Genomic DNA, 116,195 nt, shown 5'->3' with positions numbered 1-116,195 from the left:
GCAACAAAGGCAAGATGTGGCAAACACAGAGAGAGAGAGAGAATATGAGGAAGAGGTGATAGAGAGATTTATATAGAAAGCAGAGGGGGAGAGGGGGTAGAAAGCGAACAGAGAGAGGAAGAAAGAGAGAGAGAGGGGGAGATGGAAAGGGGGTGGGTTTGGTAAAAGAATTTTCGAATGGTGCTTACGGAAATGGTAAAATAAAAGTTTAGTCTGTATTTCCTATCTCCCCATTTTTCATCCATTTGATATCGGGTGTTTAGTATGAAATTTCTATTTCCCTAAAATGTTGTATCGTATATTTACCACAATGCTCCATGTCTGTTCGTAATGTCCATAGTGCAGCTGTGGAGACGTACAAAATACTGTTCAAGGTCCAGTAACACAACAGTTAGTGATTAATTGTACGCTTGATTTTCATGATTGATTGCACATTGAAGTCAATGCAATCAATCGTAAAGATATGTTATACGATGATTGCTAGGCTTTGAGTGAAGGGCCCAAGATCTGACGTGAAAGGCCCATAGAGGTGGATCCACCGTCCTCTACTCTATTGAAAGGCCATACCAGTTCCAAGGCCCTATATATAGGGCCTTGACCAGTTCTGTATAGCGCCCTCTCTAATATACTCCGTCACAATGTCTCGCCTTCATCACTGTACGATGGTGATAAAGTACACTGATCTGTTTCGCGTTTTAATGAGAGTAAAACAATGGCCACGCGGAACCAGTTAATAGTTGCGTTGTCCTTCAACGCGACAGACAGGAAAACGGGAAATCAATAAAAGAGAGCAAATTGCCATCAAATTCACACCTTCAGTGATAATATTATTGCTCTATATTATGAAAAGGGTTCACTGATCTAGAGTTCCACTCAAAAGTACTTCAGGTACGGGAATTTTTTTTTTACCAGAGCGCCTGAGCCGGGGGCGCGACGCCAATTTAAAGGGGCGACCTAAAGGAGAAATAATTTCTTTCCTAATTCAAATTACAGGGGTAAGTGACCCCCTGCAGCGCTTCCCCTGGGGGTAAACTGTGGTTTAAACATTTGCCTCCCCAGGCTCTGCCAGTTACATGATAAAATGTAAGGACAAGTCTACCCCAACAAAAAAGTGTTTTGAATAAAAAGAGAAAAATTCTACAAGTATAACGATAAAAATTGAATAAAAATTAAAGTAAATATTAAAGAAAGTTATAACAGTCTAAAGTTTCGATTACTTTAGAAAATGATTATTACGTACAACCTGGTCGGTATGATGACATCACCCATTATTTTATTTTGTATTTCATTATAATGAAATATGAAATATTTTAATTTTCTCATCGTCATATGAAAAAGTTTTATTCCTCGCTGAACATGTAGAATTACCATTGTTTTAACATTTCGTGGTTCAGTCAAGTTGGTAATTATTGTCAAATTATCGAAATGTTGTATAATTTAAAAAAATAACAAACAAGAAATAGTGAGTGGGGACATCATCGAATCTCTCATTTGCATTAATCACTGAGTTGTGAGTCTAACTGTTTTGTGAAAAATAAGCGAAACTTTCAAATGTCATAACTTTCTTATTTTATATCGGATTTTGATGAAATTATTAGCGTTATACTTGTTTGATTTTTTCTCTATTGATTCAAACGAACATTTTTCTGGGGTGAACTTAACCTTTGATTTGTAAACTAAGGAATGGAAAGTCAGAAATGTTTAATGGGAAGGCGTTTGGTACCCCAAATTTCAAAATTAAAGTAGCTCCAAGTGGATTGTGCCTTTTTTTCTTTCTTACTTATAGGTATGTGTTTTTTTATAATCATTTTTTTAGGTTCAAGTTAAAATGCGACAGCTTATTTATAAAGAGTAATCTTGAATTAAACATTAGAATTCTTCTTCCTTTTCTTCTTCTCTTCTTCTTTTTCTTCTTCTTCTACTTCTTCTTCTTCTTCTCTCCCCCTTTTCCCCCTCCTCTTTCTCCTCCCTTTCCTTCTCCTTCACCCCGCTCCGCCCATTCTCTTCTCATTTATCCATCCTATTCTTCTTCTCCTCTACTTTATTCCATTGTCAGACTACTGAACATTTAAGAAAGACACCTTATTTCCCATTTAACTTCACCAACCTTCGAAGGCATGAATCTTATTTTGTTTTCGGTTTAAAGAAATTTCGAAATGACGACCTTTTTTCTTTTTCAAATTTAAAGACATTCGGATAAACAAATCCTCTGAATAGAAATTATAACAAGGGTTGATCTTTATTACCTAAAAAATAAAAATATTATATAAAGAATTAATAAATATTTAGATCGGTTCATGATCGGACCAACTTTAAAAAAAAGTTAACTGCTTAAACAGACGCACAATTGGGGGAAGAAAAACATTCGCCAATATTTTGCCTGTCCTTGTTTAACACCACTTAATAACAAGGAAAGATCACAAACATTTTTAGAAGAAGTGTCCTAATCATAACATTTTATTACACTTACCTCTTCAAGTCTGAAGGAATTTGACCTTCAAGATAGATAACTGCTATTTGAATCAATGATTTCTTTTGTCTGTTATCCTTATCTGAATTTTTGGAAGAAAATTGACACAATTAACTATATATCCATATGTTGCATACGAGTCCATATATACTGCCGTTTATTTTATCTTACAAATAAGAGAGAAAATGATTTAGCAGTGGCGTAATGACCCATCCCCAAAGAAAAAGAAAAAAAAAAAATAAATAGATAAATAAATAAATAAGTAAATAAATAAATAAATGAATGAATGAATGAATGAATGAATGAATGAATGAATGAATGAATGAATGAATGAATGAATGAATGGATGAAGGAAGGAAGGAAGGAAGGAATGAATGAATGAAGGAAAGAATGAAGGAATGAAGGAATGAAGGAATTAATGAATAAATAAATAATAAGTAGATAGATAAAAAAATAAAATGAATCAATAAATAAATGCATAAATAATAATGAAGGGCCAGCCATGGCGTATGGGCAAACAAAATGAGAATGAGCTAAAATTCTAACACTTTCAATACAGAAAATAAAAATTTAACATAATATTCAGAAAATAAATCAAATTTCGGCACTTTTCCTGCCTCGGTTTTCCCTATTTTCCCTTTTCTCTCGGCCGTGATATATATATATTTATATTTTTTGGGGAGGGGCATGACCCCATCTGTACGCCAGAGGTGTGAAGAGGGTATATCCAACTTTAAAAATGAAAATAAATGGGATTTTTAGATATTGTTAAATCTAATGAGCGATAAAAAAATGTTTTATCCTACCACAGACCAGGGAAGTGGGAGCCTGCATAGACCCTACTAAGAACGAATTACAATCAGGGGCCCGTAACACAAAACTTAGCAATGATCGTAGAACATTTTTCTACGATTGATTCCATTGACTACAATGTACAATCAGTCGTAGAAATCAAGCGTACGATCAATCGCTAACCTTTGTGTTACGGGACCCAGTAGTGGCATGGCTGGCGAATGCGCAAGTGCCCTTCTGCGAGGCTTTGTCCTCATTCCATGTCCCACGGATAGTACCTTACGCTGTCAGTCACTCTGGTTGATTACTCACAAGCATTTATACTTTTCAAGCAGTCAGGTAAATAATAAATAGGCATACTCATTTGACTGTAAAGTCAAAGAGGCCAAATTGTAACTTAAAATTTGTGAATCGATAGGCCTATGCGACTTTTTATGAGTAAATTCGGGTCCATTAATGTTGATAAAAGTGTTTTACATCAGTTTTAAATAACCTGATATTCCCTTAAAGTCAGGGGCAGATCCAGGATATTCCAAAGAGGGGGGGGGCAAAATTTGACAAGCAAAGGAAAAAAAACGGTCCTCACCTTCAAGGGGGGGGGGCAAACTGGTGTTTTAACGGCATTTTTAAATCACAAATTTTAATTGTGCCTCTCAAAAGGGGGCACGAGCCGGCTGTGCCCCCACCCCTCTCAGTGGATCCGCCAGTACTTTAAGTAATGCTAAATATGAAGAAGTCAGTCCCTCACGTGTTACAGAGCCTTCATAATCTAGGATTAATCAAAACCTCTACATATTTAATGAATTCTCTCTCGAGTTCACGAGAGTATAAGGGCTCCGTTAAATCATTTAATCGCTCCACATGCAAAATCCATTACTGCATTTCAATATTGTTCAGTGGAGGGGCATACATACGGACAGCAGGGAAAGGTGAGGAAGGGGAATGAAGCCCCCTGAATGGAACATTTTTAATTATGCTTTATTTATTTTTCCTCCAGCTTAAAAGGGAAGTTCACCCTGACGAAACGGTTTACTTCCAATTCGTCTAATGCCAATTCGTCCAATAACCAACTCGTACACTATCATTTGGTCTACCATCAGTTCGTCCACTCGCCACTTGGTCTACTTTCATTTTAGTCTAATGCCAGTCCGTCTAATAACCAGTTGGTCCAATCATTTAGTCCATATACCATTTGGTCTAATTAAACTAAAGTGTTAATTGTGCAAAATGAATGAAAAGAAAATGGGTATTAGACCAACTGGTTATTAGACGAATCGGTAATAGACGAACTGATGATCAGGCAAAGTGATTATTGGACCAAATAGTTGTTAGACTAAATGAAGGTAGACCATGTGGTGAGTGGACGAGTTGGCAATTTACCGATGAAACATTTATTGCAATAATAGCAAAAAAGGATAATACTTAATATTGGTGAAGGTTTGAGGCACTGGTGTAAATCAATCTGGTCTGAGCAGTGGGGGGGGGGGGGTGATAGCAATATATTGACCTGAAAATTCAAAATTTAAGGGACACCCCACCCACACCAAGGCCTATGTATACGGGGTAATATGACAGTCTACATAATACTACCATCTTTTAGTAATAGGCCTAGAACTATTTTTTCTATGGCTTCATGATCTTGCAATGGATTTGTTGTGATATACAATAATGAATTGCAGTTAATATCAATATGTGAGCGAGCGAGGCGAGCGAGCAAATTTTCAGTAGTTGAAAGACGTGGGGTGGTGTCCAAAAACCTCTTTCTAGTGGTGTGTATTATCACATTATGGGCAATGTATACGTACTATATAGGTATATACTAAAAATGTGTACATAGTAGTAATACTGCCATCTTTCATGTCTTTCAGTTAAAGGTATTGTTTAACTTTTGTGAGCAGCCGATTTAAAAAAATCTCAAACCAAGATGAAACATGTGTACAAGTGCATGTATTAGAACTAATAAACCATGAAAACAACCATTATTGAGAATGAAAAGCTAAAATTACAAGGCAAACCCCGATTTTGTAAATAGGCGTCTTATAGACGCCTAAATAGTACACATAAGTGTATGGGATGAAATTAAGATGGTGTTTCCGGTCACTTTATATTTCATTTTTTGAAGCACTAAATAATTATTTTCGAACGCAATTTTTTCTGGGCTTCATTTTTGTAACTTTTCACAGACACAGGTGACAAGTGTGACCTTCTAGCTCAGATTTTTTTAAATTCAAACCAATGTTAACCAATCATTTTAAAGGCCTATCACGATTTTTTTCGTTGGCAATATTGTAATGGATTTGTTGTGATATAAAGTAATGGATTGCAGCAACGAGCGAAGTGAGCGAGCATATTTTCAATAGTTGGAAGACTGAATGATGATCATGACCAAAATCGTCTTTCAAGGGGTGTTAATATAGGAGATAAACATCCGACCCATGCAAAGAACGATCTAAATAAACTCAAAATTCATGAACTCGAACCAAGAAGCATCAAACAATTATTAACCATGCACATACAAACATAATCACGACCAATAGCTGCCATAGTGAATGGGCTTTAATCCTGGGCCCCGTCTTATACAAAGAGTTACGATCGATCCAATCAATCGTAACTCTATGGAAATCCATCAGTGTCATAATTTTTTTTTCAGGAAATTTGCAAACTGTCCTTTGTAAACAAAGGAGAACACACCAAATTGACAAGAAATCGATGTATGATATCTAGATTTTTTTGGATTAAACATGCATTTTATATGCTCACTTTGCTGGCTTTCCATATTTGCGATTGATCGGATCAATCGCAACTCTTTGTAAGACGGGCCCCTGATACAAGCATGATCCCTGTATTAGTTATCATATTGTAACTATAACCAAAAATATGATTTTTGAAATACTAAACAGAAATCCAGTTGCTATTTACATGTATTTTAAAATTAAAATCAACAAAGTGAGTGAAAGCATTTGCAAAGAATAAAAAATGCTACGTTCTGGCTATGTCAGCATTTATGATTACATATTGCAATTTAAGAAATAAATGTCTTGAAGCATGAAGGAATGCGATTGAATCCCAGACGAAACCGAAGACGAAACATTCCTAAAAGGATAAACTAAATATCTAGAGGCTTTTATTCTGCTCCTAGATTACTTGTCTTCAGAAAGAATGAATGCTCCAAACATTCAATTATTTACTCGTATGAGTGACAGTCCCACCGGCGAATCTTGCCCCAGATCGATCACATTATTACCAACGACAAACCATCGATCGGTTTGGCGTCTCTTTCACTGGTATGGTTGAGCGTTACATTACAATGACGCCCTTGTATTTACCTGGGCCGAAAATATGTCTTCTATGTCTGTATGTGTTGGCTCGTATATATAGAGCCGAATAACGAAGAGATGACTTCGGAGGTTTAGCCGATGACATCCGATTCAAGCCGGGTCAAGCCGGGCACCTCCGAAAGGCATCGAGCTAAATATTTTGTTCATGACCACACTCCCTTCCCCTGTGGGTGTACCTGTCGTATACAATGCTGATCGAAAGTGTATACAGTTTACAAGAATACTCCACTTTTTGCAGCCACGGCGTGTTTTCCTTTTTTAGCAAGAATTTATCTATGCTGCACTCAACCCAGGTGAGGTGAGTGGGCACACGGCATGCAGGATTGATTCCTTGAATGCACTAAACGTTGAATTGCAGCTCGAGCTAAAGCTTTGGGTAATAATGGGGCGCCCCGAATGCATCTATAGATAAATTACTGGACAAATCAACCATTATAGATATTGGATATTCAACAAAATCAGGCCCATTTATTTTTTCTTAGAATTTCATTTTTATCATCAGTGACACGACATTTGCTCCCGCGACAATTGCTCCGGGCTGAATATCATCTAAGATATAGGGTTAGGGTTGCAATAGGGTTTTATGTTAGGTTTAGGATAGGGTGTATTGTTAAGTCCAGGGTTGAAGTTGGCCATTCCATTAACATGTGGAGTTTGCAGCGGAGCCATTGTCACCGGAGCAAATCTCATGGAACCTTTTTTTTATCACGGGCGGGGCATATTCCCACGCGCCTCCTTGCTATAAAGACCTTCTCCTCATTTTCAATTAATGTCCTAAGAGTGCATTATCACTTCTTGTATGTAGATACCCTCAAATAGAAATGAGAATAAAATGTGTTTTCTTCAAGTGTTGAGGCGATGGCAGAGTTGGTATTGATTGGTATCCTACGGTATACCTGCAAGAGAAGAAAATGGTTTAACCATCCAGCCCAGCCGCAGACAGGCGCCCCGAACTTCCTGCGTCAAAATTGACCGGCGCCTGCTTGCACTTCCCCAAAAAATGAAATGATGGTGTTTCATTAAAAAATCCACGTAGAAAGGTAATATCTGATATTGTAATCAAATTCTATTTTTCATATTGACGGAAGTTGTTTGGGTTCTGCGCAAGATAATGGAGTTACAGTGATGCCTTTTTTTTCTCTCGATGGTTTTAACATTTTCAAATTACCACATGTTTTACAGAGTTCCTAATATATGAAGCAACTCTGTTCAAACTTGAGAGCTCAATGCTCTTATCATTGATATGAAGTATACACGCCAAGAACAACAACAACATTAACAAAAAGTTAAATTTGGCACACTTCAAAAATTAATGTCACTCTGTATTGAAGATCATTGATGGTGTAACTGGTCACCGCAGAAACTTTTTGCACGTTTTCGGGTGCCGTAAGTTACATTTTGCACATTATTACCATCACCCGGTGTAGAGTTGTAACCCTTAGGTAGTAGGTACTTGCACCCTTTTGAATACAAAATCTTATGCACTCTTTAACTATTCAAAGTTTCATCATTCAGCCTGAATGGTGCAACTTTGTTAAAGAGTCAGCCAGGGTGTATATATATATATTGGAAGGCAAGAGAAGTGTTGAAACAGCACCACTTAACATGCTTAAAGGTCAGGTCCACCCCAGGAAATGCTGACTTGAATAAATAGACAAAAATCACACTAGCATTACACTGAAAACTTCATCAAAATCGGATGTAAAATAAAGAAAGTTTCACAAAACAGTGATATGCACAACTAGGTGAGTCAGTCGATGATGTCCATCACTCACTATTTATTTTGTTTTTTATTGTTTGAATTATACGATATTTCATTATTTATAATGACAATAAGGACCAACTTGACTGAACCATATATAATTAAACAATGCTAATTCCACATGTTCAGGGAGGAATTAATCATTGTATCACTTGCCAATGAGGAGAAAATTAGAATATTTCATATAATAAAATACAAAAGAAATAGTGAGTGGATGACGTCATATTCTCCTCATTTGCATATCAGCCAGGATGTTCATATAACTGTTTTTTTTTTAATTAAGCGAGACTTTAAAATGTCATAACTTTCTTATTTTACATCCGATTTTGATGAAATTTTCAGTGTTATGCTATAGTGTGATTTTTCTCTTTTTATTTAAATCAACTTTTTGTTGGGGTGGACTTGTCCTTTAAGAATCAAAGCTCAAATGCCAAAGTGGTGTTAGCCTAACGCCAAACCGGTGTTGTTTTAACACCTCTCTGATATTTTCCGATAGATAAACGAGGCTGGTGTTAAATTAACACCGGCGTTGCTTCCATACCATTATATGTTTTTGTGACATTTAGGGCGTATATTTCCTTGCGTGTATAGTGGGGTTGGTATCATATTTTTTTTCCATCGGAGGCAGAACGAGGCACTACCCATACCACACAAACTTTCTCAACCTTGAAAACATTCATGACTTGAACGCAAGTCCTTCACCCCTCCACTAAACCTATAAAGTGAAAAAGCATGGACGTCCATGGTCAAAGTAACCAGTCTGTTGGTGAATTCGCGTCCTACCGAGTTAATGGTCAACCTGGTAAATTCTAACCAACAAATTGATTGATATTGACCAATTTTTCAATAATACATTGCTTATTTTGAAAAAAAAAATGCATTGTTAGTGTTCATGACTGCGCTTAACAGCTCTCCATCTTTGATAGAAATATTTCGATCGCCATCATATTTGGATCCAGAGGAAATCAGAATAATGTCAAACATGAAATTTTTTTTTTTTTGTCGCAACAAGGTACCGGACTTAATGTGAACGCAGTGAAACCGCCCATATCATGTACACCGATTGCAAATTAGAACTGGCAGATATAAAAAAAAAACACGCAATGAAAAATTATTTCCGCTGGGTGGAAAACTGTATTTGGACTATCCTCATCTTTCCTTTCCCTCTTTCCTGTTCCTCTTTCACTTTATCTATTTATTTTTTAAATTTCCCTAATTGACGGATTGTTTGTTTATTCATTAAGATTTTTGTGAATACCTGGAATGCATGACTCATCCACTCAATCATTAAAAAAAAAATATGCGCTGATCATTTTGTGCTTGTTTATTTATTTCATTGAATAATCAAGACGAATGCCAAGTTCTTTCCAAACAGAAAAGTCAGGCATAAGCGTTTTGTTTATCACAGGTAAAACTTTTCTACGGAGATATCAATTTCAGACTCACATCTACCCCCCCCCCCCCTCCCCCCCGATTGAACGCGGGCATGAACAAAAACGATTAAAAATACTATTACCGTTTTAGGGCCAGCGGAACGGGGGGGGGGGGCTGAGTACCAGCAACTTCATTTTTAATAAACGTGTATAAAAAAGGTAAAACTTACGACCTGTTTGTGTTTTCAGTCTTTTGCATGGCCAGCCCCCTATCCATTTTCAACACCTGTGTTTAAAGGATGGTCCACTATTAGATGATTCAGCTTGAATGAATTCAACTTCACGTGCAATATATTTTTACATATTTCAAAAAGGTACGAAAGATAAATTATTTCATTTGGTTTTATAGAAATATAATTATGAGTCGTCGTCAGGCTTCATATTGTACGTGCCTTAAAACTGAACTCATCGCCATCAACAACAACAACAACAGCAACAGCAACAACAATAACAATTTGTTTTGAACCGAATAATTGATCTCGACACCCTTTGCCAATTTATACTTCCATGGACCAATGACCAAGGACCATGATATTTTGAAGAACGATATTCATATACAGTGTATTTTTTGTACATGACCAGTAATTGAACATTCGTCCGACCGAATATGATATGAGGGAGGCAGGTGTGTATTCCCAATTGGAGTCGAAATGAATGCTCTGTTTGTTGCGACTAATTAACGCACTTTTTTTTACAATAAAACTCGAAAATGAAAACCCTTTTAAAGAAGAATTCCTATTGATTTACGACCGTTCTAGAAATTGACCCTAAAATGGTAAAATAGAAGACGATTGTATCGTGGCGGAGGGCGGTTCTTTTGACTCCATGCAGCATGTCGAGATTTTAAGCCCCCAATAATCCCTGGCTTTGCTCTCAGAATATACCCCTAACAGCAATAGCAGCAGCAGGGAGCAATTGGCTGACTTTAATCACAGACAGATTATTTGAAGTACTATACACAACTGATGAATTATTTAGCGTAACAAAATAGCTTTTGTTTTCTTTCAATCGCATAAAAGGGGATATAAACAATGACCACTTGTTCCTTTTTTAGTGATAAGTTTTGAGGAAAAAAAAATCACTTGAAATATCGAGAAAATTTGCATTTTCGCTAAGGACCAAAGCATTTATTGATAACTCGAAGACTCTGATATTAAAATTCAATGGGGAAAAAGACATCGGATAGGTCTATATAAAAAAGATAGTTATGATTAAATCTTCCCTTAATTGAAGCACAATGTCATAATCAGGGGCGGCTCCAGGGTATTTTGATATGGGACGGGGGGCATGACTATCAATTTTTTCACCTTCTGCTTTTTTTTTCAATAATAAAAAAAATAGGGGCAGTCCCCTATGCCCCCTCCCAACCAATTAGCGCCGCGCCCTGCGGATAAAAGATGAATAGTGGATCTATCTGCGAAAGAAAAATCAGGCTAAATGATTGGCTTTCATTGGCCGATGCTCCTTGATTGGTCGAAGTCCGACTACAAACTCAGCAAAGTGCAAAGACACGTGGTTTCGAGTTGCAAGTGAATCGTTTCAAACAATTCCCTCGTAAATCTGAACTCCCAGGCGCTTATATAAAATGTGATCGAATGAAATAACATTTCCGGAAGTAATGCATTTATGTTAAAGAAGAATGAAACATTTGGAACAAGATAGCTTGTGTGAAAACAGAAAAATCAAAGAAACAGATCAACGAAAGTTTGAGAAAAATCGGACAAATAATGAGAAAGTTATGAGCATTTGAATATTGCGATCACTAATGCTATGGAGATCCTCACATTGGCAATGCGACAAAGATGTGTGATGTCACTTGCGAACAACTCTCCCTATTACTTTCGTATACATATATATTTCACTTAAACTGCCTCTTTTATCACATCTATCAGTAGATCATGTGTTCTTTCTGTAGGAGGGCATGTAATACAGATTTTGAAAAATACATCATGGATAAAGAGTTTGTAACACCTAAAGACAAAGCAAAAAAAAATACATTTTGGGGGTAATTTAGAGTCCATCAAAGGGAAAGTTGTTTACATGTGACATCACACATCCTTGTCGCCTTGCCAATGGGAGGATCTCCGTAGCATTAGTGATTGCAATATTCAAATGTTCATAACTTTCTCACTATTTGTCCGATTATTCTCAAACTTTCTTTGTTCTTATTCTTTGATTTTTCTGTTTCGACACAAGCCTATATTTGTTCCAACGGTTTCATTCCCCTTTAAGGAATATCACCAATGATCAATACAGAGTGTGTTTCATTTCGTAACTTACGCACTACTCATGCTAACATGTGATCAATTTTATTCTTGGACATATTGGATAAAAAATGAGATCGAGGTAATATTGAAATCAAATCCATGTAGATTGAAATCATTGGTGTTAAAGGACAAGCCCATCCCCAACAAAAAGCTGATTTGAATAGAAAGAGAAAAATCAAGCAAGCATAACACTGAAAATTTCATCAAAATCGGATGTAAAATAAGAAAGTTTTACAATTTTAAAATTTCGCTTAATTTCTCAAAACAGTTATATGCACATCCTGTTCGGTATGCAAATGAGGGGACCGATGACATCACCCACTCACTATTTCTTTTGTATTTTATTACATGAAATATATTTTGATCTTCTCGTCGTTGTCATGTGAAACAAAGTTTCATTCCTCCCTGAACACGTGGAATTCCATTATTTTAACATTTTGTGGTTCAACATGTTCAAGCAAGGGGGTCCTAATTGTCAAATTCGTAAAAATTCAAATATTGTTTAATTCAAACAATAAAAAACCAACGAAATAGTGAGTGTGTGACATCTTCAACTATCTCATTTGCATGTCACTGAATTGAGCATGGAACTGTTTTGTGAAAAATAGGCGAAACTTTAAAATGTCATAACTTTCTTATGTTACATCCAATTTTGATGAAGTTTTCAGCGTTATTCACACTCTAAAAACACTGAGTAAAATTTTTATACAATATTTGGTACAAAGAGAACATGCATGTTTGCTGGGTATTTTTAACCCCATATTGTGCTATTTCAACGCAACATTGCGTAAAATTACAAAATATTTGATATCTTTTTACCCAACCCATTTTATCCAATACTGGCTAATCCTTATTTAGAGTGCATGTTTGATTTTTCTATATTTATTTAAATCAACTTTTTTTCTGGGGTGGACTTGACCTTTAAAAAGCATTTTATTAGGCTTAAGTGAAATGCTGCCTTTGTTGTCGCACCAGTAAATTCGGGGGATATACGAGTCTGACCCTGCCAAAAGTTAAAAAAATAAAGACTTTACGCCACCGCAGAAGGATGCCGTTCCAGCATTTTCATGTCATCTAACATTAAATTCAAATTAAAAATGAACATCCGTAATAAGATTAGCTAAAGATTAACACCGTCGTGACCGTGCAAAGTAATGGAAGCGGGAGAAGATGAAATATTAATGAGGGGTCTATATATCACCCATTACATTGGCGCCTCGATCGATGACGAGGGAGATGATGAGCTCTCATTTCTTGGGTCAAATGTGACGTAACAAAATAAATATGGATAAGACTGGTGCTCCGTTTCTCCTGCAGATTTGATGCTTCGTGTAGGAAAGCAGACCTGATCGTCGAGTGGGGAGTCGTGAAAGAAACGGTTCCAGTCTCCCAATTTCTTGATAGTGTTTCAATACATGCCGAGCTGATGCAGACGTTCTCTCTGATGGGGCAGACATTGCATGAAGACATGCATTATGATTCTGGGTTGCATTCTGGCCACCTTTCAATAAACATGTACAAAAAACGTAATGTTACCATCAGTTTATGTTTTTCTTTTGTCTTGGTCACCCCCTCCACATTCAAACCTTTCCGCAGCCCCTAATAACGACAATTGTGACCGGGAATTGTGATTTCTTCTTAGCATCATAGCATCCGTAGTATAGCTCCATGATCGTAGTGTGCAATTGATAACATTAGTAATGGAGCTATACTAACACATGTAGTAGCTCCATGCTTTAACCGTGTAGTTGTTATTATTCATAACAAACATTAACTCCCTGCTATACATCAACTCTTTGGTTCTATCTTGGCTGGAGGGAGGGTCCTGAAATGAGCAAACCTGCTGTTTAAAAAAAATCACAGTTCATTGGGCATGTAATTTTGTTTTAACCAAGTTCATTTTAACTAGCTGATAGGTTTGTCAACATTTCCTTAGATTGTAGACACTAACAAATTCCCTTCACTCTTATAATGTTGGGCAACATTGTGTGGACAGTATGTTGCCCAACATTTTTAAGAATGTTGTAGGCATATACCGTTTCTGGATTCTATAACGCCCTGCATGAAATTATGTGAATTCACCATCTCCACTCCCTAGGAAATATTCCTGTGCCATAGTTTATTATTCATATTAAATCACAATGGGTATATGGTACAGAGAAAGTGCATTTAGATCCGTATGAGGATTCGACATCCCCACTCCATAGGTGAAAAGGTGACGTCACTAGTTTGTTCTCAGCTGAATAGTCGGGATAATAAATAGAGGAGTGGTCGCGCCCCCCCCCTTAGTTCAACAACTGCATCCCACATAGGCGTACAACAGGCGGCGCCATATCATTTTAAAGGGGGGGGGGCAAGGCAATGTGAAGGTGACGCCATTTTGCTTTTTTAGGTGAGGGGTAGGCCTAATTATAGAGCTACACGATCAGTATCTCTCCTTTTTCCTTTTCTAACCTGTCTTCTAGCTCTGCCCTTCATTTTACTTCCCTTCTCCCATATTTCTATTCTTCGAGACTACTACCCAAAGGAATATAACGTCATTTTATCTTCTCAGATGAGGAATAATAGGCCTAGAGGTATACGACCCAGATCACTTTTTTGATACTCTTCTTTTTCTTTCTCCCCTTTTTATCTTCCTTTCTTCCCTATTTTTCTCTGTTGCTCCTCTTTGTTGCACTATATATTTGAAGAAATAAAAACATAAGAGGCGGTCGCCCCCTCCCCCTCCGTAGCGCCACCATTGGATCCCAAATAGGAATATACAGCACCCCCCCCCCCCCACCACCACCATTTTCTCTTTACGAAGTGCCCGCATTCTCGCAAGTTCGTCTGTTCTCGAATGTCTGCTGCGTGCCGAACTTTCCTCGCGCTCTCGAGCCAACCGAGTCCGACTGATTTATGACAACAACACTTGGTCCCATTTGCGGCTCCGGATCACAGGGAAGAGGGATGCACTTTTTACCCCTCCAGCGAGTCCATTAACATTTCTGCACCCACTGGGTATCGGTCAGGATTCTTTCCATAAAAAAATAACTGGATTAAAAAAGCTTCATGTTCGAATTTGATCGTGTAAATGAGTCTGAAACATTTTATATTTTCTTTATACCGCAAACGTTGAAGAAAATGTAGATATGGAATGTGGACGTTTATAAGGGTCTGATACTGATAAATCAAAGTTGGACTTGGAGCGAGGACTGTTCTTTTTTTGACCGGGCCATTGGCGGATATTTATTTTTATAATTATTCTAATGCTGTGTCGTCCACTGTGGAACATTCTACTTGTATGACTCGTTAGCCGAAGCAGTTCTGGAAATTTAGATGAAACCCACGACCTCACTCCGGACCTCACTCTTGTTTTCTAGAAGTAGAAGAACTGCATATCATCAAGGATATTGTTTAATAACCGAATTTGACAACCTATGATTTTTGTGCATCTACCAACTGATATATCTCGTTTATAATTTCAACCATTAGTAGTTAGAAAGAAATGCCGAAGCGGAAAGTTCACGACGCCTTCTCGAAGAGCGAAGGCGGCCGAGTCGATTCCGATAGCGAGAGCTCCTCCTCGACAGACCGGTCCGACCCCGACGGCTACCGCCGAGACTCTGGCGACCGAACCTTCCGACCAGCCATGAACACGTACAACATGAACTCGGGCTCCAATATGAACTACGAACTGGATGCTTCTGGGATGCCTCGTCAACGCAACGCTGCCAACGCCCGGGAGCGCGACCGGACGCACAGCGTCAACAGCGCTTTCGTGCAGCTCCGGGACCTAATCCCCACCGAACCCCGGGATCGAAAACTATCGAAAATTGAAACCCTTAGATTGGCGACAAGTTATATCAATCATTTAGGAACTCTTCTACTTGTCGGGGACGAGGAGATCGAGCAACCCTGCATGCATCGGGCCATGCTCCGACCTGGGAGCGAGGGCGGACCGAGGATTATCTGCACATTCTGCTTGCAAAATCACATGAGCAATATGAGAAACAGAGCTGTCATGAATGTTCATCACCAGGTAATTTATTAAAATCATTTGTAAATAGAAATAGTTATGTATTATTATTTATTCAAAAGTACTCAAATAATCACATATCTTCTTTTCAGGTTTCATGATTTGTTTGGTATATTTCATTTCAACTCCACCACTCAATTTAACAATCTGACAATCTGAACATCATGGGACATCATCACTCATGAATAAGATAACCGTATAACAAATGAACATACAATTTATACAATGTGTTTAGAAACAACTTATCAAAAGGGAAAATGTCTTAATACTTTGTTTACAGTTTTATCATGCTTACGCATTTTTATGTTTAAGAAATAAACCAAGAGGTTATCGACATGGGCCTATTAATAATATTTATTAATATTTATGTTTATATATGGTATACAATTATAATATTAATATTTATGTTTATATATGGTATACAATTCATGTATGTACAATTGATGGAAGTGAAATAAATAAATTTGAATTTGAATTTGAATAATGTTGAATATGTCTGTAAAACCAGTGCCGTGGATTTAGTAAAACTTCACAAAAGTCTCGAATAGTTTAACACCTAAAATAGAACAAGACGATGAAAAGTTGAGTTACTGACCAGTGCAGTGGAGGCTCTTTTTTTTTTCTGTAATACATGATTCATTGTAACTTGTAAAGATTGTTATCAAACTAAGGTAACTATAATAATATAATCATAATAAATCAGTTGGGAAAATTACTTTTGACAACATTTCTCAGTTCCAGGTGGCATTATGCTGTAGAAAATAAAAAATTGATCATCAATGAAAAAAAATAAAAAAAGACGGCCTTCATAATTTTATTCTGGCATTATCCATCACAATTCTTTCAACACAATCTTTATGAATGCCCACATTTTGATATGGGCAGATTTTTTTTCATTGATAAATTGGTCATTTTATTATTTTATACAGCATAAATGACAACTGAAACTTAGAAACGTTGCCAAAAGTAATTATACTTAAAAAAAAAATTTAGATTATGGGCCTGGGTCTACATAAGTTTGTTAAAAATCGAAATTCAAAACAAAAATAAAAGTGATAATGAAATCTTTAAAAAAAATGTGATTTTTAGCTATATGATGTCATGTATTAAATATTCAGATAAATAGATCCTAGAGTAATATTTTGGGACATTCTGTCAATACTGGTGTTTGTGTTTATACTTATAGGCTTTTGCTTCGTCTTCCCTAACTCATTGGTCTTACGAACCGTTTTGAATATAGCGTTATCAAATTCATAAATAATATTTTAAGGGATTATGACATGATCCAAAGGAATGCGATTAGTCAGATCAAGAATATGTGATTGGTTAAACCATAGAAACTACTACTAGCCGGGTGCAATTGCCAATTTCCGCTGCCATGTCCTTGCCCGCACGCATGGCGTCAAGTTTTGGGTGAGAACAGATTTAAAAAAACCGAGAATGACCTGAAATGTTGGTCCATGTTTTGGTACTTTTAGGACAAATCGCCTTTTGTGGCACTGATTAGCATACCTTGTTATTGTCTATAAAACAATACCAGTAACAATATCAAAACGAAGTAACACCCCGGCCGGTCGGCCGTCTTGGCCCCTCCCCTTTTTTAAAACCCCAAAAGAGAAAATGTGCAGTCCGATATCCCCTAAAAATAAAAATGTAGAATCACAAAATGTTCACGAAGACACATTTTTATTCCATATCATACACATCACACTCGTTTTAGGACTTATATATTCATATAATATGTATATTATATTATTTACCGGAATAGTGAAAAAAAAAATTTTTGTCGATTTAACAACACTTGGAAAATTTACCTCAGGACTCTATGATAATTTACCTCAGGACTCTATGATTCCAAAATTCATTTTGGAATTAAAGTCGTCTTTATTTTTTATTTTTCCAATAATATTGGCCTACGTTATTCGTTCAGTGGGTTGGTAGGTCAATGGTTTCAGTGAATAGGAGAAATAAGTGACACGCTTTTCCAAAAAAAGATCATTTGTCAATAAGATCCTAGATCCTAAACTAAAATATTGCACAGAAGCTATAACCCATTTTCGCTTGTAAGAAGTTGAAGTCTCGAAACCCGCTGAAAGGACAAATTATCTACGGAAAATGAGCACAAATTCAGATAAAAAAGAATCGAGTGAAATATTTACTTGTGGGAGGGCGTGAATAAAATTCACTAGAATAAAGGTCAAGTCCATCCCAGAAAAAAAGAGTTGATTTGAATAAATAGAGAAAATTAAACTAGCATAACGCTGAAAGTTTCATAAAAATCGGATGTAAAATCAGAAAGTTATGATATTTTAAATTTTCGCTTATTTTCACAAAACAGTGATATGCACAACTCAGTGACATGCAAATGAGCCAGTCGAAGATGTCCTTCACTCACTATTTATTTTGTTTTTTTGTTTGAATTATACCATATTTCATTTTTTTACAGATTTGACAACAGGACCAACTTGACTAAACCATTACACATGTTCAGGGAGGAATTGATAGTTGTTTCACTTGACAGTGAGGAGAAATTAGAATGTTTTGATATTTCATATAATAAAATACAAGAGAAATAGTGAGTGGATGACGTCATCAGTCTCCTCATTTGCATACCGACCTAGATATATTACTGTATTTTATAATATGCGATTTAAAATGTCATAACTTTCTTTTTTAAATCCGATTGATGAAATTTTCAGTGTTACGCTTATTGGATTTTTCAAGTACAATCAACTTTTAAGGGGTTGGACTTATCTTTTAAGAGTGACTTTCACCTGTTTTGAGTGAATTTCACCCCTTAACCAGGAAATTTTCTCGAAAAGTTCATTCCTGTGAATAATTTATGTTCACTCTAAATTCACTACAAATTGAGTGATCCTTGAGGTCACTACCAAGAGGAGTGAAAATTCGCTCTTTATTTAGTATACCTGCCATCAGAACGCATGATGCTCTTTTCTAAGCAACAATGTGACGGACGGCGTGAGGTCCTCTCCGAGGGGCGGGTTCTGAAAGTAGTGAAAGACTTCTGTTCAGATCTTGAAGCTGTCGCGACACTCCAGACACACGTTGTCCTGGGGATTATGTAACGCTTCAAATCGGTTACTATTTCCGCCTCCTAACCGCAAACACATTCAATATCTCCTTTGTGGGCGGCGTATTAAGATAATCCTGTTTTGTCGGCGGCTCTTTGTAGTTATGTGGGGGGGGGGGGGGGGGTGGTGATATTTTTATAGGAAAGGAAACGGATGTGTTTTTTCTGTAGTTGGGTGCCAGAATGATAATTGATCCCCTTTATAGGTCCATGCCTTTACCACAGCTCCATGCCTTTACTGCTCACAGAAGCACTACCCTATCTGATGACAGGTATATTTACTGTAATTCCAAAGGTCCGTGTATATAGCCACGATGCTTCTGGTATTTTCAGGCATAATCACAATGGGTAATTATGAATTAAATCAGAATTGGAAAAATGGAAGTTAAGCTTGTGAAATTTCCTGTTAAGACGTACAGTTTTTCATAAAAAGCTCGTTGTTCTAATGAGTAGTCAGTGATAACCATAGAGATTATTAGCATATATCTCTATAGAGTCTATACACAGTTACTAAACCACAGGCCTAAACATCTATTGTAAATCACCATAGATTGAATATTATAATTTTGATTATTTGATTTGTGTCGTCATATGCGAGCAGCATTTCTACATAGCGAATGGTAAAAAAATCAATGAAATGTCCTTTTCTCAGAAAATTGGAAAATGTTTTTTACTGTACCTGTTGTATATCAATAGACGAATCATTTAATACCCGGTCATGAATAGAAAACAAAAAATAAGTCATCAGGAACCATTAAAAAAAAGAAATTCATGCATTTTATATTACATAACATATGGGGCTGCTGTTCATTCATGACGTCACGAATCCAACATTTAACAATTCTAATAGCTTTCTTAATCTTTAACTGATTTTCCTCAAAACCTTCACAATATATATTATTATTTTTTTCTGCTATTTTTACAACAAACTTTTTTTTCAGGGTGAACTTTCCCTGTAATTGATTTTTTCCCGGTTTCTTTTGCCACGAACCCATTGGGGGAAAACACGGGGAAGAGGTGCTCAGCAAACACTCTGTCTCTTGTGTTGATCTGTGTACATAGAGGACAACACCCCCTGACAATACCTTTTATTTTACTGCGGTCTTTAATTTCTGGTGTTTAAATATTTCAACACCTATGGGTGCTATTGCAACACCTTTTGTTGGTACTTTTTAAACCCTGCTTTGGTGTCATGATTAATCTCTAGGTAGAATGCTTACACTTCACGGTGTGGTCCTTTAGGGACACCAACTCGTGTCAGTTCAACACCCAAATTTTTACAGAGTAGAAACAAGATCGTGCTTAGACACCTATTTTCATAATAACATTTTATAAAGGTTATAGCTACATTCATGTTAAATCATTTTCATAGTTTTGTAGGACTTTGAAAAGGGGAGTTTCTTTTTTTATTATTATTATTAATAGTTCTGCATAATGATCCAGTGTGATCGTTATTCAGACTTCTGTTACCATGGTTACATAATGGGCACTGACGGTGACTGACCCCCTCCCGACCTGGGCGCTACGCCTCCAACACTACACCCTTGTCCACAACGCCATTTATGGCCGATGGATTGGACATTCAAGTGATAATAAAAATGACTTTGTCATCAAGGACACATATTTGAGCTTCTTTCAGGCCTCAGATCACATTCAGCATGTCCCATCTTTTGCCGCGGAAAGTATCTGATCCGACCCAATTAACCAATTAAAGATCCTTCATTGGAACATGTCAACGGGTCCTCATTTATCATAAAGTGTTCACAGAGGATTGGCAGAAGGCTCCTATTCAAATTTATAACTCCGGGACATATCGTTTTTTATGAATGGAAGAAAGGGGTAGCTTCTGGTGAGTCTTTGATTTTTATGGAGTCTAGAAGTTTGTGCGCCACGAGCAATAGAAGAAATGTCAAAATTGGAGTGTGTTATTTTGGTGGTGGTGGTGGAGAGGGGGGGGGGGCTATCTTTAGGCCCCTACTTCAATAGATGAACGATACTTGTTCCAATTCCATTGTCCCATGCTTTCTCAAAACAATATCATTTTTTTTAATTCTGAAAATGATTTTCTGAAAATAATTCATGACCTATTTTAAAGCCCTCGCCACGAACCCGAATACGCCTTTATCAGTATATCTTTGAATATATTTTTTATTAGGGAATTAGGGCGTGAATCGGAAAGTTGGTACGAATGGTACCTGATTTTATGGGATCGCCCATATTTTTATCTCCAGGGGCCCTATTGGGATTTTGCCAGAATGTTTACTGCTTAGGTAACTATGCACAACAACCAACCATGGTAACTGCAAGTCCTTAAATTATGAAATATTAGAATAAGATGATGGTATGGTCCATGGTTACAATTTAAGTATCGCAACGATTGCAACGAGAAGATATTATCAGAATCATCATATGATTTCAAACCGGAGTAATGGCCTTTTGGTATACACTCTAAAGGGGGAGATGTCAAAGATGGGCAGCTGCCTTTCCTCGCTAAGTCGGACACCAATTGTGATTGTTTGCATGACTTTGAAGAAATGACAGACATTGTCTCCTGACCCCTTCTTAAACGACAAGTCCACCCCAACAAAAAGTTGACTTGAATAAAAAGAGAAAAATCCAACAACTGGCATAACGCTGAAAATGTTATCAAAATTGGTTGTAGAATTAAAAAAATACGACACTGTATCTTAAAGTTTCTTTTTATTTCACAAAACAGTTATATGCACATCTCGGTCGGTATGCAAATGAGGGAACTGATGACATCACTCACTCACTATTTATTTTGTATTTTATTATATGAAATATTCGAATTTTCTCCCCATTGTCCCGTGAAAAAAAGTTTTATTTCTCCCTGAACATGTGGAATTACCACTGTTTTACGGTTCAGTCAAGTTAGCCCTTATTGTCAAATCTGTAAAAATTGAAATATTGTATTATTCAAACAATAAAAAACAAAAGAAACTGTGAGTGAAGGACATCATCGATTCTCTCATTTGCATGTGGCTAAATTGTGCGCATAACTATTTTGTGAAAAACAAGCGAACTTTTAAAATGTCATAACTTTCTTATTTTACATCCGATTTTGATGAAAGTTTCAGCATTATGTTTGTTTGATATTTCTCTATTGATTCAAATCAACAATTTTCTGAAGTGAACTTGACCTTTGAATATTGTATAGGCCTAACCTACATCAGTTTATCAGGCCTTTATGATCATACCGATATTTGAAAAAAATGAATAAATAAAAGAGCTATTTTGAAAGAGTCACAACCAAATAACTGCGGAAAAAGTGTAATGCACAGTCTGTGCAGTGTATGCTACGTTATAGTAAAAGTGCGTTGCACTTTGTATTATCAAGGATACGTGGCACTGTGCAATATTTCCACAAGCGCGCTTAGAATGATCTTAAACTACGCGCATTACCGACTTACATTAATATTGTTTAAAGCAAAATATCATGTGCGAAGTGAGAGGAAACAGGGACGAGTATGAAAGAGAACCTCTTGGGAATTCAGGGTACCCTTTTCCCGAATGGTCGGGAAAATTGGACCTGACGTTTCAAAAATTGAGGGGCTCTTTTCGCGAATGGTCGGGAAAATTGGACCCGACGTTGGGGAATTGAGGGGGCCCTTTTCTCGAATGGTCGGGTGTAGGCCTACGCGATTGCCCTTCGCGACACGACAACCCGATATGATGACACAATCCCTATTAAATTCCTCTGCGATATCAATGTACACACTATCTTTCCTCATCTTCGCTTTGGACAGATAGCTCCATTCAAGTCCCCTCGGAAATTATATTTTTCAACGGACTTTACTCGTGGGCCTCAGAGCTTGTGGTGCATATTGCCTAGATATCGTATGTGTATCATAACACAACGACCATTACCAGGGTTATCGTGACATTTTATATTTTCAACTTCAAATATAGATCAAAGCTCCCTTTTTTTATCCCCTTGCTTGTGAACGTTCTTTAGGTGATTGTGGGAACGACGCGTTTTTTTTAATATAAGTATAATTACTCATTAAGTTTGAGAAAATAAATAGAGTGTTTCGTGGCCTACTTGACTGACGTGCTATACAAGAAGGATTAGGCCATGCATGCGATGGATGGCAAAATGCTCTAATTATTGTTCGATTGTGGAGCTTAACCGTGTCAAAAAAAAATCGTAAAATTGTCCAGTATCCGGCCGGAATATGATATTGAATTGATTAAAGTGTCCGCTATACCCCCCCCCCCCCCCGATGAACACATGCCTGTCTAAAAGCGCCTTCCACATTTCGATGCTATATGCTATAGGAGCCCACCCCTTGCCCTTTTTAAATCATGCACTCTGAATTTCAAGGATTTTAAGTATTTTAAGATTTCCAGATAGGTTGTGAATAAGACCAGTCGAATATTAGATTTAAATTTAAACCTTCCTGGATTCAAATATAGAGCTAAAAGATTTGAAATTAAATCTTTTGAGATTTACCAATTAATCCTTAACGTTAAAAATAGATTCAATATATTCTGCTGGTCCCCATTCAAAGCCGATTCGGTCTTATTTTAAATCATTGAAATTTAGAGTGTAACCTTGTATTTGCGGGGCCCTTTATACTATAGGATGATAGGAGAGGTCACATAAATTATATTATAATATGACTTCGATGTTCATGGTGCAAGTTACAGTCAAGTGTATGGAGGCACAGATTTGTGATGATGGCCCGATTGATATTTGTACCAGCATTTCTTCAAACTCCCAACGCCTTCGGCAGTTCATCGTGTTCATATTGGGTCAACAAGATATCAAGAGGCATACTTAATAAAAAAAACGAGAGATTATGAAAAGGCTGCTTTTTGGAAACACTTGATATTCAAGGATAACATGATTCAGAGGCATAATTTATTAAAAATAATTGTGCATGTTAAAGGGGGAGTTCACCCTAAAGAAAAGTTTGTTGCAAAAATAACAGGAAAAAATCATAAGAAATATTGACGAAGGTTTGAGGAAAATCCGTTAAAGATTAAGAAGGTTATTAAAATTTTAAGTTTTGGATTTTTGATGTCATAAACGAGCAGCTGCCTCATATGTTATGTAATATCAAATGCATGAATTTCACTTTTTTTTAATGGTTCCTCATGACTTATTTTTGTGTTATTTTATGATCGGGTATGAAATGATTTGTCTACTGATATGCAAAAGGTACAGTAGATTTTTTTCAATTTTTCTAAGAAAATAAGTAAAAACATTTCAATGATTTTTTTACCATTTCCTTTGTAGGAATGCTGCTCGCATATGACGTCAAAATCAAATAATTGAAATTCTGATAACTTTTTAATTTTTTGTTGGATTTTTCTCAAATCTTTGGCAATACTTTGAATATTCTTTCTGCTATCAAATTTTTTTTTTGGTCAGGGTGAACTTCCTCTTTAATTGTTAGATTGCTGATCCAGTAATGGTTCACAGTGCATTTACACAATACACACACAACAAGAATTTTCCTTTTTTAAATTAGATGTGAGACAGAGTAATGCACAAAATGTAGGATTATATCGACATGATCGAAATAATGAATGATAAGTTCGAGTAAATCGCATTTATACTCGAAATATTCTGTTTTGATTCAAAACATTGGAAGGACGCAAAGATATTACAAAAAAACTGAAAAGGCGCAGTTTAGATAAGATGCTTTATTGTTATGTGTTGGAAAATGAAGCAATGGGAATCGTTCTCATGGAATTGCGAGTGACCTAAGCGAGGGAGCAGCACCGTTAGTCTTTTTCAGTAGTCTTTCATAAGTTTTCTGTGTGAGTTTGTTGAATTGTGATATTGAGGGGTTTTTTATTGCAATTTCACTAACTTATTTTGACTCGTTAAAATAGGCTACAGTAAACATGGTAAAGGCGAATGGGGGGGGGGGATTCAGTGACCGCCCCTTTATCCGACCATTTCGGGGCGGTCAAATGTCCACCCGAGGAAATACAATGCTATATAATATAGCTCAAGCTTCATATTGTAGTCCATTTCTGGACTATAATTCCTGTAAATGATCCTTCTGTGGTGATCATAGGATCCCACGTAAATCCCCAGCGAGCGGCCATCACTCGACTACCCGGAGACATGCCCGCGTAATCACCGACTCGTCCCGCAAGCGTGAAACTCGTGTTCCCAAAACAGAGTCGCGTTAAATCTTTCCTCGCGTGCCGTGATGGCAACCGTCTGCTCTCGTATTTGATATTTTTGGGGGTCTTTAGGCGCGGAAATTGACTCCATATGGCGTTTTTTTCTCGTGTTTTCTCACTCCAATCGGTTGTTTTCATTTATGACTGAATGGGTCACTGTCCTAGTTCAGTTTTTTTGTGATATTGGTAATGATTGCGTTTTAATTTCAGCAATTTGATATAAATTAAGAGGGACCCTTACAGTACTTCTTGCTGTAAAATTAATGACTAAATTATTTTCGTTTTTACATTATTCTATTCATTTTATTTGGAATTCCTCCTTTGATTATCTGTTAGTTATCTCTATTAAAATGTTAGTAGATTGATTGATTGCTTATTATATTGCATTTAGGCCTATATGGACAGTTTTATTAGGCCTATATGCCTAATAACCCATTATGTTATTATAATAACGTTCATCATTCTGTTAATTTGTATCAGATTACGGCCTATATTACTTTGTAATATCTTTAAACGGAAATTAAACAAAATATTTGACTTGAATTACGCCTATCCACTGGCGGTGCATATAGACGAAGGGGGGGGGGGGGGGTAGAATAATGATTTGTTTTTCCACAGGGATGAACACAGGCCATGCTTACCTGCAGTTTTCACTTACCATGCTTACGCCTACCATACTCTTAAACATAAATTCAGCTTGTTTTTTTTTTCCAACTTCGACTGTAAGTAAGAGATGAAGGAGCTACGCAATGCTGACACACAACGGTTTATTCTCAATTCGTCTAATGCCGATTCGCCCAATTCCCAACTCGTCTATACTATCATTTGGTCTATCATCAATTCGTCCATTATCCACATGGTCTAATTGCCACTTCGTCCACTCTCCATTTCGTCTGATAAACAGTTGGTCCAATAGCCATTTAGTCCATTAACCATTTGGTCTGATTGGATAAGTGTTAATTGTGCAAAATGAATGAAAATAAATAGGATATTAGACCAACTGGTGATTAGACGAAGTGATGATTGGACCGAATGATTATTGGACCAAATGGTTGTTAGACGAAATGTTGATGGACGGAATGGCATCAGACTAAATGAAGAGAGACCATGTGGTGAGTGGACGAGTTGGCAGTAGACGAATTGGCAATTTTCCTACACGACTAATAGCTAGTTGTCAGCTATAGAAAAAAAAACCACCGCAACCCCATGAAAGAAAAATTACTAGCCAGGGTAGGGTCCATGCTCTAACCATGGAGCTAATAGCTCCATGCTCTAACCATCCTTTGTTTTGTTTTTTGTATGTTAGTTTTACATCCATGCTCTGAACATGGAGCTAGCTCCATGCTCTACCCGTATCTAACCAGAGATAACATATTCTAGTCATGGAGCTTTATGATTCCTATGAATCAATGAATGAATTGTCATAATCATAATTTATAAACATAACAAAATAATTTAACAACGAAGTCAGATTCCACTCTCTCATTTAGACCCTCCCACACCCACACCCTCACCCACATGATCGGTATTTATAATTTATCAAACCGAAGAACCCCCTTTCTCTTTTTTTCCAGAGATTTTTGCCCCCCATCCACCCCCTGAATCTGTTTCCGCGGTATTGCTATAGGGACGGTATTTGAGGTTAAAATATTCAGGAAAAATTAATTGATTTCATCGGAGCCAGGGGGAAAAACAATAAAACTTAACTCTTGTGAATGACAGTTTTCCCTTGAGCTTCATTTGAAGAAAAAAAGTAGGCATATTTTTTAGGGGGATGGGGGTGTCCTCTTGCTTGCGCCCCCACTCTGCCAGTCCTGCACGAAGAAGGCCATGATCACCATTCCGATTCCAATAATTATTTCAGCATGGGAAATTGCCAAACTTTCTCCATATTTTCATGCTTATCATTTTGTGTTACACACAATCATATGCACGGAAACAAAGAACTGAACATGAAGGCTTGACATAATCTCAGATAGCTTACTTACATCTCTTTGGTAGCACATGATCCCATAAGGCTCGATGTCATGGTGCGATAAGCGTTGTTGATGCCAGGCCTTGGCCGGTGATGACCGCTAGCAGGTGGGGCACCCTCACCCACTGATCTAGAGGTACTCAGCTGCTAAGAATAGAATATGTAATATTCAATCGCGGTGGATTCCATTATTTAATTGTGCTTGATTCATGTTAAATATATTGTTCGAATCCATATATCCATATGGAACTATTGACTTCATTTTTGGAAAAAAATATTCTCCTAAAGAAAAACCAAGACGGTTCTAGGACAACTACCCCCTGGACAATCACCCCCCGGACAACTACCCCCCGGACAATTACCCCCCGAGGACAATTACCCCCCGGACAATTACCCCCCGGACAATTACCCCCCGAGGACAACTACCCCCCGAGGACAATTACCCCCCGGACAATTACCCCCCGGACAACTACCCCCCGGACAACTACCCCCCGGACAATTACCCCCCGGACAACTACCCCCCGGACAATTACCCCCGGACAACTACCCCCCGGACAATTACCCCCCGGAAAATTACCCCCGGACATTTACCCCCCGGAAAATTACCCCTCTGGACAACTACCCCCCCGGACAATTACCCCCCAGACAATTACCTTCAGAAAATCCCCCCTTCTCTCCAGCATCAATGTTAGAATAAGGCGGGACCCATTGTAAGTTTTGGTTGGTGGCACAGGTTTCCGAAATATTTTCTACTTTATCTTACTTTAATAACTTTTTCTTTCTCTTTTATATTGCTCTTTCTCCTGTTTTCTCACTTTCTTCTTTTTTCCTTTTTTGTTTTTGTTTAGCGGCGCCTTCTGCATCATGAAAAATGGGGGGGGGGGGCTTGCACCCGAAACCTCCCGTTTGGCTATGCATATATACATCAGAAAATTTGTAAACTGGCCCTCATTCTAAGTTTTCATAGAACAATTGAACACGATTAGTCATAATAATCACATATGCTGAATATCCCTGATTCCAACTGATCTGATTTTTTTAAATATTTATTTTGGGTTTAATTTCAGGTAAGAAATCAGGCAAATAGATAAAACGTAAAAAAAACACCTTAATACGTAGAAAAATTGAAAGTCGATAACGCAACTATGAACACTAACACTGTCAAGTAGACCTATAAATCTGTTTTTTTAACAGTTCAACTAACAAGAAGCTAAGAATTATGAAACAATTGGTGCACATTCCAGATTAAGATGTGGCTTTATAACTTAATACAGTTAGCTAAAAAACTTTATGCAAAGATAATACACACAAGAACACCTTGTAAATTACAAGGTGTGTTTGTGTGTATTATTCTTGGGTGAAAGCAATTAAACATTAAAGAAGGAAATTAAGTACCAAATTTACTAAATTGTAAACAATATGACATAATCAAATACAGTGTTTTTTCTATACAAATTGGCAATCATGATAGTATACAATTCGTTTGAGGTGCATTTTAAGGACGGTTTGTAAGAATTTATAAAGAAGTAGGCCTATGCAAATCAAATAATGCGACCGAGCACCGTGAGCTGAAAATATTAATATTTAGACCATAAAACGGACATTTTACAGAGCACTTGAAAAATCAATTTGTAAATTAAAAAATAATGAAAGCTCGATATCCGAGATGAAATATGTTTTGTATATTGACTTCGAAACTTGATATTTTAAGCTCCATATCAGCCTATATTGAGCATGATATTAATCTCATCGAAAAAGCAATGCGAGCGCGAAGCGCGAGCGGAAAATACTTGATATTCCGGTATGAAAATGGTGAATTTGAGCACTATCTAAAGCATTGTGTATGGAAATTGTGAAGTGGATGTGGAAAGCACTTAATAAATGATGCGAGTGTGAAGCGCGAGCTGATATCTTCATTATTATTTTGACCTAGGACCTGGACATTCTAGGTCTAAGGACATTTTGTCATCATATGAAAATGATGACAACTTTCTTATTCCTCTTCCTGAGCGCGATATGAAACTGTGATATTGTCGATATTCTTTTCTGAAAAGGGACAATTTAGTCATTAAAAATTCATGAAAATTTTATTATCATATTTATTAATGTAATAAGCCTAAATGAGTGAGTAAAATGTGTTGACACTGAGGCCTGAAAACTGGATATTTTAAGCACTTTTGTAATCATGAATAGGATATGTGAGTTGATATATTTTTAACAAAAATGCGAGCGCAAATCGTAAGACGAAATTTTTGGTAAACTGTCATAAAAGGGGGGTTTTAAGTAGTTTGTTATATAATTTGGCAAATCAAATAATGCGAGCGCATAGCGCAAGCTGCAAGTTATATTCACACCATAAAACGGACATTTAACAGAGCACTTAAAAATCAGTTTGTAAATCAAACAAAATTATGAATAATGTCCGAGCTGAAATATGCTTTGTAAAATCGACTTCAAAACTTGACATTTTAAGCTACATATCAGCCTATTTAGCAAGATGTGTATCTCATCGAACAGGCTATGCGAGCCCGAAGCGCGAGCGAAAAAATTAATATAGTGACATGAAATATATTTTTTTATCATTTTCCAAGTCATCCCCTGACCTTTTTTTTTTTCACTCGTCTCCCTCTTATTTTAACTCTTATTTTTCCTCCTTTCTTTTCCCTTCTTTTTCTTTTTTCTTTCTTTCCCCCTTTTTTCTTCATTTGTTTTGCTCTGCCGATAGGGGGGGGGGGGCCCTCGCCCCCCCTGGATCCGCCTATGGATGGAGCTCAATTTTACAGCTTTCCTACGGCGTACGTTTGATTCCAAGATACTCAAGAATGCCTTGAGTACTTCTTACGTCAAACGTACGGCCGACGTATGACTCTGTGCACTCCCTTTGTCTATATAGGGGGTAATTGTCCGGGGGGTAGTTGTACGGGGGGTAGTTGTCCGGGGGGTAATTGTCCGGGGGGTAGTTGTCCGGGGGGTAGTTGTCCGGGGGTAATTGTCCGGGGGGTAGTTGTCCGGGGGGTAGTTGTCCGGGGGGTAATTGTCCTCGGGGGGTAGTTGTCCTCAGGGGGTAATTGTCCGGGGGGTAATTGTCCGGGGGGTAGTTGTCCGGGGGGTAATTGTCCGGGGGGTAGTTGTCCGGGGGGTAGTTGTCCGGGGGTAATTGTCCGGGGGGTAGTTGTCCGGGGGGTAGTTGTCCGGGGGGTAATTGTCCGGGGGGTAATTGTCCTCGGGGGGTAGTTGTCCTCAGGGGGTAATTGTCCGGGGGGTAATTGTCCGGGGGGTAATTGTCCTAGGGGGGTAATTGTCCGGGGGGTAGTTGTCCGGGGGGTGATTGTCCAGGGGGTAGTTGTCCTGATACCAACCAAGACAATTGTGATTTGTTTTTAAAATGGTTTAAAGGATTATTATTATTTCATATAAATTATCATGTTCATAGTCCTATTTTAGTAAAGGTGTAGGTAATGTGTGTGCCTGTTGTGTTTGGAAAATAAAACAAATCTTGTCTTAATTTGTAAGTAACTGTTTTGTGTTTAACATGGTTTAAGTGCACACCTATTGAACACATCTGTGTTAATAGCTCCATGGTATGAATAATATAAATGTGCTTGATATATAGTGCCTGTTTATAATTGATTATATTTTTGCCATAGACTTGATTAATTATATGTTTTATGTTACAGGGTTCAACTACATGTACATACAAATTATTCCATGTCAGTTTGTTCAGTAACAGAAATAAAAAAAACATGAAAAACTGTATTTTTATTATTTACTGCGCTTAATTTCGTCAAATTATTGGAATTGTACGAAAGTAGGTCCGAACTTATGTAGTTTCATCTGACCCCATTTAAAATGCATGTCGCAATCTGGTGAGATTTGGAAAAGAAGCCTTTTGATGCCACCAAGGATTTCCTTTCTTATTGGAAGAGCGTAAAAATGTAGGTCACCATAATCTTCCCGTCTGATATACTGCCAACGTTGAGAAATGAGACATATTTTGTTTCCGACTGATGTAAATGGTTGTGATTTCTTGTACTTTCTGATTTCGCTCTTTCTTGTTTTTGGTTATTGTTTGACGCATTTTTTGCCATATTGTTCACGAAAGCGGTTTTAGATGGTCCATCGCTGTCTAAAGAGTCGATATTGTTTACTAATTATAAGTATTATTATTATTAGTATTATTATTATTATTATTATTATTGGTATCATTGTTCTAATCATAAGTGTCATTATTATTATCCTTGTGGAAGGAAGAAATGTTGAAAAGGGGGTCACTTAAACCTTTTGAGAATCAAATTGATCCCCATGTTATTTGCACCTATAGGCCTAATGATAAACGTTATCAAAAGCGTGAATTGTCTTTGTTTTCCTGCTTCAATCTTGAAAATTTTATTTAAAAATCATATTTGGAAAGTGTATGAACTTCCAAGGACTATACTAACTACACTAATAGGCCTTCATTGTTGTACGAATACACGATGCTGTTTTAAAGAAATTTGTTCATAACAAATTCCACCATTTATGAAAGAAGACTCTACTTAAAGGCCTACCTCTTTAAAATTAAATTAGCTTTCATTACTAATGTTTCTGTGTTTATTTTGCCTGAACGAAGCAGGTAACTGCACATGCTGTTAGCTTCGAGGTGAACTTCGAGAGATTTTTCCTCACACCATAGTTCATGTTTCTGAAGCATACTTTGTGGGCACAAAGCTCATATTATGGTAATATAACTAAATCATGAATCCCTAAACTCGCCACATATAGCTGTATAGTACACATTTATAACACAAGCAGGTCATTTATCGTCCAAACATACTGTATTTTCTGTTTCTCAGTGCAATATTTACGACAAGCTAGGGAATATCTGAATTTCAGGGAGTTCGCCTATTAGCTCTTTAGGATTCATGATTCTACCATGTATCTACTACACAGATTCTACCATGGACCTAAACCACGACGCTACATATTTAATTGCTGAAAGGTCTTAGAAACTAATCACATTCGAGGGTGGGGGGGGGGGGTCATAACGAGATTTTCTATGTTTTTTCTCTTTAATTTCTGACTTTTCATACATTCATTCATACATTCATTCATTCATTCATTCATTCTTATTAACTTATATATTTTCTTCCACTTTCATAAAAACAAACAAGAAAAAAACATTTTTCAATATAGGCCTACAGAGTAAAACAATAGACCTATAAAACGGCCTTTCATTCTATCCTCTCTGTCCATTACTTTGTTTTAAGTATATTCATGGACTTCATAGACTCTATGGTATATTTGACTCCTTTTCTCTTTACCCAAAATGTTTCTCCCAAACTGCTTATTTCATCCTTTTGCCGACATACCTAACATAGCGCCATGGATAGGCTTTCCTATTCAAACACAGCCAGGCCCCTGGTGCGATGATAGCTTCCCGGCAATCTGATAACGTAAGAATATATTCGTAATATTAGGTTTTATTTGATTTGGGTGTTGGATCTGTCAGGAGAGGGGAGAGTCTCCCAACACTTGTATCAACTTTTATTAAACTTGATCAACATTGTTTGGATTGGAATGGGCAGAATTCCCCAGCCGTGGGATTGAGAGGGTCTTCGAATGATGGGGGTGAAATATTAGTCTGCTGTGCAAACCCTTCACTCGAGTTAGGGTCTGAATGTGCACTCTAACTCATGCCTTGTGTACTGAAGGCCCTCTCTTGAAACAGCAAGTTTTGTATGTGCTTGTCTTTGCGTGGAGACTCACTTGCTGATCAAAGTTTCAATCAGGGCCTGTGCCCGCAGACTAGTGAAATATCGAGGAACAAAAATTGGAATTGTCTAGGCCCGGAGATAGTTTGAGTTCACTCCATTGCTTGGATGAAAAATGGAAAGGAAGAAAAGAAAGATACAAATATCGAAATCAACCTTACAATGAGATTTCCTTTGAGGCCACAAAAGTGAACACTCCCCAGATGCATATTCTAGGCCATAGACCCTAATTATAGATAACAATAACACTTGAGAAAATACAGTATAAAACAATCAACTCATGATTTGGGATTAGGGAATGGGGGGTACTGTGGGAACAGTTCTTTTTAATTATTCTTCTGATGCATTTTATTGATCAATATTCCGTTATATTCAATTCAATTCTAGGGCAGTTATAGGGCAGTGGTATGAAGCCGTGCAGTCAAGGGATGTAGATGATATTTCATTTTTGTTGCCATGATTATATAGCTTTGATGTCATCTTTTCTGTATCATAATTTGCTTATATTTTTGCAACTGGTCAGCTAATGAATAGGCTGCTCATTATACATTGATTTGTTCTTTTGCGATTTGGTGTGTGGGTTCCAGTTTAAGCCCGATCGGATTAGCTCATTTATGGATCCTACTAGTTCTTGTAGGTTAATGGCTCATCTTAACCATTTTAGCATGAGCATGATGAGTTCTTCTCAGGTATCTGCAATGTTTTGTGAAGGGGGAAGAATTTTGAATATTTCCACCAGCATGTCTCGTGTTCCCATCGTGATCGCATCCCGTCCCTCCGGTGGAAGACTCTTTCCCCCGGTCTTGTTACCCCCATCCCAACATCTCTATCCGGCTCTTCTTTCCTCACCAATGTAGGTGTGTAACACTTTGACTTGGCCCTAAGTGGGTCGGAGAATTGGAAGTGAATGAAAGCAAAATACAACATGACCCGTAAGGTCAGGTAAATGCAAACAACACTTGACTGGTGATGAACTTGCACACCTTATATCTCTTTCTTCTATCCTCTTCTTCGTTTTTACTTAAAAATGTTTACCCTTTCTTCCCCCTCTTCCTTAGTTCTTACATAGCATACTTACTTACATACTTTCTTACCTGTTCTTCGCCTGTTTCTACCTTTTTATTTATTTTTTTATTTTCTTATCTTCTTCTCTTTTCTTTTTCTCATTTTATTGTTATGGTTGTCCTCTTCATACGATTTTTTTTATATCGCCTCATTCTTTTTATTGTTCAGTGGTGCTGTCCATCTTCTTCTTTATTTCCCTTTTTGCCTTCGCCGTCGTCTTCATCATCCCATCACTTCTGCGAAATGGACGTTGGATATCAGCATTCTTTTTATGAATTATTTTAGAAAGTATTAGGTCGGAAGATGAATTTCTCTAAACGGATCCCACTGTTCCAAAACGAATAGAAGACGTATTTGTAAGCTTCACTCAATAGTTTCATCCTGTGTAGGTATCTTCAGTATTATGTTGTGAAAACGTAGAGTGCAAACCACAATCGAGACCTTTGTTCTATTTATTTACATGGTTAGGCCTAGAAGATTAGTGTATTTAGCAAATTTTGCAAAATAAAGAGAATTAATATAATATTTAGGTTTATTCTAGCTGGTATCTCTCTGTGTTACCATTTCCTTTCCTTTAATTTCAGAATCTGGTATTCATAACGTTGTTCCCACGGTAGATCACTATCCTTAATCATCCCCATAATATCAGAAATCCCTTCTAAATTGACAACAGAAGTTGAACAAAGATATAGCCATGGATTTCGCCTTCCAAATCATCGCCATGATCATCTACCTCACAGCCCTGTTACACAATTTCTTTTTACAATCAATTGCAAATTTGAAACAAAAAATCTGATTGGTCACCTGGCAGTCTGTTGGACAAAATGCGCTTGAATCAGGAATTCTGGTTGGTCATTGCAAGTTTTTGTGATGGATTGCTGTATCCGTTCTCTTGTAAAGCAGTGACGAGGTTTGACTCATCATTCTAAAATCATCTTTCATCATTTCGTTCTCAAGGGAAATGTAATTCAATTTTCATAATGGAGCTTTAATAAGGATTTATAAGAAAAAAAAGACTTGATACACAACAACACCAAAACCGTAAACGGTACTGTCGTCAGGATAATATTTTATGCTATTTTGCATGCTTTTGTCTCAAAATATTAGAGCGACAACACGTCGGTCCTATACACTGAATAATTCATTAGATTTGGATGATCCAAACAGATTGCATAATTATGACCATGGTGATCTCATAGGTTATTTCTGTCACTTGATCTATAAACCATGTAGCTATTAAAACAGACAACGGTTGCTCAATTTATGTTTAACATTCGTGATAAAATTCGTGATAGAAAAAAAAAACTGAGGTTGGCGTGAAATGGTAAAGAGTGTTCTTTCTTCATTCAAAATAGAATACTTTTTAATTGCCATGTATATTAATTAAGCCTATTTAATTGACAATTTAGGCCTCTTCGAAAACCATGTAGGCATAAATAGTTGATGTTACGCAATTAATTAACAAGCATTTTAGGCTAGCTCGCTATGCAAACTCGTAAACTTCCAGAACTCGTCCTCCGGGTAATTAAACTCCAGCCCCCTCAAGCCACGGAGGTAGAATTGTATGGCTTATTTCGCCAGTGATTAAGGAGAAAACCCAATTTTCAATGACAGTTATCATTGATTCTTAAGCAATATTTTGAAGGGCACATGTGAACATTTGAATGTACGTATAGTCTTGATAGTTTTATCATCATCATCCAAATTTCGCCCAATATTTGAACTAGAACTCGTGAGTATAGGTTGGCCTGTATACCCGTCTGCCCTGAGCTAATACTCCTAATCCCATCGCTACCCACTTGGTTACATCTGTAAACTATTACTTCCGAAGTGATGAAACACGCAGTAAGCCGTGTTTCCTCAATTGCCCTCCGTATTGTATCCATTGTACTCCTCATGTTGTAAAAGTAACTCCATTTGGCCAGGGTGAATAGCGTCATTACTTTTTTTTTTTATGTCAAGAAGAATGGGTTGTTGTGAACCTTACACGTGTTTATTTCTTTAATAATTAACTACTTTTAGCTCCCGAGATTTATTAGGTTTCAGGTTGAATACTTCGCACAAAGAGAATGGTATTTATGAATCATATGAGGTGCTACACTGTTAGAAAATTTATCCTTAAAATAAAAGAAGTCCTGCAGCAGAGTCTCGAGAACACCTGTAATCTTACCAGATTGCGTAATCTTACAGGAAATTGGTATTTGGTGTATGGAATCTTACAAATTTCCTTCAATAACTCACCCTTTTCCCCTTTTTTAAACAGACCTGTTCTGTTAAATTGCAGAAAAAATCCCTGTTTTATGAATTTACATAATGATTCTGTTATTGCTTTCTGCAAAATCTTCTCTCTTTTTTTTCTGTAAAATCACGGTTTTTTTTTCCGGTGTATGTGAATATGAAAACCTGCGGCCAACTCCCTGGTATTACTGTGTAGACGTATCTAGCAAGGCCCCTAGGCCCACATTAATGTGCATGTTCATGGAGATGACTTTGGATTTATGTTGTAATTTGATCAATGCAACTGACACTGTCATGACTGTTGCTGTTGAGATGTACAGTGTATATAACATACACTGTCCTACATGTCCCAAGTCTTACCTACTCTGAGGGTGTTTTTTTCTTCTTTGTAACCAAAACTCCATAACAATAAACAAGGGCGGTAATGACAGAAAACAAATTACCCCACGCCCCCCTTTTTTTTAGAGGAGCTGCCATATGCATAATCGTAGGGCTATTGCTTTATGGCCTTATGGCTATGTGGCAGGTAATTGAATGTGAGAAAAACAAATATTCTTTAGAAAGAGACTACGAGTACGATGAAGGCCTATATGATATCAGATAATTATGTCAGCGTATACCTAATGACTTGACCTATGTGATAGACATATACATTTTGACAATTTTAAATGCAATGGAAAATAAAGAGAATAACACGATCGAAATAGATATTGGAAGCTTTGAAAGGGTTCGGTAATGGCTGGTTATTTCACCCACGACTTCCCCGGTACTAATATACCGGCAGACCGAATGAGGAAACTCGAATTTCAAGATTCACATTTCCCAAATATAGTCGTATCCTTTATGCAAAGGTTGAACTTGATTTCCTATTGTTAACCGCTTTCCTACCAAGAAATATTCATCGTGACATCATTTCCAAGTTCCAAGATTCGGGATATCATGGATATATTTGCCATGGTTTCCTTGAATTGTAGGCCTATATACTTTCGTTTTACTGGTCGTAGTGGTTGGTAATGTGAACGGATATTGGATAGTGCACGTGTAGGCCTTTATATTTTCTATACCAAATGGATGTTTGAAACTGCATGAAATATTCCAAATCATTTTCATTTATCAGAATCAATAGCTTACCCAACATCAGAGCCCTATGAACGATTTTTTAAACCGAGGATGCTGGTGTTGGACAAGCAAAAAAGGGTTTTCACTATAAAAAAAAATGAAGGTTATTTTATGTACACGAGAAATTTGACAAGCAAAACAAATAGAAGAAAGGTTTCCACTACAATATATAGGTAATTTTAGTTACATTTCTGCCATTATCATACCAGATACCAGATTTCCAGGGGTGTTTTAAAACACAAGAAGTATCCCAAGGAGGGTGGTTCAGCATCCCCGCTTCCTATGGCCATGCCAAACCTCTAATTGCTTTGAAAAAAATGCAAAGAGAAATTTCGACATGCAACACTCTGGGAAATGACATCAAATTCGGAAGTGAAATATAAAAAAGTTATGACATTTTTAAGTTTCGCTTATAGTTCACTGTGCATTTGTAAAATACAATGCTTTCACAAATTGGGTATGTAGGCCTACAATATACAGAATGAAAGACATAAGGTAGTCGAATGTATCATCCACTCACTATTTAATTTATTAGTAAAAAAATATTTATAATAGTAATGATCTTATTCTTATGCCTTCATTTACCATTATTAATAATTTTAAATGTGTTTGATATTATTCAACAAATGTTAAAAAATTGAATTTCACAAATGTGTCTTTAAATACAAAGAAATAATGAGGGTGCGATATCACAGGCACCACATATGCATATCACATGTCTTTGTGCATACTGCCGATTCCTGAAACTAGGAGAAAATGAATTTGCAGGCTTATATATAAGCTTAAAATATATAAGGCCTACATTTAGGCCTACGCATATTAACTCATTTATGAGCATCATTTTTTGCGAAATTATACTTAGGCACAATGATTTGTTTTCTCTTTTTTTAAAGTAAGGAAAAAACCCAACTTTTTGTTTGGGTTGGTTTTCACATTTGGCTTTACCTTTAATCAGTTTTATAAATTGATATGCAACCTATTGGCTACTCGACTGAGGCTTAGGCCTATTTAAATAGTGCCTTATTCATTTCACAATATTGAAGATGTGAAAATAATTATGTACCTCATGATTTTGCTTGGAGCAATCCTTTTGTAAGAGGAATATTATGTTGGCTTGTCTCAATCAGGAAAAAAAAAATCTAGATCCCAATTTTCGGTTTATGCTTTGGTCATTTCCTTCTCATATTCATTAGTTGCAAAAGTTAGACCTTTTTTGTCAACGTGAATTATTTTACATGGTGAAAATAAACAAACAGACACACAAAGTTGTCTAACGCTGAACATGAGGATTGTAGGGAAGTACTAAATATTATTTCATTCAACCATCCAGATAAAGAAAAAATGTGTTTTTCCCCTTCTGTTATAAAAACGCTCTGTAGCGATCCTACTCATAACCACGTGATCGGAAATATAGACCTTGGATCAATCCGATGACCTCAGCTGACCCCGGGTCAGTACCACGTGACACCGCGGACACAGGACCGTGAAAAGTGCACACAGAAAGGTCACGACAGGAAAGGCCAGGCGACGGAGATTTGTTGATCATGTTGATGTTTGGGCATGGTATGGGAGATATATTTTTACTAATGTCTGCTTCATCGAGATAAACAGGTCCGGGTTTAGGGGGATGGAAGAACGAAACATGTCACATTTGGTGCGTCTAAACATGGACCTAATTGGACTTATAAACAAGGAGTGATGATATACCTCCTTGTTCCGAAGCTATAGTTTAAAGGTCAAGACTCTAGTCCACCCCAGAAATTGTTGATTTGAATTAATAAAGAAATATAAAACAAGCTTAATGTTGTGACATTTTTAATTTTCGCTAATTTAAAAAAAAAAAGTTATATCTGTGATATGCAAATGGGAGAATCGATTATGTCCCTCACTATTTATTTTGTTTTATACTGTTTGAATATTAAAATATCTTATTTTTTACGTATGTGACAATAAGGACAATCCAGTTCGAGCCACAACATTTAAAACAACGGTAGTTACACATGTGATGTCCTGGGAGAAATAAACTGATTTGTCTCACATGACAGTGAGGAGAAAATCAATTTAATATTCCATGTTATGAAATACAAAATAAATAATGAGTTGGTGATGTCATCAATCCCCTCATTTGCATACCGACCAGGATGTGCATTTTATCTGCTTTGTGAAATTAAAAAGCGAAACTTTAAAATGCCACAAATTTCATATTTTACATCTGGTTTTGATGAACAGATTTAGACCGTGGTCTCAGTTTAACTGGACTTTACAATACCGACTCCAGAACAATCGAATATACTAAAATATTACAAATGACATTCAACCGGTCGGTTTGGAGTCTAATCATTGATGTAACTGGGCAAATGATTATCTAGCGCACATCGAATTTGTGCTACCAATATTTTGATTTCCCGATATTTATTGTTTCTCATTAGTTTTTTGTATCAATAATAAATCATCTGATTAATTTGTGTGCTCGGTATACCATTACAAACAAATTTTAGCCAAAGTGTTTTTCCTTAATTACATTATCCAGCTTAAATTGTGTGAAGCTTAGTAATATTGTATTTTGTTTGGAATAGAGAGGGTAGCAACATTAATCTGGATATACATAAGAAATGCAATTTTTCCCCTTTGGACCGGTATTTCTTATACAAATTGCGATAAATTTCCAGGCTTGTTTTGTATATACGTTTATGGTAATGTTTCTTTTAGGAAACATCTATGACGAATACAATATCCCTAAAGAAAGAAAACACGGACCTTGTTCTCACTTTACTTTCGGTATGTCAAGGAGGTTAGGTACATGCCATTAACCCACATTCTTTGACTTCCTAGGAGAAAAATAAAATTGGGAAGAAAAAAAAACCTCTGAATGAACTATGCTGAACGTTGTCTTTGAATAATTCCCGTTTTCCGATGTAGCACTTTTTTTCAACTTAAGAAGGATTGAGTTGAGATTGATTTTATTTACCAACTTCAGAACTCTTTAGCGCCATGCTTGCATAAACTTTCCCTTTATGATCAAATAAAACATCTATTATCATAATATGCATTCAAAAATAAAACACTGCAATTCCCTTAAAAACACACATGCACAGTCAATTTTAAAACTACAATCTTACACATTTCTCATCGATTATAATCACAATATACTTTGTTAAATATTAATGTGGTTTAATCAGGGATTTTTAGCGTTTAGAGTTTCAAATTTATTTCTTTCCAACTCAACGATCTTACACATTTCGTTCATCTTTCTCATCGATTATGATCACAATATACTTTGTTGAATATTAATACAGTTTAATCAGGGATTCTTAGCGCTAAGAGTTTCAAATTCATTTCATTCCAACTCAACAATGATATCAAAGTAAATTATTACACACTGAACAAAATACACCGTACAAATTAATATCCAATTCATAAGATATTCTACAACAACACATAAATCATTTATCATAATTATGTACGGTGAGTGCGAAGAAGCATACGAAAATAGCAAATTTTTTGGCTGAAACATTATCTATGACAATTAAAGAATGGAACGTATTACATTGTCAAACATGCAGTATTTTAATGTCTTTTTTGTCTCTCTCTCTTTCTGTGTCTTCCCTTCTTGCAGCACATGCGACCGTTGGACATGGAGGCCATGATGGCTCACCGGCATCCTACGCACATGATGAGATAAGGTGGATGCCTCTCATATCACGGGCACTTCGTGAATCCAACCGTGGACCCTACTCCAACCCATGCTATATGGGAGTTGGATGCACGCCAGACAGTATGGATGCCACCCACATCACAGGCTTGACTTGTGAATCTACCTTGCTCTCTGGGACTGCTGCTTTATATGATGGATGCCTCTTATATCATAGAAACCTCATGAATCCCAAAGATGCCATGGGGACGGTTGCAGGCCTCTGGAGGATTAATGCATCCAATATCATACGCTTGGCTTGTGGAACTGCATCATACTCCTGGGGAGCGTTTCATCAATATTTTCATCCGACAAGTTGTCAGATCTGACATCTTTCCATGATTTTGATTGGCAGAGAGGCACTGTTCCTATGGTAACTGTCGGATAAAATGGGACTTGTCGGATAAAACGTCTGACAAGTCCTTTCATGAAACGCCCCCCCTGATGACTCAAACCAGTGCTTTGGGGTAGATGGATGCACACATATGGAGGGTGAATGCCTTCCATATCATAGGCTGGACTTGTGAATCTAGCTTTTCCTGTGAGACTGCAGCTTATATAGAATGACCCTCACGTCAATGGCTGAAACAATCTGCTGCATACCTACCAAACGTTCTATTGGAAGACCAATGAAGGTTTGTACAGTAGAGCACCAATAACACGGATTTGGATGCCTCACATATCATGGGCTCACATCATGACCCCGACGAGTGCACAATAACTACTGAACATTTGCCAAATGTTTTAACACACAAAAAATGAAATTATACATACGAACTGGGGACCTATCTGTACACAGATCCGTTTTTAACACACAGTCACATCGGCGAAACAGGCTCCAGATCGACCAAATATATTACGTTATTACACAGCAAAAACTGTGGTGTTAACATGGTTAACCGGTGTACATATAGGACCACACCAGTTATTTTACACCGGTGTTAAATTGACAGTGTTAGGTTAACACATATAGGTGTTATTACAACACCTTTGGTTGTTACCTTAACACTCTTTGGTGTTATGTTCAATCTCTAGTGTGTAATTTTAACACCTCAGGGTGTGATCCTCTATTAACACCAACTGGTGTCAGTTTTAACACCACAGTTACAGTGTATCTTATCGACCGGTTTGGAATTGATTACATTGGTGTGACTGTAGCATCAAACAAGACTGAATAACATATATATGATACACTGAATAACATATATATGATACACTGAATAACATATATACATTATATATGTTACAATGGATTGACATAAGAGTCTACCATGTCTACGGAGAAGCAGGGACATAAGGATGCATAGGGGTTATCTCACCCCCATCGTAAGCTCTCTCAACTCGTGTGTTGTGTCAATTGCAAAGTAGAACTTGATCAGTAACATGGGAACATGTTCTGCTTTCATCACAATTATTTATCGGTGGCAGGAACTATGAAAAGCTAATGTTCTCAAGAATTGAATTCAGAGAATATCCCGAATTTTATCATGGTGTCTGATGAGATGATGGGTTCACTTCCAACCGAAGTTCTCTCCTGACCTGGTCACTGTTTGTCGATAATTCCGAGAAAAAAAAATGACATCTCAAACGAGCGATGCTTAATTTTTATGGAAAAAAAACCCTGTATACATGCAATCGGCAAAGGGCAGTTACTTCAAAATAATACATGAACCGACAGCATGACCATTCACGATTGATATGACCCTGCTTGCTTTTGGAAGTGATAATTATAAACGGTTTGAACTTTGGAAAGTGCGAAATCGTCATCTTTATTAGATGTTTAAAAGCAATTGTGTAGAACTGTAGAAATAATTTATCCATATTGTCATAGCCATATGTCTGTTTACCGTCAATATGGTCAGTCAGATAAAATGAAATTGCTGCCATTTAAAATAATCGTTAGAATCTAATGTTTGCAGTATACAATAAAAAGATTGTGTAGAATGTTACGTTTATTGTTGTAATATATTGTTTTGTGAATATTTTGTGAAAACGAGATACTTGAAAAGCATTGAATATTGCAGAAATGGTTTATATTTGCATTATTGTCATGATTGTAGAATTGGTAATGATCTACCCTCTTTCTTTTCCTTGTTTTTATATTGCAAAGGGTGACGAAAATGTATAATGATGTCGTGTTTCTTTTAGGAGAAATTTTTAATTTTATGGGTTTTTTTTCTTCAAACCAGTAGAATTATGATTAAGTGTTTATTGATATTTTCGAATGATTTTAAAGGATTTGTTGGGCTTGGTCATTGAAACTGCTATTGTCCATTATAAAGGTAAATGATTTCATGCGATTTGTTTGTCACCGTCTTTTTTGTATTCAAGAACCACAACCTTCTGAAGAAAAGACAATTTTGTAATAATTATCTTGATTTCCGAATTTGGATCTTGATTAACCTACTTTCTACTGCAATCAGTTAGCAACCCCTGATCATAAGCCTTGGATTTACGAGTTTAGTTGTCAACTGACAAAATGAATTGAGTCCAAGTTTTGGAGAGTTCTTTCTTCCCTTTAGCTCAAGATTTTGCTTCCTAAAATTGGTCTATTAAAACGCTGGTAGAATGAAACTTTTAATGAAATTACTCCTACATGTAGAATGAATATGATCATGATGATCATTGTCTGTTTGTAGTTAATGTAAGATGAATGTAGACAACATAGGCCTACTTGAATGTATCCAACTTGAAATGATTACTATATGACTCAGTACTACAGATTCAAGCAAGGTTCAGTCTAATTAAATGTATAGGCCAACATCGTTACTAATGTAATAGCGATAGCAAATTTTCATATCTTCATGTTTTAATTTACCTTTTATCTTTTCCAATTCCATTTTTCAGTCATGTTGTTTGTCTATAAATAAGTATTATAATAATTTTTAAAGAGATCTTGAAGTTGTAAAAGAAATATTTGTTCGGACTGAGTCTGTTCAATTATGTTAAAATGCTGATACAGAACCCATATTATATATATCAGATACCTATATAATTAATTCTATCTCTTTAAAAATATGGTTATTATAATTATTTAGCTTTTAAAGCCTTTCAAAATGTATACTCAGTCATCCCATGACATATTATATATTCAAATTCTGGACAACTCTTCATGGTTTATTGATTTTTATCATAAACCATATTTTTGTGGCAGAAAATTAACAAATTCGGACCAAGGCAGGGTAGATTAGTATATCAATCGGAGAATATTTGATCTCATTTCAATAACCTCCGTGTTCTATTCGTTTTCAAAGATACCTCCAGCCATCATTTAATGTATTCATGCATCACTCTTCTACCTACAGAGTCAAATTAACTCGATAAACGAGTCGCTTTGACTCGGACGAGATTGGACTCCCATTTTGCGCTATTCCGAGTCAAAATTGACAATGCAGATGCAAGAGTGACCGTTTTCACAATCGGCTAGGTTATTGGTAATCTCATCACAGCTCCCATGGTTGCTGACACCGAATCAGTTTGTCATATCTTGTGACAATAATCGTAATATAACAGTTCAGCATATTGAGAGTGTGATCAAAATCACTGATGGTTCTTATGAAATATTTGAATGAAATACGCAGTTTTCTTGTGAATGCTTTGGGGTTGATAATATATTGTTTTGGCGATGGAATTGCTTACATTTATTTATTTGTAGCAGCAGAAGTTATTTTAGGGGACTGTATGAAAACTATTTGTTATGACATGATCTTTATCTTGTCATTATTTGCAGTAGTAGTAGAAGTATCGTTATTATACTCTTTATTTTATTATTATTATTGTTATTAGTTTTTTATTTATCATCATTATTATTGTTATTGTTATTATTAAAGACGTATGAAACATATTTGATATGTACTAGATTGTACTCAATGAATAAGTATCTATGCTGTCAAGTACTTTATTTGTAAAAGTTTTGTAAATATTTCGCAGATGAAAGTACAGTATGAATAGATGGAAATAAATGCAGTGTTTTATGAATTAAAATTGAAGTAAAAAAAAATTGTGTCGTGTTTATTTCTTGTGTAGACCTTCACAAGATACCTGACAGTAAGATATCATTGAATGCGTATGATAAACATAAAACGATGGACCTACAGCAAACTGACAATTCCATACTAAGCAATAAAATTAGGTTTTTCAAAGGCCTATAACCGTCTGGAAAGTAGACATATTTTAGTTAGGCAAACAATAAAAAATTCATTCCAAGAAACGTGACAAAGTAGGTCCCATTTTGTCATGCGATTATATGGTTTTCAAAAACATTTTATGCATAAGAAAAAAGTTAATTCTTTGGTTTGCATTCGCCCAACCTGGTTCATTTTTTCCTTGAAATATTTTACAGACCCAAACTGTCTAACCGGGTGTAATTCGGTGATAACGTGCATTCGATAAGTGCCCTTGAATACGATTAGCTAAAACATCTTTTTAAACCGATCTCGTAAAGTCACATTTGCATCTTTCGTGAGCTCGCATCTGTCCGACCAGGATCAGTTCCCTAGTTCGACCTTCCAGTTACACGTTTCTTTCCTTCAGCAAATTTGAAAAACTGGACACGTGAAATAATCGACACAAATTAAGGCCCCCATTTTGCTTTTTATTTCCCTAACCTCCAACCTTCGTCACTTAACGATGCACCTGGTCTTCGTGTCACCGCCGATCTCGGCGCAAGATATTTCAGCGACCCGATGGCGGCCCGAGCGGTACAAGGCACGTGCAAGAAGTACAAGAGCGAGAGTGAGCTCATAAAATATTACCGATATGCGAGTACGCACCTTTGCCATGATATGGTACGAGTATCCTTCCCCGAATGGAGAGAAGCATCTTATGTTGATGTTACAATTGCTTGCCTTGGAGTGGATTTGACATCACATTTAAAGCAATTACATAGATATATGTTAAAATATAAATAATGACTAAAGAACAATACTACTAAAAAAAGGAATATTTTCTTTTAAGGCCTACTATCGATCTGGATTAAGTCGGTTTTAGAGTCATAAAGTTTATCCCCCCTCCAATAGAAATTCTGTCACATTTTTGTCACAATGTGATATACAATGGGAGTAAAAAAAACTTGACACCTGTGTCATGAATGCATAATTATTGTATATGGCTTGAAAGAGTTTTTTCTCCCAATTAATTTGATACCATATTTATGTTTAACACTAAGATAATCCATGGATAATCAGTAGGTATTATGTAGTGATATAAATTTTGACATGCGCCAAAGTAAGACATGACTGCAATTAATGAATCCAAATGCCAATGATTTCATAGTCCTACATGAGTTAGCAAACATATTTTCAAATCCCTTTCCAATGAGAAAAACTTGACAATTGATACTAAAATGTGTTTGTTAAACAATCATTATTGAAAAAGGTGTTTTAAATGGATGTTAATGCAACCATTGTAGAAATATGACATCATTGACATCTAGGTTCATTCATTGCAGTCAAGCCTTACTTGAAAGGATACCTCCTGATCATTTAAGCGTTAACACCTACCACATAAATATGGTATCAAATTATTTGGGAGAACATACTCGTTCAGGCTATATATAATAATAATTGTGGTCATAACATAATTTTTCCTTAAATTGGGGATTTGTGAGATGTCAAGTTTCTGTTTACTCACCCGGTAGTATGGACTGTCTATTTCGTACTAAAATTAAAATTCATGTTCTTATTTTTCCTTCTGAAAAAAATGAGAAGGCATTAACATGGTATAAATTCACAACACATTAGATAAACCTTCCTACATATAAGGACAATTATCATTTATAAAATATAAATATGATTTATAATATATGAACTATAATACAATGAATACATTAAAAGGTATGTATAAATATCTGTAGAAATGGGGATCAACATAAACATTTCAATACGATTAGAAATTCCAATGATCACACTTCCAATAATCACGATTTAATATAAATCTATATTGTATTTGTGTTCGAATGATTAACAGTACGTAACAGAAATAAGAAATTGTGTATAATAAAAAAATATATAATACGTACGTACATGCATTGAAAAACAATGAATCGGGTAGGATTACTGGTGTAAAATGTAATAAATATTATATTACTTTATTCAACAGAATGCTCCTTGCTTTATTCGAAGCATTCAGTAGGCCTATATCCTCTTATTCATGCAAGATGACTAAACAAAGCTTTAGCCTTACTCATCATGTATTACTCATACCATGGAGCTCTGATATGCTCATATTCTTCTTCTGTGATGTCTATGGCACGCCCATAGGGAATCAATTAAATATATATTTCACTTATAAAATATACGTTTCTCTTCCACTAAACCATTTCACTCAAAGAAATTTATATTTCACTTTTAAAAATATATTCCACTTTATCAAAAAAATATATTTCACTTAAAAAAAATATGTTTCACTTTTCAAAAAATATATGTTTCACTTTTCCCAAAAAATATATATATTTCCCTTTTCCCCAAAAAAAATATATGTCACTTTTCAAGAAAATATATTTCACTTTTCAAAAAAAATATATTTCACTTTTCAAACAAATATATTTCACTTTTCCAAAAATATGTTTCGCTTTTTAAAAAATATATATTTCACTTTTCAAAAAAAATATATTTCACTTTAAAAAAAATATATATTTCACTTTTCCCAAAAAAAATATGTCACTTTTCAAGAAAATATATTTCACTTTTCAAACAAATATATTTCACTTTTCCAAAAATATGTTTCGCTTTTAAAAAAATATATATTTCACTTTTCAAAAAAAATATATATTTCACTTTTGAAAAAAAAAAAATTTCGACGAAGATTCATTTCACTTGTTACATTTTAATTTTGAGAGAAAACAAATCCTTTCACTTTTGTTGTATAACACATGCGGCTGCTGCCGTATTATCTCCGTATACGTAAAATCCATCTATCTTTCTACCTACATGATATATCTATCTATCTATCTGCCTAATTAGTATCTATTTGTTCAAATATGTCTATCCTTCTATCTATCTATCCATCTATCTGTCTTTTATCTATCTCTGGATCTGTCTATTTATTTTTCTATATATCTGTCTAATAATTATCTGTTTAAATATGTCTATCTATCTATCTACAAATCTGTCTGTCTATCTATCTATCTATCTATCTATCTATCTATCTAATATCTATTTATTTCGTTTAATATGTCTGTATATCTGTTTATTTATCATTTAATTTATATATATATATCTATCTACCTACATGATATATCTTTCTATCTCTCTGCCTAGTATATGTCTATCTGTATAAATATGTTTATCTTTCTTTGTATCTATCTATCTATGTATTTAATATCTATTTATTTCGTTTAATATGTCTGTATATCTATTTATTTATCATTCAATTTATATATATATCTATCTACCTACATGATATATCTATCTATCTCTCTGCCTAGTATATTTCTATCTGTTTAAATATTTATCTTTATCTTTCTATCTATCTGTCTCTTTATCTATATCTATCTATCTCTATCTATCTATCTATTAATCAGGGGCCGCGGAATGGTTTTCAAAGTGGGGGGGGACCATGCAAAAAATCACAATCATATGGTCACTTTTACGTTTTTGTACACGGTTTTGGAAAAAAGTGTGGGGGGCTGAAGCCCCCCTCCAGCTTCCGCGCCCCCTGTTAATATATATCTATCTTCTATTAATCTATCCACTTATCATTTATCTATCCATCCATCTATCTATTTATCTATCTTTCTTATATGTATCTGTTTGAATATGTATGTCTGTCTGTCTATTTATCTTTCATACTTATATCCACTCATTTGTTTAAATAATTATGTGTGTTTGTCTCTGCATCTACGACAGACCACCTAATTCGTCCGCCACGACGAATTGAAATCTAGTTTCACTTGTTTCATTTTAAATCCGAGAGAAAACAAATCCTTTCACTTTTGTTGGATAACACATACGGCTGCCGTATTAGACCGTAAGTAAATTTCGTTCCTCGCGTAAATATCCATTCTTCTCGCTACGAAAAACATTTCACTCATGTTGCAAATTCATTTCACTCAATTGCAAAAAATACGTTCCTCTTTTTTCTCGGCCTGTAGGCGGCGCACACATTGTTGGTGGGACGAGGACACAGCACCACGAGGTGGGCCCATAAACACAAATCGTAAAGTTTGAATTTATCGCTGATTATCCACAATAGCCAGTGCAATCAGCTGTTGCATTCGGCCCTATACGATCAATCACTAACCTTAGCACGGTCTGGCTATACGTTATGTAGGCATGAATACTTCATACATACACTATCTACGGAGCTGAATGGTCAAGGTTGAAATTTCCCTTTTCTCCCTTCCGTCTGTTTTTTTTACTTCATTGACATACGATGATCGTAATGATTGATGAAATGAAGCTTACAAAAAGCTACATTTCACTGGTCAACTCGCTTGTACCTGCACTGCAAAACCAAATTCTCTCCATTTTGTATGAGACATGAATGGGGGGTCACCATCCTTAGAACAGACACAGTTGGGTGATGACATCATTGCTTTCGGTGGACATTCTCGGCTAACACTGAGATGTATACTAATTACGCGTTATTAGTATATATCTCTATGGCTAACACCAACCTTTTCGGGTTGAGCGATGACGTCATCACCCAACTTCAGTCCCGTATACTCACTTTTTATGTCTGTTCTAAAGATGGTGAACACCCCCCCCCCCTTCATGTCTCAGACAAAATGGAGAGAATTTGGTTTTGCGGTGCAGGTACAAGTGAGTTGACCAGTGAAATGTAGCTTTTTGTAAGCTTCATTTCATCAATCATTACGACTATCGTATGTCAATGAAGTAAAAGACAGACAGAATGGAGAAAAGGGAAATTTCAACACTTATACCTTGATCATTCAGCTCCGTAGATAGTGTATGTATAAAGTATTCATGCCTAATGCCTACAAAGGTTAGCGATTGATCATAGGGCCGAATGCAACAGCTGATTGCACTGGCTCATAGAGATGTATACTAATTACACTGGCTATTGTGTTTGTATTTGTGTTTATGGGTCCACCTCGTGGTGCATTCTCGTGCACGTGGGAAAGTGATGCAATTGGGTTCGCTGGTATTCCCATATCCTAGTTATTTTGTGTATTGCAACCGCATTCATGATTTCTCCCCTCAGTACAGCGAAAATTTTGCAACCATCTCTGTGCGCGCCCCTACAGGCCGAGAAAAAAGAGGAACGTATTTTTCTGCAATTGAGTGAAATGAATTTTGCAACAACAAGAAATGTTTTTCGTCAGTAGCGAGAGGAATGGATTTTTACGTGAGGAATGAAATTTACGTACGGTCTAATCATAGAGCAGCCGTATGTGTTATCCACCAAAAGTGAAATGATTTGTTTTCTCTCAGATTTAAAATGTAACAAGTAAAACTAGATTAATTAATTCGTCGTGCGGACGAATTAGGTGGTCTCTCGTAGATAAATAAACAGACATAACTATTTAAACAAATGAGTGGATATAAATATGAAAGATAAATAGACAGACATACATATTTAAACAGATACATATAAGAAAGATAGATAAATAGATAGATAAATGGATGGAGAGATAAATGATAGATATATATTAATATATAGATAGATATAAACAGATAAATAGGTATTAGATAGATAGACAGATAGACATTAGATAGATATTGATTGACGATAAAAAATACGATGATGAGGAGGTTGATGCTGATAATGATTGATGGCAAATATGATGATGATGATAACGGTGATTATGATATTATATTTGATATACACATAGATTCAGAGACAGATAGATACATGGGTACATACAAAGATAGACAGATAGATAGATAGATGGATAGATATATAGATAGAGAGAAAATAGATCGATATATTTATTCACAGATAGACATATTGATTAACATATTAAACAGATTTAATAGATAAATATTAAGTAGATAAACAGACAAATAAACAGACATAATTATTTAAACAGATCAATAGATATTATATTAAAAACAGATAGACATACATATTTTGAACAGATAGACATAAGATAGATAGATAGATAGATAACGATAAATAGGCAGATAGATAGAAAGACAGATATACAGACATTTAAACAGCCGGATAAATCATTAGATAGATAGATAGATAAAGAGACAGACAGGTAGATAGATTTGTAGATAGATAGATAGACAGACATATTTAAACAGATAATTGTTAGGCAGATAGATAGAAAAATAAGTAGTTCGAGAGATAGATAAATAAATAGACAGATAGATGGATAGATAGAAAGATAGACATATTTAAACAGATAGATATATATTAGGCAGAGAGATAGATAAATAGACAGATAGATGGATAGATAGATAGAAAGATAGACATATTTAAACAGATAGATATAATATATCTATCTCTCTGCCTAATATATTATATTAGGCAGAGAGATAGATAGATAGATATATCATGTAGGTAGATATATAGATAGATGAATTTTACGTTTTTATTTTTTTTTTAAGTGAAATATATTTTTTTGAAAAGTGAAATATATTTTTTTGAAAAGTGAAATATATTTTTTTGGAAAAATGAAAAACATTTTTTTTTAAAGTGAAATATATATTTTGTTTGAAAAGTGAAATATATTTTTTTGAAAAGTGAAATATATTTTTCTGAAAAGTGAAATATATTTTTTTGAAAAGTGAAATATATTTTTTTGAAAAGTGAAATATATTATTTTGAAAAGTGAAATATATTTTTTTGAAAAGTGAAATATATTTTTTTGAAAAGTGAAATATATTTTTTTGAAAAAGTGAAATATATTTTTTTTCAAAAGTGAAATATATTTTTTTTGAAAAGTGAAATATATTTTTTTTGGAAAAGTGAAATATATTTTTTTGAAAAGTGAAATATATTTTTTTGAAAAAGTGAAATATATTTTTTTGAAAAAGTGAAATATATTTTTTTTGAAAAGTGAAATATATTTTTTTGAAAAGTGAAATATATTTTTTTGATAAAGTGGAATACATTTTTAAAAGTGAAATATAAATTTCTTTGAGTGAAATGGTTTAGTGGAAGAGAAACATATTTTTTTCAAGTGAAATATATATTTAATTGATTCCCTATAAGCGTGCCATAGATGTCAATGCGTTTCATGTAGTACTAGTCTGGTGACTTGGCCCGTGCATGGATGTCTTTCACAGAACCAATTTCGCATCTCTTGACACGCCAAATGAGCCATCGACAAAACCAGATGGAAAACCCATACAGTTGTATCAATTTCAAGCCCCCCCCCCCCCTCTCACTCTCTCTCTCACTCGCTTTCCCCTCTCCCTCGCTATCTCCCCTCTCTTTCTCCCCCTTCTCTCACCTATTTCTCTTTATATAAATGTATCGGCTAGGCCACTCTCACCCTCTCTCTTTCCTTCTCTCTTTTATTTTCTCTTTCATTTTTCTTTCAACAAACATGACAAAGGTGGACGTACAGGAGAAGCCGCCCCTCTGAATATCCAAGTGATACAGAGAAAAGAAAGAGGTGAGGTGGGGGGGGGGGGTGAGGTGGGGGGGGGTGAGGTGGGACACCATGGGAGTCATATGGTTCAAAATTATTTTATTCTAATAATATTACACTATTTTTTTATTCGAGTTTGGTTTTAACTTTGTTGTCACGTTGTTGATTTGATCATATCAGTTTGGGATCTTCCCGAAAGTTTTTTTTTCTCTCCTTTTCAATGCTTTTACATCAATTTCGGTTTAGAATTACTGCAGTAGAAATCGAAATAAAAAATGCAACACCTTTGAACACATCCATTGTAGTTGTTCTAAGAAGTGCTAATAAAAAGATTGCATGAAAAGTTTACAAGTAATTCCTTACAATAACTAAATTATCTTTCCGTTTTCTTTCTTTGTGTATGGCGCTCGTTTACCGTAACGCTTCGTAAAACATTTTATAATAGCAACATTAATTTGCGATAATATTTTTATGCTACTGAAATCATTCAATTTGATATGCTGATAGTAAACTTGCTATAGATATTGTGCATTTGTTATTAGAACATGTCTTTATGAAACGGGGCCCAAGTTTCTCTCTTCCGTAGTCATGGTAGTTGGATATGCCACATGACTTGGGAGCTGATGCACTTTTGTCCCCATTAGACTGAGGCTGAGCTCCAATCCAAGGGCGGCGGAATGGGATGAGGTGGTGACACCCTTTTGAGAAGTTACAATAATCTGGAAATTGAAAATGATTTTATTGTTGGTAAACAACGTCACAAAAATAAGTGTACATTATAGGCCTAGTTCATTTGTGATATCGAATGAGAACCAAACATTCTCAATCCACAGTGTTGCAAAGTTGTTATAGATACAAATAAAAACGAAGCAATTGTATCTGGTCGGGATCCCAACCAAACTAGATAGTAATGAAAAAACAAATCGCAAAATCAAAATATGACATATTAAAATCAAATGAGACATTAAAAAAGATAAAAACTTACAGCACATACATCAGACGTTTTGATAGGTTGGGATAATGCTGCTGCTTCTCACTATTCATATCTTCTTTGATTCTTTTACCTATTTCTTTTTCAAATAATTATTTCAAGTTAAACTCACGACAATCTTTTCCTGATTGATTTCTTATAAGTATACATGTATATCTATAAATACACTAAAGGCAATTGCAAGGAATAAATCTAGTTCAGCGTCTTTGTGAGCTTCAAGTAAATGTCAACATTGTATATACTATAACATACTGGTATACATGTACATACTGTAGCATGGACGTGTTTTTTTAATATAAAAAAATACTTCCGTGATACCAATATACACAATTATCCTCCAAAAATACGCGAAACCTATTTTTTTTTCTTTCTTTTTGGGGGGATATTTAAGTTTTGGGGTTATTTTTAGTTGGAATTACAGAAAGAATAAAGGCCTAATTCCGCTTTCAAGAAATTCAATGATGCTTTAAAAAACCCACCATATTTCGCATTGGCCCTACATTCCGTCCTTACGCCCCGCCCCACCAACCCCGGGACAACCATGATATAAAAAAATATTAATCTGTGCAATTTCCCCTTTCCCCCCAATATTCCTTTATTTAATAATGAGGGTTATGGTTGTTTATAATGTATTGTTGGAAACAAAACCAACGACACATTAAAAACCGCAGTGTTAAAACTGACACCAATTGGTGTTCCGAGAAGATCACGCCTTCAGGTGTTAAAGTACACCCTACAGTATTGAACATATTAATTGTCACCAACGAGTGTAAAAGAAAAGCAACCACATTGGTTCTAGGCCTAACACTGTAAATTTAAAGGGATGCTCCGGGCTGAAAGATGTATATATTTCAACAAATAGAGTAAAGTTCACAAAGAAAATGCTGAAAATTTGATCAAATTCCGATAACAAATAACGAAGTTATTGAATTTTAAAGACTATTCTGGTGAAACTGTTCTAGGCATGTCTTCATGAATATTCATTAGGTGGGCTGATGATGTCGTATCCCCAATTGTTCTTTTATATTTTATTATATGAAATTAGGTTTATTCAAAATCTTTCTACCAAGAACTAAAACAATTGGATTGACAACTGATTAAAGTGCATTAGTTATGTATTGCTGCAACTTATTTCGCCATAACGGAGACGCATCTTTACACATATATGAAAAAATAAACAATTGTGATTTCAGTATGATAACATAAGAAAAAGGAACGTGGGGATGTGACATTATCATCAACCCAGGTAATGAATATTCATGAAAACATGTCTATAGAATTGTTTCACCGGAATAATGTGAATATTTAAAATTCAATAACTTCGTTATTTGTTATCTGATTTTGATGAAATTTTCAGCATTTTGCTTTGTTTACTAAAATATAAATATCTTCATCCTGGAGCATCCCTTTAACACCGGAGTAAAATTTCTGGCGTGGTCTCCAATGTACCCCAGTCACATTTTCTGCTTTGTGACTCCCACTCCCTCTGTGAAATTCACCAGGCGACGCCCCTTTGTAATTTCGACGAGGATTCGCTACTCCGAGATCTCGGTGCAAAAACTGTCACTACCAGTTTACGCCACGGTCCCGCCTGATGCGTTTTCCTGTTCCGTTCTTGACACGGTGGCTCACCAAACGATTCTCCAGAAATTCAACCAGACAAGACCCGCCTTTGAAGCCGGGTCACGTGATAGAGGCTGGTTTGCCGCTGGCAGGGCCCTTTTCTCACGATAATTTCGAACTTGAAGCCCCCGCCCTTGAAAGACACAGGCACTTTTTTTATATTAAAAGCAAACATTGTTGAACTTTATTTGTAATTTATCCATTTTTTATTCAGTTGATGTTGTTTGTTTAACCAACCGGAAGCCTTTTTTTAGGTACAGTTTGATTTCTGGAATAGACGCCCCTGCTGAAAAAAAGAAGTAAACGCCCCCTTTCCAATGAGTATCAATCAAATCACTGGTGTTTCTCTTCGTTTTTTTTTCTTTAGGGGGAGTGGTTTTTAAAAGATTACAGCTTCTGCAGTTTGAGGTGTAAAAATACATTTTTTTTGATCGGATGTACCATGTGTACCTGTAGCCTGGTAAACAATGAATACCAATTGATTCCATTTCAACAAATTTTAGGGAAAGGGCGCCCCTTGATCCTGCCAAGATAATCACGTCATAATCATTTCATCGTCATTTCCTATCTTTGCGCAAAGTTCCACTGAATGTTTTATTCGAAAGCTCGAGGTTTCGAAACCCTTACTCTTTCAGGGGCCGCGGAACGGTTTGGAAAGTGTGGGGGGGGGGCTGACCTAACAAAAAAATCACGATCAGATGGTCATTTTTACTTTTTTGTACACGGTTTTGGAAAAAAAAGGGGGGGGGGGAAGGCAGGTTCCGCGGCCCCTGTCTTTAACTGTACTTTATATCTTATTTCTTACTTTTCCTTCGTTGTTTAGGCCTACATTCGTCCATACATCGAATCATAATAATAAGCCTATGTTTATCTATTAAATTTTACTACATACATATTGATTCACCCTTTCTATTCCTTTTATAATTTCATTAATTAATTCGTCATTGTATTCGCCCATTTGTGTTGTCGTCAATTCGACAGCCCACATGGCACACAGGCCTACCTTTCTTTCAAATATGATCCATGTTCAAATCAAGACAATTATTACGATCCAATAATATTCAAAATAAGGAAGACTGAATTATAGTCGTAAACTTGCAGATGAAAATAATACATTAGAAATAAGAATGATGATGAAATATCTCGGACAAAATCGTTGCCATCGAAATCATTGTTTCATGAAAAATATATAACTTTTTAATAATTCATGAGAATCAAGCTACAATGGGAATAATAGGCCTACATGACAAGAAATTAAAACCAAGCCTCGGGCAAATTTATCCCTACCAAACCAGCTGGTGTATGTATATATCCTGTTTTGTTAATACAATGATATTGAACGTTCTGTTCTGTTTCTTTTTCAACATAAGCACTGCGTTTCTTTGGATCCATCATCACCAATAGAAGTCACATACACCTGTTTTGAACTTAGCCGGAAAGAATAGCGTTGAGAATGACCTCTACGGGATTTACAGTTGCCCCCCTCTCCGTGTACTTTCGAAGAATGACGTGGAATACAGGATTGTTACATTATACGAATATTTGTTTTTTTCATTTCCAAGGGGATCCACACTTTACAAGCTTTGCTTTAGTGGACCCCCCCTCATTTCCATTTATGCTCAATTTCATACTTTTTTTACGAAGTAAGAATGTTCAGCTGTAAATTTGTATCTGATTTATACTACTTTGTATTAGTTTTGAATGGAATTGGACTAAAGAACTGAATTGAATTGAAAATTGAATATCGAATTTGTCGTCTCTTCAAATTTTGAAATAGATTTTTTAAAGAGCTATGTCAAAAATTTAGTAGTATTAGCAATAGTATTAGTTGTAGTGGTAGAAGAAGAAGAGGAAGAAGTAGTAGTAGTAGTAGTAGAAGTAGTAGTAGTGGTGGTTGTTGTTGTTGTAGAAGTAGAAGTGGTAATAATAATAGTACAAAAAGAAGAATGATGATGATGATGATGTTGGAAAAGAAGAATAAGGAGAAGTAGGAGGGGGAGAGGAGTAGGATGAAGAAAATGATGGTGAAAAGAAAGAGGAGGAGAAGAAGAAGAAGTATTAGTAGTAGTAGTAGTAGTAGTAGTAGTAGAAGTATCTCTTGTAGCAGTAGCAGCAGCAGCAACAACAGAGCAAACAGTAGTAGTAGTGTTACAGTCGCCGCCGTCCTCTAAGTCATCGTCGAAGAATAGGTATACCTACTACATGTAGTAGTAGCATACAGGAGCAGCAGCATCAGTATCAAGAGAATTACGCCTAACAATATCTTCTACTCATTGGGTGATTTCAAGACCGATGTTGGCCTTGGTGTTGCAAATTTTGATTGCTTCCCCTAGCCCCAAAACTTATTCAGATTTTGTAAAACTGATCCAGATCACATTATTGCCATCTCAACAGCTAGCATGGCTAGTGAGTGACTTTTCGGGACCATCTTCTTTTGATGTTTGGTGTTATAATCGTGTAAAAATTGACCTTACACCAACACCAAAAGGTCAACACTGAACTTGAAATCACCCAATGTTTTACTATAGCTGTAAGTTTTAAACAAAAGAGAATTAATTCTTAAATCTGTGTTCATATTTTGCTGTGTTTCTTCTTGTAATCATGTCACATCTCATTTAATAAATATTAAGACAAAGTTCAGAGAAAAGATGGTACATATGTTTGGATCACAGCTGTTGGAAAGACACAGATGAGGTCTTCCTAAATTACTGCGTAAATGCTTGAGCACTCATCCAGAGATTGCTTTTGATACCCCACTAATCGGCAGACGAGAACGACGTCACCATGGCAACCATCTACTACTAAATCCTCTCCGAGCGTAAAGTGGCGCCAAAAAACGGGAAGTGACAAAACGTTACATAAAGAGAGAAATTGTTGATTTTAAAAAGGGGACTTCAGGTCATTCGAAAATGGAGCATGTGATTAGATTCTCAATATTTATGATTTTTTTTTCTTTCATTTTGGTAAAAACTACCGATTTATATATTTAGTTGGTATACCGGCAGATGGTCAAATTTTCAGATCTACTATGATATAGTAGCTCCATGGTTATCACTACCATAAATATATCCACCTGGTATACTATTAATTTAGTCCAATTGCTATTTGGTCCAAGCCCAAACTAATCCCAAACTGGGTTAAATGTCATTTAATCTGTAGTAATAATGTCCAAATGGTCAATCATGTCGAGGTGCCCTGGACGAGTGGTTCAAGGAGTCCGACCAGTCACAATAGAGTCAGGGGTTCGATCCCCTGCCAGGGCATTTATGCCCATGAGCATGGACCTACATGCCATGGGCAAGGTATTTAATCAACAGTTCCATTTTATCCTACGTTCAAATAAAAAGAAATGCCATACGCATTCTTGGTAAACTGAGTGTGAAAAATCGAGGCTTAACGCACTTGGTCTACAATCAATCTGGTCCAATCGCCATTTGGTCCAACCATAACTTGGTCTAATCCCAACTTGGGCTAATTGTCATTTAATCTGATGCCATAAAGGGTCTAATTTCCACACCGTATACTTACATGTTCGGACTTTAAGAAATGAAATTATCATTCATTTTTTTACTCGTATGTATGTATGTTTATATATATTATAGATAGCGATAGCTCTGGGTAACCTTGATTTAAGCTACGCCTACCATTGTTCTCTTCATCCATTTCTTTATGTATATATACATATATATATATATATATATATATATATATATATACTAAGTGATGTTATACCAAATGGATATTAGACGAAATGGGTAAAGCATATCTGCAAATTATACCCGTTATAGACAAAGTGGTAAATGGGTCAAATGGCAATTAGGCCAACTTATTGTATAAGAACTAGGATCAGAATTTATTATTGCTAAGGTATATAGACAGTTAAAGGTATAGTGTATGATTGGTTGATCTCAGACAAGGGCAATGAATCAATTTTGAAATTATTACATTCATTAAATACCTATATTATTGCTCTATTTTATCACGGAAAAGAAACTTGCATAACTTTTATATTTTCATGATATTGAGGGGTGAAACATATATTATAACAAATGTCGGTTAAACGAGATAAGGTTGAACTTTCTTATTGACGCCCTCTCGGGTTAAAAAATAAATTGATATTAGAACACCGTTCGAATCATGCATATTCATTACGACCTCATGCATATTGATGAAATACGTCATGGCGCATGCGCAGTATCAAGAAATCATCGTATCAACAAAGTGCAGTACTGTGTGTGTAGCTGAGTAGAAAGCAAACATCGAACGGTGCGTGCAAGCTCAATGAGCCGATGCTAGCCGGCCGGCTAGCGACATGCTTGCGCTCTGCATTAGTTTCAGATATAATCCACTATTAGCGATTGCACACACAGGATACTACTAGGATACTAGTAGTTTCAGGATTGTATATCGTACGCGTGAAAAGGGATTCAAACACGTTGAATATCTGACGTGAATGACGAAGCAAAGGATTGCCCAATACGGCTTACTTTTGGAATCTTATGTCATGAATCTGAAAGTATACTCCAAAACTAAAAGAGATACGAGAATCCCAGAGATGGGCAAGGGCCGAGTTCCGAGTTTGATCTTTCTTCATGTGGATTGTAGCTCTTTTATGCACCTTTTCCCTTCATGTATAGCTTGGCGTGCTACATACGGGAACTAGAGCGAGGAAAGGGGGAGGGAGGAGAGAGAAGAAAGAAAGAAGTGAATTAGTGAAAGAGAATCAGGAGAGCCGTTATAAAGGGATCTGAATACAACCATGGACCTATTCGTAATAGGTCCATGATACAACATACCCTAATTTGATATTTTGGTGGGTTTTTTTTATCTTTCCTGAATGTTTCAGTCAGTTTCAGATTATTTGGCTCCACTCGATCGCAAAGTACAGAGGAGAAATTGGAAAAAAAAATTAAACCAAAAATATTTAAAACTCTAAACAGACGGCCACCACCAGTCTGTCTACAGCCAAGCATGAAGAAAGGGAAAGGGCGAAGAGAAAAACGATTACTTTCAGGGCGGTTCTACGATATAAAACAGGGTTTGTTTAATACGGGGTTAAATATAGGCCTATAGTAAAACCATAGAGCTATTAACATAACGAAGATGAAACCCCAATGCAGGGTTAAATATAGGCCTATAACCCAATGCAACACTTGACTACTCTTCGTTTGTTTAGATTGAACTCGCGAGGTCAAAAGGTGAGCTGAGAAACCTGTTGATGCGAAGTACGTACGTATAGTCTATATTGTGTAGACCGTGATAGCATGAATGTGACAACGCATCAAGTTGCAGATTTCTATTATTTCTGTTAAACCGAGGTTTTACCTGACTGCTAAGAAAGCACGAATGCCTGTGAGCAAGCAACCAGGGGACCAACGGCTTAAGGTCGAACAAGCAGAATAAAGGCGTCATGAGTAAAAAAAAATGAGGGGGGCAGACATGACGTCAGGGACAAGATTTCTGGGAAAACTCTTATTTTTTGCATCCACACAAGAAAGCTTGCATCGAGATATGGAAAAATGAGAAGTTGAGTATTGCGCGGTGCTATGGTCTAGAACCGCTCTACGTATTCAGAGTTGTGATTTCCAGGGCCGACCAGCATACATGTAAGAGTTTTACAACATAACTTTACAAGGCACGCTGTGGGACAAAGTGCAACAACGTATGTGAGAAAAGACTAAGCAAACCTGTAGAAGCAGCAACGTACAACATGGACTCACGACCAGTCCATGGGTCGCCGAGTTTTTATGCAGTATGGGGAGGGGGTGGGGGTAGCCTACAATGATAATAATAACATTTGTAGGGCGCTTTATACTTTATACAATCATGGACCTGTTAGGTCCATGCTATAATCAAACCATCAGCACGACGAGTGGATGGATGACTGAAAGAATGGATGGATAGGCACATATAAATGGATCATCCAATTGATGTATTTTCCCAAGAAATGGATGGTCAAAGAGAAATGGATACAAATGATGCAGCAATAGATAGGGGCACCCCATGGGAGATCAACTTGCTACCCCTTCATAGACAGTAAACAAGTAGAAAGAATTGATAAAAAGATGAAATTTTATAGCAACAAATGAGAGGAAGAAAGGCCTCCGGGAAAGGCCTATGCGCATACAGAGTGTGCACGAGCAGTTCAACCGTTGAAAAAATGTGAATGACTGCGACATGAGCAGGACAAAGACATTACTTTCCGGCATTACTTGCATCCGGGACTTGCATCTTGATTGGCATAACATTTTAGACTTATTTATCAATGGAATTGTAACTCCCATTTCCCTGCTATAACTATAGGAAAAACGAATGATAACTGTTGTTTTATAGACGTGGAAATTTATGCTTCATATTAGGACCAAAGAGATTCTGGCGTACGTGTCAATATTTCAAAACTCATGCGGGAAAATAATATAATCATTTTTTATGATTGAAAAAAAAGTGCCAAGTTCACACTGTCACGATTTTTTTTTGGTGGCGGTGCTGAGGAAAATTTGACAAAGCAAAAGAAAAACATTAAAAAAGGTTCCAATACAAAATGTTGGTAATTTTCCTACATTTATCCAACTCGACACCTATACCAGAATTCCAGGGGGAGCTGCCTACATGGAAAATAATGCACGCCGCACCCAAAATCTTGGGAATGCTTTGCACCCCCGGTTCCAAGGGCCATAATTATAATCGCGGAATAATTAATCGTATCAGATCAGTCGAGGCGATCGTATTGATCGTAGAAATGGTTGGAATGGTTCAACTATGTGGTGATGTGGCTTTTTTTGCAGGATTTTTTTGCATTTATTGGAATAATATACAAAACAAATTTACAATGCTTGAGACATGATCATAATACAAGTGACAATCTTATATGTATGACTGGAGAAATACAATATATAAAAAAATATATATATAATGAGTAAAATGCAGAGGCAAACTATATACAGTAAGCAAATATGTGCTTGAAGCATATAGCAGCCAAAATAAAAATGAAATTTCGAAACGAGACAAAAATAAAATTTTTATTTTGGGGCAAGCCCCATCTGGCGAGGTTTAATGGGTATACGCTTTTTCTGATCATGGACCCTGATGTACTTAATTTATGATGATGTAATGCACATGTGCTGCCGATGAAAATATAATATTTTGCCTTTATGGGTGTTTTACAACTCCAGGGGGATCAATGAGAATACAGTAATAGTTCTGAATACGCACTGAGAGAAGTGAAGGCCGGGGGGGGGGGGGCACTTCCATTGACGAGTGGATACCATGCGCGACCATGGGGTCTCGAAAAGCACCCAAACATGTATTTTCCATATTCTGAAACTGCAAGTATTGGCGTCTCAAACCGACCCTTAACAAGTATTGGAAACAAAACGATACTCTTGGCAAGTATTCCCGAAATGAACCCCTAAACAAGTACAGCGATATTTTATTGTTATGTCGGGTCCGTCGGTCGTTGGTTTTACCTTTACACATCATTATTTTGGTTTAGTACGCGGGCCCCACCTTCCACAACTCGCGCAAGTCGGACTCTAAACACGTAGTGTTGGGGCAAAAAGGACATCCTTTATAAAACATTTTAATTTTGTTTCATCATCCCCGAAAATATGACCCTAAACACGTAGCTTTCCTAGCAACATATATACCCTTTTTTCAATATTTTTGTGTTTTTGACAAAAAGACATCCTTTTTACGTGTTTTTGGGGTCGCGCATGGTATCCACTCGTCAATGTAAGTGCCCCCCCCCCCCCCCCGGAGTGAAGGCAAAGCGGTCATGGAGCATGCAAGCAAACGAGTAATTATAATTCCTTGAATAGTCATACCATAATAAAGTTGGAGAGGATAATATTGAAATAAATAGAAAAATAACATTAAAAAATGCGAACATAAGGAATACACACAACCCCCAACCCAAGGCTAGGAATTGTGTAAACATCGAAAAATACAGAAGGATGTTAGGAACCATGCTTGAACTATTCATGAAAACAACCATTGGCGTAAATAATAAACGTAAAAAATATGAATTAAGGGGCCAGATATATGTGTCGGGCACAAATCATTTTTTATCGGTGATAGATTTTGACATAATATTCAGATATTAGTTCCCCTTCTCGCTTTCTTTTTGTATTGGCCGTGACAAATTTGGGAATCCATATAGCCCCAATCCTTCCCCATTATTTTGAACGCCACTGATTTCAACTGGATATCGTCAAAAAATATTGATTGATTGATTTTATTTCGCAAGTCACCATAATATATTTACAGTAGCATTAAAAACAACAGGCTTACACGGGATGACCCACGAAAGCTCTAAAGCTATTTTCCAGTGGGGAAATAGGCTTTACCTTGTAAATAAATATTACCTTGGAAATAAGCTTTACCTTGTAAATAAATATTTACAAGGTAGTCAAACTGACAGCAGATGCAGCGTGTAAACACAGTATGAATTTCATTACATGATAATAATAAAATGATAATTACGTAATGTCATGGGTAATGAAACAAGGATGGGACGTTTTGTAATTCGCTACGCAGGCTTTTGATAGTAAAGCTGATGAAATACAGGGTTGAAAGTAAAATAATGAGAAAGACTGAAATGAAACGATCTATTCAAAATATAAATTCCATGAAAGAAAAGCGATTCAAACAGAGTATTATATTGCGTTTACATTCCCTTTGATTCATATTATTTTGATTCCCTTTCAACAATCTACTTCATTCTTTATTTCTTCTCTCTCCTCCATGCCCCCCTTCCCTTTCTTGGGGCGGCGGGGGATGGGGGGGGTATCGGATATGAGAAAGCATGCAGTTTAGGTGTTATGGCACACTCGGACAAGTTCAATTTAGTGGCCTAGTATAGGTCCATTGGTAAATTGCCAAGTCGTCGACTGCCAAGTGCCAACTTGCACTCACCACATGGTCTGATTTAATTTAGTCCATATCCATTCCGTCCATCAATATTTCGTCGAACAACTATTTGGTCCAGTATCCAATTCATTTTCATTCATTTTGCACAATAGCACGTTGTCCAATTAGACCAAATGGTATATGGACTGAATGGCTATTGGATCAACTGGTTACTAGACGATAGTGGATGAACATAATTATGGTAGACTTTAATGATAGTAGGCGAGTTGGCAATTTGACGATTTGGCATCAGACGAAATGGAAGTAAACTGATCTGATCCATGGACTTATATAGTATCACACCGGTATAGATAAAGAGGTACAAAAGTGGAAACGATGCCCGACGGACATGCGCATATCCAGGATTTTGCACCACGAGGGGGTCACTATTTTTGCGCCCCTGTGAACTTTTCGGAAAATTGCACCCCGACCCGACCACTCAGGCAATCAAAGTGCCTAAATGCATTTTGAATTGTCTTATTCCACAACCACGTGAAAAAGGCAATCGAAGACCATTTTTTTTTAATGTGTCCATGTAAAAAAAGATCAAAGTTGTATCCACTTCTTGAAAAGAATAAATGCGACCAGAAAGCATAGAATTTTTAAGCGTTTTGGGGTTTCAATTTAGTTCAACTTTTCATCAGAGTGGTAGACCATACTAAAATTATGTGCGGGAGCTGTAATTTCTTAACCGGGGCTAGATCCAGCTTTCGCCAATAGGGGAGGGGGATATTTTCATCTGTTTTCCGATCAAACATTCTACGCTTTTTGCAACCGTGAACATGATATGTATATGAATTATTTAAACAATTATTATTGATACGAGCGCGAAACGTGAGCTGAATTTTTTTTATATTCTGACCTAAAATTTGGGGGAAAAAAATCTATGAGCACTTTTGGCAATCAAGAACAGGATGGGTATCTATCAACATTTTATGCGATCACGAAGTGCGAACTGACAATTTTTGAATTCCCAATCCAACACTGGACACCATAAGCACTTTTTATAACCATGAACAGGATGGGTATATAGCTAAATAATTAATGCGAGCGCTAAGCGCGAGTTCAAATTTTTTGATATTCTGACCTCGTAAATTTGTGCGAGTGCGAAGCGCGAGCTTAAAAAGGGATTGATATTTTGACCTAAAATGTGGACATTCTAAGCACTTTTGGTAATCATGAACAGGATTGTCATCTAACTAAACATTGATGCGTCCGCAAAGAGCGAGATGAAATTTTTTTCATATTCTTACCTAAAATTTGGACATTTGAGTAAGCATTTTCGGTTATCATGAAAAGGATGATCAGTAACAAAACAGTTTATGCGAGCGCGAAGCGCGAGCTGAATAAAAATCTATATATTTTTATACAAAGTCAGACATTCTAAGCACTTATCTTACCATGAACAGGATCGCCACCTTACTAAACAATTAATGCGAAGAGTAGGATGAATTTGTTTTTATATTCTGATCTAAAATTAGGACTTTCTAGGCACTTTTGGTAATCATGAACAGGATTGGTAATTGATGGGAGCAAACATGAGTTTGGCACCCCCTCCCCTCCCTAGGTAAATTGAACCTGAATTTGATGCACCGAGACAAATATCAAATTAGCGTGTGGTGAATATCCATTCGGCACCCCCTAGGTTGAACATCAATTCGGCGCCCCTATATGTCAAACAGCAACTCGACAACCGTACATAGGAAAAATAATTATTCGGCGCCCCATCCCCAAGGTTAAACATCATTTCGGTGCCCCTATGTCGAACATCTTTACGGCGCCCCGAGGTAAAACATTAATTCGCCCCCCCCCCCCCTAGGATGAAGATCAATTTGGCACACCCTAGGTCGAACATCAATTCGGCGCCCCTAAGCAAAACATAAATTCGGCGCCCCTAAGCAAAACATAAATTCGGCACCCGCTATATACATACTCTAGGTTGAACATCAATTCGGCGCATCCACCCCCCCCCCCATGTCAAACAGCAATTCGTCAACCCCTTTTCTTTCCTTCCCTTTTCTCCCTATTTTGGCGCCCCCGAATACGCGCATGGTAGAGCTACGGATATAGAGAAATAAGGACAAAGATGTAATGACAATATAAAAACTCTTGAAATACTTTACGTTTTCTAGGCAAACAAGAATCCAAACTCCAAAGCGTATAAATAACGTCCAGCTAAATAGACCTCCATTTGCATCCTGTTTGATATGCTTTCCTGTAAGTTCCATTGTGGGCAAAATAAAGGGCAAAAGTAAGTCTGCTTTCTTTGAGAGGGTGTAAATGATGATATATTCAAATACCAGCGAGTGCCATAGGTGACGGAATCATAGGCGACGGAACGTATTTTCAATTTTTTTTTTTTTTTTTTTGGGGGGGGCAAAGCGAAAAAATGCACTTATATGCAAAAAATTGCATTTTTTATGCAAACTGATATTTTCACCATGAGATTATCATCTGTGTTAAGTAGTTGTGCGTTTTGTAGTAATTAAATTGAGCAAAACCTTTTTAAAGTCTTTTCTGATTGATAAAATATCTCTTTAGGCTTTATTTTTCCGGGAGCGAGCGTAGCAAGCAAGCAGTTTGAACATTTTCAAATCTGAAGTTGTGAAACTCGCCGCTTTTTGGTCAAATCGCGCAAATTATTGTTAAAAGAGCATTCTTGCGAGGTGTTAAGAGCGCAAATCGCGAGCTATAAATTCTAGACATTGCTTGTACTAACATGACTAATAAGACATGAAAATCAAACATTCCGAGCAATTTTGTTATGAAAAAGATGTGCATCTAATTGAAGAATGAACGCGAGCGCGATATTCCAACCAGAAAACTGGACATTCTAAGCACTTTTTTTAACCCAAGAACTTAATTGTGTGTCTTAATAAATAATAATTGATGCGAAGCGCGAGCCGATAATTTGTAATATTTCAACCTGAAAACTGGATATTCTAAGCAGTTTGAAACCAAGAACATAATGTGTACCTTTGATGCGAGCGGAAAGCGCGAGCTGAAGATTTGTGACATTTAAACCTGAAAATTGAACATTATAAGCACAAGTTGTAACCAAAACAAAGTGAGTGCCTTCCTAAAAAATAAATGATGTGGGCGCGAAGCGCGAGCCAAAAATTTTGTGATTTCCAACCTAAAATGTATCGTTTGACTTAAAAAAAGGTATTTTATTTTGAAAAGGGACATACATGTACATCATTTTGAAATAAGTGCACTCTCCATTTAAAAAAGGCATTTTTTTCCTACTGGGATTTTTTATGTAGGGGGTTAAGTGCCCCTGCCGCCCCTGCTGCTAATATAGCCTCGGGTTATAATTTTTATCGAAGTTCAAACTGGTATTAACAAAAAAATGTTGGTATGACTGCATTTTATAACGATGGTTTTCTTTAAAATATATATTTTTTACCATTTCGATCCATCACATGTTTGCATTTTTTTGTCCGTCGATATGCCCAGCGCTGAGAGGTCATGCCAAAACGTGATTTTGCATGAAGTACATTCTCTGAACCATCATCGGAACTTCGGAATCACACAGAGATGGAAGACCCCTTCCCCTAAATAGTTCCGCCTAGCTGTATGTCCTCGAATATATATATATATATATATATATATATATATATATATTTAATAAGACATCAGAAATGCGAAACACAAATTCACGAGTAATGCAGTTTTTGCAATAAAATTTGCAATTTTATTATATATATATATCACCATGATAAGTACGTAATTTTATTATCCGAGCACATGCAGCGGACCGAGGAGGAGTGGGTGGAGGGAGAGGCGCACCTAGGAGACGTCATACTTGTTCTTAATTGTATATACTACCATAACAAGTTGAAAAGAAAAATACAAAGAGAAACTTGGAGGGGGATCGATGTTACATGGTTATAACATACAGACCTACGCACCGGTATCATAGGCGGATCCAGGAGGCCGACGTTACGCCCCCCCCCCCCCCCGATATTGGCGGCGCAAAGTAATATGAACGAAAGCAGAGGGGGGGACAAAATATAAGAGGAAGAATGAATAAAAAAAGGTGAGGGGAATTCAGACTTGGGGAGGGGTGAGAGCCAATCATGTCACTACACATGTATAAAAACAATTTAGCCCGCGCTTTGTGTTCGCATTGCCTGTTCGATGGAACATGCATCTATTCATCTATACCAATTCATTTATTGATTTATTCATTCAGTCATGGTTAAACAGGTTCACAAGTTCAGAGTTATTAGTATATAAAATCATAGTAACAAGTACAATTACAAGGTATAATTTATATCAAAATAGTATGAGACATAAAGAAATATTAACTGATCAATGTAATACAAAACACGGAAACATTGTTGAAGGGCTTATAGTAAAACGAACAAGGGAACTAAATAGGCCTTTACTTATTCAAATTTTTGAGCACCTTATCCGTCAGTGTGCATCTTGTTTAATGATCATATTGCTCAGATCAATTTTCAGGACACAATACACAGTCCGAAAATAATACCTCACGCTCGCATTTTTTATAGGGTTTAGTACTGTTACGACTATAGATTCCAACAAAAACTAGCTTTGAGCTGCCGATCGATCGGGAAAAATGTGGATGAAAATATTGTTCACCCCGGCCCCGTTATTAGTGAAAGCTGGATCCGCCCCAGAATATATTGTTTTAAAAAAAGGCGTAGGCCACGCGGTATTTGTCATTTTTTAGTGATAAATACATTGAGGCAGTATATTGACAAATAATCACTGGAAGAGAAAGAGCATCTTATAGGCCTATATAACGCCCAAAGCAAAATAATGAAAAATGGCGGCCAAGCTAGTTCAATACAAAATGATTTCCTTTTCCTTTAAAAAAAATGTTACAACACGTTATAATAATGAACAAATCAAAATACAGAACCTGAAGAAATTGATAACAATTCAGTGAATCGGAATCGAAACAAAAATGCGTATGTAAATATAATTATAAAATAGAAATAAAAAACGGAAAAAAAATAAGAATAGCCCTTTCACAAGCAACCATAATTCTCCCTCCCTTCATACCCTGGACAAGTAAAGAAAAAAAAATACAGCTAGAGAAACGAAGCAAAGAGGAAAAGCAAGGAAAGGGAAGAACGCCGTCTCTCGGTACCTGGTACTCTGCCCAGATATCAGGACCTATTCTCCGCGATTTGAAAAACAACGTGCATAACATCACAATTGTTATGATAGTCATTTCAAAAAGTTCCTTGGTTGTTTCCAAGTTATTTAATTTGCCGTCGAGGGACTGCGCGAATGCACACGCTCCTACAGGATATGAATGAAAAAGTCGCAAATAGACTCCGCCGTTCAATCCGATACTGTACCGTATAGCCGGTATACAGATCGGCACGTGAGACAAGCGCAGAGGCGATGGATATGAATATTCATGAGCAGGTATTGATGTAATTTGGTCTCAAGGTGGCGCTCTTCATTTTTTATGTCAATTTCAAAATCTGCATCAAAAGAAAGCTCACTTGGCAAAATTTCTCTTCTTTATATATTTTTTTGAGAATAAAAACAGTTCTTTTGGCCAATGCAATACATTTTATGGACTCAGAACTTGTTTATGAGTATTTTGAAAAGCGAAGAGTGAAATCTAAAAGAAAGTTTTGAAATAAACCAATGTCACAATTTACCTTTAATATCAGCGACGTAATAATTCAACAATTTGAGTCAACACGGCGGATGTGAATGGGAGGGGAATTTTAAAGTCACGAGCGAGCGAGCGAAAATGATTGGCATTCTTAGACTGAAAATCTAATTTTGTGATAGACTTCTGACACAACACTGAGCACATAACGAAATATGTCACCACTGTTTATTTCCTTTTCTTTTTTGCATATTCTCTTTCTTTTCCCTTTTCCTTGGTCATGGAACTCGGGGAGCCACACGCCCCCATCTGTACGCCATTATACGTTTGAAAACGTTTGAAAGTTTGATGGTTAGGATAATAGTCTATTATAATAATAATAATAATAAACAGTTCTTGTATTGCGCATATCACGATTATGAATAATGTCTCTATGTGCTTCCAAAGGACTTGGATATTATTACCCCAGCTGTAGCTTGGCAGCCGTAATTACTAAGATTACAGCGCACACGCATTTCAAGGAATTAATTCCTGCCAGGTACCCATTCACCTCACCTGGGTTGAGTGCAGCACAATGTGGATAAATTTCTTGCCGAAGGAAATTGCGCCATGGCTGGGATTCGAACCCACAACCCTCTGTTTCAAAGTCCGGAGACTAATCCACTGGGCCACAACGCTCCACATATTATAGAATCCTTACCTTCTTTACAGAAGCCTAGAGACAATTTCGAAAGAGATGGTTGTCAGAATATTGAAATAATATGACGCAAGACATGAGGAAAGCAGGTTCATGATATGATAAATACGTAAAACGACGTTGGCAGTTAGCATAGATTTGGGTATGATAGATGGCGCTTTACACATTGTATTGCAACGTCGACATTGAGCTGAATTACCCAATGAAAAAGAAAAACAAGTTCCCTTAATCTACATAGTCAACAGTAGATGGCGCTGTTGAATTCCGTTTTAGTTTGTAGAGAAATGTAGAAACTTTGAGGAAAACAAGATCAATCCTGTGATTTTTAACAACAGATTTATATGTCTTCATAATAAACCGTTTTTTGATGTTGAACTCTTTCAGAAAGGTATATTTCAAGCATCAGATATTATTGTAGGAAGTCAACTAAGACCAGTCTCATACTTCCATAACCGGGGTTACACTGCTGATAATCTGCTGATGATTCAAAGAATTTTTTCTGTGATTAAAAAAGAATGGATACAAAGTGATGTTATAGTTATAGATAGTGAAAATTTTCAAATAGAACTGAAGATCTTTGGTTACCTACATAAATTTATGGATTTAAAAGCCATATATATATATAATTACTTTATTGAGCAATTTCAAAAAGAGTACATTTTAAAGGTTTATGATGGACATTGTGAATATGATCTTGGAATAGGGGAGTTGAAAGAAACCTTTACAAGATTGAAGAATGCTTTTATATGTAGTAAACAAAGGGAGTTTCAGTACAAACTATTACATGGGGTAGTGTACACAAAAGAGAAGCTCTTCCAATTTGGTTTTGAGTCAGACAATTTTTGTTCTTTTTGTAAACAACAGGTAGAAACATACCAACATTTATTTTTAGATTGTTTAAAGGTTAAACAGTTATGGAAGGAGGTCATCAAAAAGCTTCATTTAAAGGAAGTTATGATTGATGATTGGAAAACAATTTTCATCGGTCTATCTGGTAAATGTGTGAGAATACATGCAATAAACTGTATAATCTTTCTGCTAAAACATATAATTTTTATTTCCAGAGAAAAGGGTGAGCCACCGTCCGTACAAAAAACAACAGATATGATTAAAGGTTACAGAAAAGAAGAATATAATATAGCCAAGAAAACAGGGAATTTGGGAGTACACTTAAGAAAATGGGAACAAATTGGTGCATTTCTTTGACTTATCATTTATCGTATTTTATTTTATTTTATTATTGTTTTCAATGATACAAAGTTACAGATCGAGAGACCGGAACGGATGCGCTACCTGTTGTATGATGTGTGTGCGTGAGGGTTTTTGTGTGCGTGTATGTGTGTGAGGGTGCGTGGGTGTGTTTTTTTTTTTTTTTTTTTTTTTTGGGGGGGTGGTATGTTTGGGTGGTAGGGAGTGTTGGGTGCGTGGGTGAGTGAAAGATTATATATATGTAATCTTCCTCTTAAAGGAGCATAGAGTTTCATGAAAAAAGTAGTTTATTTGATTTGACATAATTTTGATATTAGATATTGAAATAATTTTTATGCTATATTATGTACTTTTTTGGGAAAAGTTATGAGTTTTTTGTGTGTTATTTTTCACATTAAAAAATGTTTCACATTGTCATAGAAGAGAAATTTGGCAGTTTAATTTCATTTGTAATAATTTTAAAAATATTTGCAATCTCATTGATATTGATATATTTATTTGTTTGATTGTTTATTGATTGTATACATGCAAAGAATCTTTATTTATATGAATTGTGATTGTCAACTTATTGATTTAAAAGAGGAAGAAAATGAAATATTATTCAAAAAAAAGTAGAGAAGACATTCATAAAGCTACACCTACGTGGACATGATGTTTAATGGGGGGGGGGGGGGTGTTATCAGATTATTTTGTAGGAAGGGGGATTAGGGGGTGGACAAGTTGATAATTTCTTGTTTTCTCATTTGAACTATAGAGGGATAATAACATAGTTACACTCCTCTCTTATCTGCGCTCTTCTTTCTTTATTTTCTTCTTTTATCTTCCGTTCCTTTTTCTCCTCTTTTTTCCACTCGTAAAAGGGTAAGTCCTCGATTAGTTAGTTACATTTCACACACTCGAGGAAGTGTCCACGTTTAGCAGTGATTTTTCAATGTAATACACAAGTCCACGTTTGGCGTTAGAACTTAAGATGAATTTTTAAGATCCAGACCAGAGCTAAATGTGCAATCGACAAATAGGAAATATGTAAGCTCCGTAGTACAACAGTGAAAGTTTTATGCATATTCACCGCTTGACAGCTGAGTATTTTACTTACGAAAAGCTACAATTAACGGGTTTAGTGGGGGATTTGGTCAAAAGGTTTTTCATTGCCTTTCTCCGGCCTCAAGACCGTGACATCATGTTGTGTTAGAAGCGTTGTGATTCCATAGGCTTGTACACAGAGAAAGGGGGGGTGTTTGTTTTGCCTTGGCAGATTCTGAATTTGATTTCTTTTTCAATTTGCAGAAAAAAATTAAAATTACAATTGTTCAGTACTCAAATGGATGAAAACCTACAACTCCTCACTAGATTTTGGGGGATTTCTTTTCTTAGCTCTTATTGTGCCTAAATTGCTATGTCAGGAAAACTTGTTATATATAATATGAACGCACATATAATTCAAAAGCTGTGCCAAATAAGCAGGAAATGAAATATGGCGAAAACTAGTATAAAGCCGTAGATCTCATCAATTCAAGCTTGCATAAAAAGATATTTATGATATTTCTGTGTGATATAGAACTGAAGGAAAAAGAATGCGTAATCTGAAAGGGGGAAAATCACCCACCTTTTTCTGTGTACATTTTTATGGAATTACACCGGTTCTAACACAACGTGACGTCAGGTCTCGAGGCCGGTGAAAGCGTTTACACATGTTACAAGGAAGTCTATTTTCGATGCCCGACATGCCCGATAACAGGGGCTATTTTTAAGCAAAAATAATCATCTGTTATTAGCTTGTAATTGTTAAAATGATTTTTCAATTTCGTTGTTGGGGTCACTCTGGTCCGGGTCTTTAAGACTACGATAGATAGTAAGTCATTAGTGAGGAGAAAACTTTGCTTCATAGGAAAATGAAGAGCAAATTAGACCATATTTCATATAAAAAAATACAAGAGAAATAGTGAGTGGGTGATGTCATCAGTCCCCTCATTTACATACCAACCATGATGTGTATATACTGTAACTGTTAAATGAAATTAAGTGAATGTCATAACTTTGTTGTTTTATGTTTGATGTTGATAAAATGTTCATTGCTCTACTTGTTAGATTTTTTTCTCTTTTTAATCAAAACAACTTGTTGTTGGAGTGGACTTGTTCTTCCAGTCGATCTCAATTCTGTTTTACTGGTGTGACAGTGGCCTGTGGATATTTTTTTTCTTCAAATTTTGTTTTTCCTGGGAATATTGAGTGTTTCGAAAGTGCTAAAGGTGTTTCGATTCGTTATGTTAATTCTTCTTTCGATGATCAGGGCACTTCAGGCTATTGAGATGAATGAAGGATGTTTTGTTTTCTATCATTTACAAGGTCAACTGATTCGAATACATTTTAAATAAATAAAATTGATATCGGGGGAAAATTGCTTCATTATCTGTTTCATACCGCAAACACAAGAGCACTTCATCTTAAGATGGTCAATGTCCGATTCATTTCTTTGAAAAGGAAAAATGAATAAATAGATAAACGGGCCTTGGCGCCTTGCACATGTTGCATGAATTTGAAGTTTGTGAAAATGGTTGACCTAATTATCTGAAGGTAAGATATATTAAAGATTTTCTTATTCAGAATTTACTTTTGATTCAGACTTCGAGTGATAAGTACATTTACCCCAAACTTTATGTCGTAACATATCAAGAAACAGTGTACCTGAGAACGGGGAGGGAAGGCTGGGGACAAGGCAGTCGCCGAAACCACGGGGCGGGGGGGTGTAGTCACTGAAACCACTGTTCATTTTCCGTGCTCCGAGCCAAAAATATGGGTCCCTTAATCGAGAAATTGATATCGGGGGGGATGCATTATCTGTTTCATACCGGACTAAACACAAGAGCACTTCAGCATAAGATGGTCAATGTCCGATTCATTTCTTTGAACGAAAATAAAATAAAAAATAAACGGGCCTTGCATGAATTTGAAGTTTGTGAAAATGGTTGGCCTAATTATTTGAAGGTAAGATCTATTAGTGATTTTCTTATAATTATTAAAAATTTACTTTAGATTTAGTCATCGAGTGATAAGTACATTCACCCAAAAGTTGATTGTATTATTTCGTAACATATCAAGAAACAGTGTACCTGATAAAGGGGGGGGGGGGGGAAGCTGGGAACAAGGCAGTCGCCGAAACCACGGGGGGTGTAGTCACTGGAACCACTGATCATTTTCCCTTTTCTGATGTTAAAAGCCCCCAAATCTGGGTCCCGTTACACGAAGGTTAGCGATTAGTCGTACGCTTGATTTTCACGAATAAATTTACATTGTAGTCACTGCAATCAATCCTAAAAATATGTTCTACGACGATTGTTAAGCTTTATGTTACGGGCCCCTCTATTCGGATTCTAGGCGGAGATTCTTTTCTTCAATTTTGACTACAAAACTATATGTTAAAAATGAAGAGCAGCTCTTGGGACTTCTATTTAATCAACTATATGCAACCCTTATTATCTTATAAATAGGAAAAAAGAGGGGAGGAGAAGAATTGGCATTTCGCGCTCGCATAATGTTTGATAAGATATTTTTTTGTAAAAATAGATCAACAAAGCGCATAAACTCTAATTTTTTAAGATAAACCCCCACCCCAAAAGCCAAAAAAAAAAACACAAAAAACAATCAAACAAACTTGCTGTTAGCTTTTCTAGCAGCCGATCGGGGGAAGTGCAGTTGTTAGCTTGTTAAACTTGTTACCCACCCCAGCCCCCATTCGACAATGTTGAGTGGACCTGCCCATGTACACATATTTTCGTATCCAAGCATGCCCAGTGAGTATTTCCTTGCAAATATTAAACCCGTGAAACGCACGAGGAAAAAGCGCGCATGCGCTGTATAAAATCAAATCATATTCGCGACCATGGAATATTAGTTTTTACCGTTTATGCTAAAATGTGTCATTTTCTGAATGTCTTTCAGGAGGATCGTATAGCTCTCTATTTCTGCAATGATTGTTAAGGCACCTTAAATGTTAATTCCACAGGCGATGAGATTGGAAGATCTTAATAGGATTCGCAATGACATGCATGTATGACCACGCTCTGTCATCAGAGCGATTCTTTGTGAATTTATCGCCTTTGCCATTTTAATACTTTGACAGCAGGATTTTCCCCCTCTGTTGTGGAGAACCTTAAAGACATTTGCATCTTCTGAATGTTTAGACTGAAAAGTTAGATACATGTTCATGAGAATCAGTTGTGATATTGCAATTTAAAACGTCGTGGTGAAACTTCGTTTTGGACCTTCAAGCTCTGCCAAAGGATTGACAATGAATTCCACGGCGAAAAGTACCTCCCATGAATTGGACGTGACCTCAGTGACCATCTACGCCCTTCTTGGATCTTTGGGAATCCTTGGAAATGGTCTCGTCCTCGTTGTCATGACCACCGTCAAAGAGCTACGGACGACCACCAATACCTTCATCGTCAACCAATCCATCGTCGATTTGGTGACGTCAATCCTTCTCTTTCTGATGTTCATCGCCCCTCCCCTTCCTCTACCGGAAAGCGAACCCGTTGCCAAGCTCATCTGCGCCGTCTGGAACTCCAAGTACATCTTCTGGGGAATGTCTATCGCCTCGACGTTCAATTTGATTCTCCTAACGTTGGAGCGGTACTTTGCGGTTGTGTTTCCGGTCGTGTACCGTGTCCATTTCAGCAACCGTCGCGTTCCATTCCTGGCCGCTCTACCTTGGTCGGTCGGTCTGGTGTTTCAGATCTACTGGGCTGTAGCGAATCGGTATTCTGATGGCCAATGCATCATTAAGCATACCAGTCGTCAGTCGCAGATTCTGGTTGGTATCTTAGTGTTCCTCTTATATGTCATCCCGATGGTCATCATGGCTTTCGCCTATATCAGTATCGCAAAGGCACTTCGTCAACGGGTTAACAGTCGTGCTACTGCTTCGACAAAGGTACAACTGACCCTGACGGCAAAAGACACACTGAAACCCCAAGTCAACCATCATGAAAGAGCGAGGGTAAACGTCATCAAGACACTAATCACGGTTAGCGTGACCTACGCGATCTGTTGGACACCTAACCATATCGTATACCTGTGCTTCAACCTGGGTAAAGGAGTTGGATGGATCACCGGCCCTATGTACAATTTCACGGTGTATCTTGCTTTCTTTAACATGTGTATCAATCCTTTCATTTACACCTTCAAGTATCGGCGCTTCAGGGAAGGACTGAAGACACTCTTCAGGTTGGTGCGGGGAACTGAATCTTCGTCATCGATTACTACCGTACAGATGAGTGATGACGTAGTACGGATCTGATGAGAATAGAAGTCCGTCATCATTTTACAGACGCAAAGAATACCTTCATTTAGGACAAAATGAAGAAGTTAGACTGGCAACAAGAATCCTGACAGGAAAAATGCCTCTGAATAAAGTGGATTCGCCTTGACGGTTTGTATAAGCTACATGAGTTGTCAGTGAAAAAAGATCAACATGGTTATCACTTGGTAGCTCTATAGATAAACTAATTTATAAACAATAAAATCTGAGGATCACATTCGGAAGGAAAAAAAAATCATCAGTAAAATGTAAATGATAAGATGTATGCAGATACTTTTATGAGTAATTTAAATACAAAATAAAAAAGGAGCTGGGCTAAATGAGATCCTTGTCATGATTGTGGATCATCGCATCTAATGTGTATCAGGTTAAGAATATAAATTAAAATGATATAAAGTTTTTTAACTTGTAAAAACTATGTCTTGTTTGACTCGAGAGAATAGCCTATGACGGGCTAAAAAAGGGAGATCATCGACTGTCTCATTTGCATGTCACTGAGTTGTGGATATCACTGTTTTTGTGAAAAATAAGCCAAACTTTATAATGATAAAAACTTTCTTATTTTACATCCGATTTGGATGAAATTTTCAATGTTATGCTTGTTTGATTTTTCTCTATTTATTCAAATCAACATTTTTCTGGGGTGGACTTGACCTTTAAGTGTTAAATACACCATGAACACAACACAAAGTGATGTTGAAATAACAAAACAATATGTTAAAATTACACCAGTGGACGTTAAACGTATGCGCATTAATTTAACACTGGTGTAAAATGCTTGTTAGCGTTGTGGCTCAGTAGTCATGGTAGTTAAGACAACGGGCTTTGAATGGTCGTAGATTCGAATTACAGCCATAGCGCGTTTTCATTCAGCAAGAAGTTATTGATCCACACTGTGCTGCACCCCACCCACGTGTCACGTGGGTGTGCCCAGTAAAATGTATTCCTTGAACGCTTCAGCCTGCGCCCATATGCGGCTCAGCTACAGCCGGGGTAGTTATGGCACAAAGTATATCAAGCGGAGTAGAATATAATGCAGAAAAAGTAACATATTATTATTATGATTGTTATTTGATATTATTATTTATTGTATTTATTCATTTATTTATTTATTTACCACTCGTGGGATTGAACACCCTATCAGCAAATGCTGTTTTTTCGTAGGGGTCCATAATATTAGTATAGTAGTAGTATGATAACCATCATCATTAATTTAAAACTGGTATGAAATGCTCGTTGTGGTCCTATTTCAATAACAGTGTATTTGCAGTGTAGACAATGATAAATTACATTAAATTTTTAAGACTAAATGCATATATTACGAATATGAGGGCACACTTATCAGTTTAAAATGTCTTTTCCTAGTTCTAAGGTCACGACCCTATACATGTGAGCTTGTTTAGGAACAATGAAGAAATATAATCATATTGAGATAGTAAGAGTATTATTTTGTGGTTTCCACTCTTTTCTTCTGATTGTTAAAAAAGCGATTAAATTCTCGTGTATGATTCGGCTTATAACATGTATTTCCCGTTGCCTTTCTTCCTTTTATTACCCTTACAACCCGAAATTGTAAACAAAAGTCAGGTATTGGTAACAAAACTAAGAAAGAGAGAGAGAGACAAAGCAGGGAGAGCGTGATTATTGCGAGAGAGGGGAAGAAAGGAAGAGTTTAAATCTTTAAACTATTGTTAGTTAAAAATTAATTCAATATAAATATGGGCAAATCTCACATTATTGATCGTAACAATAAGATTATGTATTTCCTCCTCTTGTTCGGCACTTTGTTTTGCCTTTTAAAGGGATGCTCCAGGCGGAAGATATTTATATTTTAATTAATAGAGTAAAATTCGCAAAGAAAAAATACTGAAAATTTGATCAAAATCGGAATACAAATAACGAAATTATTGAATTATAAAGATTTGCATTATTCCAGTGAAACAGTTCTAGGCATGGTTTGTGAATTTTACTCTACTTATATAGGTATAAATATCCTCTGCCAGGAGCATCCCTTTAAGTTTTGGATAAGGATATTCACTGGGCTTCACTGTCTTCATTCTTTTCACTCTCTTAACATCACTCTCTCTAACCGGTGTGTTGGCTCAGTTGGTAGAGCGTCCGTTTCACAACCGGGAGGTCGGGGGTTCAAACCCCGGCCGCGTCAGACCAAAAGACGTTAAAAGATGGGAGTTGCTGCTACCCTGTTTGGCGTTCAACGATTAAAGGGATAGAGCCTAATCGATCTGGCGCTGCACATCGGCTGCCGGGGCCACGATCAATTGGGCAAGCAAATTTTCGGAGTATTTCATTTCATGTCTATTTCGAACAATAAATTATGGTTTTTTATATTTATTTCACGCTTATCCTTAAAGGGGGCAAGCGGTCACTACTTAAAAAAAGAAAGAAATGAGACCATAGAGAATAGCTCTATGATGAGACCATGGCCCATTTGTATAAAAGTTACTGTTATGGTAACTTCACCCTCCAATGGCAACGCTAATCACTAATCAATCAAAATCAAGGATTCCAGACAAGTTACTGTACCATAATGGTAACTTTATATGCAACGGGGCCCAAATCTCTATATAAAAAAGATTTAAGCTAGGTTCTGTCAGTCTATAATATGAAAATGACGTGATCCCTTCATGCCCTTACTCTTCTTGTCCCCCAAATGGGATCAATATTCGTGAACAAATAGAACGTGAGCAAATTACCATTTTAATGCTTTTATTAAAATCGAGTGTAATTTGAATACGCTAGTGAATTCGGACATTCTTTGTGATGGCTACCTTCACAAAACCGATATGTTGACTTTGTTTGAGTACATGACTGAGATTATGACGTCATCTTGTTTACTCTCTCTCCCCTTCTCTCTCTCTCTTGTATGTCCATAAAGCTGTTTGTTAGTTACAATTGACTTTAAGCACGACTGGTGACCATTTCTTTGCTTAATGAGATACTCAAACCACTGACTTACTACCTAAGAACATGTTCCAGTACGCATATAAAGTCGTGCGTAACTCTACGAACAGCTATATGAAACACCCCAAACTGGAAGTATATATAACATAGTTCTACTGATTATTTGGCGCATATTTTTCCAGATCAGTGATCAATCCAAATGCAATTATGTACTTTGGCACCGAGCTCTGTATTTGGGGAAATTTATTTTGATAATCAGCAAGCTATACGCCCAAGGATAGCAGCACAGGCCTTCCAATCTGTCCAATCTACAGACAATTCGGCTATTACTTGGCAAGGATCAGATTCGATGTCGTATTGCTCCTTGAAACTTTGCACCATGGGAGCCTGTAATGGAAGAATTCCCTTATCGATCCTTATAAATTTGATTTGCATCTGTGAAGTAATCGTGAACTCAACAGTATTCTCTCCATACGTCATTGAGTGTCCCATTGTACCTTTACCCGAAGGAAATACCACCTGCCAATGTGAACCTCCGAACATTGCAGTCACATCTCCCGATGTACTTGCAGAATTTCAACTCATTACTTGCCAACTGACACAAGATTTGATAAAGGAAACGAATCCAGATTCATTCTTTTTTCCTCGATCCAGGAAGGTGCACATTGACTGCACATGGAACAACTCTCTCAGTTATCACAACTTCTTGAAGAGTGTGGCAAAGGAAAGTGGTGATATCGTGGATGAAGTTGATACAATTGGCTATTACAATTGCTTTACGCCATTTACCATCACTGCCGTCACGTATATGGAGCTACCTCATCTGCAGAAATTGAGCTTCCATGACGAGAGTCTAGAGATCAGTTCTAATGCTTTTTTGCCACTTGAGAGGCTTGAGTTCCTATCACTGACCCACCTTCATTTAAATTATCTGCACTCCGAAGTCTTCAGAGGTCTGACACACCTTCGAGTACTCTCCCTCTGGGACAATGACCTCAGAGAACTCCCCGATGGAATCTTTCTTGATCTTCAGGATTTGCAGACCTTGTCAATAGTGAACAATAGCCTTGTGTACATTTCCCGTGATCTGTTAAAGCCACTTGAATTCTTAAACATGTTGTACCTGAATGGCAATAATATATCTTTTATACATAAAGATGCATTCAGGCCTCTCAGGTCTCTGGAAGAAGTGGATCTGTCGTACAATAATCTCGATGAGACGTTCCTGCTAAGCTTCATCGGGACTCGGAAGCTTTCACTTTCACACAATTCATTAACTACATTTACAAAGGATACTTTGGCAGGTGTCCGGGAATACACTGGCTCATTAGACTTGTCATATAACTTGATAACGTCCATTGCCGAAAAAGTGTTTCAGACAGATTTTTTTCTTTCTCCGCTTTTGTCAGTGCACCTTAATAACAACCGCCTCGAATCTCTGCCAAAGAATATCTTACGATGGGGAAGGAGGTTAACAGTAGTCGACTTCAGTTACAACTCTTTACAGACTCTCCCCAGTGGATTATTTGATATTCGGTCGAACCCTCTTGGCGAGCAGAGGCTTGCTGGAAATCAGTTGGTGATTAAGCTAAGTGGTAACCCTTTCACCTGCGACTGTCGTCTATCTTGGTTTCGTCTATACGATGGTCAGGATGTGTGGATAAGTGATCGTGATGACATCGAATGCTTTTCTCCACCAAACCTGCAAGGTTTATCTTTATTTTCAATAAACCCAAATAGGTTTGAGTGCCCTTTGCCAGAGTCGGTGTGTCCAAAACTTTGTAAATGCTACGAAACTGTGAGTATTCAAGGAATCGATCGTACAACTCACAAGATGATTTTTGTCGAATGCAAATATGCAAATTTATCTCGTATTCCCCTTGGTATGCCAATAGATACCACATCACTAGACTTTACAGGGAATACATTGAAAACTCTTCGTGAAACAATGCTGAATACTCTTTTTCCAAACTTAGAAGGCTTGACGTTTACAACGTGTAACATTGAGAAAATAGAAGGTGGGGCATTTAGGTCATTGAACTCAGTATTGTCATTAAAACTTGATGGAAATAATTTCAATGTCACAAAAGGGATATTCCGAGGATTGACACAGCTTAATACATTATATTTAAACCATAGTTCCATCAGAACAATCGCTGAAGGTGTCTTTCTGGATACGCCAAGTTTAACCCAGGTTTACCTTCACAGGAATCTTCTAACCGTTCTTCCTGCCTTCCATTCTCTCCCCAAAAGCCTCGAAATAATGAGCCTCCAGCATAACCCACTTGTTTGTAGTTGTAACCTGATTTCATATCAGGGGTTGACCAGGTACACTCCGGGGGTTGACGGTAACGCTACATGTAAGCAGAAGGGTAACGCATTCGTGACATTAGGACAGGTCAACTCAGCTTACTGCCGGAAGGACGGAATAAATCCAATCCACACCGTTCTCATATCACTCGGAGCAATAACCGGTGTCATCGCAGTGGTGTTCACGTGTTTTGTAATCTACAAAAAGAACGAAACACTGATCAAGCTAATGTTACTAGAATACTTTCCTGAAGACATATCGGAAGAAGACGCAAATAAACCCTTTGATGTATTCATATCGTACAGCCAACTTGACGATGAATTTGTGCTTCGTTACCTGGTGCCTCTATTGGAGAACGAAGAAGAGGCTTCCTATTCGATCTGCCTCCACCATCGTCATTTCATCCCAGGAGACACAATCGCAAACAATATTGTCAGCGCCGTGGCGCAAAGTCGTCGTGTCATCTTGGTATTGTCAAAAAACTTCCTGGAGAGTGACTGGTGCATGTATGAGTTCCGCATGGCCCATCTTCAAGCGTTGCATGATCGTCGTAACACGTTGCTCATCATCACTCTTGGAGATATCTGCGAAGGCAGCCTCGATCCGGACCTGAAGGCACACTTGAGAACTACAACCTATCTCGAGTCATCTGATTCAAAATTCAAATACAAACTCTTCTTAGCTCTTAAACGGAGGCGCTCAAAACGGTTAACATCAAACAATCAAATGGGACTAATTGATCTAGAAGGTAAATGATTCCCTTTGTCTCGCAGTGCTCATCATGTTTGTGAGTAGAGAGCAATATTAAGGAGGATACATGAACGTCTTTGTACTTTACATTCTATTCTTGTTGATGCTTATCTGAAATATCGTTAGGCCTACTTGACGTTTAATCGGTTGTCGTTTAAGGTTCTTTTAATCTTCATATAACTCTTCGGTATTACGAACGTGCATTAATTGCATCTTGAGAAGAGGCACGATAATAATAATATAAAAAAAAGAAAGTCGGAATAGAAAAAAATAATACTTGAATCCCTGATAAATTATGAAAGGTAAAGTTACGATCAAATATCAGTTCTTGATATATTTCAATGCATTGCTAATATAAATGTATATATATATATATATACATGTATATATATATAAATCATGTATGTAATTTGAAATGATGAAGTTATCTCAAGAAGCAGCATTCGGATATACATAATATAAATCTAAATCATTTAGATAGTTATGCATTTTTTCTCTGCAGCAATAGATTCACCTGAACTGCTACAATAAACACTTTTGAATTTTTCAAACTTTTGGCAACGCATTGAAATATATTAAGAAGTGATATTTGATCTGAATATAATCTTGAACTTGTATTTTGACAGCTTAATTGATCAAGTATTCAATTCTTTTCAACGTTATGTTCCATTTTTTAGGCAGTTAAGTCGTTTCCAAACCACCAAAATTCACTATACCTCCATGCCACAATCAAGTTATCAACCAATTTCAGGAGTTTTCATCAGTTTATTGACCTCTAAATAAATTTCAATGATCTTCATTCGTCCTTATTTCATAGTAAAATTATTGAACCCCAAGGTTTTCATTATGAATTTGCCGTCGAAGGTGATTTTATATATTATTCACCAATTAAATGTGAACATAAAGGGTAGAAATCTGGTCATTTCTTTTTGCCTTGAAGGGTGAATGTGCATTCTACGTGCTAATAATCTATGCAATTTTGCACCAAAATCGCCAACCTGCTGCGTTTTAAATTGGAGATACCATTACAGGGGCGGATCCGGCCTTCGCCAATTAAGGGGGGGGGCGGCGGAAATTTTTTTCGGCCACATTTTCCCGATCGGCCGCTCGAAATTGATTTTTGTTTGTTTCTTTGAAGGGGTAGTCCTCATAGTCACTTTTAAGCTTTATTCTTATAAATCAACATATATATAATAATCTCGTAAGCCTTATTTAAATAGTGCGAGCGCAAAGCGCGAGCTATTTTTTTTATTTCAAGTATTTTGTCCTATAATATAAGTATTCTGGGCAATATTTGTGATCCTAAACCATGTGTATCCTAAATAATTACTGCGAGCGCGAAGCGCGAGCAGAAATTCTTTATACACGTTTTGATCTGACCCAAAACGGTTTGTTAACGACTTTGCAGTTAGCCATGGAAACCTTACAGATTTCAACAATCAAACAATGCGAGCGCGAAACGCGAGCTTAAAATTTTGACATTTTTACCTAAAGAATGGAAATCCTAAGTACTTTTTGTAATCGTGATAAGGATAAGTATATAACTAAACAATTGATGCGAGCGTGAAGCTCGAGCGTAAAAATACGATGTTTATACCTAAAAATGGGACACTCTATTCATGTTTTGGAAATCATGAAAATGTTGAGTAATTGGAAATCTTTCTACATTAATAATGCGAGCGCAAAACGCGAATATATTTTTTTTGATTTATAGGATAATGATTTAAACAGAAAACAAGCTGCCTATCTAAAAAAAACATGCGCGATCTAGAATCTGGGCTTTCTAAATAACTTTTTTATTATGAAAGTCAATAAAGCGAGCGCGAAGCGCGAGCTTAAAATATTTGATATTCCGATCTGAAAAGGGTCTCAAGCACTTTGAAGGAAAATTGTGAGGTGGATATGGATCAGTTAAAAAAGCTGATATGTTTCAATATTATTCCTTTGAGTTTTGAAATAGGACTGGGACATTCTAAGAACATTATGTCATATGAAAATGATGACTTCCTATTATCCTTCCTAAGCGCGAGATGAAACTTGTCGATATTCCATTCTGAAAAAAGGACAGTTTGATTATTAAATTAATATCTTATTTATTAATCTAATAAGCCTAATGAGAGCGTGAAATCTGTTAATACAATGGCTTGAAAACTGGACATTTAAAGCACTTTTAATTATGAATAAGATGCATGAGTTAATATATTTTCAACAATCAATACGAGCGGAAATCGCAAGCCGAAATTTTTGATAAACTGTCATGAAATTGATATTTTAAGTAGTTTGTTATAGAATTAATATTGAGATATACATAACTCACCAATCAAAATGCAAGCGTGCAGCGCTAGCTGATGCGTTTTGACAATGTGACCTGAATAGGGATATTTTGAGAACTTTATGGAAAACAGGAAAATAATAGGTGCTTGACACATTAAATTTTGCGATCACGCAGCGCGAGCAGAAAATTTTAATATTTAGACCATAAAACAGGAATTTTTACAGAGCACTTTTTAAAAATCAATTTGTAAATCAAACAAAATGATGAAAGTTCGATTTCCAAGCTGTAATATGCTTTGTATATTGACTTCAAAATTTGTTAATTTAAGCTCCATATTGAGCAAGATATGTAAATCACCTTAAAGGCAATGCGAGCGCGAAGCGCCAGTGAAAATTTTATGTAGTGAGTTGAAATATTTTAAAAATGATTTTCCAAGTCTTCCCCTCATCTTATTTTATTCACTCGTCTTCCTCCTCTTATGTTTCCCCTTCTTTTTTCTCCTCTCTTTTCCCCTTCTTTTTTTTCTTTCTTTCCCCCTTTTTTTTCATTTTTTTCTGGATCCGCCTATGCCATTATACAGTATATAAAAATGTAACTTACTTTTGACCTTGAATTTTATAAGTGACTGTGCGTTCTGGGTGCTTTATTTTATTCTATTTTATTTTCCTGTAAGAATCTTTGCATTTGATACCAAGATCACAAACCTGCGATAGTTGGTCTCGAAGATACCCTAATATAGTATACAAAAAGGTCATTTACTATTGACCTTGAATTTTATGGGTGAATGTGCATTGTAAGTGCTTAATCTTTGCACTTTGACACCAAGATCAACAACCTGCAATACCTTTTGTCGGAGTTACCAGAATTATAAATTATATAAAAAGGTCATTGACCTCTGACCTTGAAAAAAAAATTATGTTCCCAGCCCATATTCCTCCCGATTACACTTCGTAATTCCGAAGATTCGTAATTCCTAAGGTTCGTTATTTCGAAGGTTGGTAATTCCGAAACACGTAAATTGCCTATACCTCGATGTTCCTTAATCCAAAAACGAAAAAGGGTTCGTTAATCCGAACATATGTGGCGTTATTCCGAAGGTTTGTTATTCCGAAAGTTCATCAGTCCGAGAACGAAATAAGGTTCGTTATTCCGCAGGTTTGTTAGTCCGAAAACGAAATAAGGTTCGTTAATCCGAAAACGAAGTAAGGTTCGTTGTTCCGAAGGTTCGTTAATCCGAAAACGAAATAAGGTTCGTTGTTCCAAGGTTTATTAATCCGAAAACAAAATAAGGTTCTTTATTCCGAAGGTTCGTTAATCCGAAAAATGAAATAATCGGTGACGAAGCCGGGAAAACCGGAAGGGTGAGCGTGGTGGGGGGGGGGGGAGAAACACCGTTGCTGTTAATTTGTTATGAAGATGGGAATGCAAAAAGAAGGGCGGCGGAGCAAAGCCTTTTAGAAGTGATTTTTTATTCTGGTAAAAATTTTCGCGAGAGAGTGTAACGAGCGAGCGGTTTTGAAAAATTTGCAAAGCTGATGTTGTAAAACTCGTTTTGGGGGTTAATTATTGTTATAAGGGCATCCTTGGGCGGTGTTGCGAGCGTGAATCGCAAGCTCAAACCTTTGGACATTTGAATAAGAAATGAAAATGAAACATTGTGAGCAGTTTTTTGTTCAATCATTAAAAAGATGTGCATCTAACTGAAGAATTATCACGAGCGCAAAGTGCGAGCTGAAATAAAAGGACTGCGTTTAGTGACTCATGAATAGGATACATCATGTAATGCGAGTGCGAAGCGAGCTAAAAAAAATATTACAGCCTGAAAAAAATGAACATTCTAAGCCTTTTTACAACCAGAAACGGTCAGTACCTTACCAAAAGAAAATCTTTCGCATATGTCGGACCCAAATTATTTAATGCACTTCCTTCAAATTTACAAGTTTGTACCTCCTTGTTAGTTTTTAAAAAATTATGCAAAGCCTTTCATACGAATTGATAAAGAGCGAAATGATATTCCATTGATTTACAATGCTATGTATGTTTAAATTGTCACTTCCCACTCTATATTTTGGTGTTAATTGTTTCTGATGTTGGATATTTTGTATTTTGTATTTTTGATGTTGTTTGTTGTTGTTGTTGTTCATAGTTATCTTGACATGTATTTTAAACTGCAGGGCGCCTTTGTAAAGCAGTTTTAAGAACTGAACAGGCCTACCCTGCAGTATAAAATAAATAAAACAAAATAAATAATAATAAATAATAAATAATAAACTATAACTAATAACAATAACCAAAAAGCAAATGGGGTTTTCTAATCTAAAATGTATATTTTAAATAGGATATTTCATTTCGAAAAACGGCACATTTCATTTTGGAAAAAAAAACAAGGGAATTTCCAATTTTGGAAAAATAGTATATCGTTCCTACGGGGATTCTTGGGGGGATGCAAGTGCCCCCTGCCCCCCCCCCCCCCCAACTTTTACCGCCCCTGTGGGAAAGGTCTGATCTACCGTTACCATTGGCGTTTACGTACGCATAATTCTCTCAAAGGGATGAGCATAGGCTTATGAGACTAGTTCATGTTTTTTTATCTTATTGCTAGACCTGAAAATGTTTGTTTTATTGTTCATTTTATTTATCCGGTTTAAACATAAATAAATGTGCATGATACAAAAGTAAAAGGACCAAACTGAACATGTTTACAATAAGCACAACTTAAAAAAAACAGACTATACTGAACATCAAACAAATACAATATAAATGCATTCAACGAGAAAACTACTATTAACATGTTAACGAAAACCAGTATAAGAGCATAATTATTATAGAAGTTATCAAATCAAATATCGATAGGGGAGTGTTGATGTATTTTGAAATTGTTTTGTCAAAGTTCAAAATGTCTACTTAAAGATCCATTCTTGATTAAAGGTTCACCACTTATAAACGCGAGTAACTTGCATCAGAATAGGTGTGATAAAGACCCCTTTTTTGGCTGGGTCGGGGCAAAAAACGCGGCAGCCATCCTAGCCAGCTTTTCGGAATGAGGGGGGGCACACTTATTTCACATTGAATGTATATGTGTATGCATATGTACAGATGTGGATCGAGCTTTCGCCAATAAGGGGGGGGGGGGGTCATTTACATTTTCCCCGTTCGGCTGCTCAAAGCTGATTTTTTTTCTTTGAAGGGGTAGTCTGAACAGTGACTTCCTAGTTTTATTTTTTATAAACAAGTTAATTGTATCTCATAATCCTTGATTGTATAACGCAAACGCAAGAAGCGAGCTAAATTTTATAGAAAATTTAGGAATTTTGTCCTAATAAAATGAAAATTCTGAGCAATGTTTGTGATTATGAACAAGACGCGTATGGAACTAGCTAATTACGAAGTGCGAGCTGAAATTTTTGATAAACTGTCATACATACCGTGTTTACACTTGATCGGCTTTTGGTTCAGCACCAAAAGCCGATGCAGAATCGGCTTTTGGTTTGCGTTTACACGTTGTTACAGCTCGCGGTTCAGAACCGCGAGCCGATGCAAAAACCTGAAATGATATACGCACACCAACAATATACGTCATAATAAAGACAACGCTGGATCAGTGCGCTTACAATTACGTCACAATGGTAAAGTAAATGAAATGCGCACAAGTTGCCGATGCAGAGTCGGCTTTCTGTTTACACGTAGTAAAAAAGCCGATTCTGCATCGGCTCGCGGTTCTGAACCTACTACTTTGGTGGTGCTAATCGCCGGTTCTGAACCGCGAGCCGATGCAAGTTACTCGCGTTTACACGCTATGAAAAAGCCGATGCTGCATCGGCTCGCGGTTCAGAACCGCGAGCCGATTAAGTGTTAAAAATAATACTTTATATTAAAAATACTTTGTATTAAAAATAATACTTTGTAAAAAACAATACAATTCATAAGCACTTCACTCGCCAGGCGAGTTCCTTTCATTTACCTCTGAATAGAACATCGTTTGCACAGAAGATATTTGTTTTTACTGGTCCAAAATTATGGAATTCTTTTTCAAAGGATATTATACAATGTAATTCAATACAAAATTTCAAAGGAAAACTTAAAAAATATCTTCTGAATTCATATTAGATTATCGTTTTTTCCCGAAGTAATGTAATTCAGAACTTAATATGTAAATGTGTTTATTAATTTCTCTTTGTATATATGTTTAATCGTTTTATGATTTCTGTATACAGTGTATACTGAATCATTTATTTTTATTATTATTATTTTTTTTTTTTTTTTTTTTTTTTTATTCATTATATATATATATATATATTGTTTATTTCTTTATTTCATCTTATTTTTTTATTCATAAAATTTACTTATAAAAGGGGGCCTTCACCCTACAAGCTCTGCTTTTTAGTTGGTCTCCTTCCCTTTCGATTTCATGGTATTATTATTAAAATGATTTAAATGTTATATTTTGTAAATATGTACATTGAACTATCATTGTATATGTAAAAAGATTGAAAGATAAAATAAATTAATTGAATTGAAGTGTAAACACGGTAACAGAGGGATTTTAAGTAGTTTTTTAGAATTCATATAGAAGTAAGCTTATACATATACTAATGAAAATGCGAGCACGCAGCGCCAGCTGATAGGTTTTGACGATCAGACCTGAAAAGGAATATTTTAAGAACTTCATCAGTTCATGGAATACATGAATAGAACGAACCATATTTCATTTTCGGATTAACGAACCTCATTTCCTTTTCGGACTAACGAACCTTCGGAATTACGAACCTTATTTCGTTTTCAGACTAACGAACCTTCGGAATAACGAACCTTCGGAATATTCGAACCTTCGGTTTAACGAAGCGTCGAAATTACAAATGTACATTTTTTTTTTTGGGGGGGGGTAAATGTTGACACCTAATACCTACTGATATCAATTGAAAAAAATTCCATTGATTTTATCACAAATGGTTACTATTTACGGGAAACTAGTCTTACTAGTCTTACATGGTAATCTTCAATTCACCCTATATACCCCCTATGACCTGGCGGTGCCCCAGCCTGTTTGGTATCGGGGAGATTTCATGCGGTCTCCTACGGAACATTTTGAAAACACCTTACATGTTTTTGACATTAAAAATAAAATCATTTTCCCATGATTGATGGTCGGAGGCTCAAGTTGCACCACAGGGGGAACAAGAACCAAGACCTAACTTGACTGGATAACATTTACTTTCCAATTCTTGATATGAAATGACATAATGATAACCCATTCGTGTACCCGGCAGCTGAGCAGCGCCAGACCGACTTTACTCCATCCCTCAAATCGTTGAACACCAAACAGGTAGGCAGCAAATCATATATAGTACCGTGTCTTACGGGACAAAACAATATTTTTTTTTTAAATAGAGAGAAAAATTACAAAAGTAGCTGGAATAGGATAGCATCAATACGCCTTCGATATTTCCTATATGGTAGACAACTTGTTATTCTCTCAATCATTTCACCATTTAAAGTATTGACACAGCTTCCATGTAATTCATGTATTTGCTTTCTTACCGCTGAACAAGGACGCCACTATGTTTGAAAGCCATCTCCCTAACAATAAATGTGAAGATAATGCAAACAAAAATCTAGAATTCTTTAAAAAGCCAGTTCTGCTCGCATACGGTTGGGAATCCCCTTTTTTCTGAAATGAGTTGCAAAGTACATAATGAAAGGTAATTTCTCGATTCTCTTCAAAACAGCTCAACCGAGTGAATACTCTTGCTGCATGTGTAGTCTCCCATTTTAAAACGGTGAATTTATTTCTGTTTTACATGTTTTTGGTTTTTTGATTTTCTTTTTATTTAACCCCTTCCTTACGGATCTTTATTTTAATAAATCCCAAGATAATCATACAAAATTAATTATATCCCTCTGAATAGCCCTAGTAGATACTCAACAATGACACATAGAAAAAAAAGATCTCTCCGTATACCACAATATGAACAACAAAATGAGAAGATAGAGAGTAAAATACGTTCAAATGTCTTTAGTTCTTTATTAAATCAAAGTTCGTTGAAATCTTGAAATCACCGAGTATTGACATCACAGAGTAAATGTCACACTTGACATGCTTGAACTGAAGGTCGGGCGAGAGCTTACGGTAAGTACATGTCCACCAAAATAAAATCAGAACTAAAGGACAAGTCCACCCCCCCCCCCCTCCCCCCCAAAAAAAAATCGTTGATTTGAATAAAAAGAGCGAAATCCAAGAAGCATAACACCGAAAAAATCATCAAAATCCGATGTAAAATAATAAAGTTATGACATTTTAAAGTTTCGCCTAATTTTACAAAACAATTACATTCGCATCCTGGTCGGTATGCAAATGAGGAGACTGATGAGGTCATCCAAATATTTCTTTTACATTTTATCATATGAAATATTCTGATTTTCTCCTCATTGTCAAGTGAAACAACGATTTATTAATCCCTGAACATGTGGAATTGGCATCGTTTGATACTAAATATTTCAGTCAAGTTGGTCCTTATTGTCAAATCTGTAAAAAAAATATGAAATATTGTATAATACAAACAATAAAAAACAAAATAAATAGTGAAATAGACGGGCCAATCAAAGACGGAAAACGCGAACATGTACCCCAACCAATAATATTATAGTACCATTCCCAAACCACGCCCGATGCATGACTTTTCGGGCTCAAAATGGGCGGAGCTTGAGACCCTGCAAAAAATGTGACTTTGGAACGCACACTTCCACATGTTACGATGATGAATTCTTGCATGTACCAAACTTCGTATACATCCAATTGTATTGCAAATTACTTTGCCCAAACAATATAATGCCCGTCAATAACCAGACCAATTGAGTTTCCGCATTGACCTCTCCCATTCAATTATAACATAAGACCAAGCAATCACAAACTCAAACATCCCATGGGCTTTACCGTATTAACGCCCTCCTGATATTATTTTAATCCTTTCCATATTTTCTTCCATTTTAATATTCCATTTTATAAAAAATGCGATCTGCTACATGAATAAGACACAAACATTCATAATATTATTATTCATGACAAACTCTTTAGATATTGAGACACATTCATAGGCTTGTGAAAACAGATTAAGCAATACAATAAAGAAATCAAAGCATGAAAAATCAAATCATTAAAGTTGTAGTTTATGATATTTAATGAGCACACGTACGCTAGAAATTGGAGGGGCACTCTTTCTGAATACATTCGTCCTGTATTCGCATGTATATGTATGTTAATTGAAACATTGCCACAACCATTGACACTTTCAAGGCATGATTAAAAGTAGATTAGTTGAATGGAAATCTGACCAAAATACTATTTTCACAGCTAGCATAAAACAAATGTAAGCTAATGATTATAAAAACAGTAGGGGAGGAAGGCGGGGTAAGTTGAGCCTATGGGTAAGTTGAGCCACCACCCCATGCAAATTTTGAATGACTCGGGCATTGTGGTGGTGCCATATATTGATGGCCCATTGCATAACCCCTAACCCTACCACATTGTTTACAACATTGACACGAAAAGTATTTTTTCAGAGAAAAATACAAATTTTAGTAAAAAACACTTAAAAAGTTTTAAATAGATAAGTGCATTTAACCCACATGCATCTTTAAATGTAATAAGGAAAAAGATGAAAATATTGTTAGTCAAGGTAAGTATCCTCATTCTTGTCATAGTCTTTTACATGATGGGTGCATAAAAAAATGTGTGGATGTGAAGATATCCCATAAAGTTCGGACTGAGGTAGGTTGAGCCAGCCAACATGGGGCAAGTTGAGCCATGGTAATTCATATGGTTATGTTTATACAAAGCAAACCTTAAAAGGCAATTGATATGCAGGTAGGAGGGGCCAAATTAACAAGACAGTTGTTTTACTTTTAGAGGATGTTAGCATTTATAGAAAAATTAACAAGTGAAAAGACTTTCACGCTGGTTCTTGCCCCATAGATTTTGTTCATAGTTTTTGTGGCTCTACTTACCCCCAGAAAGTGGCTCAACTTACCCCATTGGTGGGGTAAGTTGAGCTATTTGACATCTTTTGTTTCAAAGGTGGCAAAACCTTTCAGTGTGGGGGAAGAAAGTTTTATGTAGGTAAAAAAAATGCTTCCCAAGAATTAAATTTTAAGGCAAGGTAGTTCTTTCTACAAGATTATTAGTCATATCAGTCCTAACATGCAAAAAGAAAAAAAAAAGGGGAAAAAATGGCTCATCTTACCCTGCTTTCCCCTACTAAGCATTAAAATATATGGTCTTGGGGTCTTTATACAATTTAATTTTTTTATTTTTTTTTTTACATTTAACAAATATATTATTTTTCATGTTATCAAAATGTTTCATGTTATCAAATGTTTTATTTTCCATCGTGAAAACGTTATTAAATATTTTTAAAAAGCATAGAGTTTAGATTTTTACAAAGATATGTGAACATGTTAGACATAACATTATGAAAATGTTGCATGAGGAATATCCAAATACCCAAAACAAAATATTCTCGTCGTACTATCCAATACAGAGGTGCATCTCATTATAATACTCTTCCTCATCACATGAAATTATTGGAAATATGGATGCATCAAATAAAGGCCTTGAAACATTTGATGATCCACAGCATTTATATTGCGCCATATATCTGTTAAAAACATTCACATTTTCAAGACTTTTTGTAACTTTTAGTTCAGATCCCCAATTCTTACTTTTTTATTTTGTGTATATATTTTAAATATGTTTCTTCTTAACTTCTTCACATTTTGTTAATGTCTTCTTCGTAAATCAACTATTCCTGCTTTCCTGCTTTAGTTTGTAAGAGACCCCTCTGTAAAACAGCATCGATATGTTATCAACGCTGAGTAGGGCAATCCCTCCGTCTTTTTACTGATCATATCTTTGTTATTGTAAATATATATATATCATTGTTATTATTTTTGATTGACGGAAAATGAATACAATACAATACAGTACAAAACAATCATGTTACATTAATTTTTGTTATAAAAGCGTACAAAACGGGATGTGAAAAAAAAAACATTTCGGAGACGTTTTAGAAACGATAGAACAGCACTAAGTGCTAGCTAGATTTAAAGGGGAAGATAAAAGAAACAGATATAGTATATTTTAATTAAATCTTACAATAAATGAAACAGTTATGAATTCTAAACAAATGTACCCCAAATTGAAATCTCTCTGGGGAATTCAAATTGCCCACGTACCGGATGCCATTGATGTAGGGGAAAGTCGTCTCTTCCATCGCAATGATTCCTCCAATACGCACGGCCATAAGGTACTCTTTTACCAATGTTTTACCTTTATTTATGGCCTCTTTCGGACAAAGTCTTATTCTATATATGGAAAACGTATTTTGTTTTTAAAGATCAAGCATTTGACCGGGGTATCATTGAGCCTTATTTTATTTCATGACGAACTGAATGAAACCTCAGAAAATTGAACAAGAAACGACCTGTCGTGAACTGACTTTCAGAATAACCTACTCTTCAGACAAAAAACCAGAGACAAAATGTTTGCATACATGACCTGTAACCATGGACGGATTTAGATAACAGTCTCATACAGCATGAATGCATTTAGATACAAAGTAAATATTAAATTCTTACATACCAACACCTCTTAAACGCTGCATTAAGTATCACCAATGTTGTTTATAATATAGATCCGTGAAAGAGACGAAGTCACTTAGCATGTAGATCAACTAGTTTCATATCATGTGATGTTCTTCGTCTTAAACGTCCTCGTTTAAGAGCTAAGAAGAGTTTGTATTTGAATTTTGAATCAGATGACTCAAGATAGGTTGTAGTTTTTACGTGTGCCTTCAGGTCCGGATCGAGGCTGTCTTCGCAGATATCTCCAAGAGTGATGATGAGCAACGTGTTACGACGATCCTGCAACGCTTGAAGATGAGCCATGCGGAACTCATACATGCACCAGTCACTCTCAAGGAAGTTTTTGGACAATACCAAGATGACACGACGACTTTGCGCCACGGCGCTGACAATATTGTTTGCGATTGTGTCTCCTGGGATGAAATGACGATGGTGGAGGCATATCGAATAGGAAGCCTCTTCTTCGTTCTCCAATAGAGGCACCAGGTAACGAAGCACAAATTCATCGTCAAGTTGGCTGTAAGATATGAATACATCAAAGGGTTTATTTGCATCCTCCTCCGACAGGTCTTCAGGAAAGTATTCTAATAACATGAGCTTGATCAGTGTTTCGTTCTTTTTGTAGATTACAAAGCAAATGAACACCACTGAGATGACACCGGTTATAGCTCCAAGTGATATGAGCACGGTGTGGATTGGATTTATCCCGCCCTTCGTACAGTAAGATGGGTTGACCTGTCCTAATATCACGAATGCGTTACCCTTCTGCTTACATGTAGCGTTACCGACAACACCGGGAGTGTACCTGGTCAACCCCTGATATGGAATCAAGTTACAGCTACAAACAAGTGGGTTATGCTGGAGGCTCATTATTTCGAGGCTTTTGGGGAGAGAATGTGAGGCAGGAAGAACGGTTAGGAGATTCCCGTGAAGGTAAACCTGGGTTAAACTTGGCGTATCCAGAAAGACCCCTTCAGCGATTGTTCTGATGGAACTATTGTTTAAATATAATGTATTAAGCTGTGTCAATCCTTGGAATATCCCTTTTGTGACATTGAAATTGTTTCCATCAAGTTTTAATGACAATACTGAGTTCAATGTCCTAAATGCCCCACTTTCTATTTTCTCAATGTTACACATCGAAAACGTCAAGTTTTTTAACATTGACAAACGAGTATTCAGCATTGTTTCACGAAGAGTTTTCAACTTATTTCCTGTAAACTCTAATGATGAGGTATTAATTGGTATACCAAGGGGTATATGAGAAAAATTTGCATATTTGCATTCGACAAAAATCATTTTGTGTGGTGTACGATCGATTCCTTGAATACTCACAGTTTCGTAACATTTACATGGTTTTGGACACGCCGAATCCGGCAAAGGGCACTCGAACTGATTTGGATTTACTGAAAATAAAGATAATCCTTGCAGTTTCGGTGGAGAAAAGCACTCGATGTCATCATGATCACTTATCCATACATCCTGACCGTCGTATAGACGAAACCAAGATAGACGGCAGTCGCAGGAGAAAGGGTTACCACTTAGTTTCACCACCAACTGATTTCCAGCCAGTCTCAGCTTGCCAAGAGGGTTCGACCGAATATCAAATAATCCGTTGGGGAGAGTCTCTAAAGAGTTGTAACTTAAGTCGACTACTGTTAACCTCCTTCCCCATCGTAAGATATTCTTTGGCAATGATTCGAGACGGTTGTTATTAAGGTTCACTGACAAAAGCGGTGAAAGTAAATAATCCGTATGAAACACCTTTTCGGTAATGGACGTTATAAAGTTATATGACAAGTCTAATGAGACAGTGTGTCCCCGGCCACCTACAATAGTATCCTCTGAAAATTTAGTCAGTGAATTGTGTGAAAGGGAAAGCTTCCTAGTCGAAAGGAAGCTTAGTCGCAACTCTCCATCCAGATTGTTAAACGACAGATCAACTTCTTCAAGAGACCTTAAAGGCCTAAACGCATCGGGGTGTATTGAGGAAATGTTGTTGTTATTCAGAAACAACCTGTTTAAAAATTCAAGGGGTCTCAGCAGGTTACGAGAAATGTGCACAATGTTATTGCTCATGAGGGACAGATCCTGCAAGTCCTGAAGGTCATTAAAGATCCCATCAGGGAGTTCTCTAAGGTTATTGTCCCAGAGACTTAGTTGCCGAAGATGTGTCAAACCTCTAAACACTTCCGGGTGAAGTGACTTCAAATCAAGATGAATCAGTGAAAGTACCTCAAGGTTCGTGATTGGAGAAAAGGCATAAGGCCTGATCGTTACATCCTCGAAAAAGAAGTTTAATTTCTGCAGACCCGGTAAATGTTCATATGTGTCTGCCGTCAGGGCAAATGGTGCAAAACAATTGATATCGCCAACGGCTTGAACTTCCTCCGCAATGTCGCCACTTTCCTTTTCCACACTCTTTAAGAGGTCGTGATAACTGAGAGAGTTGTTCCAGGAGCAGTCAACGTATACCTTCCTGGATCGTGGAAAACAGAATGCGTTTGGATTTGTTTCGCTGATCAAATCCTGTGTCAGTTTGCAACTGACGTAATCGAATTCTGGAAGCAAGTCGGCAGATGTAACTGTGATGTTTGGAGGGTCACACTGGCAAAATGAATTCCCTTCCGGTAGAGGTACAATTGGACAGTCGATAACGTATGGAGTGAATACCGTTGAGTTCACGAGTGCTTCACACAAGCATAGCAACATATTGAACAGCATCGATAAGAACTTTATTTCCACGTAGACTCTCATCATGACAAATGTTTTCGACAGCAGGATGGGATTCTGCTTATGATATTCAACTAAACTGAAATATAATCAAATCTAGATCCAATCCAAAAGAGGCTGACATATAATAGAATAAGTCTGCAAAGTTATTGCTCAAGAACCTCTGGCCATTTTCTACAATAATCCGATAAAATGTGTTTTCGTAAAATGCAGCTTTGCCTCAGTCCGTGTTGATCGCATGTATGTATTCTTTCTGACAAATGGAAATAGAAGTCAGAAGTTTATTGAACTGGTTGACAAAATTAATGCCCTCACGATATGCCAGCTGGTAGTCTCGCTTAACCTCTTCCTTTCTCGTTAAACCAATGGTGATTCATTCTCTTCAATCATTGTAAAACAATCCACGATTCTTATAAATGAAATATGATAACATGATAAGTCCAAATGTCTGCACTTCCTTGGTAACAGGCCAACTATTTCCATGATTTCAGGAGTGACAACTAGAAGCTCGTTTCATCGACGTTTGCAGCTATCATAACTTCACAATTCGGGCCACTACCATGTAAACATTGGTTTTGATTGGCTGCTTAGCCCTGTTACCATGGTAGATGTTATCATGTCAAAGTTAACACAATTGCCCATGTTTTTTATGAAACGGGCACCAGGACGCGATCATCTCCGTCAGACAGAGAGAGTGGTGAGGAACACTTCCCGATATTGGTGACGCGTAAGGTGAAGGTCATGAGCAGAAAGTGTGTTCACACTGGCCGATGAAAAAAAAAATTGGAATGTATCAACTTCATAATGTATTTTTGTTATTTCTGTTTAAACAGTGTAACAAAAGTTATGCCTGGCTTGGTTTTTTGGTGGAGGGCCGTCAATGCTTTGACAAATAATTTTCTGTTTACAATTTCTTTCTTTACCTGCATCAGTTATTAAATTTGATAAATATGCGACGTGATTGTTATTTTTTTATTATATTTTGTTTTTGCTTATATGATTATGAATGCTTGATTTCGATCCATGTTTTGCGTCAACAAATGACTTTCATTCGATGTTATTGAAGGGACTTTGGCCTTCCAACACATTTGGTTTATGGTACGTGCCTATTATTATCAGCAATTGGAACACTATTTCTTGTCAATGTAAATATTGTTTTGAAATACAAAGCAAACAAACAAACGTTGGCAATAGTGAACGATAAAGTTGAATCTTCCCCTTGACCATGTAATGTATGTACAGTCATAAACATTTACGCGAAGAAAGATACTGGTACGCTCCAGGGTCTCCAAATTTATCGGATTCAATTTCCTTCATCAAAACAGGAATTTGCTCCATTTGGCATGTTCATGCGTCGGGTGTTTGATATAAAGACAGTTTAGACACCGGGAAACTAATTTTTTTTTTCCATGAAGACGTCTTGCGTTCTGATATAAAGGAAATTGAGTGATCTCTGATATCCTCTGCACGGTTGTACTTCCTCTCCAAATGCTATACATGTTAGCCTTGTTGTTGTTGTTGTTGTTGGTGGTGGTGGTGTAAGAGTTCTGTAAATCGGACACGGATCCAGATTTAAACTTTTACGGGTTGCGAATTTGTCAGACAAAAAAATTGTCATTTCGTCTCCCAAAAATCTTGAAAAGTGAAAAAAGTAAATGAAAATTAATATTTTTTTTTTTTTAATGTGCACAATGAAGGCATCATGGGATGTTCCCGTACCGGCTTCTGGAACCCCCTCTATCCGCGCTTGGTAAAGTTCCAAAACGCTATTAACCCTCAAATCCAATCATGTTTATTGGAAAGGTCACACTGAATTAACCTCGAAGCAATGCATAGACTGCCAGGCATAAGTTAACACTCTTATGCCCATGTCCCACCGAAAGGACTAAAACCGAAGACCCATCAACATGTTTGTGTTATTTTGAATACGTAGTATATGTCCAAGGCACTCAGCCCCAACCGTCCCTCTGTGATTGTAGAATAACGTCGAGGATGGGTGGGGCGGGGTGTCCCATCTTATTAGGTCTTGCAATCAAACCTGGATCATATCATTTTCGATAGCCATGGCCCTTTTTTCTGAATCAAGATACACGTGTCATGTGTATGTTGGTATAATTATGTGGATCATTCCCTAGGTGGTCTCACATCCTGCTATTCAAATAGCAATGTTTTGTCTGACTTTCATGTTATCATCATTACCAATTTTCATTACTTTGAGATTTCTAAAGAATTAATTTTGTGTGTGTGAGAAAAGGTGTGCGAGGGTGAGTGGGTGGGTGTGTGTGTGAATGTGAGTGCCGTTTATATATATTTTTTTTTAGTTTTGGTCACTAGCTGTACACATGATCGACCCCGACGATCCTTTTGAAATTAATGTAACTCTTCAGGAACACCCACATGTCGGCATACCCACCTCAACACACACACCCTCACAAGAATGATTCACAAAACATCCTCTTCCTCTAAACCTATTTTTTAATCCAAAGGCCAAAGTCCGCTTCAGCCACAAGTTTATTTGAATAAAAAGCGAAAAACCAACGAACAGACGCAGAATTTCTATCACGTCATCATCTTCATCATTATCATCATGGTCATTATCGTCATCATCATCATCATCGTCATCATATCGCCATCATCATTATCGTCATCAGCAACAGCAGCACCATCGATCAGCATCACAATCATCGTCGTCTTTGTATCACCATCATCATCGTCATCATCATCATCGTCACCATCATTCATGGTTTGTTCCATATACCGCTTTTCAATGACGTAAGACGTATCATTCAAGACATATAGTAAACACATATATTTAAAAAAAGAAAACACTCACTCATTGACAATAATTATATCTATCTTACATTTCAGTACATTGGTGTGTATAAAACAGGAAGTCATAGCACATACTGCTAGCAAATCACTTCTAACATAAAAGCTTATTACTGAAAGCAATTTTTTTGGCTGCATTGCCCGATTGCACAAATTTGTATACAAGTATGTAAACGAGAATATTAAAGGTAGAAATATACAAATTCGATAGCAGTCATATTTTCCAGCTAATACAGGAGGGGTCGCGGAACCGGGAGGACCCCCCCCCCCCACCCAGTTTTATCAATGAACGTACACAAAAACAAAAATGTAAAAAAAATAACCATCTGATTGTGATTTTCTTTATGGTCAGCCCCCCCCCCCTCTCAAAACATATATCCGCAGCCCCTGTATAGAAGCAATGAAGTTATATAATTATATAGAAAAAAATAATTATGAGACGGTCATTGGTGACTCATTCTATTCTCATTTGATAATGACCACTATTTAGCATGTTTAGCAAATATATATTATGATGAGACGTGTCAGTTGCACCAAAATGACCAGTCTTCTATAGTCGCTATTTTTTCTTTATAGTGAGTGACCAAGCATTTCAAGCTGAAAATTATTATTTGTATTTGTAAATGTAACAATAATAGTATTGATAATAATAATAATATAATAATGATAATAATAATAATGATAATACTACTACTAATAATAATAAAAACAACAACAACAACAATAATGATAATAATAATGATAATAATAATAATAATAGCAATGGCCACATAATACACAGGCCCACCTTTCGGCGCTCATAGCGCTTCAAGTAAATGAATTGTACACATGAATAATAATTGAAATAGAAAACGGATAGAAAATAAACTAGTAACATAAACAAAACAAAATTAGACATAAATCTAATCTAACATAAGTATGTTGATTTGAAGTGTATTCAGAAGTCATGGCTAGTTTGATACGTATACTAAAGCTTTGAGAGTAATGAATTACAAAGTGGGGTTTGCAAAATTTGTAGGCATTGTATTTTTGACAAACTCTTTAGGCATATTCCTTTTCTCCAACAAACACAGCAAAATCAAACTTGTATAATAATCTTACGTATACTGCTTTTTTTTTGGGGGGGGGGTGTGAAATTTTAAATATTTTGACTCGTATGTTGTATCATGCTGCAGTTTTGAAAGTTGAGAATTCCAAAAATCGCCGGAGTGTATATTTTAACCTTTTTTTCCAATTTGTTAAAAATTTACTCGCACGTCCCCGACGATATTATACTAAAGTGTTTATTTAATATACCAACATATTTAAGTTTAAAAAAGGTGTCACTCCAAATTCGATTTACATTTGAAAATAAATAAGGAAACCTTTTCCATGTTTAAGTGTGGCTATAAGAATATATCAATCCACTTATTTATCTGTCTATCTATCAACCTACCTGCTTATCTATCCACCTATCTATCTATCCAAGCTATATTTATATCGTTTGATCAACAGGTTCACCCCCTCCTCCTCGCTCCATTCCCCCACCCCACCCCAAATCTCTACCTCTCTCTCTCTCTCTCTCAATCCATATTATTTTTTCCGTTGGCTTTTTGTAATTTATTATTACAATCCTCAAATAATTTTTTTTAACAGAACTTTCTATGCCACGGTCGTTATTAAACTTCGTAATCGATCTGTCGATGAACAATAAATTCCTCGATATGCACAACCTATTTTGTGAAAAGAAAAAGAAAGGGAAAGCAAAAGTATGTCATAAGAATTAATTCCTGTCAGGTTTCCATATTCACCTCACATGTGTTCATTAAATTATAAAAATCTTTTGGATAATTTGCGTTTCAACACTTTTTTCGTGCATGCCCATTTTCCATCATTTTGGTTTATTTCAACTCTGTTGTCATAACTTTACCTCAATAATTATTCTTGTTTACCTCCTTTTTTATTTCTGATATTCTATCGACAATGTTGCTTTTTAAAATGTTTTTTTTTTATATAAAAAGAACAAGGAGAATACACTTATATAAATATATATATAAATATATAGATATATATATATATACATGTATATATATTTTGAAAGAAATGGATGAAGAAAATGGTAGGCGTAGCTTAAATCAAGGTTTCCCAGAGCTATCTGCCCTTTGGAAAAATTGGTAATGCCGAAAAAATGTATCTGCCGGGAATCAAATCCGGGCCCCCAGCTTTGAACGCCGGTGCCTTAACCACTAGACCACAGAGACGGGTTAGTGGCTAGGGCGACCCAGATCCGATTGACTGTCAGATAGACAGATTTTCGACACTATACCAATTATAATTTTCTTTGTCGGGTGTAGGTGGGTCTTGAACAATGACAAGCCGCCATGCCTATTTATATATTTATATAAAGTCAAATGTCATTTTGTCATGTTGTGCGCTTTGCTAACTGCTCTTCTCCTTGTTCTTTTTTATAATGTGGGAGTAGAAAAACAAATAAATGAATAAATATATAAATAAATTTTTAATCCCTATCATCATCATCTTTTTTATCATCATCATCGTTATCCTTCTCCATCGTCATCGTCAATATTACTATTATTATTCTCATTATTGTTGATGTTGTTATATCATCACTACTTCTATCATTACTTAAATCACAATTTTCACATTATTTTCATTAAAAAATAGTAGTTTGTTATTTTTTTTATCTTACCAGAGCCAAGCCTTGTGTAAGGTCTACTATTATTTTCTACATATCAGAATATCCTCCTCGTCTACACGGAGATATCATGAAGAGAAACCCATCCTGTAGAAAACAAACGAAAAAAGATGTATTAATAATATTGAGAAATAAATCAAGTTCAATGAATTCTAGCCAGGGCGTGTTTACCCTCAGCAAGGAATTTACCAACATGGCGCTGCATTCGACCCATGTGGGCTAAACGGGTACCCGGCATGAATACTAGGTCCTTGAATGCCCTTAGCGCTGGAAGGCAGATCGAGCCAAAGCATGTGTAAAAGAAATAATAGTGCTATTCGGAAGATATTATACATCTCGATAGATGGCGCTAAAATAATGCCTATTCCAGAGTCATTAATACATGTAGTTCTTGCTTATTAGTACTATCGTTATGATAATAATGATAATGAATTATTATGATATTAAAGGACAAGTCCATCCCAACAGAAAGTTGGCTTGAATACAAAGAGAAAAATCTAATAAGCATAACACTGAAAATGTCATCAAATCGGATGTAAAATATGAAAATTATGACATTTTAAAGATTTGCTTAATTTCCCAAAACAGTTATAATATGCACATCCTGATTAGTATGTAAATGAGGGGACCGATGACGTCACCCACTCACTATTTCTTTTGTATGTCATTATATGAAATATGAAATACTTCAATTTCTTCATCATTGTCATGTGAAAAAAAAAATTATTCCTCCCTGAACATGTGGATTACCATTATCTTAACATTATGTGGTTCAGTCAAGTTGGTCATTATTGCCAAATCTGTAAAAAAAAATGAAATATTGTTTTATTCAAACAATACAAAAACAAATGAAATAGTGAGTGGGGGACATCGTCGACTCTCTCGTTTGCATATCACTGAATAGTGCTTATAACTGTTTCCTGAAAAATAAGCTAAGCTTTAAAACGTCAAAACGTATCCGATTTTGATGAAATTTTCAGTGTTGTGTTTGTTTTTTCTCTATTTTATTCAAATAAACATTTTTCTGGGGTGGACTTGACCTTGACTTGAACTATTACGGCAAGGTACCGTGGCCGATTGGTCTAAATCGCCCGATTACACCATGGAGGTCCGATTCCCGGCACAACCCTTGAGCAAGGCATTTTATCTTCATGGTTCTTTTCATCATCTTACATCAAATCAAGATCAAATGAATGAATACATGACCTATACAATATTGATACCAGAGTGTGCACGTGTTAAAAAAATATCATTAAACGGAGTAATCGCATAATATTATGTCACATTTAGGTAAACTACACATTGTAGTAATTGACCCAAATGTACTGCCCCTCCCCCTTTATTTACCTAAAAACTGAGTAATCATCGGAAGTAGAATAACATTCATTTGAAAAAAAAAAATTCTCCAAAAAATGTTCGTACCTTAACAAGGCCAGGAAAGTCCGACCAAAAATTGACGTTAGGGATAATCTCTTTCCCCGATGCTCCCTTTGCGAACACCTGGAATAGGATTCCACCAGCGATATACACCACTACAAGAACTGTAAATCTGTGGAAACAAAAGCAAAAAAAAAATCTTAAGGCAGGGGTGGCTCTACGGGGGCAGGAAGGGCGACCACCTCTAATATTATACAAAAAGTGAAGAAAAAAAAGAAGGAAAGGGTGAAAGAAGAAGGAAAATGGATTATGAAGAGAGAGAAAACAAGAGAATAGGACCTGGGGTCGTTTCATAAAGTTGTTCGTAATTAAAGAGCGACTTTAAGAACGACTGGTGAACCTTTCTTACGCGCTTAACCATCGCCAATGAATATACCATTTACCACAAGAAAGGATCACCAGTCGTTCTTAAAGTCGCTCTTAACTTATGAACAGCTTTATGAACACCCACCAGGTCTGAGTTTTAGGCATGGAGTGGTGTGTACGATCATCAACATCGTTATGGAAATCACTTACATCATCATAATCACCACCACCACCACCACCATTTTCTATGGAGTGATCATCATCATCATCGTCGTCAATCGTCATCGTTACGTATTTATTTACAAGCATAGATGATTACCACCACCTTAACAACCATCACCACCATCATTATGCACCGCGACCTTCACAACTCCACTATCAAAATCATCATAAACACCATAACCAATGTATCCATCATCATCATGGAGATCAATGATGTAACCAGCGTCATCACTGTCTTCATCATCATCATCATCATCATCACCGCCACCACTACCACCACCACCACCACCACCACCACCACCATAATCATCATTGGCGCCAAAGCCACTACCATCATCATAATCGTCGTATTCGTCATTATCACCATCATCATCACTACCACCATCCTTATCATCATCATCATCGCCAACATCTTCATCATCACTATCCTAATCACCTTCATCATTCTCATCATCATCATCCTAATCCTCGTCGTCATCATCATATCGTCATTATTACCATCATCACCACCACCACCACCATCATTATTATCATCATCCTTCTCCTTTCATCATCTTTATCATCTCAAATCGAACATCCGGTTTCTTCTACTTACATGATACAAACAATCCCTCCTCCTGTTAGCCCACTTGATGGCGCGGATGGAACTTCTGTAGGGCATCCTTGAACGGCAGGGCTGCAGGCAGCGCATGTTCTTACCTCCATATTCTGCGGAGAATTTAGATATGCATAACTGACGGGGGTTTTCACCTTATTTCCCTATCTTTTTTTGTGGGGGGGGGGGTAATTTATGCTTTATCGATCCTGTCTAATTCAAAGTATATTACAAAACAATTCACAATAAGTAATCTATAAATAAGAACATTCAAAATAATGACGTCCATTGTAAAAATCCTGTCTAATATACAAAGGTGGAGGCTTCACTTAGCGGCGACGCGGAATGAATCCTGAAACGCAGCAAATGCATAGAAAATGCAAGTATAATCACAATGACGTCTTTGTGGATCGGAAAAGCAGTTTCTTGCAACGTTTCAGATGTGACGAAAAATCGCAAACATGTCGTTTGTACAGAGTCAAGAACGAAATAATTGTTTCGATTTACCGACCCTCGAAAAAGACTGCTTTGTCATGAAGGGCATTTGACAATAGATTCTCTATGTTCCAGAAAGCGTCTGTAAAGCTGTTGCGAAAACTCCCTACTGAAAATTAACCAGGACCGGTGAACATTTACAGTACTGTCGGTGCCTCGCGTGGAACATACCTTGTCCACATGACACAACGAATACAGAAAACATTTCATTAAAAAAATTATGCAGAGTTACATTAAAATTTATCCCACTAATTTTATTTGCATTGTTCCGGAACTTGTTTTTCACACAAAATCAATATTGAATACCGGTACATACATCTAAGGGGAGCCTAGCCTTACAAGCCCTGCTTGTTCAGGGGTTCTCCTTGTCCTTTTTTTTAAATACTTCCATAATTTTCTGTGTTTATTTCATTTATCTTTTACTGTTATGATGCTTTATGATTATACTGTAGATTTCATACCTGAATGTAAGAAAAAAAACACCTTTGTAACAAACATGTATGTACAGAAAGAAATACGAATAAATACATTATCCTGGGAAAAAACTCGGGCAAGATCTCGTTTATCGACGAAATGAATATTATTAATTAGAAATATTATTAATTAGAATATTATTAATTAGAAAAGTAATACACTGTTCGATAATGCAAAGAATGCAAAGAATAATGCAAAGAACTTCTTATGCAGAATTTTCTTTTTTCATGCTAATGTATCAAATTAATTCCTCCTATTGTCTTACTTTTGGGAGACTCTTACACAAATGGTATAAATGAACATTTTTTACATATTGGACTTATTGATACATATCCAACACAATACTGTATCAGATGTTTATCATTCTTTCGTTTTATTAATTTTGATTGCTGTCCCAATCTTTTTATATCGAAGTATCTTATCGTAATGTCTAGTATTAGTTCATTTGCTATGCTTTGCGATTTAAAGGGCTTGCATGTTCCTCCAATAACCTTTCAATTGTCTCATTATTGCTGGTGCTTGTTGGTTCTTCTTCTTCCACCTCATGGAAATGTATATACATGGAAAATATAGACACATTTTACGTCTTCCCTCGAAGGGTTAATGTCTGTAATATTGCCTAAAATACTTTGCTTATTTTGTTCCTGTTATATAGTCAGCTCTGAATATTCTCCCTCTTTTTATAATTTGAAGGTTCCTAGGATTTAAGTGCTACTGTATATTTGTTTTCTTTTTGTTTTTGTGTTTGTCGTTATTTGTCTGTATTCGTATCTGTCATTCTCGTAATATCATGTCTTGTGTTATTTCGTTTAGCTGATCTGCATATACTCCTCCCTATCTCTGGAGATCCCCTAGACATCCTTTGTGATGGCTGTAAACACAAATTTCCCATTTTCTGATATAGATAATGATGAATTACACGATACTTTCCAGGCTGCCTTTAATTCGAAGTTTGATGAACATGATGAATGTAAAAATTCTGTTTTTCATGACTCCGTAGCTCAAACTCTCAATGCACAAGCTAATCTTGATTCTCTTTCTGATCCTAATGATAATACGTATCAACATACCCCCTCGCTCTATTTTACTGATAAACAGATAGCGTCGAAACAACTTGACAACAGTAACTTTCTAATGCTACATTGCAACATTCGCAGTGCCAACAAAAATTTTGAATCACTTCGTTCCCTTTTATTGAATTCTAAGCTCTTTTGTTCTGTGATAGGTTTGTCAGAAACGTGGTTTTCCCACTCTACTCAACTATCCTTTTATACGCTGCCAGGTTATAATTTGGTCACAAATAATAGAATAGGGAAATCAGGTGGAGGCGTTGCTCTTTTTGTATCCCAACAATTCGATTACAGGTTAAGGCCTGATCTTACTTTAATGAATGATGCTATTGAAACACTTTTTGTTGAAATTCTTATGCCCAACGACAAAAATATTCTGGTTGGAACGATTTACAGGCCGCCTAACTCCTCCCACGATGACTTTTTAAATACATTCCATGGGTTATTGGCACTCCATGAGATGGTCAATAAAACGTGTTTTTTACTCGGCGATTTCAATATTGACTTACTAAAATACGATACTGATACTTTTGTTCAAACTTTTTCGGATGTAATAATGACAGCAGGTTTCCTTCCTTTGATAACCAAGCCAACTCGAATCACAGGTACATCGGCTACTCTCATCGACAATATATTTACAAATACCAGAAGTACTCTCTCTACGGGAATAATTCTTTCTGATTTGTCGGACCATTTTCCCATATTTTCGCATTTTAAACTAGATACCAACGCCACTGAACACAAAGTTGATCATAATACTCGACGTGATTTTTCTGAAAATAATATGAATCTGTTCAATGAAGAGTTAGGAAATGTTGACTGGTCAGGAATTTACAGTATTCAAAATGCCGAGGATGCATTTGACGCTTTTATGAATAAATTGAATCCATTAATGAATAGCTCTTTTCCCGTAGTGCGATTCAAACGCTCTAATTACAAAAAGGTTCCAAGGTCCCCATGGATTACACCTAGCATTTTGCGCTCAATAAACAGAAAGAATAACCTTTACTTAAAAACTATTTCAAAGCCTTGCGACAGTAATAGAAAAAAGTACACTGACTACAAAAATATTCTGACAGGTATACTGAGAAAATGTAAAAAGAATTATTTTCATAATCAATTTGACCTCTATAGAAACGACGTTAAAAATACATGGAAAGTTATAAAAAACGTTATACAAGGTAACTTCAGAATGTCTACGCCCACGAAAATAAATGTTGATGGTGAATTGGTAGAGGATCCCCTTGCCTTGGCAAATGTTTTTAATGACTATTTTGCATCCGTAGGCCAAAATCTTGCCAGCACAATCCCTGCCTCTTCTAAACACTTCACATCTTATCTTAATGTCCCTAATCCAAATTCGATATATTTCACACCAACAGACGTAAAAGAACTAGCTGATATAATTTCTGGACTAAAGAATAAAATGAGTTCAGGATGTGACGATATAAGTAACATTCTCCTGAAAAGAAACCTGATACACATTATTAAACCTTTGACTTATATCTTTAATTTGTCTCTTTCTAAAGGAGTTGTACCTTCTTCATTAAAGCAAGCCCGAGTAATCCCTATTTTTAAAAAAGGCGACAACACCGTGTTGGGAAATTATCGCCCCATATCATTATTGACATGCCTTTCGAAGGTTTTGGAAAAAGTAATTTTTGTACGCACGACAAAGTTTCTTAATATACATAAATTGTTTTATCCCCTGCAGTTTGGTTTTCGCGAAAAACATAGTACTACTCATGCCCTGTTGTCAACGATTAATAAGATTGCCAATGGAATTGACAAGTATGAGCATACTGTTGGGGTGTTCCTGGACTTCTCCAAGGCTTTCGACACAATCAACCATGATATCCTTTTATACAAGCTTAATTATTATGGAATCAGAGGGATAGCCTTGGAGTGGTTCAGGAACTACCTCAGCAGTAGGCAGCAATATGTTTCCATAGCAAATGTAGATTCCCCTCCCAAATCTATCTCATGTGGAGTCCCTCAAGGCTCAATCTTGGGTCCGCTTCTTTTTTTGGTCTACATTAATGATTTTTATAAATCATCAAGTACTTTATCATTCATTCTTTTTGCCGACGACTCAAATATATTTTTTTCTCATAAGGACCCCAAACATTTACTTGACACACTTAATAATGAATTAAAACTAGTCTCAGAGTGGATCAAAGCCAACAAATTATCGCTTAATCTCACTAAAACAAATTACATGCTCTTCAGCAATATCATTGATGAACTCCCAGGTAACATTATTTTTGATAATATTAATATTCAAAGAGTATTAAGTACGAAATTTCTAGGAGTAACTATCGACGACAGACTGTCATGGAAAGAACATATAGATAACACATGCAAAATAATTTCACGGAATATTGGAATTATAAATAAAGTTAAATTCTATTTTCCGACTCGTATATTATTAAACTTATACTCTACACTGATACTCCCGCATTTGAACTTTTGTATTATTGCATGGGGGAGTTGTGCTGATTTTCATTTGAATAGACTTTTACTACTTCAGAAAAAAGCTTTGCGCGTTATTTGCCATTCTCATTATCGGGCACATACGAATGTTCTTTTTAAAACTCATGGAATTCTTAAGATACATGATCTTTACCATTATAATCTTGGATCTTTTATGTTCAACCTTAGTAAAGATGAACTACCAGACGTATTTTATTCTATGTTCATACGAAATATCAATGTACATCACTACCCTACAAGATCTGCTGGACTTTTCCATTTACCTAGAACGAGGACATTATTAACAAACAAACTGTTTATATCTTCTGGTATCAAACTTTGGAATTCACTTCCGCAAACTTTACGAAATAAGCCAACTATTCATAGCTTCAATAGAGCACTTAAAAAAAATCTAACCAATAACTATAACACTCACATCATTCATCCTACTTAGGATATCTTGTGGATCTTCTGTTCTTCTGGATCCCCCCCTCCCCCACCCTGCCTTTATTTCGCTTCTTTTCCCGTCTCCTTTCTTTCGCTCTACCTGTTTTTTTTTGGGTTTTTTTTCTTTCCTTCTTCTTTCTTTCTTTTACTCGTTTTTGTCCTTTGTTTTGTTGTTGTCGTTGTCTTTTTTTTCAATTTGTCTGTTCTTGTAATACTTCGTCTGTCTTGTTTTGGTATAACTTTTTGTCATGTCTTGATCTTGTACCGTTCTGTCACGTCCTGTTTTCGTAACGTTTTGTCTTGTGTGTCCTTTTCACTTTTTCTTCATATCTTGTAAGATAATCCAGCCTTGTTTATTTTTTACTTGGGAGAATATGTAAAAAAAAAAATAAAATACATTTAACAAGGATTTACATATAATTTTTACATATAATTTTTACAAGAAAGATATGATGACTTGTTTATTGTATCTATTTTGAACTTCAACAAGAACGATATGATTAGTATATTATATATATATATTGTTTTTTGCATTAAGTCTTATTTATTAAAGGAAACCTTCAATAACAAGCTTTGCTTTCCAGAAGGTTCCTATTTCATTTCAAAATGTTATATTATATTTTGCTTTACTTTGTAACTTTGTTGAAATTTTGGAATGAATAAATTCGTTGTCAATCAATCAATCAATCAATAATGTGTGTTTCTGAAACAAAATTCTTGATTTTTTCTCGACTTTCATTCCAGTTCTTAACAAGCTCTATTTTCAAATATTGTCAATATAAAATCCAAATGAAACTTACGTAAGTCCTTGTTGGTGCTTCTGAAATTACTGCAAATGTAGGTTCATTGATAGCAGTTTGATCGCATACGTAACTAACCACACTTGTTCTAAAATGAGCGAAATGAATAGAAGATAGATTCTTTAATTCACTTTTAAAACTATTGCGTGTTCCCAGTGTGTTTACGTGTAGTCGCAATGAGGACTGCGGACATATCTAAGGTCCGAGTGTTCAAACCGAGGACTATGCGAATATGAGATTCCAACGTACCCTTGGTCTTAAAATGGTGTGTGATAGAGGAGAAAAAAAATCAGGAAAACCGAATGATGAAAGTTTTAATGAAATTGCACAAGGAATAAGAAATGTATGTTTGTTCTAAAAATGGGATCACTAATTAGGCAATGTAAAATCTGTGTTTAAAAGCTCCATGGTAAAATATCAAATTGGCAATTCATTAGCCGTTTTCCCTCCACTTTTATTGGTAGTAGATAATAACATAATAGAAGACCGCATCATGCAGGGTATTTGCACGCACGAGTTACATTCAGGACAGTTCTAAAACGCCTGAGGTGTAGCCGAGGGTATTTGCACTGTCTCAATGGTATCAAGTGCGTGTAATTTTGTAATGCTAAATAATGCCGAAAATGAATCCTTGGTTATAAACCATCCCTGCTGGAAAGAACAGTATGTCCAACAGTGTGGAACGCAATGTGAAATCCCCTTTACACTGTTAATTTGAGTATTTGGGAGTATTTCAAAAGTGTGAATCACATACATGATTGTTGTCGACCTTATGAACACGCTGCAATCACATTCCGCCCTTTCACACGGTAAAAAATCGTAATGTGAATGATTCCAGTGAAAAATAAGGCTAATGACGAATATTTAGCGCGTGTGAAACCAAACTAGAACATGAATAGAATCACGAACACTATCACAGTCAAGATTACAATAGCAATCATCATTACAATGATAATTCAAGATTCACGTGTGAAAAGGCCCATTGTGACACTGTGTACTTTCCAGCGTTTCAGAACAATGACCGGTTAACATGGTTAATAGAACTAGTCATTAGTACTGGCCAATATCAAATTTCCCTGTTGTTATTAAAGATATATGACTGATCATCACGTGATAGTTTTCAGCCAATCACTTGATTACCTTTCATCTTCTTCCTGGGTAGCAGTGTAGGTAACTCGAATAGTCCCTTGAGGAAGCGTTTCCCAGCTCACCGGGTCGGGGTTTCCGAGGTCCCAGTGTTTAGGTCCCTCCGCCTCATTTTGACACGACTATAATGAAAAATACGACATACTACATAAGTATTGTGATGGAATACTGGGCAGTGGGGGTCCAGTTATTCTAATAGGAGGGGCTCTAAAATGGGTCCACGTTGTCTTCAAAGATCCCCATTTTTTGCGCGGCAAGCCATCCCCCGCTAAGAATGTAAACGCTTTTATTTATCATTTCGTTTTTAAGACAGCCCATCCCACCCCAACATATCCTCAACTGACAGTGGCTATACATAAAAGGTTGCATTCTTAAAATCAAATAACTGGAATATTCATGTTTCGGTCGGTTGGTTTCGAGATGGCTTTTTGTGTGTGACTGCGATAAAACCTAAGAATTTTCAGTGCACACTACATATGTAAAATATTTGAATGACAAGATTTTTTTATTTTGCCAGTAGGGGGCGTACTTACGACGACATCTTTGCAAGTCCCCGCCGAGAAAGGATAACATGGGTTGAAAGCATAGTTGAACGCTCCTTTCTGTCCATAGGAGTCGAAGTCAAACCTATAAATCAGAGGTAAAATATAATAAATGCCCTTCATGTTCCTTTACTTATTTCAGTTTTGTTTAAACAGGGCAGGTATGCATGGTCGGAGACAGAGGCGTAATACTACATTATATTTTATTACATAAGAAATATTTTTTTCATAACTTTATGAAGCAGGTCCTTGCGCTCATCCACTTCTGGCTTCATTATTATTCCAAAAGTTTCAAAAACTTTGGGGGGGGGGGAGATCATTTGCTTTTGCATGCCCCACTTTGTGGAATAGCCTTCCTGAAGACATAAAAAAATGTACCTCTGTCGAAACTTTAAAAAAATCTTCTAAAAACTTTTTTATTTAACTCTTAGCTCTTTATGCGCCTTGAGCACTCTACAGAGTGGATTTGGCGCTGTATAAGTCACATTATCATTATTATTATGAAACATAATTTGCTTAAGGGCCTATATGTGTTCATCATTCCTGGTGCTCGCATTGTCTTTTTAATTCATTTTGTACTAAAACATCCCGTTTTCAAGTCAATGTACACCAAATAGGCCTATAGTTCCATTAATGTATAGTGGCATAATTTGCTTCTTTTTCATGATTACCTAAAGTGATTGCCCCCTTTTAAGGTCTGAATATCAAACATGTCAAATCTGTACATACGTTCGCGTAAGTGGATTGGTGAGATATGTATGCTCTTCATGATTTCTTTAAAAACCTTAAAATTTCCCTTTTTTCAAAGTTGATTTGAATAAAAAGAAAAAACTCCAACAAACATAACACTGAAAATTTCATCAAAATCGGATGTAAAATAAGAAAGTTATGACATTTTAAAGTTTCGCTTAATTTCATAAAACAGTTATATGCACATCCTGGTCAGTATGCAAATGAGGAGACTGATGACGTCATCCCCTCACTATTTCTTTTGTATATTATTAAATGAAATATGAAATATTCTAATTTTCTCCTCATTGTCAAGTGAAACGACGATTAATTCCTCCTGAACATGTGGAATTAGGATTGTTTAATACTGTTTGGTTCAGTCAAGTTGAACCTCATTGTCAAATCTGTAAAAAAAAAATTTTTTGTATAATTCAAACAATAAAAAACAAAATAAATAGTGAGTGAGTGACATCATCGACTCTCTCATTTGCATGTCACTGAGTTGTGCATATCACTGTTTTGTGAAAAAAATAAGCGAAACTTTAAAATGCCATGACTTTCTTATTTTACATCCGATTTTTATGTAATTTCCAGTGTTCTGCTAGATTGATTTTTCTCTATTTATTCAAATAAACATTTTTCTGGGGTGGACTTGACATTTAACAATAAAGAAATATCTTTTTCATGTCTCTTAATTCTTCGGTGTCACGGCATTTGCTCCGGTCTTAATATCTCGGAGTGGATAGGCTAGGGTTAGAGTTTGGATTGTAATAGAGTTTATGGTTCAGAGCACTAGCGTACCTACGAGGGGTAGACTGCCCCCCCCCCCCTGACGAGCCACAACCCATGCAAGGGACATATCCCTGCCCCCCCCCCCTTTTTTTTTTTGCTTGTCAAATTTTTTTTTCTGGTACGAGGTCCATTATTTGTGGTTGAAGACCTTTTTTTTTTTTTTGCTTGTCAAATTTTTTGGCGGACGAATTTGCCCCCCCCCCCCGTGGAAAATCCTAGGTACGCCACTGGTTCAGAGTAATGTTAAGATAAGTATTAGAGTTCAATATTTAGTTTTGGAGGTTAGATTATGTGTTTGGCTTAAGGTTTTCCATCGGAGCAATAATTGTCGCCGCCATGTAACCAATTCGTCTTTTTCCTAGTTATTACTCCATTTATTATTCTATCGCTTTTGAATTGTATTTGTTGTTGCGGCGTTTTGTTCTAAACCATTCAAATATGGCCATAAAATGGAGGTGGATCAAAAACTAACTTCTTTGCATGTCATAAAGTGGCAAGTGAGGGCAGATCCACAAAATTTTAAGTTTAATTTGTTTACAAAATAAAAGTAAATGGTCTACTCTCTTTACAAAGGCATATACACAGTAATTCTATATAGATTATTATACTTACTTTGGTTTTCCATTCCTTAATCCAATCACACCAAAATTAACTTTGGTTTTCTGTTGATCGTTAAATGTACATGTGCACCTTCCCGTCTGTGCGCATTGGATCTGTGATTTGCAGCCTTTAAGAAGAATACATACGAACAGTAGTATGATACTGGACGTCTGTATTATCGAGAGCGCCATTTTGATCGCCGAAACCATGTCTCAGACTTTGGAACTCTCGGTTAGTGCATAGAGCTATTAGCTCTATGGTTAGTGTCAACATGGACCTATATGTCCATAGTGTCAACCAGATCGAATTGCATGATTAGCTATATTTCTTATCTTGATTTATAGGTCTGCGATAGCGTAAAAGACTAACTCAGTTAAGGTCAAAGTAGAATCACGACCATACGTATAATTATGTAGCTACATTTCATTTTCATTTCATTTCATTTATTTCATTTTCAACAAAATATAAATCAAATAAATACAATCATAACAAGTCGACATCATAAAAAATATATCAAGGTCATAAAATCAACTTGAAAAAGACATGTTATAAGAAAGTTACATACAAAATAATATTATGTAAAGGATTTGTGATTTACAATTTGTGAAAATGGAGGATCCCACTAAAAAGCAAAGCTTGTATAAGGTGGGCTCCTCAAAATATGACAAGCGAGAAATAAATTTTATATGTACAATTAATCAAAATATAAACCAAAAAACTAAAAATAAAACTAAAACTAAAACTTAAAAAAAATTGTATTAATTCAATATGAATAAACTGACTGTCAACTCATGGGTTGTTTTGTCGGCATTTGGAGGTGAATTTCGACGGTTTTTTTATTTGAAAAATGACAATTGGCTTTTAATGCATGCCGTACGTGTG

At 36.3% G+C, this 116,195-nt stretch overlaps 5 protein-coding genes across 5 annotated transcripts; 3 read left to right on the top strand and 2 right to left on the bottom strand.

Annotated features, from left to right (window-relative positions):
* The first annotated feature begins 14,987 nt into the window (after window positions 1-14,987).
* LOC129274394 (basic helix-loop-helix transcription factor scleraxis-like) lies at window positions 14,988-75,693 on the top strand. The gene is made up of 2 exons (XM_054911208.2): window positions 14,988-16,083; window positions 75,655-75,693. Exons 1-2 carry the CDS (start codon window positions 15,550-15,552, stop codon window positions 75,691-75,693), a joined length of 573 nt encoding a protein of 190 aa, XP_054767183.2. The 5' UTR covers window positions 14,988-15,549.
* A 310-nt stretch (window positions 75,694-76,003) lies between these two features.
* Window positions 76,004-77,014, top strand: LOC129274847 (cholecystokinin receptor-like). The gene has a single exon (XM_054911586.2). The coding sequence runs from the start codon at window positions 76,004-76,006 to the stop codon at window positions 77,012-77,014; it is 1,011 nt and encodes a 336-aa protein (XP_054767561.2).
* A 3,056-nt stretch (window positions 77,015-80,070) lies between these two features.
* LOC129274395 (protein toll-like) lies at window positions 80,071-87,476 on the top strand. The gene has a single exon (XM_054911209.2). It carries the CDS (start codon window positions 80,157-80,159, stop codon window positions 83,022-83,024), a length of 2,868 nt encoding a protein of 955 aa, XP_054767184.2. The 5' UTR covers window positions 80,071-80,156; the 3' UTR covers window positions 83,025-87,476.
* Window positions 87,477-94,573: 7,097 nt separating this feature from the next.
* Window positions 94,574-97,752, bottom strand: LOC129274396 (protein toll-like). Its single transcript, XM_064108738.1, has one exon. It carries the CDS (start codon window positions 97,687-97,689, stop codon window positions 94,999-95,001), a length of 2,691 nt encoding a protein of 896 aa, XP_063964808.1. The 5' UTR covers window positions 97,690-97,752; the 3' UTR covers window positions 94,574-94,998.
* Window positions 97,753-101,219: 3,467 nt separating this feature from the next.
* Window positions 101,220-115,550, bottom strand: LOC129274397 (uncharacterized). The gene is made up of 8 exons (XM_054911212.2): window positions 115,326-115,550; window positions 113,184-113,277; window positions 112,645-112,772; window positions 111,505-111,592; window positions 105,747-105,859; window positions 104,609-104,735; window positions 103,181-103,273; window positions 101,220-102,203 (listed from the first exon to the last, which is right to left on the bottom strand). The coding sequence occupies exons 1-7, from the start codon at window positions 115,520-115,522 to the stop codon at window positions 103,217-103,219; spliced, it is 804 nt and encodes a 267-aa protein (XP_054767187.2). The 5' UTR covers window positions 115,523-115,550; the 3' UTR covers window positions 101,220-102,203; window positions 103,181-103,216.
* Between the last annotated feature and the right edge of the window lie 645 nt (window positions 115,551-116,195).

This window comes from Lytechinus pictus, chromosome 13 (assembly GCF_037042905.1).
Source record: "Lytechinus pictus isolate F3 Inbred chromosome 13, Lp3.0, whole genome shotgun sequence".
Taxonomy (NCBI): Eukaryota; Metazoa; Echinodermata; class Echinoidea; order Temnopleuroida; family Toxopneustidae; genus Lytechinus; species Lytechinus pictus.
The sequence above is the reverse complement of the archived record's forward strand: the minus strand, read 5'-3'. Positions and strand labels throughout refer to the sequence as shown.

What these genes read in the sequence shown, in the direction of transcription:
- LOC129274394 (XM_054911208.2), top strand. Translation starts at nt 15,550, where the DNA reads ATGCCGAAGCGGAAAGTTCACGACGCCTTCTCGAAGAGCGAAGGCGGC. An exon ending in TCATGAATGTTCATCACCAG is followed by an intron (nt 16,084 to 75,654) that starts GTAATTTATTAA and finishes AATGTCTTTCAG; the next exon opens with GAGGATCGTATAGCTCTCTA.
- LOC129274847 (XM_054911586.2), top strand. Translation starts at nt 76,004, where the DNA reads ATGAATTCCACGGCGAAAAGTACCTCCCATGAATTGGACGTGACCTCA.
- LOC129274395 (XM_054911209.2), top strand. Translation starts at nt 80,157, where the DNA reads ATGCAATTATGTACTTTGGCACCGAGCTCTGTATTTGGGGAAATTTAT.
- LOC129274396 (XM_064108738.1), bottom strand. Translation starts at nt 97,689, where the DNA reads ATGATGAGAGTCTACGTGGAAATAAAGTTCTTATCGATGCTGTTCAAT.
- LOC129274397 (XM_054911212.2), bottom strand. Translation starts at nt 115,522, where the DNA reads ATGGTTTCGGCGATCAAAATGGCGCTCTCGATAATACAGACGTCCAGT. An exon ending in ACCCAGGAAGAAGATGAAAG is followed by an intron (nt 111,593 to 112,644) that starts GTAATCAAGTGA and finishes CGCTCATTTTAG; the next exon opens with AACAAGTGTGGTTAGTTACG. An exon ending in ACTTTCCTGGCCTTGTTAAG is followed by an intron (nt 103,274 to 104,608) that starts GTACGAACATTT and finishes TGTTTTCTACAG; the next exon opens with GATGGGTTTCTCTTCATGAT.